The sequence below is a fragment of the Hyalella azteca genome, unplaced genomic scaffold, assembly GCF_000764305.2.
Source record: "Hyalella azteca isolate HAZT.00-mixed unplaced genomic scaffold, Hazt_2.0.2 contig13023, whole genome shotgun sequence".
Lineage (NCBI taxonomy): Eukaryota > Metazoa > Arthropoda > Malacostraca > Amphipoda > Hyalellidae > Hyalella > Hyalella azteca.
Window position 1 is genome coordinate 1 of NW_025942960.1, and position 116,021 is coordinate 116,021.

Sequence of the window (116,021 nt, forward strand, 5' to 3'; positions counted from 1 at the left end):
CTTCTGGTGGTTGGTCAGGCCCGCCTTACTTCGGCAGACCTTCCCACACCCCTCATATCTGCACACCCAGTCATTCATTCTTCTAACATTCCTGTTCAGTCTCGCCACATTTGCCTCCCAAACGTACTCATGCCCTCTCTGACATTCCCACTCATACAAATGCTCCATGCGCTCTTTCACCATGCTCTTCCATCCATACCTATCTCTGCTCAGCCGCTCCATATCCGTCCAATCCACTCCCGCTTCCTTCAACATCCGCTTCCAGTACAAGACAGTCTTCCTCTTACGCCCTTTCATCACCCCGGAGCCTTCCAACCTCACATACCATCCTAGCACCATCGCTTTCGTCAGCCTCTCATTTCCCATCCTCATAACATGTCCCACTCGCTCCAACACACGCTTCTCAATCTTCCATCTCACACTCTTTACACTCAAACACTTCCTCACATCCCACATGTTCACTCCTCTCGCTTGCATTTGCCTCAGAGGCTGGCCATTCCGATCACTCCACACGTAACTATAGCACTTATCCATCCACTTTTGCAACCGATTCATATCCTTTACATACCACACTCTCGGCCTGACAATCATACAGCAGACAACTCTCCACACATGCCTCCACCACCCTCGCCTGACACTTCTTAGACATTCTCGACCCTTTCAGCCACCCTTTCACTCTCCACCACAAACTTCCAGCTCTCTTGATCCTGTTATTCACATCCACTTCTGAACTCACCCAGATCTCAAGTACTCTAATTTCACCCCCCTCTTCCGTCCCAAACTCAAGTACCTCCTCTTTCTCCTCATTTTTTCATTCCTCCCACTGATTCATCACTTCTTTCACTGCTCTCACACCATTCTCAATCTCACTCTTCACACCCACAATCGTAGTGTCATCCGCAAACAAAGCCAAGGACATTCTCACTCTCACACACTCACTACTCCCCTTCTCCCATGCACTCTCTCCAGCAAACGAACCCCCTGGCACCCATCTCCACGTCACCCCAACCTCTTCACCCCCGTTTCTTCTCACCACCTCCGCTTGCCTCATAACCGCCTGATGGTACACATTAAACAAGATGGGTGACGTGGAGCACCCCTCTCGCAGACCTCTAGCAGGCACCCAGCTTTCACTCACTCCCTCGTCCCCTCTCACCTTGTAAACAGTCGCCCCACTGCAAATCCACAATCGTATCCAGACATTTCCCTTTCATTCCATACCTCTCAAGCAGCCTCCACAAACCCGGTTTTTTCACTCTCGGATACGCTTTTCTCAAATCCAGCAGTCTCGTCACAGGCCCACAGGCCACTCATCTTCATTCATGCCCTCATTCCCATTCAGTTCTATTCTTCTCCTCAAGTCAACCACATCCTCTTGCATATGAACCATCATTTGCACAACATCCGCTGTCGACCTACCGTTGCCCTCTCCATACCTCTCGCACGTCACTCGTTCAAAATGCTCCCTAAATTCATTCGCACAGATATTCGCACTCGCTCCCGCCTTGCATCCCCTCGTGCCAATCTTCCTCAAACACTTATACATGTCACCCACTGTGCCTGTCGCACACGCTTCCTCACATTCCCTAATCTTATTCTCCCACCACTCTCGTTCAAGCCGCCTCAACCGTCTTCGCAAAGCTCTCCTCGCCTGCTTCACCTCCTCTCTCGCTCCAGCCACCTCTCTCTCCAGCCTCTCCATCAGTCTGCCATCTCTCTTCTGACTCAGCCTTTTCCTATTCCCCGCCAGTTGCACCCTTTCATTTCTCATACGCACCGCCGCACTCACTCTCTCATTCAACGCATTTAGCTCATCTTCATACCCAATTGTCGAGGGATTCTGTACCCCTTCTCACATACTCCACATTCTTCTTTCGCCGCCTCAGTCATCACCTCCGCAAGCACCTTCCATTTATTACCTTCATTTATTCTCTCATTTGCCTCAGTCATCCTCTCATTCGTTTCCACCTTGTATTCTTCTCTCTTCTCCCCATCTTTCAACACCTCCCACTTTATCCTTGCCACTCTCCTCGTATTCCCTCCTGGCACTCTCCATCTTCGCCCCATCACTCTCACAGTCATCACTACTGGCTTGTGGTCCGACAACTCGTATTCCCCCTCCGTCCTCATCTTTCTTACCATCCACCTCCTATCACTCTTCCTCATCACAATACCATCCAACTCATACCATCTACCATACCTCACATTAAACCACGTCCCTCTCCTTTTATACCTCATGTAGCTATTCACATACTTCAACTCATGCTCCCACACCAATCAATCAGATCCCTTCCTGCCTCGTTCATATTCCCAATACCATACTTTCCGCACGCCCCTTCCCTTTCATTCCCTCTGCCCACCTTCGAGTTAAAATCTCCCCCTATAATTAATTTCTCACTTCCACTACACGCAACTTAATTCTCAACCGCTCTTCTGTACCTCTCCATACCGTCATCATTCATTCCCCACACAGGCTGATACACTGATACCAGACGCAACCCTCCCAACACCACAGCAGTCACACTCTCCTCAAACATCTCTTCTGTCCATCTCTCACCCACACCTCTAAAGCCTCACCCCTCAAAACCACAGCCGACTTCTTCCCATGTACCACCACCACTCTTTCCACATCCTCCTCAGACGCCTCCTATTGTGCTCTCTCATAGACAATCTCTGAACATTCCACGTCACAATTACTCTCTCACTCCTTTGCCTCCCATCCACACCTCCATTCACAACCTCATCCTCTCCCTCTCGATCTCTCCTCCTCCTCCGACCCTCGTGACGCCTTTCCCTCCTCTCTTCTCTTCGCCTCTCTCCCACTCCCCTCCGCCCCCTCCAGTTTCTCGGCCAGGGGTGCGGGTGAATGGACCGAAGTCCAATCACCCTAAGGGCTGCTGCCAGCCTGTCCAAAACGGCTCGCCACCGTCCGGCAGGCACTGATGCGGGCCCCTGAGGGGCCCTCGCCTTGAAAGTTTTTAAGGTGGGGTCCGGGGCGGCTAGTCCCTTCTTCCTCTGTTGTGAGCCTGTCTCTTATACACATCTAGATGTGTATAAGAGACAGGATGTGCTAGACGTGGTGCAGGTGGTGTGAGTAACACACGCGCTGTGATGTGCTAGACGTGGTGCAGGGGGTGTGAGTAACACACGCGCTGTGATGTGCTAGACGTGGTGCAGGTGGTGTGAGTAACACATGCGCTGTGATGTGCTAGACGTGGTGCAGGTGGTGTGAGTAACGCACGTGCTGTGATGTGCTAGACGTGGTGCAGGTGGTGTGATTATTTATATATATATAATTTTCAGCGTCTATAAATTGCAACAATCAACAGGTTATACAGATATGTTTTCAATACGAGTAACGAATGTCATGAATCTTACCGCCATCTTTTTAATTGTAGTCCTTTATTGATCCGTTTTGATGAGGCACACAGCCTCGGACTTTTATGCTGCTTGCTATAGGACCGCATTTTCTCACCAGTATCACAACTGACAAACTAACAACGGAAGACTGTTATTCAAACGTCTGGGACCTTCAAAATCATCACCCTTGAAAGCACTTGGGAAGGGGATTGGAGGAAGAGGAGAGGGGAAGAGGGACGTCTCTCATGTAACGCCAAATGATTAATTGGCATCCCGTGAATCCATCAAAGTATTTTACGAAAACAAAGCGACAGTGAAACAACTGAGAGCATTAAAAATATTAATTTAATTTCATTCAATTATTCAAAAATACAATCGTTCAATTAGTAGCAAAGGAAAATTCCACATAGAATGGTGAGATTTATGCATTCATTGTTTTCATGTTTTAAAACGTAATTACGATTATCTCTCCGCAATCATCCTAACGCAAGACGCTCATTTACGACCAGCTTGAAAATATTTACATATTGTTGCCGATATATAAAAGACATGTATTAACATAGTGATGTCGGCGCTGAAGAGTAGGTCTGATATGGCCCATTAACTAGTCAAAATTGTTTATCATTGGGAAGTTTTCTGCATATTAATGATGATACATTAATTGATACCTCCATGTTGCGATTCTTGCATGCATTTCTACATGAATTATTAGTAAGGCATTATAAACTTACAAGCACTTTTCGCTTCATTTGTTGAGGGCCTCTGCGACCCTAAAACATCGTTGGAAACTCTTTCCCCCTTTCACTCTTATCCATGAAATATTACTGTACGTGCGTGCTTGTGTAACCAAAGCTCTTCATCAGGAATGTAGAACTTTAATCTAGAAACGTTATAAAATGGTAACAGTGATGTTGCTTACATCAGATCGATATTAGTTTTGCAAGTTTGTTCGTTGGACGTGATAATTTTCAATATATTAATCGTTATGACTAGAGGAGACTTGAGTATTGTTATGATTTGAGAGACAACAAATGGCTGAGAGCTTCCTCTACCCGCAAGCTTGTCTCCCTAACCCTCAACCAATAGAACGAGGGGAGGCAGTGGGTGTGAGTGGGGCTACAGTGATAGTGGGTATGAAACTTCTAAAGTGCACTCACAAACGCTAGTCCGATGTGTATCTATGATGCTGATTCCTTCGTGAAGGGTCGCTTGAAAATTTCAAAAATTTCAAAAATAGTATATAAATGAAATTTTTTTCAAAAATCCAGCGGTAATTAGGTATGACACTAATTCTGTGGGCCTAGCCTGATATTAATATTACAAAATACTAAGCGTTGTTCAATGTATTGTTACGGGCTACTTTTTATCCTTAAAAAAATTTAGTTCCATTCCTGCAACTCGCAACTTACGTTATTCTACTTAGTCTCATTCATGCAACTTGCAACTCATGTTCTAGGAACCCTCGATTGCCTGTATTTCCAATTTTCCAATAATTTGAAACCAAAAAGGACTGCACAGAAATTTACCATATCTTTATTAAAGCAAATTTTTCAGGGTCGAGCTCATCGTTAGTTCAACAATCCTGGAAAGTAGATACAATCAATAACGTACATTAATCTAAAATTCGCAGGCAGACAATAAAACCTAGCATGACAAATGAAAGACGAATTAACTTTAGGCGCTCCCAAGCAGCCAGACTAGTGTTGTCACGAGTCTCTATCACAGATACTCGTGGATGGAAGTCAATAAAATCCGGGTGAGTATATAAATAAAAATATACCAAGTATATAAATAAAGCGCAGATACCAAGAAAAATTAAAAACTACCTCTGGTGTTTGGATTTATCCCGGCACAAGTGTTTACAATTTCATGATGATAAGTCATCTTACGCAGCTATGCTGGTAGCGCTTATGTTCCAGTTCTGCTCTATAGATTGTTAAAATAATATACGCATTCATTTCACAGGCCGTGTTTGTGAAATGAAGAATGAATGCATGAACCTCAAAATGGTTATAGTAATGTAATAAATCCTATATATTTCAGAAAAAATATTTCGATCCATCAAAGATTGTAAAAAGGAAACGACGAAATGTGCATTGCGACGAAAAGCGAGCACTTCACTAGAGCCAGTAGACCAGGCATGAGAAGTGGTTATATTGATGATAGGTATAACCATGGATGTTGCACTAAGTGACGGAGGACATACGAAAGGAAGATAATTACATACTAGTTGCTGCACAGGACAGAAAATATTTTACTAATATTCTGAAGGACTTGAAAATAAATCTAAAGTGATTTCTTGCCCATCTTTCTTTCTGGTGACAGTGTAATTATGAGCGAATAATCCTTAAAGCGTATACGCCTTCCTGGTAATTAATGGGACGAGTTAATCATGAAGCCTCTAGCGTCTGCCTGAAGAACTTCTTAGCACTTCTCGATGTCTCCGTGTTGTAACATCGTAAATATAGTATTTATTTGATTACAGTAGTTGAAAATAAATTATTCGTTGTTCAACTCCCGTATTCTTATCATAAATCAATTCAAACGTTTCTAGAAATCTTGTCTTACCCGTGGTAAATGCATTAAGGATCATATTTTTTCTCGGCCACGCATGGACATTTGTAGTCATTCTCAAATTGCTGCGTCGGGTACAAATTTTAAATGAGGCTGTAAAGATAAAATCGTACGTTTAAATCATGCGAACAAAAATTTACTTGTTTACGAAATTCTCTTTCGTTGTGAGATGCTTTCACTGCCAGCACCTAGTAGATGCTGCCGCCTGTTTCTGGCGTTCCAGACTATAGTCTACAGCTTTATTAGTGAATGTCAATGTAAAGGAGTAGATGAAGATGAACGTTAAATAAAACGACACATGACATGACTAAAAATTTTCTTTATGAGATCTTCTTTTGTGGGATATCAGCATAAAATTTCCCGTTCGAATGGTGTATATGATTTCAGATGTATTTTTCTCATTGCTTTTTTTTTCTTGACAGTCTCTGGGAAATGGCCAACCCTGGGCGTACTGCCAGCTCAGCCCCTAGTCCATCAGCAAGAGATCTAGCTGCCGAAAGGAATGGCATCTACTACAATATTGTCGGTAACATGTACTTGAGCCCCAAGATCATGCGGTTCATTGTCGACAAAGAATGTGAGGAAAAAAGACGCTATGAAACATACAAAGAATTTGTTAAACGACAGCAAGAAAACTTCAGTGAAACAAAATGGAAGAAGGAATTAGGACATTTTTCGAAAAATGTAGCAGACATGAAGAGCGCGAGCGATCTGGACGTTAGTGGTCTCTTCTGTTTCATCCAATATCTGTTTAAATTTACTGTTGAGCTCAATGACGGAAACAGGGATTTTGCCGAATCGTTACTCAATGCGCTTCGTGACGTCAAGAATTTCCGCAACGATGTCATGCACAATGAGACCAAGATTGTTGATAAACATCATTTTGATGAATTGAAAAAGGCTCAGCTCGAGCTGATACGAAAAATTGGGAAATTTTATTCTCTGCCTCAGGACGAGGTCGATGTCTTGCAAAATGAGCTAAATGACGACACAATAAAACGGCTGGCCCCCGAAATGAATCAAATTCTTGATACGTGTTCGCGGCTGATGGGTCAGGGAAAAGAAACTGTAGCACAGCTCTTCGATGCCAAACTATCCAGTGAAGTTCTCATGTTCAACAACGACTCCATAATGCTTTCGTGTTCAAAAACAGTGAAACGTCAGGACGTTTTCCACGAACCTGACATGCTGCCAGGGGCTAACGAAAGCACAAAAGTTTCTTACCGAAACATATTTCATGCTCTTGAAAAGTGCATCGTGGTTTCTGGGGTCGCCGGAGCCGGTAAGACGACTCTTCTTAAGAACATCATACTGCAGTTCTACAATTCACATGATGTGGACTCAGATTACTTGAAGGAATTTGATCTGCTCATCTTGTTCGAATGCAGGGAACGCAAAACAAAAGGACTGTGTGACGTCGTCGATGAGCACTTCCCTGCACTGTGTAGCGAGAAAAGTAAAGAGGAGGTCCTCAAGGCTCTCTTCCACCTCAACGTCGTATTTGTGGTCGATGGCTTCGACGAAGTTAACAAAAGTTCCCGAGAAATCGTGAGTGAAATCATTAAGAAGACGTGGCGCCGAAACTGCCGTGTGTTGATCACGACTCGTCCGCATGTCGTGGAGGAGAAGCTGGCACCGCTGCTCAGGAGCTGTGATGTCAGTTCCACTCTGTACGAGATCCTACCGCTCAAGGAGCTTGCCAACCAACTTGTATTCTTGGGTCGATATGAAGCGGCCCTGGGCGACGGCACTCCGACTGGGGAGATAACGAGGAGCTTCAAGTCGATGAATGAAGATGTCAGAAGTCAATTCTTGGAACCCATCAATTTGGTTCATTTTTGTGAAATACATAGGCATCTCCCTGAGGAGATATCCTCGTGGCGGACGCCAGGGGACGTAGCGCCTTCTAAGCTGCGTTTGTACAGGAAGCTCATCAGTGCCAAACTAGTGGACTTGATTGATGCGGACTTGGGGGTCCTGATGGACGACATGTTCGCTCGGGTCGGGGCTGAAGCGCTGGAGCTGCTCCGTGACAACGTCGTGACTCTCACGGAGGAAGAGTTACGAATCCTAAAGCGGAAGTGTCAAGTTGAACTGAAGGGTGAAGACGAGGTCGATCCTGCAGTTGTACTCTCAGTGGTGCTGAAGGAGCACAAACCTTTAAGTTTGAACAGGAGTTCAAGCTATCAATTCAAGCACAAGAGCGAGCAGGAAATGTTTGCCGGTCATTATATCGTTCAGAGCATCATTGGAGAGAGCAATGACCCCCTCAACAGCATCCTGGGAGTCGCTAAGGACGGATTGAGTAGGTGAGTAACAGTATATGCGACAAATATCCTGCTTTACCCCCGCGCATTGAGCAGCGAGTTGCATAATATTCCCAGCCATGAGCAGCTAGTTGCACAATATTCCCAGCCATGAGCAGCTAGTTGCACAATATTCCCAGCCATGAGCAGCGAGTTGCATAATATTCCCAGCCATGAGCAGCGAGTTGCATAATGTTCCCAGCCATGAGCAGTAAGCTGCATAATGTTACCAGCCATGAACAGCGAGTTGCATAATATTACCAGCCATGAGCAGCGAGTTGCACAATGTTCCTATCCATGAGCTGTGAGCTACATTATGTTCCAAGCCATGAGTCGCATAATGTTCCCTGCCATGAGCCGCGAGTTGCACAATATTCCTAGACATGAGCAATGAGCTGCATATAAGTATTGAAATACACTTGTTTGCTTAAACCGCAAGTTAGCCAGGAATTTAAAAGCAAAAACAATACCACAAAAACTCACCATACCTTTATAAGAGAAAACGTTTCGGAGACCAGTTCCATCGTCAGTTCATGACACAAAGTTCAGTTTAAACGTTCAGTCCTAGAATTTAAATACATTCAATTTGTAAAGTAAAATCCACTGACATGTATTAAAACGAAAGGCAAGTAAAGGAGACATGAAATGAACGGTAGTAAGCGGCCTATCTATTTACTATTCCAAGAGGAAAGGAGCTAAAAGCGGCATTCGGACTAGGCTTCTGTTTGAATATATACAGGGATTCTACGATTCGTAAATCAGTAACACCGGATGTGGAAGCAAGAAATTTAAAATCACTATCAGATACAGATGTGTTGCACTGCTCGGCATCAACACGTACAGCAGAATGAGGTAGATGTGCCCTTTCCACCTGTTGGTTCTCTTTTCTATAACTCCTGCCCTTAACTACCTTGTATAGAAATTGCGTGACGTCATACCGACGTACGCTGATGCGCACTGCGCACAACTATATCTCTAAACTAGTAACGGCTGCATGAGAACAGGAAGGATATCCTTATACCTGAAAAACGAGCCGATTTCAAAATTGTTAACTAACAACACATGAAGATTTACATCCGGAAGGTTTTTATCGAATAAAACTTTTAATTCCTTTGACATATTCTCAGATGCGGGGCCAAAGTAGGTAAAAGAACAGTAAACAACGTTCCTATTGTCACACATGGGAACAACTTTAGTATATTGCTTGGACATAAAACTTTTTAATTTAGGTAAACACCAGGTGCGACGGAAAGCCTTTTGTGAAAAGATACTGCGGAAAAATTCAAATTCAGAGTGCATGGCTAGGAAAATAGCCATGTAAGTAGTAGTCGGCTCGTTTTTTAGGTATGAGGATACCCTTCCTGTTCTTATGCGTTCGTCACTAGTTTACAGATACGTATAGTTGTGCGCAGTGCGCATCAGCGTACGTCGGGATGACGTCACGCAATTTCCATACTAGGTTGGCCGAGCATAAGAGCAGAGGTTATAGTTCGGAGAATCTACTTGCACATCCACCTCTTTCTGCTGTACGTGTTCATGCCGAGCAGTGCCCAACCTCAACCTCTGTATCTGATAGTGATTTTTAGGTTCTTGCTTCTACATCCGGTGTTACTGATCTATGAATTTTAGAATCCCTGTATATATTCAAACGGAAGCCTAGTATGAATGCTGCTTTTAGCTCCTTTCCTCTTTAAATAATGAATAGATAGGCCATTTACTACCGTTCATTTCATGTCTCATTTACTTGCTTTCCGTTTTAATATCCGACAGTGGATTTTACTTTACTAATTGATTGTATTCGTGTTTTCTAGGACTGAACTTCTGAACTGAACTTTCTGTTATGAACTGACGATGGAGCTGGTCTCGGAAACGTTTTCTCTTATAAAGGAATGGCGAATTTTTGCGGTATTGTCTTTGCATTTATATTCCTGGTGAGCTGCGTAATATTCCCAACCATGAGCAATGAGCCGCATACTGTTCCCAGCCATGAGCTGCATAATGTTCCCAGCCATGAGCAATGAGCTGCATAATGCTTTCAGCCATGAACAGTGAGCAGCACTAAGTTCTCAGCCATGAGCAGTGAGCAGCATAAAGCTCTCAGCCATGAGCATGGAACAGCAAAAAGCTCTCAGCCATTAGCAGTGAGCAGCACGTAGATCTCAGAATGAGTGTTGAGCAGAACAAAGCTCTCAACATGACCATTGAGCAGCACATAGCTCTCAGCCATGAGCAGTGAGCAGTACAAAGCGCTCAGCCATGACCTTGACAAAGCGCTCAGCCATGACCATCACCCCACCCGCGGATCCCGGATGTAACGTTGAACGTGTTCCGTCTATTTACCCTCCTTCGGGCCAGCTGATGCTAGATGCTGTTGCTTGTCACTTGCTGTGGGTACTTTCTCATAACTTTACAATCCGGGATCTTCTTCAGAAACTTGTCCAGTTGTCTCTTTAAAGTCGCAACGGTAAACTACCCTCCTGTCAGCACCTTTAGCAAGGCGTTAAACAGTGGTGTGGGCAGGGTGGCTCAGTGGTTAAAGTTCAGAGTACCAAGATTGGAGCAGAGAGGCACGGGTTGGATCCCAGCTCTGTGCGCCAGTTTCTGGTCAGAATCGGCAAGGAGGCCGGACGGTTATGCACAGCAGAATTGTAGCAGTGAGTTGCGAGTTCGAGACCGCAATAAGCTGTGAATGTTCTGCGATGTTAAGAATCGGCGACAGGCCTACGGCCTACTAAACGCTGAAACCGCTATATAAACAGCCTTGGTCCGATCACGGACAGTGATCCCTCACGAAAAGTCTGTACTCAGGCCGCAGTTCGGTTATTGAATGGGGGAATTATTCTGCACAGCCTCCCTCTCCTTTCGTTGTTGTACGTCACAATTTTGGAGATCTCACATTCAAAGTGGGGAGCCAGTCCGGTTATCATCTTCCAAGTGTACAGGAAGATATACCTAGAGCCCTCTTCTCCTCTCCAGTAAGTACAGTCCCAGGTGTTTCAGCCTTTCCCAGTAGTTCGGGTCCAGCCCCCTCATGCCGCTGATCCTGTACGTGAAGGTCCGCTGCACTTAACGAAAACTTATGGCGGGACATGAAAATTCGAGACAAAGAAAATCAGTTTATTGAAGAATGTTCGGCCACGTGCTGTTCGTTCGAGTCTTTAGATGAAAGAGTAAACGCGCCAATCCCGCCAAATTCGTTCAACGAAGTGCCTGATGATGGATGACGTCAGAGTCACGTCATCACGTCGCTGATGTATGGAATAGCAATTGGGAAAAATTAATCAATTACAGTCATATAACATAGGGAAGAGTTTCTAGCGCCAGTATGACTAGGACCCTTTTTTCAATCCATTTATCAATTCAATCAATTAAAAGTGTTGCTATCAGTTAATTCAATTATTATTAGTACGTTATCTATTATCATTTGCTTTAATGTAACTAAATAAGGCACATCGTCTTTATTATAAGAACAGGCCGTGAAGCGGCTTAGGATCTTCACAAAACACCTTCCGACACAGAAATGCACGTACTTTCCTCCGGACTTACGGTGTATGGATTGAGGATCGGCCTGGCTTAGGATGGGTCACACCGTCACATGGAGTGGGTGGAAGTCGACGGTCCACAGGGCGGCTGGCGTAGTGAGCTTTAAGTCTCCATCAGTGCTCCACAGATGAGGCTACAGCAAACCGGTAGGGTGGGATCCATGAAGTTTGGTTCTGTCAAATGCCCGAATGAATCCCGCGGGAGCACTGTAGTATCCAGAGAAGCTGACGAGGTGTGTCTTGCAAGTTTTGTCTTCAATTCCCCCGTAGGCGCTCCGTTTTCTTAATAGATTTATTAGAAGCTCGGAAAGAGAACACGCACATGGCTATGTCAGGAAAGTGTTTTGTTTATCGGATGCAAATTAAATTTTACTAAAGCTAAGTTAGATTATTAAGTGAAAATTATTTTACGGCAAGTTTTTCTATGATCAAAAGTTTCCCTCAAATATAAGGATATTTGATAACATAGACTTTATCATTATCGGCGAATACATGACGCGAAGAATGTCGAACTGATGAGTAGCGACAAATAAATATAAATATTCTTAATGGAGATATAATACTTCAAAAGAAAATTTGTAATGAAATGTTTATACAACCTAAATCTTCGTCTATTGCCGGTAGCTCACATTACCAGGTACCTGGTACTCACAGTACCAGGTACGAATAGCACCGAAGAAGGTAAAGGTATGGCTTGGGTAATGTAATGTAGAAACACGCAGCTATACTATTTGAAAAGATCGCTCCTGAGATTAATAACTTTCAGTGACTCCAAAATAATGATTGTTTCTTAATAATTTGGGTGTAGAAATACAGTTTCGAATGCTGGAAACTGTAAGTCAAAAGTTAAATTAGACTGCACTCGTGATGAGATTCTAGCTAAGAGATTTTAAAAGATAAGATGGTTTCAAACAATGTGGATGTTATAAAATAGTTAAAAAATATTATTATGAAGTCTCAAATTATATACTAGTGAACTATTATAAATAAACATTAGAAATAGTTTCCGCAATTTTTCATTTAATAAAATAAATAGAAGAAATACTGATAATAATGGGCATAATATGCCTAATGAAACGATGACATACTTCGATCAAGAGGATAAGGATTAACATCTTCCCTTTCTTCGTGTTTGAACCTCTGATGTTATTGCCGAGGCCGGGATGTGACGTTGCCAGGTTTTTGCAGCGCCGCTATACGAGACCAACTCCATCAGAGGAGGTCGAATGCCTGGCCAGAGCCAAGGTTTAACCACCCACAAGTGTTGTGGACATGCAGAAGCAAGTTTGCAATGCCCAAGCCATGCTCCCATCACCGTCCATGGCTGGCAGTATGCGTCCAAGTCAAAATGTGCGCTCGACTTTCTGAAGAAAAGTCTACGTTCACAGACCATCTCCGTAGACATAGCCCTCCGACGGATGGCACGACACCGTCGGCGGGCTATAACTTGCTTGATACCTCTTGCTACATGCTATAGCTTGCACTAGACGCCATTGCCAAGGTCACCATAGAGCTGGACAACCGCTTCACTCGTCAACGATCGTCCGTCAGGCTGTCTCAGACAGCCCCAGCCACCGGGACACTGCTGGTGTCCCGATCTAGAGCTTGATACCTCTTTCGTTTAGCGCGGTGAATGGGATATGCACAACACCCAAACACGCACGCACTTGCCAGCGGACAGCAAGTAAGCACTCGCACTCTCTCAACCTAAGAGAGAGCGGAGCGCAAACTTGTGTCACGAATATAACTCACGAATGAAGGCGAAATTTGAAAAATTGTCACGAGCTAAACATCACCGTTAGGCTCTAATGATTATGTGTACCAAGTTTCATCGAGCTACGTTCAGTATTGTGCGAGATATTCTACGCTCACTGAATTTGGAGTCCGGCCGCGAGACTGGCCGTAAGACAGGCCGCGTTTTTGTCCGAGACGTGCATTTTAGGTGATCCAACGGAAGCATTTATTTCTAATGTGTTCTCTCTAGAGAAGCCTGAACGTGACTGGGAGTGTGCAAGGTGGTCGGAAGTTTGCACGTCATAGGCAGAAATCAGAATTTGATTATTTTTTGTTTAACGTGAATTTCAAATTCATTCACAAATGAAGAAACAAAGGCCGAGTTTCTGTAACCAATTTAAAAGAAGGTGATCAATTTCACTAACGCGCTGAACGAGTTTACGTTTTACGCAATTTTGCTGGTAATGCATTGTTGGAACCATCGCAGCTTCAGTTACTCTCAATTTAGGTTTCATAAACAGTCAATCACAGGCGCTAGATTTATTCACGTCTTTCATGTTGCGCGGTGGCAAATCCGACATCGGATTTACCGTTGCTTCGGGATCAATAGCGCATTGATGCATTGGCATCTCCGAGTTTTAGCCAAAAATTAATTATAATGCATTATTATTTCACTTCAAATATAATAATTACAACAGTGAGGAGCTAGGTGCTGCTGTCCAGTATTAAAGAGATTTTCACCATTAGGCCCAAAAAAGTAGAATGACTGCATGAAAAAAAAATAAAAGATTTCCAGTTTGCACTGGAACTGTGACCATGGTAACGCGGCAGCTAGCGCCTAGCGGTTGCGTTGATAAAATGCCTATAATAAAACATAGAGATACATTTATCGTGTCGTCAATGTTATATAAAACGCTTACTATTCATGAAATTCAAATTACACACCAACATTCAAAATTAACGACTAATAAATTATTTATATCATAGTTTGTGTTCTGATCTTGTTCGTTTTTTATGAGGAATTTTCGTAGCTCTTGTAGAAAGACATTTGATGGCTAACTAAAAATGATAATCGTTTATGATATTCTTGTCTCGTTGCTAATTTCCGGTCAATCTTGGAGTCAAATATTCCAGGCTTTTAGTAATACAGTCATTACAGTGATTCTCTGTAGTTAAATTAGTTTAAAACTTTGCTTTGCAATATCCTCGCAGCATGGAAGACAATAATAACAATATATATCCTTCATAATATGATTTTGCACTCATTATTATTGGTGCTACCAAAATCTCATCGCAACATTGGCTGGATGTTACTGGCTGCTGTTGGTTGAAAAAGAAAGCAGTCCCGGATTTGAATCACGATTTAATACACGAATAATTTTAACTAGAAAATTTATATAGAGAATTCCAACAGTTTTACAAACGAAATTAGAGCACAAATATATTCTCTGTGTAACCGAGTAGTGTCGACGCAAAACGTGCAGCATGATTTTCCTTGCTCCCAGCCAGCAACTCACACCTTCCAGAAATCGACTCCCGGCTTCGAAATTTTTGGGGTCACTTTCCCGGAGGGCGCAATTGCTTGGCCGCAGCAAGGATCTCACGCCACTCCGAAATCGACACGGTCACATACCAAGATTTCGAGATCACTTTCCCAGACGGCACAATTGCTTGGCCGCAGCAAGCATTTCACGCCACTGAGAAAAGTGGTCGACTTAGACTATCTGACGAAAGTCTACGTTTTGCACATATCAGCTCCGAGACCAACTCGTTCAGAGGAGGTCGAATGCCTGGCCAGAGCCAAGGTTTAACCATCAACAAGTGTTGTGGGCATGCAGAAGCAAGTTTGCCGTGCCCAAGCCATGCTCCCATCATCGTCCGTGGCTGGCAGTATGCCTTCGAATCAAAACGTGCGCTCGACTTTTCTGAGAAAAGTCTACGTTCACAGACCCTCTCCGTAGACTTTCTGACAGCAGGCTATCTGACGAAAGTCTACGTTTTGAACATATCAGCTCCGAGACCAACTCGTTCAGAGGAGGTCGAATGCCTGGCCAGTGCAAAGGTTTAACCATCCACAAGTGTTGAGGGCATGCAGAAGGAAGTTTGCCGTGCCCAAGCCATGCTCCCATCATCGTCCATGGCTGGCAGTATGCCTTCGAAGCAAAACGTGCGCTCGACTTTTCTGAGAAAAGTCTACGTTCACAGACCCTCTCCGTAGATTTTCTGACGAAAAGTCTACGTTTTGAACATATCAGCTCCGAGACCAACTCGTTCAGAGGAGGTCTAATGCCTGGCCAGAGCCAAGGTTTAACCATCCACAAGTGTTGTGGGCATGCAGAAGCAAGTTTGCCGTGCCCAAGCCATGATCCCATCATCGTCCATGGCTGGCAGTATGCCTTCGAAGCAAAACGTGCGCTCGACTTTTCTGAGAAAGGTCTACGTTCACAGACCCTCTCCGTAGATTTTCTGATGAAAAGTCTACGTTTTGAACATATCAGCTCCGAGACCAACTCGTTCAGAGGAGGTCTAATGCCTGGCCTGAGCCAAGGTTTAACCATCCACAAGTGTTGTGGGCATGCAGAAGCAAGTTTGCCGTGCCCAAGCCATGCTCCCATCATCGTCCATGGCTGGCAGTATGCGTCCAAGTCAAAATGTGCGCTCGACATAATTCAGTGCGTAAAGGGTTAAGGTCGGGGCCCTGATCATTGACATGAAACCATTCCCTGTTTTTAATTAGTAAAATCAATTATTTTTTTGTTGGAATGGTGAGTGAGGGAGGCCTTTTAAAAAAAATTAATAAGGTAGAGGGGATGAAAAGTTTAATAAACTTTGCACTAATCATAATTTCACAGCCTAATTTAATTAAATCAAAGTGAGGCGTAAAATTATTCGAAGAAGACGAGTTTTTTCGATCCCCACGTGCGATGCGAGTTCTGAATGCAATTAATTGCATACTTATGTATTGTTCATGCAACAATAGGATAATTATTATTCGACAAAGCAACGAGCGTTTCCCTAAAAAATTTTTAATTTTAAATCAAATTTCCGAACAAATTACCGTCACTAACAAACAATTTATTATCCAAACAATTACTATTACATCGACTGGGCGGTGGGATGCTTACGTAAGTTATCAAATCGGATAGCAGGTCTGGACCGGTAATAAATTTTTCATTTTATTAATATATTTTATGGAAATAAATCTTTAATGACACAGGAATGTACGTAGACTTTTTACTGTCTAGAATTATTTAAGGTTACAAAATCTAAGATTAAATGTAGTTCTATGCTCAAAAGCATCGATTTCTAAAGACCTGAAACGAATGCCTCAGCACCTTTATTTGAGAAAGCAATTAAATTTAACTTTTAAGTTCGACTTAAGGAAGCGAATCGCGAAACTTCATTTTGTTGTCGAACTAGCATAATAAAATTCTGTTATATTGTCGCAGCACACACCAGCGAATTATATAGTGGAGAAATCGCCGCGGCCTCTACGCAAGGCAGCCGCCACACCGTTCACACAGACAATATCGTTGATGAAAATGTAGAGGTGACAACCTGAATTAAAAGGAAGATTATAGATGACTACGCAGCGGTACTGAGAGCGGCTTTGGCTGTGAATATCTGCTACGGGCACGGCTCGAGTACACAGACAGTATCGTTGATGAAAATGTAGAGGTGACAACCTGAACTAAAAGGAAGATTATAGAAGATTACGCAGCGATACTGAGAAGCGGCTTTGGCTGCGAATATCTGCTACGGGCGCGGCTCGCACATGTTCCAGGGACACAGTCAACTTGCTTGCGTAGCGTGCGCTTCACAAGGTGTTCTTTGCTTATGCCTCAGTAAGCTTGATCCATGGAGTCGTGTCATAAATTGAACGTGCAACATGCATGCTCAAAAGGATTCGACTTGTTTTTAAATTATCAAAATATATTTTACGTTCGCCCTGAAAATATGAGTGACGAAGCGATGACCTCCTTTCAAATTAACGCAAACTCGTTATCGGTGGTGTGTGCACCAGACAGCTACCCCTATATGATTATTGCAGCGGGGTCCTAAAAATACTCATCTGAACGTGATTTGCACTCGTAGTTGAGGGACACGTGTTTCTCAGTCCACTGTTGTGGCTTTAAAAACATAAGTGAGTATCACACGAAATATTCAATTTTGAGTGCCAGCTAATTACAGACTGATTGAGAAATTCATCCGAGGTGCTAGTTTGAACTTCAAGAGGCTATTAAGAATTATTTGATGTCCTATTATGTAAATTCTATTACCGTATTAGTAACATTTATTTACTTGAAAAAAAAACTAATGATACTAAAAAGCTTATTTCCGGAAATTACCAATGAGCTCAGCTATGCATAAAAATAGAATTTAATTTCGAAATGAATGTTAAAAGTTCTTATGTTTCGATTCCCTTAATCGTCATTGGAAACGATTTCAGAACCATTTCAGTATCACTTCTTAGAGAGATACTTTCCCAGGTGCACTGAATTTGACGAGTTACCGCAACAAATGAACTTCGGTTGAGATGTATAAATGTGAATTAAATATAGATAATCTTGCCGATGACCGAGAGCTCAAAATGAATTTTGGAAAATGAATGAATCTCTCGAGTGTAGATCTATTGAAAGACTGACAGTATTTTAATAAAAATTGTCATGTTCATAAAATTATTCGGCTAAATTTCTAACATTATTATGAATGATTTGACAGGTATTGATGTTTTTATCGGAATATATTTAATAACATTTTTACACCGTCGGCGATTAATGCTAACGCATTGAAATGGTCGCTATGTAAAATTCAGTTCGCAAATTTTGAAAGAAGCAACCGAATGGGCTTCGTTCTTTTATGATAGAAGTTCATACAATAACTTGGTTTTCTGGTTCTGGTCAGAACGTAAAATAATGTACTAGGATATTTTGCGGAGGTAATCGCAATCTATTTAGTTCAATTTTGCTGTTAATTATATCAGCGTAATATGGGATCGTCCGTTATGGTGCAGTCTTTTTCAAATAAATCTGTTTCATGTATAATATGTGTATACCCTGCGCATGTCAAACATATTACCAGCTGTCAGCAGGTAACGGAGGGCTGTGATTTTTATAAAATAAAATGAAACAGCACTATTACCACCATTGCCAAGATGGTTCTGATTCGCTGTCCGTATTCTGCCAACCGTCACTGAGAGCGCCTTACGGGTACCGCGCCAGTGCCGCTCACTGCCGCTACGCAGCACGGCTATGGCGTCGGTCCGGCGCTAAAGCGGGGCTCTAATAGGCTCTAATACCGGCGCCAACGTGAGGCTCTAATACCGGCGCCAACGTGAGGCTCTAATACCGGCGCCAACGTGAGGCTCTAATACCGGCGCCAATGTGAGGCTCTAATACCGGCGCCAAAGTGGTGTGTAAAGTTCACTTCACATTCACTGCAAGTATTTACTAGTCCGTTCAACTGCATATTTTATTACTACCTGATAACGTGGATGGTTTGGATACCATTTTACGGAACCAAGAATCCATAATACGTGTCCAAGAAACACTTTATAACACTTCGCCTTATTTGAGTTGGCATTATTTACCGTAATGACAATAATTCGTTGAAATATCAACATAATCTGAAGGAACAGAGCAACGTGCCATTAGAAGGAAAAAAATTTTTACCACTCCCCTGTTGAATGAGGCCGGCTTACACGGCCTGTGAAATGTCATTAGCAGTGACTGGCCTCTTAATTATTGTCCTTATTTTTAACTGACCTCATATACTGTATTTGTTCTCATTTTACTATATTTATTTGTACTTATGTATCGCTATTTTCCATTATGAATGCAAATAGTAACTTTAGCAGGAAATTTAAATTTTTCTCCTCTGTTTCACGATCTTTAGTTTAGTGTGCACTCTTTGTGGCATCATTGCATTGTTTAGTGTGCACTCTTCTTTACTTCAGTGGCATCATTGCATCAATATATGTATAATATGTGTTTCGAGAGTTTGCATACATTTAGTTCTACTAGCGAAATTCTTCATGAATGCTGCAAAAAAGGCTTACTTTGCAGCAAGGAATATAATTCAGTTCTGTCTTGAAATAGTTCAGTCATCGCAACAATCTCAGGTCATTCTATCAGATTTTATCATTCTTTAAGCGTAAATTGCCCGGTGTGTAAATAAAACCAACATTATTTTTAATGAATTCAATTATAAACTCCACTTCCTGGGAGCCTTCATACAGAATAGAATGGCCACTCCTAAATACGTCCGTGACAATCTGAAATAAACCGAGTGAGGAAAAAATTCTGCCTTCGCCGACAGAGGAAGAAAATTTGATGGTTCTCGTTTTTGTGAATTTCGCCACAGAGAAATGGAGTAAAATCCAGAAAATTCCTAGTAACTTATAAGAAAGTTCTGTACCAACGTTCAGTGTTAATAAACTTCACTGAACGAATAGTAGTAGCGTAATCACGTACAAAAACAACGCTTGGATTTTCAGCGCTGAAGTTGAAGGTCTCTTTCTTCGACAGACAAATTGCGTATTATAGTGGTATGAAAAAATGATCTGGAATTTGATGAACGAATTAAGTGCGTTTTTAACGAAATAAGATATTACAATAATTCTCTCATGCCGGTGAAGCCCGAGAAACATGCCTGTCATTTGAGAATTTTATTCTTTCACGATTATTTGATAGCATTCTGGGTAATAGAATATCCAAATGCTCGAAAGTAATAAACTGAGGGAAATTATAACGTGGTTAGGAGGCGGCCAAACATTTACGAAATTTGAAAATGAGAGAACAAGAAAATGTATAGAATTACAGAAGCTTCATGCTGTAAATGCTGAGTTATAAGGCCCAATCGCTCATAAAATCATACATGATGTAGATTATCATAGTCATTTCAAATGCGGTATAAGTGCATGGATTTCAAATCCCAAATTTTTTCAACAATAGACCTAATCAAATGGAAAGGAAGCCAATTATTTGAATAAAGCTGACTTTCCATTAAACAACAGCAAAATAATGCAAGCAATTTAACTTAATGGAGTGTAATTTATACTTTTCCCCCTTTGGAACCAAGTCCAGATTAAATTATTCAAGATGAACACAAGATAATATATTTTTAGTCGTGTGGTTTCATTTTTATTATCAATAATTGTTCTCTCAAGTATTTATGGACAAATAGAAAATAAAATTGGATGATAAGCAGTATGCGCTGCCTAAGTATACAAAAATGCAGCCGTTCATTAAAAACTGAAATCTCCTATTATATGAAATACAGAACCAACTACGAAATACTTTCTTCATAGTCCAAATACAAAGGATGATGCAGTATACACGATACATCTTAAATTTATGTTCCCTCGGCACAAGGTGATAAATAAATTGGGAATATATAAAATATTCAGTCTCTCACTCGGGTGTTATTTCGACTCAATCCTATTGCAGTAGAAACAACAATACCCAATCTGCAATAGGGTCCCATTAGTTCTATTTTCGTGCAACCCTTGCAGGTACTGAGATGAACCCTGTGTCATTATACTTTATTCATAGGTTACAATACTCACTGCAAGAGTGGACGCAGGATATATGACCCCGCAAATCAAACGTTTCTCATGAAAAACTCGCATATGGTCCGCTATTAATTTTTGAACACTATATATAACGGAAGTTGCATGCTTGTTACCACTTTTTTTTAGTTTCGTTTCGTCTCTATCTGTCTGTCATCAAAAATTCAAACCTTAATTTGAAGCACTTCTGGTGATCCTAGAAACTTGAAATTTAGCATGCATTCTTATGTTGCCTAACAATTCAAGATTTGATCATCAGAAGTAATAATTAAAAAAAAGAATTTTGTTAGAAAAAAAGTAAAAAAAATATAAAAAAACTAAGAATTCACGGGTGGGAATCGAGTTTTTTTGTCGAACATCCAGACTTTCCAACCCTGGAAATTGAGCTGAATTGCCAAAATTGCTAAACTAAAAAGTAGAAAATAAATAAATATAAAACCATTTTAAAAAACATGTTTTCTGGTGTTTACAAAAGTAAAAATAATGAAATAAAACAAATAAAAAAAACTTTTAATAACCACGTTTTCTTAACGGACAAAAAAGAAAAACATTTACTCTTACATAACATTACATAACATTTTACATAACTTTAATGTTATGTAGTAGTTAATGTTTCTCTTTTTTGTCCGCTAAGAAAACGTGGCTTTTAAAGTTTTTTATTTGTTATATAATTCTGGTTGTTTTAATTTGATTCTAATTGTGTCAAAATAAACTTATCCACAGTCCTGATTTACTTTTCACTGTTTGATGAATGAATTAAGTTAAGATAAATATAATAGTGAAGGTAATAGCATTTCATGTGTCGATTATGAATTGAAGCACAATTATTTTGACGATGAGAGAAACCTCAGGTCTATTTATTTTTCGGCAAGACGATGTGCAGAAAGTAAACGAAGCGGAATGTAAAGTGAAATAGTTGAGTGCATCACATTAAAAAGTAACAGGAAATGACTGATAAATGATTATCTTTCGAAAATCATTTTTCAGAAATTAATTCTGAAAGTGAGTTCAAGTTGGCCTTAGCTGCGATCGACATGTATATCAGGTCCTGATTATTTGAAATGTGGAGGGCAAGAATTTATTTCACAGCTTCTCAGTCGTTCTTCGAATTGCAGATCAAGCATTTGCAGCGCAAGTCCACTTGCAACGACACCCTAGAACTACACCTCGGCCTGAGTCGCCGACGACCCTGTATTTTGTGGCCAAAGCCTTATTCTTTCTGAGAAAATTGAATAAACATCAATCTGTGATGACGTATGTCTGAGTGTAATTGTTGTTGGGAAACAGAAGAGCATGAGACGAGACTATGTTGAAAATACAGGTAAAAAAAATATGATCCACCATGAATACTAATGTTTCATATCCTAAATAAAGACTTTAACAAGTGCAAGACAGATAATAAGAAAACAATTATAAACTAAAACGGATTAATCACACAAGTGGTATGAGTTCATGGAACATTAGTCAGATCGTCAATGAATTATTATGGCACCTTTTTTACCTGTATGAAATTCTCTACGGGATAATTAAATTTACAATATTAACATTTTCAATCTATCAGAAGCATAATTTCATTTAAAGCAGTTATACTTGAATAGAAAACAATAGAAGCGCTCTTGCTGCTGGATCAATGCAAGCAATAATAATAATTGTTATGACATAATATGTAAACCTGCCTGATGAATGAAGCTACATGCAGTTAACGGACCTTCACTGATCGAAAGCGAGACGCTAAAACAATCGCTGCAAATATTTTCTCTATCATCATGCCGATATTAGCAGTCTATGATTTTTTTCGTTAAGAATATGTGAAAAGCGAAATTCCTCGTCCCATTCTTCTTCGAAAATAGGCACTCATAGCACTATTTTTGTTCATGTTCATTATTTTTCATGAAACGGCTTGTTCGCCATTGTAAGGTTGAGCTAATTTCCTTCCCCAAAAGTTATCGATAATCGCGCGGCACTAAAAAATACGCCCGAAATTCGGGTTAATTAGGCGGCCTTAGAATTAATCCAAGACAAGATCCCACGCAGCTCGTGAAAGAAATCCTCAAGAACACTCGAGAGAGGCACTTGTTTTGCCGCATTGCAGGGAAGAAATTCGTTACAACGATTAATTCCTTTATGAAGGAAGTGGAAATCCTGGAAGTAGAACAGCCCCGGTAAATATTAAGAACTGAATAAATCACTTGAGTTAAGATTGGCAAGAACAGAAGAACTCACTCATTCTATTAACTCAAGTGTTAGAAATAATTTATTCTTTCAAAAACTTACTGAGCTGCTCAGTAAGTGAGTATTAATTCATTGCTGCTGTTATTGTTCATTTATTAATTAATGGAGGCGCAATTTGTGGTTGAGTGCGGTAATGGAATCTGTAACTTTATTAGTATCAATAAATTGCGTCACCATAGCGGGTAATGGTGTGTCTTCTTGGTATTAAATTCTTTTTCTCTGAAAAGTAAGCTAGATATGCGGTAGAAATAAATTTATGTCAATTCCGTTCCATGGCTTCACAAACGCTTCACGAATTAATTTTTTAATAAAAAACTTTTTACATATGAGTCAGCTTCTTATTTTGAACCTGCATGCGACCGTGATCTCGGTTGCCGCTATCGAGGAAGAATTAATTAACGTAGCTGAGAATTCTGAGTAGCGTTGTATCCACAATGTTAAGCATTTCTGTTCTCCTTGATTCAACTGAAAAGAAAACTCTTTTTTAAAGTAAATTGATGAAAATTAGCTCCTTCACTTTCCGGCATAAAAAAGGTTTAAAAAGATCACGTCAAACCTTTAACGTCGCGTTTTACCACTCAAATCTAACATATCAGGTCAGCAAATATATATAGGCACGATGTACCAGCAACGTCTCGAAAATATCGGATGAATGAGAGATAATGGCCAAAAAAAACGCCTCGAATATATTCTGGTGACTAAAATTTCCTTTTCAAAACAAAAATGTGGTAAATTTTTATTGATGATAATTGTTTGATAAACTTGATAATTGAGCGAAAGATTTACAGCATAAATTGCTGATTTTCAGGTGAATTTTTTTTAATTACCTGTCTCTTCATTGAACATAAAAAACAATATAAATTCATATGGCGACCGTGACATTGACTACCATTAAACATCTTCTTATATGGCTACCAATTCGAGTGTCATTAACTATTTTTGGGGTTAATTTCTCTTCTTCGAGCTTAAAATATCTTACCTGTAGTTAAGCCTGACGTGCCAGTCAGCAATGCATGCATGCATTACATAGAAGGCCATTCCGTTCAAGAGAAGGCAGGTGATGGTAATCACTCGTAATGCCACAATCGTTTCAGGTACCTGAAATAAATAAAAAACTTAATGAGATGTCTTCTCTGCAAATATCAATATATGTTTGAAATAATAATTTAGAATTATTAGACGACGAGAGTACCAACATGCTCACACACAATTAGTTGAAAATCATATCCAACCCAACCTCATGAAAACTAAGATGCAATGGGCTAAAAATTAATGTTCTAATCTAAGGCATAAACTAAGTAGAAGAAAGTTAAGACCAACAGCAACTTTTTTTGGCGCATCTAGCAGCAACTATGAGAACACTTTTAAAGTAATCCAAAAAAATTTCCATTCATATTAACCCGTTCCTGCCCCCTAAGAGTTTAGACAGAGTGTTGTTCTTTAATTCCTCTTCAGTTCTACGTTTACTTTTGCCAGTAACTATAAATTAAGTCTGATTGATTAAAAATTTCTGAACCGATTTCCAGTACGAATTGGAGACGTTTTGCATTCAACTCCTGCCAATTTCAATAAATTCTGTTTATAATAAAGTAAACAAAGTGAACTAGCGGAAGAAAATATCCTGATATAGAATTTCCTTGTTTAACCTACAGTGAGTTGAAATGAACGGCACCACCAAATGAGGCAATATGAATAGGTCTCCCAGACTGTGTATAAATATATAACACACTCCTGTTTGACGCAATAAAGAGTATGTTGTCACAAATCATGACGTGGTTGAATATCATGTTTAAGAGATAGATTCAGCGTTTACTTGAAATAAAATATCAACATTTCATTCACATCGACTTAGAATTGAAAGATTTAGTGACTAGTTACGACATTTTCCTTATCTATTATTATTATATATATAATATCTATTGGTATACGTCCGCGTTTTTTTGGCCGGTCAGATTAACAAAGCTTCCATATTTGCGAGCAGTCATGTATCCTTAGAGAATTCCTACCTGAAAATAAAAATTATGAAGCCATTTCTGCAAATGAGAACTCCGCCTGGATTTCTTACTACCCAAGTATTCCCAAAGTTTGAAAAAATACGTTTAAGCTTTACGGTCGCCTTGAAGTATCAAGTGTATGTACTCCTTCAAAGCAAATAGAGATCTGAATATGTGAACTGTGACGCGGCATATAACTGAGACCAACTCGTCGCAAGTACTCGAACAAAAACAACTCTACTGGTGAAGTTTGCTAAGTGTTCGGAAGTTGAAGAAGAGGGCAAAATTTCAATTGACTTCAATTCCCTAACTTCAACTCCTCAATTAAATCCTGGGGAGTTTATCGTGATGCCGAACATGAAGAAGTCAACGGATGGGAATTGTTAGTTCCGCAATCATCCCGAAAGTAATGTGCGTACTGAAATTAATATGAGTTCCAAAAAAGTGTGAGCACGACAAGACATCCAAAAATCACACGTTGTTCATTCATTATTGTTGATATTTGAATAAATTACTGCGTTCATTTTTATTGGCCGATATGAATATAAAAACATTTTTATGTTTTTATTTTTGAGAAAAAAAATTTGCCCCGCAAAAAAATTATATGCAATTACAGCAGATCTCTATTCGAGTATCCACATCACTGTTTTCAGCAAAATTTATCGATTGAATACTTGTTTCGAAATTAGCGAACGAGACGCCGCGCTCAGGTTATACAAACGTCAATTAAAAAACTTGAAGAGAACACGCATTCTAGGCAACAATTTTGCCATAAATTTGGTTCTATGCCTCACTATTATTTAAAAATTGTATGCCACTCACATTATTATTTCAGAAAATACAGCACGCCTTAAATATTTCAGACCAGTTTCTATTCAATTCCTCATTGCTAAATCTGAAGCTTTTTTTCTGAAGCTTTCTTCAATTCTTTTCTGAAGCTTTTTGATAGCACCGGCTTTATGACAAGTAGCTCCATCGTGCTGCAAAATGCCATTTTGACCAGGAAATTGATTTTCAATTGAGGGAATAAACTCTTGGATCAGAACATTTTCGTACCAAACTGCATTTATTGCTGTGTTTGTGGGAAGGAGATGAAGTGCTCCTGTTCCCTGAACTGAGAAGCAGCCCAAAACATGGACACTGCCTGGATGCTTCACTGTAGGCACAAGACATTCCGGCCTGAAGCACTCGCCTGTCCTCCTGACAAAGACTTAGCCAGAAGTGCCAAACAATCTCAATGGCGCTTCATCTGAGAATATCACTTTGCCCCACATGCACTGTTCAGAGATCCTTCCTCTGTACTTCCTGCAAAAAGCATGACTGTCATTTATGTATTTCTTTTTATTTGGCACTTCTGGCAACAACATTAATGACAAATGGAGTAACTGGTAAGAAAATATCCAAAACAGTTGCCTATGCTGTGAGATTTCTAAAAAAAGCTGGTGATGCTCGAGCTAGTCAGTTACGAAACACTCTCATTTAAACAGAGGTTATTCAAACTTCCACAATTTAATTCCTTTGATTTTTCGTGTCTTTTCAACATGCTTCATTTTAATCGACACGAAAACTTCGAGCAAATTTGTTTTGCGAGTATCTTCAGCATCTCTAAATTTAATGAAAAGGTTTATGCAACAAAGACTCGACATCTATTGTGCAGTTATAACATACATGCAACGTTATCAATCGAACTCAATGTTAACGCCGTGGAAGTCTCTGCCTTTAAAAGAAATTCATTCTGCGAAGAAGCATATTCAGTTCACGACATCATCTCATGCAACCTACACCAAATTGATATTGCGCTTACAGCAACTTTTTATTCGCAATTAGATGAACTAGAGCAAAAAATAGACGTAATATCCTTGCAGAGATTGAGGTAATTTCCGAGATTATTTGCCGAGCGCAGAAGCGCTTTGATGACGGAATTAACTCCATCAAAATGCTGTCGCATCAAAAAAATATTCCTGTAGTAGTTTATCTAGATCATAATTTATTCGCTCACATAATTACCTGGAGTTATGTTTTTCCCACTACGAATTAATTAATTAATAACTCACTATTTCCACTCATAGACAAAATACAAACAATGGAAAATCCGAAGAAAAACTACAATAGCAAAGTTTATTTCATTTATATTATATTATCTGATCTGCCTTTTTTCTCCGTTGGAGGCGATAACAAAGCCGAATCTTATCTGTCATGATAAACTTCTAATTTATTAGAAGTTTATTTCTTTACTCACAACACGACCAGGGCTTTTATAGCCTCCCGCTCTCAGCGAAGTCAAAATTAACTTTGAACTTCGTTAGGCAATGTCCAAAAAATATGTTCTTAATTCCATGCTTAAATGCTCACGAGGTTCGAGATTGACCTCGGAAACTACTGGAAGTTCATAAACAAAGCCGAATATTTTTACATTACTATAATCTTTCGAAGTTGAAATAGACTTCACAAGATTATAAATTAATGAGCCTAGAGTTGAAAAGTTGATGCGAGGGTTTGAGGACTATAATAGAGGCTGCGAGAAGTTAATAAAACAGTCTGAATTAAGCCTATACATTTTTGGGTAGAATTTGCCGATGATCCACTTCGACCTTCGATTTTCGATTCCAATAATTTTTCACGCTGCAACTTTTTCAAGCCTCTTTGATTCAAAGATTTATAGTTATGTGATGTCATGCCACACTTGTTCCAAAAAGGTCAGAACTCTTTATTATCATAAACATGGTCTTTCAGGTGTAGACCAAGCCGATAATAGCAATAAAAAGCGATAACATATTACTCGATCGTTCTTCAAATTTTAATCCGCTTTGAGAGAAATTAATATTCAATTAGACGATGCTGTCCCAAACTGTCCGTAAACTGTAGCTGAAATATTGCTGTCATTCAAAGCAGGATATCCAAAGACAATACTAGAAGCAGTATCAAACATGGCATTCGTCAGATCCAAAAATTTATTACAGATCTTCAACGATCGACAGATTTTTAATCGTTTCTAGTATAAGCTTCGACTTACTGCATCGAAGGGTATATTGATGTGACAGGAAATCGCGCAAAACCATTTCATAAGCTCCTTATGGTTTAAATTTTCACTTCACGGAACGTACATGGCTTAATTGAGTACCAGATTGCCAGATTAATGATTAGTTTCAGAGAAATGATTATTTCACTCGATCACGAGTGAAACTAACACTATGGATGTTTCCACGTGTAAGGGTTAAAATATTATGTAATTATGAACTATAAGTAATCGGATATGATTTGAAATCTGCCTCCAACAATCCATATAAAATTTTAATTATTGAACTGGACTAATCAGAATTTTCGCTGATTTTCCTACGTATTAGTAATTTTTATCAACGTGAAAACACTGAAATTCTGAAACTCAGTGTATAAGCTCAGAATTAACACTTTTTACATAATTAATCGTTTTAATGAGACGTTTTCGAATCGATACATTTACAAATTAGATAGAACTTCTAAAAAGTTCACAAATTAAGTAATTTATCTTGAGACGATATTATTTTTATGAACACGCCTTCAAATGCCTGGCAGGAACGATCTAAGTTGCACGAATATGATAATAATACAACAGCATAGGTGGTACGTATAGACATTCTAGATGAGTTTCGCGGCGTTTTTATCGTGTGATACAATTTAATGTATGGAAAACTTATATAAATGTGAAGAAATGAAAGTAAAAAGGCAACCTTGACTCAGGTTTTGCTAATATCATAACCAGAAAAGTTAATAATTTCGCTGTAAATCCAATTTTACAATTTTACATGACTTGTTTGGATTTACATTGCTGTAAATCCAAACAAGTCATGTGAACCGGACGGCTTCCACCCAGATTACTCAAAGAGTTAGCCACTGTCCTAGCCTGCCCGCTGACGTAATTTTTTCGAAAAACTTTGAAAGAAGGGATCTTGCCGGCTGACTGGAAAGAAGCTCAAGTGACACCATTATTCAAAAATTGTGACATAAGCTGCCCGGGCAACTATCGCCCTGTCAGTTTGACAAGTGTCGTTTGTAAGCTAATAGAATCTGTTGTGAGGGATCGATTGATAGATCATCTGACTTCTAATAATCTCCTATCAGACTGTTAGCATGGCTTTATTGCTGGGAGATATTGCACCACTAACCTCTTGTCGACTCTGAACGAATGGACCCGCCTGCTGGACGAAAGAGCCAGTAGATGCAGTGTGCCCTGATTTTGCCAAGGCATTTGACAGTGTCCCACCTGAGCGGCTGTTGCGAAAATTGAATTTATTGGGAATTGAGAGTAATGTACTCAAATGGATCAGAAATTTTCTAGTAGGGAGGCGACAACGTGTCGGTATTAATGGGTCCGTATCAGACTGGGCTTCAGTGCGCAGCGGCGTGCCACAAGGAAGCGTTCTCGGGCCTGTTTTCTCCGTTGCGTTTATAAATGATCTGCCAGAAGCTGTGTCAAGCGTTTGCTCGATGTATGCTGACGACACAAAAATTTATAATACAGTGAAGAATACGTCACAAAAAGTACAGTTGCAAGGCGATCTTGACAGGCTGGTTGACTGGGCTGATAAGTGGCAGCTGCGTTTTAACGCTGATAAATGTAAAGTTATCCACCTTGGCAAGAATAATAAAAGCAAGATTACAGTATGAGAAGACACGGTTGCAACGACAGAGTGATGATGTCGGAGTCGAAAATGAAAAAAGATTTAGTAGTTAATATGGACAATAAGTTGAAATTTTCTAAGCATATTGAAGGTCATGTTAATATAGCCAATAAACGACTTGGACTGATCAGACGCTCTTTCGAATTCCTAGATGCAGAAGCGATGAAGCAGTTGTTTGTTGCTGTCGTGCGCCCGAACCAAGAGTTTGGAAACGTCGTGTGGTCACCGAAATTTGAAAAGGACAAAAATGTAATAGAGAGTGTTCAAAGACGCGCCACAAGGATAATTCCGGGCTCGAAAGGCAAGTCCTGTGAGAAAAGATTAAAGATTATGAAGCTTTCAAGCCTCAGTTATCGACGTCTGCGTGGGTACCTCATTGAAGCATACAAGTATACTCATGGCTTATACAAGGTCCCAGAAGCATTACAAGAATTTGAAACAAGAACCAACACCAGGAGCCACGGCTATAAACTAAAAAAACTGCGTTGTAACGCGTCCACGCGACAACATTTCTTCTCGCTTCGAGTCACCGACAAGTGGAACAGCCTCCCAGATAGCATCGTTGACGCTCCGAGTATGGACGCCTTCAAAAACAGACTAGACGAAGCTATGCAGGAGCATATGTTCAGTCTTAAAATGTCTAGCACCTTACGGACCAGGCAATAACTCTAGTAGCTATCTCAATCAATTGTCAGTTATGGAAAGATCGGACTCCAAAGGCCGGATCCCTTGTGAATCAAGTCACGAAAAATTCGAGAATCGGCAACAGGCCATTGGCCTATTCTTCAATTCCGACACTTATATTCTATTATATTCTATTAATTTGCAATGCTGGAATTAAAGCTCGGAAACAAACGGTAAATAAATGTTCTAGGTAGAATGCGTTTTAATTTTGCTATAAACAAAATAGACTTGAAGCGAAAACGCAATACATTGCCTATATAATTTCAGCTAAAACGAACAATTTATAGTTATTAAAATTGTTTGCAACTTTTTAAGGTACTAATCCTGTTAACATTTCAAAATGCAGGGAATGTTATTTCTATTTACGGCAATTACAGGTATGTTTTTAGCTTACATTTATCTCAATTGAGCGAAGTTTTTGACAGCGTCACATGATATGACAATTGAGTTTGACAAAAGAGTAACTATTTCAGTCGACACAGAAGTGATTGTTATTTGAAATCGTCATTATTATAATATGTTTGAATATATTCCCAGGAGCTGCATAATGTGTTTAGAACTTATATCAGAGTCAAAAGCTCAATTTTTATTGATGAGAAAATCTGGAGGGAATAAGCGATTTATGAGTGACCTCAGCATGTATTGAGTGAATTTCGTATGTATGCACTTCGTTATTTTCATGGCATGTTCTTCTATCAAATAATTTTTTATGAACGAATCATTCCAGGAGGACAGAAAACCTGCAGCCAACAATGATTCGCTCAAAAAAGTTACCAGAACAAATTGCTCGGAAGTTTCATTAAGAAATTGAGTTGGAAGAATACAAATGTTAAACACTGCGGGAATTATTTAGAATTACTGCTCTATGAGTTCACCTCAAAGTTACTTGGTGCACCAGAAGAAGTATAAACCAATAAAGACTTGGAAATTATTATGCTGCGCGTATGTGGCAATGCGCTTCAGGTAGTGAAAGGACGCGACTATCAAAGGTCAATGAGGTAAACTTAATTTAATTTAATTATAGTATAGATTATCATTGGCAACAGCAATGAAATGTTTATCACAATTATCATTGATGATAGTGTGAGAAAATCATTGATGAACGAAAACTTAGTATTGATAAATATATATGATTTCCAGAAAAATGAAAGATGTGATGATTAAAATGGAGAAAACTAATTTCGCCTGATTTCATTATTTGTTGATCAAAATGATCAAAGTAATTGATTTGGTGATCACAATAGAGAAAACTAATGCAACGCAGCCAGTGAAAGTGAGTTTCCGTCTTCATTACGAGGTAGTATAGCTTCAATAAATCATAAGCAAAGGTATCAAGCAGATGAAAAACCAATCAATGGCCACACACGCACTGCAGCCTTTCATCGCTGCAGCATTTGCTTCGGCAGCTAAAGCTACAACAGAGCGCGTAAAATACGTAGAATACGCCCCAGTCATGCCACGTACATTTGTTCCACAGCTGGTAATGGCGGGCAAATTGAATTTCCCGCTGGATTGCCTGTACTACGAACTGACAATATTCGAGATCGTTGAAGTGTAACAGTGTTTGAATAAAATTTTACATCATCAACAGCAAGACCCACTAAATTTGAAGTCTTCAAAGATGAGATGCTGTAAAAAGTAAAATTCTAATAAATGGTCTCATATGTAAATTTTATTTCTTAGAATTTTACGATGTATGTATAAATTCTGAACTTTGTCTAATACGTACACTTCTACATTTTACTCGGCATATACAGGAAAAGTCATTGACTACTATATGAGAACAAATTCGCATCTTACCTCTCTTTAACAAGGGGAAATCAGTTGCTCAACGTTTTTAAATGTAATTTTGATAGGTAGCTTAAAGCTCCGCAGTGATTGAATCGAACAAATTATATCTATTTATTGCAGTAAAGCTTTGTTGTTTGGTTGTTTCTCATTTTGGAAGTTTGCCTCATGAATTTTTTTCAATGGTTAAGTTTCCGATTCTATTAAGTGCTAGTGTGATCACATGCTATCCAAGAAAACCTAATTACTAAAATATGTTAAATGAATTTCAGGTGGGAATAAAAATAAAAAACTATGAGAGCTTTCATATGTTAAACAAGAAATTGTCTTCTCAGTTGCAGGCACGCAAACTCCAAGCTTTACCAGCTACAGTTTTCAAGTAACTAGTCACAGAAATATTTTATAATATGAGAAAAAACCACGCGCTCCCTCACTCAAGCTGTACCTATAGTACACGGGCTCTGAGAATCTCTTGTGAGAGAGCGAACATTATTTATTTAACCATAATTGTATCGTGGTTACGGATTACGAACCGGGCAGTAAGTCAAGCAGCTATCTCAAACAATCGTCTGTTATGGAATGATAGGGCCCAAAAGGCCAGATCTCTTGTGAATCAAGTCACGAAAGGTACATGAATCGGCAACAGGAAATATGGGCCTATTTCTTCAGTGCCAACACTTCTATTCTGTTCTATCAATGTAACTGCCGCTAATATAGAACCATGTTGTGATGGCCAACTTTTGTTTATCTGCCCTTGGATGTCGAAAGAGAATAAATTGAGGGAGACTAGCCCTCCCCCTCTCCTGTATCCGATGTTAGATGTCCAAGAAAAAAAAATGAACAAAGGGATGGTAAATTCTCGTTGAATGACATTGAATATCCAGAAAAAGAGAAGATTGGATTGCCTGCAGCCAAAACTAAGAGGAGGATCGATATAGCCGAATTATCTTCATTGACGAGTGATTTGCCTGGAGTATTTCCTGTTCCCACTTAACTATACGCTGCCATTTCTATTAAGGGCTGTTCGAGTTGCGAGCATTTTAATGAAACTCCAAAACATTTTGAAAACGTCATTCAATCTACAATTTTTTTAACACAACCTAACAATTACTGCACTTTTAACTATTTGATTTTGAAGTTTCAGGCTCCACTGCCTTTCTTACAATTATAATTCTGGATTATTCGCTCAATTTTGTACGAAGGAATTTGTTGATCCATTAGAATTTATACATGTAAAAATCGCATCGGATGATATTAAACCCGCTACAGCCATAACAGCTTAAGCACTTATTAGGATTGCATTGAATCTATTGAAATGATGGTATGTCAGACTACGCTGCAATGGATAAATGACACGCACTCGTTAAGGAATTTTTACTCACGCAAAATTCATTGCACTTGCGTTTTATTGACATAAATTTCCAAATCCCAGAAGCAACATCAAAGTGACTGCAATGCAGTGAATATTCGCTTTCAATGCGCATTTTGAGCAAAATCACATGCGATTTTTTTTCTTTTGGAGAAAAATATTTGAAGAAATCGACTCGTAGTCTCAGCTGTCATGTACAATAATAATAATAATATAATAATATGTTAAAATAAAATATAATAATATGTTATAATATGTTAATAATAATCAATAATAAATATGTTTGTTCATTTAAAACCACATTTACAATTTAAACCACAGAAACATTCACGACCTGATTCTGAATTAGAAAATAACTTATCCTCAATCAATTTATTTAAAAATATTTCGATAAAATATTGACTTTTCGAGATAACTATCAATTCAGAGTATAATATAATGAAATTCAACAACCCACATGATGAGTTTCGAAGCGCTGAACTCGTTCATATTGATGGTTACTCCTGCAGTCGATGGAAACGTTCCACGGAAAATATTTCGAGTCAAGCTTAACAGCGATCAATCCAGCGCACCCTCACTCGACAACGTCTCAGCGGTTACTGGAAACCCGAGGGTGGATGTTTTCCAATAAGTTCAGCTGCTACATGACTGGATATTTGCAAAGCTCTCTCTTTTGTGAATGAAGTAAATCCGCTAGAGGTGAAGGTCAATAATAGACTCAGCATTAAGGACATAGAGATATTTATGAAGAGCATTGTTGGTCAAGGTTTTGGCCGAGGAATATGAAGTGTGTATCTTCACAAAAATACTTCGATAGAGCAATTCATTACGGTAAATCACACACTGCAAAAATTGTGCGTAATTAACCATGTTTATTGACGTTAACTTTCGTGGAGATTAACTGTGGAAAATCGTGAGCATTAAATTAGCTTCAGGAGTGGAATATTCAGAACCTGTCATCACATCTTCTTAGGCCAGATCGCATGGAGAATCATGCTTTTAAGTCGAGGCCATAACGATAGCTAAAGCACTTGAATTTAGTTATTGATATTTTGGACGAATTCTACAATAGGATAAAATATCAACGAATCATAATAGGGATAAAATTGAAACCACGAGTGAAAATCAGCATTATTGTGTGCTGTTATGGGAAAAATCCTGACTAACTGAATATACCTGAAGGTGTCTGAATAAATGCATATAGGAATTTTTAGCATTCAAATTCAACAGCAGTTCTAAAAAAGATGACGTGCATGACGCAATTGCAAAAAAAATCCAAATTGTATACAAAGAGCAAATACGTCGCCGAATTTCGGATGAAACTAACTTTGAACGAAGAGAAATTTCAGCTAATTACACGTCTGTCGATCAGCAGCTCGAATAGTCTCGGCTCTAGAGATTGTCAAAAATATAGTTTGTAAAATGCATCCGTAGTGAAATACAGTGAGTAGTTTCCGCAGGTTAAATATATCATCAGCGATACTCATATCGATTATTCAATTGTATGGTATTGACATATTTAATTATTCGTAGGCCAAATAAAAACAAGTTAAGTAAAGGTATTCCTGCTTCAAGTCTTCCCGGCAATCAAACATTACCACATAATTCCTCCTGAATTTAAATAGAATACAGAGTTTATATTAAACGTGTGTTAATTGAGAACAAACAAGGTAAGTCTATTACCAGAGCGCCAGGTGCGCTGCTTTAGCAATGCAGGAGCGCGTAAGCCGCTTAAGGGGTTGCGTCCGATACAAAAATCGGGCTTGCGATGTCTCTGGCGGACCCTTGCCGAGCACGGATCTCTGCTACAGATTTCCGATACCGGACACCAGCGAGAATATTGTGGAAAGTAAGAGTTACTACATTTATTTCTTCTAGGTTATTAGAGACTGGTAAATTTGTTCCCACTTTCGTCTTTATTCTAGGAATAAATAAATTAAAAACAGTTTAACAAACTCTTGTCACTTGATGGGAAAATTCTCAATTTCAATGGTAGAAATTCATCATGAAGAATGACGCGGGAGTTGAGTTAAATTGTGCATGATATTTGAAATGTCGAGTTGTACCACATAACAGTACCAAACTGACCCGGTATAAAGACAGTACAGGGTTAATAGAGATTATCGTCGAGGCTGGTTAACAGCCGATGAATATTTCTTCCATGAGATGAATTAAGAGTTGACATCAAATGAACTCGATCCTCATGTGGTATCACATGCAGTTATCGGGCATAGCTCCATCCAGCTGTTCTCGCGGAGTCATGGTGTTATGTGAATGAAAATCGAGATATGGCAATAATTTCGGGTACATTAATCCACTGAACGTTCTTAATATTTGTCTCATAAGTTTACTTGCTGGCCGTCATGCACTTCATCACATTGATATATTGAACCTAACTGTCCAACGAAAATCCCGAGTGTTGAAAGCTTCACGAGCGGGACAAGCGGGGAGATTTTCGCAGGCCTGAAAGTTCCCAAAATTTAGACTTCCAATTGTATATTGTGGGTTCCACTCAATTATGTACATTACAAAATACTATCATTTATTTATAATTAATCCAGACTGCAGATGACTCTGTGGCTGCAGTTAAATTCTGTTTTCTGCAGAGCGAACTATATACGCTCTTTGCTGCATGGCTAGCCTTACTTATTGGATCCTTTTTATTCTTTGGGGCAGAACCCTTAATTTTAATGTCCAGTTGCTCAGGATCTCTACTAAAATCTCTAGTAAAGCCTACATTCAGCCAAGCCTTTAAATTCAAGTTTGATCAAATTTGTCGGCTTGAACTCTAAAGCTTCAATAAACCAATTATTTTATAGGAAATGAACATTTCTGACAACTTATCTTGAACATCGAGAATAAGCGAAGAAAAATAGTGGGAAAAAGCGAACTTTTTGAGTTGAAAATTGCAAAGAAAATTTTTTTCACGTAATATAGGAGAAAATGTTACCGATCTGATAAGGGGTATAACATTTTTCTAAAAAATTAATCATTCGCTAATACTATTGAATTATTCAGCATCTTTACAAAGTTATCTAACCATCCAACAAGTAAATTTTTATGTAAATACTGCGAGTATAGGGACACAAAAAAGTTAACATTAATTATTCCGAAATGTTTCATTCGTGGTCCCAGCAAAGGTTAATTTTTTTACCATCAATGCGCTCGACATCACGCCTCGCCTTATCGATGTCACTGGACGTGAGCTGTAGTTTCCACTCGCACTCCGGCTTGATGAAATGACGTAGCAGAGTGCTGAGAGGCTGATGCCGGCACTGGCATTAACTTGCAGTGAAGGAAAATAATTCAATGCTATTCTGAGCGTGATGATAGAGGCGAAAATGAGCTTGACGCGGAGTGAATATTAGGGAGTGCATATGTGACAGCTGCAGAAAACGTGACGTGTAGTGAGAAAGAGTGAAGCAAGGTAATCCAGAGTTAACTAATGACATCGGCAACAAGCGTGACATAGATTGAAGAAGATTGAATCAATGCGAATCAGAGTGAACTGATGACATCGGCATTGTGAAGATGAGTGAATCAATACGAGTCTGAGAAGCGACAATGATGCGACAAGCAAATGCGCAAAAATATAACATTCGTAATCTGTCCCCAGAAATTTATGTCTCCGCTGTATAAACAAGCTGATTTATAAGAAGTACATTGGTAATCCTAGGTAGCTATTAGACCGAAAATGCAAAGTTGAACATTAAAGAACACTACATTTGGCTGGGCCTATCCATACTTCANTATTACCAGAGCGCCCGGTGCGCTGCTTTAACAATGCAGGAGCGCGTAAGCCGCTTAAGGAGTTGCGTTCGATACAAAAATCGGGCTTGCGATGTCTCTGAGCGGACCCTTGCCGAGCACGGGTCTCTGCTGCAGATTTCCGATACCGGACATCGGCGAGAATATTGTGAGATGTAAGAGTTACTGCATTTATTTCTTCTAGGTTGTCAGAGACTGGTAAATTTATTCGCCACTTTCGTCTTAATTCTAGGAATAAATAAATGAAAAACAGTTTAACAAACTCTTGTCACTTGATGGGAAAATTCTCAATTTCAATGGTAGAAATTCATCATGAAGAATGACGCGGGAGTTGAGTTAAATTGTGCATGATATTTGAAATGTCGAGTTGTACCACATAACAGTACCAAACTGACCCGGTATAAAGACAGTACAGGGTTAATAGAGATTATCGTCGAGGCTGGTTAACAGCCGATGAATATTTCTTCCATGAGATGAATTAAGAGTTGACATCAAATGAACTCGATCCTCATGTGGTATCACATGCAGTTATCGGGCATAGCTCCATCCAGCTGTTCTCGCGGAGTCATGGTGTTATGTGAATGAAAATCGAGATATGGCAATAATTTCGGGTACATTAATCCACTGAACGTTCTTAATATTTGTCTCATAAGTTTACTTGCTGGCCGTCATGCACTTCATCACATTGATATATTGAACCTAACTGTCCAACGAAAATCCCGAGTGTTGAAAGCTTCACGAGCGGGACAAGCGGGGAGATTTTCGCAGGCCTGAAAGTTCCCAAAATTTAGACTTCCAATTGTATATTGTGGGTTCCACTCAATTATGTACATTACAAAATACTATCATTTATTTATAATTAATCCAGACTGCAGATGACTCTGTGGCTGCAGTTAAATTCTGTTTTCTGCAGAGCGAACTATATACGCTCTTTGCTGCATGGCTAGCCTTACTTATTGGATCCTTTTTATTCTTTGGGGCAGAACCCTTAATTTTAATGTCCAGTTGCTCAGGATCTCTACTAAAATCTCTAGTAAAGCCTACATTCAGCCAAGCCTTTAAATTCAAGTTTGATCAAATTTGTCGGCTTGAACTCTAAAGCTTCAATAAACCAATTATTTTATAGGAAATGAACATTGAACAACTTATGAACATGAACAACTCATCTTGAACATCGAGAATAAGCGAAGAAAAATAGTGGGAAAAAGCGAACTTTTTGAGTTGAAAATTGCAAAGAAAATTTTTTTCACGTAATATAGGAGAAAATGTTACCGATCTGATAAGGGGTATAACATTTTTGTAAAAAATTATTCATTCGCTAATACTATTGAATTATTCCGCATCATTACAAAGTTATCTAAACATCAAAAAATTGAATTTTTATGTAAATACTGCAAATATAAAGGCACAAAAAACTTAACATAGATTATTCCGAAATGTTTCATTCGTGGTCCCAGCAAAGGTTATTTTTTTACCACCAATGCACTCGACATCACGCCTTGCCTCATCGATGTCACTTGACGTGAGCTGTAGTTTCCACTCGCACTCCGGCTTGATGAAATGACGTAGCAGAGTGCTGAGAGGCTGATGCCGGCAGTGGCATTAACTTGCAGTGAAGGAAAATAATTCAATGCGATTCTTTAATTAAAAAAATTTAGAGTGCATATGTGACAACTGCAGAAAACGTGACGTGGAGTGAGAAAGAGTGAATCAAGGCAATCCAGAGTTAACTAATGACATCGGTAACAAGCGTGACATAGATTGAAGAAGATTGAATCAATGCAAATCAGAGTGAACTGATGACATCGGCATTGTGAAGATGAGTGAATCAATACGAGTCTGAGAATCGACAATGATGCGACAAGCAAATGCGCAAAAATAAAACATTCGCAATCTGTCTCCATAAATTTATATCTCCGCTGTATAAACAATGAAGCTGATTTATAGGAAGTATATTGGTAATCCTAGGTAGCTATTAGACCGATAATTCAAAGTTGAACATGAAAGAACACTACATTTGGCTGGGCCCATCCGTACTTCACCAGTGTTATCGCCGAAAGGAAGTCACAGTCTATCGGAGATTGACTAGGTCAAATCAATTCAAAGTCAAATCTAGCGGAGGAGCGCAGTGCTTGCTGAGATTACGCCGGGACTCTTAACCAACGTTGCCAACAAGTTGCAGAGTTCTTCAACGCTGTTCACAGAGTGGGAAGACAGATGTTCAAATCAACGGCCAAGTCCATGCGAAGTACAGCGCCGGAAGCGGTACCGTCTTGAGACGGGTACTCTAGCTTCGCTTGCCTGCAGCCGCACCCGTCCATGGCCGACGAATGAAGTAACCAAAATACAAAAACTTGGCTTTAAATGAATGGTTGACAGCAGCATCGGCGGTAGATCTAAGGAACTTCCTTGCCGACCAATTACTACGCCCTGCCACGCCCGTCCAGGCAGGCGGCTCAATCGAGAGTGAGCCAAAACAGGCTCATGTTCAATTTCAGCTTCGAGTGATGTTCAATTTCAGCTTCGTCGGAATGAAAGTTGAAGAGCGAGACCGACAGTCAGAAATTCGGGCCGCTACACCGCGACCATTTATTTCATTGCATTTTCGTTCACTAAGCAAGCCCGAAACTGTCGGTAGTTAACTTATACAAAATTAAAATTTGTACCAACTATACAATTTAATACAAAAGAGCAAAAAATTATACTATCACTTTTCAATTTGTTTTTAATGAAGAGTTCGATTGTTCTTGAAAATATAAACAAAGTAATTTAAGAATATAGCGAAAAATCACGAGTTTCGAGTGTTTGAAGGGAAACTTGTAATCGTTTAGTGCTTATCAGAATGTTGACAAAAAAATTAGGTTTTCTTTTTTTTACTCTATGATGAAATTCTGTTGCATTTCGATACTCTACGTTTAAAAACAGGACGCACCTATTATACAAGTCATTTTTTCGATCGTAAAATTCAATAAAATAAGCAAGCAATTTATATTAACAAGTGATCATCAAATTATTTAAAGAAAAACTATGCCAAAATTTCACAATGAACCACAATAAATAGAGGGAAATAAACGTTTTCGCATCTCTCTGTTTTTTTATTCACTGGTGTATTAGTATTGATCTAAATTTGTCTTTTTAGATCTCAATTTACCGATTTTTTATTTTTATTTACCAGAAATCTCAATTTACTTTCAATAATAAAATAGCGTGATCATAATTTTTGGCCATTATATGAATATAATAAGAACCTTCCTTATTTTTGTTTAGCATTTCATTACGGTGCAGTTAATTGAGGTAAGAAAACATTGCATTCTGGCACTATCCGCTCCGTGAGATCGCATAAAATGTTGGAAATGACAGTCTCATTGACAGTGGCTAATTAAAAACAAAGCCGTAATTGTTATGCGAAATTTCACCAGGTAAGGTGCTAAAACGCTCAGCATAACGATGATATAATAATTTGAATCGATATGAAATGTATGCAGAGGTACGTATTCTATAAAGAGGTGCGAATAAAATAAAACTAAGTGAATAAATGAAGTGATGGAAATGCTTCATTTTGGTACGTTGCACAAGATTATATATTCAAATTTAATTAGAACATATCACAAAGCAACATATGGAACATGAAGAAATTTAAACGAAAAACTTACAGCAGGCTTAGCGGCTCGATTACGGAAACGTTTCATAATCTAAGGTTCAAAATTAATACGATTCATAATGGAAAAGTAATAATGGCTAAAAAGTAACGATTTAGACCTTTAACATAGAATATATTTTTCAATAAATCCTTAGCATCCTTAGAAAAACTGTCTGCAATGAATTTAGCCAATCAAAAATCCCATTTTATTCCGTACTATTCGTTTCTTTCTTTTGTAGTTTAAATGAAATTATTTTTCATTTAAAAAATGCCCCTCTCATTTTGAAAATTTAATAAAACATTACTCATGTCATTAAATTTAGATTTGGTTAGCATGATAACGAAGGCCTTCAGCACATTCATACGTTTTATATTTTAGATTAGCATGATAACGAAGAACTTAATTGTGAAAATAGCAACTTTTGACTTTTAAAAATTAAACTCCGAGATTACAAACATGCGCTAACTATAATGGCAATAATTTAAAAATTAAACATTGTTATCCTCTTATTAATAGAAAACTGTCAGGCAATCACAACTTGGCTACAAATAAAAAATCCTCGAGAAATCAGGACTCGTGAATTTTCTAATTGGTTTCCCGGTAATCAAAATAATTTTTGACCCACAAAAACTAATCTCAACAAGGAATTCTTTAAATCACGAATCTAAAAAAACAGTTGAAATTAACAAGGAATTGTAATTCATAAACATTTAAATTCACTACACAATTAAATAGTGGCTGGTTATAACGATTGGCCTTTGAGCGCGTATTGGCCTTCAGCACATAAATTCAAGGAAGCAGATGCAGTATTGTCAGTTCTGTGAGAGCTACAATGAGACTTAAATAATTTAGCTCAGAGAAAGACGCACCTGATTCCCTTGTTTGTGGCACTAGATTCGCCCCATTCTAAACAAAATGACGATTATGAAACGCAAATATCAAGCAATTTAATATTTTATGCATGTAGTTGTAGAAGATGGAATCAACATAAATGTGTGACAATGTTGAGAAAAAAACGTTATATACAAATTGTACGTTTCTTATTAACAGCGATTCAATAAAATAACAAATATCCTGCTTTAAATACCACATAAATACCATTACAACAGATTTTATTCACAGGGCGTACAAAAAAATTAACAACACTATGTACTGTAGAACACACATATATCGTTCAACTGACGAGAGTCAGTTGACTTCATCAGCATTGAAACGTCAATTTAAAGTGACTCAGTCAGCACGGTTGAGCTAACCGCTAGCGACTTATTAAAAATTGATATATTTACTTCCTGAAATTTTATAAAGATTGAGGCAATAACTCCTAGAAAATGTTTTTAACACGATATCAATAGGAGCTAGTGACGTTATCAGTATTTAGAAACGTTGAATGCGACTGCTCTCATCACCATGATGGCACTAACTGCTAGTGATCCAATAAGCAAAACCAAATTTATAGCAACAGCGAACTAATCAGCACGGTTGCGTTTACAGTTAAAGAATTCATCAGAATTGCGCCGTTGGCAGTTAGCTGTCTAATCTTCACGGTAGCCTTTACAGCTGATTTATTCAGCATGTACCTACCGTTAACTATAATTTACGTTCTTTAGAACAGACGCACATCTCGAGAAACTTTCTTGCATGCTCTTGACGGAACCTTAATCGATTCTTGGATTATTTCTTCAAATATTTTTGACACTACCGAGAACAAATCATCTGAGCCAATTTGCTCATTTAATGTTGACCCCAGTTTGAATTCTGCAAAGTTTTTACTGCATTTGACATTTCCGCAATGCGTTGATTGGAATGTTTGCGCAGGATATGTGTCCATGATAGATTTCATTATTCATTATTATGTGAACCTGATAGATTTCTTTATTTATATAAATATTCTTTATTATGTGATCCCTTTAGATTTTTTATTATATTTCATTCTTCTTCCCCATATGATGGCCACGGAGAAATGGATGGATGGCCCATAGAAAGTTGCGGCTTAGACCTTGAGCTGTCAAAAATTACACTTCTACCACATTCATGAGACTATTATTTTATATTCATATTAATATTTGCTATTTTGCAACGAAACATATAATTTCAATTTAATTATTTCAATATTAAAAAAGTTAGAATTCATTAAACTATGATAAAATACTCAAAATTATTAAAATAATGTTATTAATTGACAAGTAATATTACTTTCATTTTTAATTATGACTCATATGACTGAAGCACAGAATATGAAAATAAGAGAGCACGTTTGAAAATTTCATCAAATTAAAGCCTTTTGACGCTAATTTAACGAAAAATGGGAAAATTCTGTACTATTGTTATTAAATTTAACCATTCAACTCTGTAGTATATTAACATTAACGGATGAAATGAAAAAGTCGAGGCGGCCTTTAAAGTAAATTTTTATTCACTTATTTATAGCGAAAGAAAAATACGCTTTTTTGAACGTCAAACGGCACGGCACTTTACATGTCTCTGTCTCTGAAATATATAGACCCTAGGGATATTCAAGGCATTTTATGTCTCTGAAATACAACGACCCTAGGTATATTCAAGGCATTTGATGTCTCTGAAATACATACACCCTAGGGATATTCAAGGCATTTGATGTAATCATGATAAGAGCTACACAACCGTCGAGAAAAGCTCAGCGGAGGGAACAACAGCTCCGTTTCTGACATAATTCAGCCCTGAACTGCCTACATGAAACATTGTCTGTAGAGGATTTTCGCGAGGAATTTATGGTGTTCATTATCCTTCCGTAAGCAATATATTATTTAAATGTGTTTCTCTGAATACAAGACCTTATGGCTGGACTGAATAAAGCAGACATGCACATCAATATTACGAAGATAAAACTGTGCGTTTAATTAAACACATTTTGTTTGCAATACTCTCATCAAATAGGAGAGGAGAGTAAACCCCAAATAAGTTACTTTTCTAATATCAATATAACATCGAAAACATTAAAATGACAGCGAATGAAGTATTGTTCATTTTGATGCTTATCCTGTGAAATATAGCGTTGGCATGTCTCATCTTCATGCAAGTTTTACTAGCATTATATCAGTATTTATTTCAAATCCTTCTCAGGGCTATAGGACATTACTTAGGAATAATGTCCCGCAAAAGAAGTCAATTAAACGTAAAACGGATGTAACTGCTGTAACAGAGGCATTAGTTTTTAGGGAACGTTCACCGAACTTCATTGAAGGTTCTCAATGGGAAAAATGAAACGACATTCCGAAAAAATTACAAGTGGCAAGCGCTCCTCAGACACCCATACTGCACTTGGCGGGGTGACCGCTACAGGACTGGTCTAAAGGCTCCTATCAATTCAATGACAATGGGATGAAGTTGTAAACCGAGATTATAAAGGGGCCTGAGAGTGAGGAAAACAACTTAAAGTGTCTAGTAAGAAGAATCATTTGACCGATTCTAAGCTTATTCCTGTTTCGTGCTATCATTTGAAGTCATATTCGTGAAAGTTTGCCATGTGCTGGTCCACGGTACATACCCAAACTTGAGTGCCTATTCCATTAGAAGATACCTCCTCATTGAGAGTGACCCTCACGCTGTTTCCATCCCAGTAGGCGGTATATAATTTTAACGTCTAGATATTCAATCATATCGTTCATTGCTTTAATGTGAAAATTCGGCTGCTAAAAATATACAGCGTTCACGGCGTTCCTCTCTTAAGTAACTTTATTGTTTTCTTTCATACTAAAACAATGTTTAGAATTGATTCCTTTATTTTTCAACGAGGATTAGAATTTTTTTACCCATTTTATATTCGTCGGACCAAAAGAAGTTACGGGCTGCTTGTAAGACAAAATATTTTCTGTGGAGATATTTTGCGTTCTCGATACCGTGACTGCTCAATAGAAACAAGATCGAATCAATGTCCAAAAAAATACATAGGCTATTTGTCTTTGCCGTGGGGCGGTTTGAATTGAACATTGAACTACTCGTAAATTGCAATAATATCCTGAGATATGCTCTTTCTACGAAATAATCTCTTCCATGCTAGACACATGATGTGAATCCAAAATTTTTTATAATTTTGTAGCTAAAAGTCTTAGCCCTAAGAAAAGGCTCGATGCAAGCAATCAAGAAAACAGAACCAGCGATCTGCCAAAATTGATGTAATGAATTGAATAAAGAATAGAACACTGACACATAATTAATTAAATTATGTCCTGTGCATAGATTAGAATATAATGGGCTTGAGCATCCTATGTAAGGTGAGAAAATTTTTCATTCTGTTGTGACGACATAGCTTGGGACATCGCGACTTCGACGCTAATTTAAATATGCTCTACCAAGGAAGAAGACAAATCTTCCAATTTTTCACTTTTTTTATTAATTTAAGTTGTTTTTATTTTTCAATTCACTCGTCTCCAAGCGATTTATACAATTCTGTATAAAATATGAAATGATAGTAAATTTAATGTATGTTTGTGTAAACGCAATCAAAAGTTGGTCTAGATTAAATTTATCGGATACTACAATGACCTTTCATTCATTCGATGAATTCGAGAATCACATTGGCACCAAATGCATTTTTCATTATTATTCAAGTGCACTTTGTGGTTATATTGCTCCAGTTACACGGAAAAATAATGTACAGTATCAAATACAGTCATATTGTACGATGAAAACATAGGGACAGGCGTGCCCATATTTTGTTCGTTCATTTGTGAGGTTAAAAGATTCGACAATTACTTTACTTGTTGGATCAGACACTCCAAAGAATGGTTAATTCAATCTCCCGAGAATCATAAGAATAAGATTATACTCCTGCACCTTAACCTATCATTCTCCTTTACCAGATAGTGTTCATTACTGAAGTCTAACTTAGAAGTTCGATAAAAATTAGCTTATACCCATTTATTAGAGAGATGACCTCATGGTATAAATTTCACCCAAGCTCGTTGCTGATAAAGACAGACCAGGGGCTATACTTTCAAAAGTTGCTAAGTGAACGTAAGTACTTACGCTCTATTTTCTTCTCTATGATTGGTGGATTTTGCTTAAAAGGCCGTCAATGAGTGGCTGATGAACTTACGATCTCTTAACTTTTTTTGAAAGTATGGGCCCAGTTCAATTAGACGCTCGGCTTCTAATTAAAAAATCCACGCCTTGAGAACACCATTTTTTAAACACATCGGTTTTTAAATCGGGCCCCCCCTGGAGCCCAGCCACGAGCTCCAGGGTTACCACGCGTGTGCGCCGCGACACAAGCAGGCGACTTGCTCGGCGATGGTCCAGCGCTGCTTCTGACACATGAAAATGTCCATTCGAGAAGAAATCTTCACTGCAATGAGGGAAAAATAAATATTTGTATTATTATGATAATCCTTCAGTATGTATCGTATTGGATAAATAGTACATTACCAACGAAAAATCACACTCTCGATTTCACTGCATTCTCTCACACTTGTGACAATTTTTTTCTCAGAAAGAAAACTTAACTATTCATAAAGAAAGATTAGGAATTAAAATAACACTTTTAAAGAAGCCCTGGCGCAACATTATTGGAGATGGTGGGGCATATAAAAAAAAGTTCGCAATTTTCATATAGGGTAACTCAGCAAATTATTCGGTCAAGAAAATAGTATGCTCGTTTTTCAGGACTTTATATCATAAGTGTATATTATTGCAATTATTATAATTAGATTATATTAATTATAAATATATTATATATAGATTATTCGGAATTTTTTTATAATTTCCATGGTTAGCCTGCAAGACAAGGTTCCTCGGACAAAAATCTATGTGCCAGACTAAAAAAATTCGAATATTTTCCTACCGCGGAACAGCTAGGCGTAGATGGTCCCTCATTCACATACAATTGAAGTTACGTAGACCATGAAAGTTTATTTCGAAAGTATAAGTTCTAAAACTTTCCGAAAATGACCTGATCGTGATATTTGCCGTTATGATTAATAGAATTCGAACAACGTGATAATATTTTATCATGATGACTTTACATTCTTCGGATGAAGTGAAGGTAACTGGCTCTCAGTATGACGGGCGGAAGACAACGGCTCAATGCTCGTCGGTGGCGCTCCCCCAAAAAGCCCGCCAGCGGCGGTTTCGGAATCGGATGCAAAAATCCATCTGTCAAATGATAACACTTGGTGGTAAAAAGATAAAACTATAAATGATAACGCTATAAAGTGGCAAAAAAATTTAATCCCGGCTATCAAGTATAGTTGGTGTCTCCAAGTAGGACATAAGCATACGTATAAGGTAACGGTAATCATAGATATAAGTATTATTACCGTTACACATGAATTGCTATGATACATATTTATGGAATAATTCTGTTCAAATAAATTGCCTAAATGAACGCAGTAGCTTTTCATTTTCAATAGTCTTGGATGAAATATTTACTAAATTTCTGGAGTGAATATATGAAATCTAATACAGATCAAATAGAGAGAATAATGTAAATTTCGTAGTGCATTGAATAAGCTTAATTTTGTTTTTTAAGTTATCATTGTTTTTAAAGAAGTTTAATGATAACTTGTATGGAAGCTACCGGTTCGATAAATTGCCAGTAAATATAAAATATAGATTAATTATAGCCAACTCAGGTATGAGACGACAGCATAAAAATATCTACTTTGTACTCATTCAAAATTCTTATAGAACCACAACTCCCAACCGAAGATTCTGCATTTAATAATCGAGACATTAAGCTACCGAGACATTAGGTTTATGAACCATCGCGCTAAAGCATTTATACTGTTCCACTTTGTATATTAAATAGAATAATAGACGTAAACACTTGAAACAGAAGTTTTTATATGTACACTATTAACTATTCCAAGCAGAGCGGCATTGAGCTAGTTTTGAAATTAAGGGAAGGAAAGCGGCAGAATGTGAATAAAAATAAATTTAAAATTCATATATAAAGTTGACTATGGCTCGAAGTGAGAATTGAGAGGAATAGGTTTTATTAATATATTTCAATGTCAGCAAAAACAAAAACAAAACAATTTCCATTAAAAAAACATTTTACCTCATCGTTGAATTCGAAACTTCGTTAATTCCAACCAATCTTGTTTCATATGCTCGAGAGCGAGTAATAATATCTTTAGCGTTAAAATTTACTGTTATAATTTCGCGGTTATCCCGCAATGTTTCTCGGCTTTGCAGAGTTGCGATGCATCGCCCGGCAATAAATCCGGCGCTTTATGAGCGCTGCTTGCGGCCTTCTTTGCTGCTCGGTGAGCATCTCGGCGCTGTCCCTGCTCTGGCGCTGCCTAATTGCAACTAATGGCTTTTACAAAGCATCACCCGCAGCTTGTCGGTCTACTTATGAATTTTGTAGTTGTTGGCGAACTTAAGTCCTTCAGGGCATTATAATTATCAGGAATTGAATATGAAATTAATAGATGTTTAGTGAACCTAAGCAAGAAAACTGAGCTCTATGATGGTAGTTTTTATTTATTGGCACATGTACAACTAGACATTGAAATTTTAAAAGGTTAATAACCTAATAACCACTAAACTGAGGATAAAAATAATGAAACAGACAATGTTACAATTTACGCGAAGACGTTGGCCTTGAGCACAAGATTAGACGATGACGGGCGAAGCAATGCTTCATGTGAAGCACTTGAGTTATCGGCAGACGTTAAGGATAACAATTCATCAACATGGCCGACGCATGCAATCGCTTGGCGTAACAAATGTGGCGGCGAGAAAATTTGTGGACTTATGCAGAGGTTCTTCTTCTAAGAGAAACAAAATACTGCGCACTTAAGTTAACAAGTCTATTTGCATGAATAAATAAAAATCAAATTTGATTGAAACTGTTTGACCATCGAAATAAAATTTTGTCGCACTGGAAAATATTTCCACTGTCTAGAGTTGAGCTTCAGAGATGAAATTGAAAAAACTAAACCATTACCATAAAAAAAGTCTAACAGACTGTCGTTGAATGCAAAACAATTGAAAGTCGTTAAATTGCAAAACAATTGAAAGCACCAGACTGAAAACTTTGCGGAGATCTCTCGTAAATGTATTGCATATCACCGTTGTAGTTTTGAAATTTCAAATTATATTTACTCGTGTGATCCAAACACGCGTTCCAAATTTCCATGATACATCCTCCTCTTCATGTCGACTCTATTTTTTAGATGCTTCATTGTGGAAGCTTAGCTGAATTAATACTGCATCTATCAGTATTGAACCCAAAAAAAAGAAAGTAGGTATTATCGGACAATTGACTTCACGTATTGTTGCAGGGATTGGAGGAAGAAGCTTTACGAAAATATAAAAATTCCCCTGTTTCTCCGAGTTCCTTACGACGCAAGCGAGAAGAACTTCGGCCCAGAAGATAATCGTATGCTTGGCGCCAAATAAATACAAGAGAGCTCGTCACTCACCTCAGCGGCAGAATACATAATATAAAAAGCCCGCGTGTTTTGAAAATGAACGTGAAAAACTTGACTATTTCTGTAGCTTCGAATGAGACGTAAATCTCTAGAAGATCGATTTGAAATATACTTGGTGTATTTGAATAAGGCAAAGTCTGGCGATAAATTCTCATCTCATATGAAATAGTTTCTGAAGCGTTTCCTAAATACCGCATGTTTGAATGTTATATCATGAATAATGTATCACAAAAGAAATGAAATGCGTTGAAATTACTTGCAGCCTATGGTAGGACCGAATAATGACAAATGGTAGTTATTTGAACTATAATAATTTGAAGGCAAATCAAATACATATGAGTCGCGTTCTAGACCTCGCAGGTGAATCAACTAATTAACGAATCGAAAAAGCCCTACCAGAGACAATTAATAGAAGTAAAACTTAATCCGCTAATTGAAGCGCGGATTTTGAAGTGGAAAACAATCATTTTCGAAGTTCTCGATGTATGCCAAATGCCGTGGACACACCAAAACCTGGATCCTGCTAAAGCCTCTTGTGCATCTCTGGCATGGAAATGATCATGTAATTTAGACCTTCAATACTTTTTGTTATTATAACTTCATTGCCTTCATACGCCGCATGCAAGGTTGCATCTTGACCGCTGTTGAGCTATTATAGCCTTGAAGGTAAACGAATAAATTGTGTAATTACGATCGGCAATGCTCTTCTGATTTTGTCATTCTTGAAAAAATTGTTATCCTCTTCCAAAATTTCATGCATTAAAAAAGTATCATTACATTTTTAAATCAATGATCTGTAAGCTGCTACAACGGGAGTTAATTTAGGTAAACTATCATTACGACGTCAATTAATGAGAACAGCTAATAAGAAAAGCCCTCATATTTTCCAGCGTACCTATGGATTTTGAAGTCTTTCATGTGCGGATCGATATATTTTCAATAGGAATACAACTCCTATTATTATAAATTTTATTCTTAATGAAAAACTTGATTATCAGAAATTTTCTTTAAAAAATAATTCGTAAAAAATGCACCGCATATTTTAAGTAACTTAAGCTTCAACAGTACACAATCAATCAATAGAAAATACTCTCATGAAACTATTTTATTTCGCCTAAAGCTGCATGCTTTCAATTTATGCTTCATAGCTTACTCATGTGCAAAAAAACAAAATTATTTTTTTTTTTGTTTATATAAAATTACTAATATGCTTTGTTCGCAAAAACATTTGCATGTATTGAATACAAAATATATTGTAATGTGTAAAATGTATTTTAACAAAATATTAAAAATGTGCATACAGATTTGAAATCGTCGAAACTCAGGTCATTGACTTCAGCTTTATACTACGCCAGCAGAATTTCGATTAGCTGCATTTCAGACCATAATTGGCAATATAGGTGCAATGTTAAGTTGAATACCAACGAATCAATGAAAAATTGACGAGCTTATACTTCTGGAAGAGGATAATTATTCATAAATCCATGTCAAAATCCATTCATGGATTCATATTCTCCCAACTTGTATAACAATGTTAATCTTATGGTAAGATAGTAGTTACATTTAAATTCAATTGTTTTGTTTGAACTAATTTTATTTTTATTCTCAGACCTGATTCTCCACCAGACTTCCATGGAACAATACACAACACGGAGGTTGTTTTTAGACGCTGTGTTCTCACCCGCGACCTCCAAGCTGCGGTCGTCGCTTAAGTATAAGCCATTGCTCGCAATTAGGCAGCGCTGGCGCAGGGACAGAGCCGAGATGCGCACAAGGAGGGGCGAAAAATACCGCAAGCAGAGCTCGTAAAGCGCCGGATTTATCGCCGGACAATGATGCATCGCAACTCTTCAAAGCTGAGAAACATTGCGGGATAACCGGGAAATTATTACCATTAATTTCCACGGTAACAATTTCATTATTTTTTTATAAATAAATGAATCTAGTTTAGTTAGAATAACAATTAAAGTTTGATAATCAAAGCTGGAAGAAAATTATTCAATTTTGGAAATTAATTTCTTCGCGTCTCGAAAGTATTGTATTAAAAATTGAGGAAAATGCATTCAGATATAATTAAACCTGAAAGTTTTAGTTTCAAATTGAGTCTACCATTATAACTAATAATCAAAGACATGCCTTAAATTTAATTTCGCCATTGCTTTGATGGGAATAAATTTAAGCTGAATTTCTAATTACAACAATATTTTCAACGCATTAGCGAGTCACAATTACTGAGACGCTGGAATGTGGCTGAGCTATTCAGACAAATAACTTGCACATCTAAGCCCTTTATATAGCGCTGTGCTTCTCAAAGCTGTTCTGATTTAGCCACATAGATGTCAGTAACATAAAGTGACTACCGCCACACACCTATACTACATAGGAGCCGATAATACCTATTATTAGTCGATTAATGCCTTACTAAATGGAATTTACTTTTTAAAACAATAATTAAACTTAGAGGCTTGGTGTATTGAAGACAGATACTATAGGCGGTTGTAAGCGTTCTATAAATTACATTTATCTTAGAATCCACGAAATTTTCCTGATCATAGTCAGCATGTTCTTTTTATATATTCTTAGTTAAATTCATATCCACTCTACTGAGCTATGTTGTCGTTTGTGTCACAGAAAATCTCCCTACTTATCACGATTTCATAGGGTTTATTCTCTAATCACAATTTTAATCCCGAGATCAAAGTGATTCTATACAAGATAGCTGGAATCAAATCGCTCTTAATAAAACATTGAGTCGAGAAGCATTAAGTAGTGAGAAGAACTTACGACTAGTTTTGAATGATGTTGCACCAATCAATGATTGGTAATTATTTTTAACTCGAAAACCGAATCGATAAAATTCCATCATATTTATTGGGCAGTTGACCATGCATTGTGCACCTGTGCAGTGATTCGTCTGACAATTGTGCATGCATTGTGCAGTGACAATTTATTTCTGAGCGTCAAAAAAAACGTCAATATTTTCCAACAAAATAAAAATTTCCTTATCAGCTGCGTTAAGTCTATTTTTTGCACCACAATTTTTCTTTTTTTTCAAGATTAAATCCCTTAGTAATGCAAAGGTTTATAAATTCAATGCCTCGGTAGCATCGATTATATAACATTGCGAATGGTTCAATGTGAGTTGGAACTTAGAAGCTATTTCAGATTTGACACTAGGTGAATCATTATGTTTAGCATTCTTCTCGTGCAATGAATTATTATGTTATTGTATAATGAGAAAAGTCAAACTTAAAGTTTAAATTGAATTAACCATCCAACTCTATTCCAAAGTTCGGCAAATCGAAAAAAAATCATCAAACTAATGAAAATTTTTCGTGAATGACGAAATGTTTAATGACAATTTTTAGTTAAAAATTTTTCAGTATATGCAATTGAAACTTGGAATGGTCGAGTTAGAATGAAATTATTTCCCCAGAAAAAAATCTATTAAATATTTCCTCTACGCTATAGAGTAATATGGATGAAGTAATTACTCATCGTTCAATATGTTTCCTATGGTATAGCCTAAATGTCAGACGCTCCAATAACTTGGAAGATCCAACACGTTCAATATATTCCTGGAGACCCTCCTCGTTAGTAAACCAAAACAAAAAGGAAATGCCTTATTTCGCTGTTAATCGCGTCATGAAATTTTCCTTAAATGTGGAATTTTATTGACTGTGAAACTTGGCTACTTGGCAGCCGTGAGAAATCATTCACTTTTAATGCAACATGAATAATATTCTCACATCACGCCTCAAATATAATGATGAAGGGGGCTGAGATAGAGTTAAATGGGTAGAATACGTTGGCAATTATAGCTGAGTCATATTGGCTGCGCTGTGATATGAAAGAAGAAGCTGAGACAAAGTTGCTGATCTGTCCGAACAGCTGTAAGATTCCGAATAGCATACATCGCCCGAATAACATTCATCAACTGTTAGAAATGTATAACTGTTGGATATATTTGCCTACTGAATAATTCGGCAAAAACCAGGTATTAAATTTTCATTGTTACAGCTAACGTGTTTAAGTGTCTGAACGAACATGTAAAAAAATATTCGTACGCCGATTTCGTCTAATATTGATAAAACTTTCGCTCGCGTGAAGCTACCATGCGCATGACGTCATTGCAAGGCATGAACATAAAAGCTGAATTTGCCCCAAAGCTTCAATTTAGAACTTATAATAGCAATTCTCCTTGCCGGTATATCAACATTATGATAGTGAAATACTGATAATATATTAAGTTGAACATATCAAGTAATAGTGATTAAAAGCACGTACGCCATTCACATGCTTTATAGTTTTCATCGTTGGTGTTTGTTTAGCCGCGAATACAGAGGCGGTTTTGAAGTCACTGGATCTGAAACTCACAGCTGTTCGATTACAGCCTGTGTTACTGGTGAGCCAAGTAAAAGATCATCGACAGTTATTTCGAACATATTTATTATTTTTAATGCCGTATGTTTGTAGGAGGTGCGCCAAAAAGATTAACTTGGAGCTCGATATATCGTAGACGTGGTTTAAATCAACCAATGTCAAGTATTAATTAGCGGTGCGAGCAATGATTGAACACCAACACCTCATACAACGTCGATCAGCTCTTCGTGCAACCACTTATATTTCATATATACATATATTATATACCCTGGAACAGCACGCGACCTGCGAGTGGTGATGGTAGATGATGGTGATTTTAAACTTTCCTCAATTTTAATTGTTCCTTCTCTGAAGAATAGCCGAAATAGATGATATCTAGAAAGTTGAGGCACAAAAGTGACTTTTCATCAAGTCGTGAAGTAGAAAGTTATGTTAAATAGCTTATTTTGATTCTCATCTTACGCGAGCTTTTGTGGGCAAGTCGGCTAATGCGTCGTGCGATCTGCAGCGATCTCGAGCTCGAATCTTGCTACGGTCGAATGGTTCTTCCAGCGGAGTATGAAGGGTGAGTGAAAAGATAGGGTCTTAAATAGTATGTCTCTAATTAAGCAGCTAATTGTAATATGATGGTCATATAATGTAACTGGCGCGATAAAACATGTGTAATGAAGTCCGGTCAAGTGTCCGGACTTCATGAAGTCCGGTACGTGTTCAGGCAGCTGTGTTAGTGATGAGCATTATAGGAATTTAAATAAATACTCTATTTTATACACCAATCGATGCCATGCATGTTCTTCAGAGTTGCTACCCCAGGATATCACTAAGGGCACGTTTGGAGCATTGGCTATATCTTGCACGTGAATTATTACACTCGTATTGTTGAATACTTTAATTTGAATTAAAATTTATCTCAAATTCCTAAAATTTTAGCATTTTGTGTCTTTCACGAACTACTTAACTAACATTACATTTGCGACATCATTTGTCTATCTGTGGAAAAAGTTCTTATGATGAATTTGAATTAAAATTTATCTCAAATTCCTAAAATTTTAGCATTTTGTGTCTTACACGAACTACTTAACTAACATTACGTTTGCGACATCATTCGTCTATCTGTGGAAAAAGTTCTTATGATGTTTTTCAATTACATTATTAATCACGAGCTGCCTTCTTATTCGTCGTCAGTGCCGTGAGGCTCCCTCATGGAAGCGCTAGCTCATATTTACGCGCTCACAGCAGCCTGAATTACGCGCACCGGCTGGCTGAGAGTTCGTTTTATGCGCCTCTGCGCGTGCTTGTGAGAAAAGCCGGAATATACAATTTGGCACGTCGTTGGTACGCAGCGAATTGTTTGAGTGTGATTTAGAATTTTCTTCACTCCAAACTAAATTAGGTTTAATGAAATTGAATAAACATTTCTTCCAGCAAGTCTAATTCACAGCTGTCAAATTTTTCATTAATATAATATAGGCACATATTTTTCTCCGAGTACGCGGCCCAATTCAAACAGCGTTATGATCCTTTGTCATGGCTTCCCTGTAGATTAGGCGTTCGTTTGGTGTAGAGAAAACGGCTTTAAATCGTTTTCAATCTCGAAAGCAAACGGTCGCACTCGACCGGATGGAAGCTGTAATGAGTACATTAAACGAAATAAGAATTTTCTTTCGTAGAAATCAATTTCCGTCGTTACGTTGTAGAAAATGCAGGAAAAATATTCTGAATTTCGGATGTCTGGACCAGCGCGTTTTGCAATCACACATCTCTGCAATGGGAGGAGACAACTATTTGCGTTCTCAAAATTTATTTTTGTCATTTTTCGCGTATAGTGCATGATTTTAAAATAAACCTACTTCAAAACAGCGTAAATTACAGGAATTGGCTGAAATATGTTACATTAGGCGAGAAAAAACGAGAAATGCCTGGATGTTTCATCAACACTATTCAGGAGTAGAATTTTGTTCCTAGTGGTTGCACATTATGTAAAGTTTGTGAAATAGTATGGCACTTTGACGTTTTCTGGTATCGCTATTTTTAGGCGTCCCTATCACATGTTACACATGCAAGTGCTGTCATATGCTACATAAGACACTCATATGGGTGCTACTATATAGCACTTTACTAAATGTTATTGCATATTTCTTGGTCTTACAAGCCTAAGCGGGTTATTTTACTTCAGGATTTGCACAACTAAACGTTGCACGAGGATAAACAACCATCTATGTACGTCATGTCGCCTGTAACAATATTTAACGCCCTGATTGTATCAATAATACGAATTTGTACCCGTTGAATATATGATGCAATGGTAGTCAAATGGTTGATAATTCAATTACTAAAATCTTGGACAGGTGTTCATATTTTCTTAACTTGATTATTCCCAACTGTCTTTTTATACTTTTTTTAATGCAAAAGCTCTTCTTAACTCTATGCATGATTTTATGCTGGTATGATATCATACTACTATTATGTAAAATATTCCATTGGTTCCTAATAATACTAATTTTCTCCATCATTGCGGTGAGGAATCTTCCATGAGTTAGATTATAATATGAGCGAAGAATTGTTCGACGCTCGCCACGCAAGTTGCCCGCTAGTGTCTTGGCACCCACGAGTGATGAGACTTTGAGGCACGGGTAAAGGCTGACTGTTGTGGTTTAAAAATTTGTCGTAACACTTTTCGCAAAGCAGCTTAAATTTTTTAATTAGTATCCCAGCGTACAATTTTACTCAGGTTTCCTTAACAGCAACGAGCCAGAATAAAATGAATACCATGTTCCCATCAACATCTGCCTAAAAAAGCGTTTAAACTAGTTTTTAATAGAATTATTAGTAGAAATAAACGCTATCTGGCAAACTAAAAATTTAAGGAATCGGTACGGGGAAAAATTCAAATTCGTATACTGGCGGGGCAATTCAATTCATTGAGCTTTTAGTTTTAGAATTCAACAAGAAAAATATTTTGCGAACACATTTTAATATAATTGACATAACAACGAACAAAAATAAGTCTATATAGCTGCATGGCGGTCCAGGATGCTTTCTTTTCGTGCAATGGCAGTATCAGATACGGTATCTTTTCTACAGAGCGTGATAACAAGAGCATGCACTTGACTTGAAGTATGCATTTCCTGCCACCGAGTTTCGATAGACAGAATGAATGAATACTATTGATTGTGACGATTTGTTCAGTCATACTAGTCTCAAATTTATTTACAAGAGCATACACGACATCTATTATAATTTCATATCATATAGAAATTTTACAAATCTGCAGGTTTGAAGTGATTCCGACATTTTCATTCTAAATACTAGATTGCCTCCGTCAGCGGAGTGCCAAGATTGACGCGTGATGGCATCTGTGGAGAATGCCGAATATAAATTAGTTAACTTTAGACAGGATATATATTCGCTTCTAATATGCAGTTGTGAGAACAGTACAGCAAAAATCGTGATTTTTCATAATTAAGGATTCAGCGACATGTGGAGCCGACTCTCCGATTACATCGTTGACGCTCCGAGTATGAACGCGTTCAAGAACAGACTAGATAAAGCTATGGAGAAATATATGTTCAGACTTGAAATGTCTAGCACCGTATCGAACCCGGTGGAAATATAGTAGCTATTTCCAATTCCTGGTCTGTCCGGTAGATTGGAGAGGGAACTTGAGCGATTATGGGCCGGAGCGGATTATTCTCCTTGTGATTTTCTGTAAGGTAACAATTTCCGTAAAGGGAACCTGGCGAAAAACTCCCGACGATCGGGGTTAGCATTCTTGAGCCGATAACTGAGTTCGCTATATTTATTAATTTGTCGTCTTTTCTTTGAAGTTGTTCTTTAGGGTCTCGTACGACGCGACGTAGTTTTGACTCGTCTGAAATGATGTCACATATTTTTGAAATATAGCCAGTTTTGTCCAAAATGACGAAGATGTTGCTCTTATCAGCTTTTCGAATTACAATTTTGCCGTTATCGCGTAATTGCTTTGCTGACAGGCGTAGAGCTGGGGTTAGGACTTTTGAGGTCGATGAGCCACGCTGTTTGGTGGCTTCGGCTCATAATTGGTCTTTTAGGTCAGGGTTGCATGATGTTAATATTACCTTCGTTTTTTAGTTTCAAAAGAGAAACTTATAACATTTCGAATTCGATTTTTTTATTAGCTTTTCTGAATTTGGACATCAAGTGACAATTTAGTCCAAGGCTTAAGAGTTCCTTTTGCTCCTTGCTCAAAGTGTGAGAGGAGAGGTTGATGAATCCTTCAGTAGTATTCGGAAGACAGATGTCCCCGCTATAGAGGCCGTTGAGTTTTCGAAGTGTTCGGAGTTTCACACTTTCGTCGTACGAGTCTCGGAGCTTGTTTAATTCATCTGTGATATTAAGAGGAAGTTCAGAGTTTTGAATGTATTGAGGAAGACGTTGAATTAAAAAGCAAAAGCATTAAAGACCGGAGCATGTTTTTTATTAATAATCATCTTGTTCGTTTTTTCAAGGAGTCGAACAAAATTTCTTGCTGGCACCGGGAGATTAAAAATGTTAAAATTGGTGCCTTAATAAAAATAATAAATAAATAATTAAATAATTCTCTGGTCTTTAATCAAACTTGCATAAAAGAAAAACGTCTGCCGAATTACACCAATATATAATATATATTATATATTGTATTGGTTAAAAAAATTATAGGTACAATAAGGTTAAAAAATTAGCTGTCGAGCAATCTTAAAACACTAAATCATTGCTGGAGTTAGCGATGTAATTTAAGTTCTAGTTGACTAAATTCCTGACGAATGCAATCTTCAAGCTGCTCCTACTGCAATGTTTTTGGACTTGCATTGTTAACAATTAAGCATTGACATTGAAGATAAAAATGTGTAATTTTAGTATAATTATTGTTCTAAAAACATAGGGTGTATAGAGTGAAATTATGAGAAATGTTGGATTTTCACGGGTAAAAATCTTGAATGTGAAATTTGTTTATTTCGAGCTCAAAATTTGATGCCTTCAGATTTTAAAAGGCATCGGAATGAAACGTCTCATACATTGAACGTTATGTACAACTCCTCTAGTGAAATGAATTAGTTAAATGTATTTTATGGATTTCAGGTAAACCGAAACTACGATGACAAGTTCCTAAAACTTTAAACTCTACTCATTTCTTCTTCTATTTCGGTTGCAATTTCTCGAGTCGTGCTCGTGATATTCAAGCTGGTAAATGGGAATTAAATAATAGTTAAATAACAGTAAGAACAGTGAAGATTTTAGTGGCAATCGCATCTCAAATGTGGAAACCTTTTCATGTGACAGTCTGAATATTTCTAATATAACTCTATTTCATATTACTGGTAAGTTGAAACCTAAAAAGGGCTAAATTTTAAAATATAATATATTGATTAATACTTTTTGAGCACCTTTATATTTGAAAGCCAATAAAAAATATTGTAAGATCTCAAGTGCGATAACGTGCATTCATCATTTTATGAAATATCATAACTTCGTGCAATAGGGCAAGATATAACGTCATAGATAATAGGATTGATTAGAGAAACGACAAAAACTAAGAATAATCTAGAGAAGATGAAATTTTAAGGGTAAAAAGTCAAGCATAAAATATTTTGAGCATCAACAAATGACGCTAGAGCTTCTGTTCGCTTTATGGAACTCGAGGCTGTTATATCTGAGATTTTGATTTGAGGCCTCACTAATAAAACTTGTTTACCGTAAATGTGTATTTTATTTCAATTAACTGCAAAAAATTAAGTCCAAGTTATTTCGACTGTCTGATAGCAGGTTGCTACATGTCATTCGGCAAAATAAGGCTGCAAAAAATTATTTTAAATGGATGAAGATTCATTGTAATGAATAATAATTCCACGAAAAACTATTTAAAGTAGTTAAAGACACATAGAAATAAACGATCTAAACGAGCATAAATTTTATTCGCTTCTAGACGCAACCTAACATCTTCCACTGTCTGCAGTGATAAAAACTGCATCAATAACCGACATATAACCAAAAAATAAGCTAATTGAAAATTGTAAAAAAAACATGAACATGGCAGAGGAAGATCGTTTATTTCTTATTCTGAGTAGAAGAGATTTCTGCGCGTGCTCTGTATGGTCAGTCTCTCGTTACTACTTCAAAAATGTTAATTTAATGCGACTGAAATGTGATAAGGTTTTAAACTCAATTAGAAGGAATTTTTAGACTTTGGAAGCACGTTATGAATTAAGGGGAGATTCTTTAGAGAAAAAAATTTTATTTCCTGACGGAGCATTTTAAACTTGGTACACACATGTAAACCAGAAATCTAAATCTTTTTTGTTCATGTAAATTTTTCGAGTAAATGAAAGAAATTTATAGAAAATTCATAGAAAACGGCAAAAATAGGGGAGTATTGTAAAAATCTATCTCCTCCTGGGGTGAAATTCCCTCCAGTCATCTTTTCAACTTTTATATTTCTATTTCATTTTTTAATTTTTTTTTAATTTTGACCCCTCCCATCCTTTTTCAATATATAATCAGACAAAAAAATCGGAAAAAATAATTGGATGATCTCTAGAAATTTTTCTTACAAGTCGAATTGTAAATCTTTCAATGCTGTAGCTTGAAAATCATAGGAGATAGAATTTCAAGGTAGCGTATTCTGGATACTTAAATTGTTTAAGGGAGCAAAATAAGTAAAATTTATTGAAAAAATTGAAAATGCCAAAAATGCTTGATATCGTAGCCCACGCTTTCCCATTGCCAATTATTTGCATTTAGGGTACCAGAACGGGTCTCTAGACTTATTCTTGTCACTTTAACATGAATAATAAGCTATAAATTGGACTTTTTTATATTTGTATATATAGATGTTTATTTTATATAAGTTCAAACGGCCCAACGCAAAAAAAAACATTGCATGTACATCCATGAAATTTGCTTTGATGAACGCGCATCGTTTGTAGCTTTCAAACGCAAACGAGCGCAAACACTTTCGACGAGTGCACGTACTGTTAGCTTTCAAACGAGTACAAACACAACGCGAATCAAGATCTATAAATACCGTATTTCAAATGAAAATTTGTAAATATTGTAATAAAATGGTCATATCATAAAAGTTCAAAACAGCCTTATGCAAAAATTATTCCATGTACATCCATGGTATAAGCTTTGTTGAACGCGTCTTGTTTGTACCTTTCAAACGAGTGCCAACAATTTTTAATTAACAAGAATATTGATTTGTAAATACATATTTAATTCAAAGAAATTTTTGTACATATTGCTAACAAACGTTTATTTTATATATTTTTGAAATTGCTTTACGCAAAAAATATAGCACGCGCATACATGCGGTTTGCTGCGTTAGACGCGTCTTTCAGCAGCTAAGAAATGAGTCAAGAAAACGGAAAAGACAAATTTATCGATTTTGACCGAAATGCTCCCCTCAATTATTATGACTAAAACTCGTGAATAAATAACTTTTCATTTATGTGTAAACAATTTTTACCATTGTACATTTGACACGATCAAACTATGAATTTGAATCTGGTACACAATTTTTCCCGTAATCATTGATGGAATCTTGCCTTCAGTTTATATGAAATTTGCTTTGATGAACGCGCATCGTTTGTAGCTTTCAAACGCAAACGAGCGCAAACACTTTCAACGAGTGCACGTACTGTTAGCTTTCAAACGAGTACAAACACAACGCGAATCAAGATCTATAAATACCGTATTTTAAATGAAAATTTGTAAATATTGTAATAAATTGGTCATTTTATAAAAGTTTAAAACAGCCTTATGCAAAAATTATTGCATGTACATCCATGGTATGAGCTTTGTTGAACGCATCTTGTTTGTAGCTTTCAAACGAGTGCAAACAATTTTCAATTAAAAAGAAAAATGATCTATAAATACGTATTTAATTTAAAGAAATCTTTGTTCATATTGTTAACAAATGTTCATTTTATATTTTTTTTAAATTGCTCTACGCAAAAACTATAGAACGCGCATACATGCAGTTTGCTGCGTTAGACGTGCCTTTAAGCAGCTAAGAAATGAGTCAAGAATACGGAAAAGACAAATTTATCGATTTTGACCGAAATGCTCCCCTCAATTATTGTTACTAAAACTCGTGAATAAATAACTTTTCATTTATGTGTAAGCAATTTTTACCATTGTACATTTGACACGGTCAAACTATGAATTTGAATCTGGTACACTATTTTTCCCGTAATCATTGATGGAATCTTGCCTTCAGTTTACTTTCTATTAGAGCTGGCACATTTTTAAAGAATTTTTTTTCATGAGTGTCAGAAATGTGACGCGATAAACGACGGGATAATACATATGTAAATAATGTCATTTGAAGTGTATTTTTTATTTATGTTATGTGTGATCATTTATGTTTATGTGTTATGATTGATGGAGGAATTAAGGAAATACTTGAGAACCTGTGCGTACTGCTAATTTACACCATATACCCTCTGAAATGCGGGAATATAATCAAACCAGAATTAATTTTAAGACCTAGGCGTCCTAAATAAGAATCTTACGGAGACAGAATGAACGTATGCATCTAAATTTCGTCACCTAAGAGCACATTTTATTTTACTTCATAATTACCACCGGCTCCACTTTAACGAGCTTCCCTTAAAAATACTGAGACTAACTTGGAACGGGAGCCCTATATAAATTGTATAAAAATGGTTTTATTTGACTACAATGACGGCAAACCATCACCTATAATGTTTGGAAAGCTGATTTTAAAACTTTTTTTTCGCCGATGGTAACATTTAGTTTGCTTATATTCATAACGTGAAAGTAGCCCCTCAAAGGTGATTATATTACAAACCAAATTCAACATAGATGGATCAGTAAATTTGTATATGAAAATTTAATGTACATTGCAGTTAAAATGCGATGACGGTTATAAAAGTTTTACAAATTAGGCAATGGAAAAATAATAAGAACTTGAAATTTTATGAACCATTTTCTAATGACCTCAAATAATCAATAAAATGAATACGCGAAAATAAATTACTATGATGCAGAACTTTATGAGAACAACAAGTTCTATCTTATACGTGGGAAACAAAATGATGTTTGAATCATTTTTCTATGACATGACACCAGTCGGGTTACGTGCATTAGAGGCATTAAGTGCTTGATGTGGAATTATTATGACCAGTTCTTATGCTTTAACTTTCATTTCGAATGCATGGCTTACTGCTGGTTTATGAATAAATTTGGATATTAATTCCAAATTTTGCGTCACGGCGTGACTTTCAAAGTATGTTTGCAGCTATTTCCTTTTTGAATTTGCAATTTTTAATGTAAAATGTGATTAAATTATGTTTATCAACGTCAGTTACTTATCATTGCAAGGCAATGTTGCTGTATGTTTATCGTGAGATGTTAGTTAAACATTTTATTACTTTTTTCAATAAAAAAATGACATGAATGCTCATTTCTTTATCCCTTTCCTTTCCCGCTTGACATGCAAGCAGGATTAACCGCCCGGCACACAGTAAAGTATATATAATTAAAGGACGACCGATAAGATTACGGAAGCCTATCATCTGATGCGCCTTTGCCTTTCGATAATCTCAAGCCCCATTCATTTGTCTTAGCGAACGGGACGGAAAGGAGTGCGTCGTTGAAGGGCTCTTAGTTTACGACGAAAATCTGCCGACGACAGCACGAATTGCTTGCACAAAATTCCTTCTCGGTGATCGTCCGCAGGAGACGCAACACATAACAATAAATTTACGGTAATGTTTTGATAGTTTGATAATTTGTTAGAGGAAATATTAATATTCTTATTAATAGATGAAATATTAATATATAACTAAGAAATTATCCTTATATTGCGAGTGAAATTATGCGAGTGTGAACTGGGTTGCAGTTGATAGGAGATACCAGCCAACTGATATACGAACACTTACATATCATAACATAACCATGATGATTACAGACATAATTATTAAGCATCCACACATTGTATGCCTGTCTCACAAATCGTTTATCCAGTCGGCAAGATTTCATTTTATAGTTAGTTCATCGAATTTGCAGCGCACCCTAGCTCGTAATGCTACGACAGTTGTTTATATCGGTTGCCTAAATGTCGCTAAAAAGTGAGACCATAACTAATTGCAAGTATTGATGAACTCGATTAATACAGCTTTCAATTCAGAAAAAATTCCATCTTGAAATGCAATTTTTGATTTCATGAGCGAGATGGATTAATATTATGAATTATTTGTTCGAGGACTCCAGTTAAAAAAAAGATGGTAAGTTATGCTAATTGTATTTAGAAAATACAAAGAATTTGATTCTGATCATTTCGAGTGCCTTAGGCTAAGACAAATAACAGAAAAGCCTGTTTGCGGAGCCTTGAGAGCTGTAAATGACGGTCTGGTGAGGATCTAAGCATATAAGCACAATTCCTCAGTGGGAACAGCTACTACCAAAAATGAAGGAATTCAGTGTCAGTGAAAAAAGGTAACGCTGCAAAACTTCTGTTTCTTTGATATTATTCTATGCTATTAAGGAATTCTTGCAAATAGATCGTTTTCCTTACTTATATTTGAGTGTGTATAATAAAGGAACAGAAATTATTTAGGAAACAAGCAAGTCAGTGCATGCCATTTTTAACATGTTCATTTGCTTTATACCGTGATATACGAAACCAGTTTGTGGAGTACGCGCCAATATTTTCCCAAATGTTATCGAGCATGATTCAGGCATACAATAATTAGAGGCCGTACGTGAGTGGCTTAAATTGAAAAGTAGACAAATGCAAATGAGAATTTGTATTAATTCTGCAATGATTAATCAATGAAAAACTTAGAATCGGATAAATAAATTCTATTGAAATTGATGCAAAATCCAGAATAAATTCGTCAAATATTCCAGAACAGATATTTTTCAGAGAGACACTGCAGTTTTCCTGCGCATTGAAGTGCAGACGATGTCACAATCAAGAGATCCATTGTGTAATTTTCTAGACAGTGATAATGCAGCGTCGGTACTACATATGAGGACACTGCAGTAAGCTAGCTGCATTTTGTGTACAAGAAATGTTAAAAATATCTGAATTCTGCATATCAAGTAAAAACTATGCAGTTACAAGAGTGATAAGTTTGTAAGCTGTAACGACGTGTTATTATAATTTTCTGATATGAATCTTACATTATGTTTTCATATTTATGGGCATCATAAAGTAATTCGTGTAGTAAAGATCATTCAAAACACGCCTCATCAAAAAGTATATATTTCATGTTTGATACTTTTTTAGAATCCAACTCCAATTAGCGTCTGATTTTTCATAATGTAGTAAAAATAAAAGAGTCAGAAAATTTATCCAAAAGAGAGATTGTTAGCTCGTGCGATGCGTTCCGTTCGTTGTTGTCGAACTGAGGTTGATAAAATATTAGAACTGTGCGGACAAGTTGCTGTAGAGATGGAGCATTAACTATAAATTTGTTTTTATAGGTAAATAAAACAAATTTATTTATAAGATAAATTGGAATATTTATCACAGATACGAGTTAATCTCATGTACAGGCTACAATGAAGTACATTGTACAGTCGTTCCTGCTGCTCAGTGAAATAGCAAGCTGAATTCCAATAATTGTTCAATAATGTGAAGAGTGGGTTGTTACGCAAAAATAAAATATCTTCTAATCTAATGTATTGTGGATGGGTTAACGGTGCAAAATTTTGGTTACTGGAACCAATTCTCTTCAGTTAATGCTGTATTGTGACTGGCATTATCTTGCCTCTGGGTCCTTCAGAAGCTAAATGCATTCTGAGACGTCTTGATAGGTTTATTTTCATCATTTAAATATACGAAAGGTCGCGGGGCGTGATTTGCCATCGGTTAAAGTATATTCGTGAGCAACATTGGTTCGATGGAGTACAAGCAATTTTGTGTTTAATACGACTAGGCCTGTTACTGTATGACTCATATATTTGTTTATAAATTTTAACCGTTTGTTCTAAGTTTTACATTTGATGTTCGGTAACGTATTCTTTGATCGGATCCGAACTTCCAACCAAATTGATTTTGGTTGTAAATCTGATCGACGGAATTACGGTTTTTCGGACTTTATTGCATAAATTATGATTCTATTAAGTACTTTACCATTTAATTTAAAAAATACATAAATTTACCCTGAAAGCTAGGGTTGAAAATTAAAGCAAACTGGTAAATTGGTTTGATTTGCTTGTTTAATTTGCAGGTTTTTTGGTTGTCAGCAATACGGGAAGCCTATGTTAATAAGGAAACCAGGTTACCATAAGATAGAACAATTTTAGTTCTACTCCTGGATAATTTCCTGCATCTGGATCACTCGGTAAAGAAAAATGTTGTATTCACATCATCGGTGTATTCTTACGGTGCCGATGTAAACACATTCATTATTTCTGAAAATAATGAAATATGCATCATTTTGCTTGCATTAAAAAAGTACACTTTACCTTCACTCAATTTTTTTCCGCCATGAAGTGAATGCAAAAAGTTCTGCCTTCGTGAATTTATAGTGTTTTTAAATGATACGTCGGAGTATAGGGATAAACCACGGATTAAATCATTCAAAATGGTGTCAATGAATTGGTAAAAATTAATAGTCCAATGATCTTATGTTCCTGTTTTTGGGTATTCAATTCAGAGAATACTTTTCTTCACACTGTCTGTTGGCTTGAACTGCTGGTAAATGAGATAGCTGTCTCTATTTCCAAATCATACTACAGTTATTTATTTTCAAACTGTGAACATTACGATAACTTGCACAAACATTTTATTGTAACTGGTAGCCGTAAATTTAAATTTTGCACACCGATATTATTGAAGCTCACTAATGTTATGTAGATTTTGAGATGTGAATTAATTTTCCTAATTATTCTAAACTTATCGGCATGCCAAGCATTCCTGAATCAGACTCCTCGTTGTAGAAACAAAAACTGCATTGGAACTTTCCGTATGCAAGAGTTGTCGCGGTGTTGTCGTTCATAACTAGCAATCGCCCATCCGGCTGCTGGTCATTCATCCAGGTCTGTTCAGCCCCCTTAAGACTCTGTGAGTGGTTTCCACATTGTTGAAGTTTCCTATCAGTGCTTGCCCATATCCTTCAAAACTTAGAATTTATTCCTCTTTTCTTCACGATTTCACCTAAAATCCTACACGACAGCCATGCCTTATTAGCCGCTCTAATTTGATCTCGCCTTCCTTATGCAAGATTCTAACTGATCTTGCCTCCTTCATTAATATTTTATGAGAGTTCTTCCTCCACACTATTCCAGATCCTATGCAAGCTTTTTCCCCTTCTAACATACTATAAGAAATTGCCATCTCCTTAACTATTAGGAGTTTCATATTCCACTCGCAGTACTCTCCGCTCGACTAGAGATTGGGTTTTTGAGTGATAAACCACTATGAAGGTGTGAAACAAAGAGTGGTTGGATGAAAGCCGAAGACTTATTTATGTGAAGCACAGAATTCTACGTATACTTACTACAATTCAGGAGTAAATTCACGCTCAATTACCTTATTATGACTGAAATTAGGGAAGTGATGTCGAAATCTAATTACGTAGTTCTATACGAGTTCTAAACATAAACGGTACAGTGATACATCGACTTATGAACTTAATTTGTTCCGTGGCTGTGTTCGTATGAGAAAATGTTCGCATGTGGAGACAATATAGACATTTAATGTGTATTGTATTAACACAATTAAATAAAATGTTTCACCGAATCAGTTCGTAATCCCCGAATCCGTTCTGAAATTCGGTCCGATGTGTTAGCATGGAGGGTAAAAAAATCTCGAAAGTCTGGCTCATAGTTAAATAAATCTCCAAACAGAGGCGTTTGTTAGTCGAAACATCACTGTATTAGATAGTATTAAAAATATTATGCTTGTTCACTCATGCACGCACGTTATAACACCATATTTTACGTGAGCGAGGTTCAGATAAAGTCGCTTAGGTTTAGTTTAAGGTTTCATAAAGTCATGTCGCACTGATTGCAGCACCATCAACTGCATCAGTTGAGAATGAAGTGCGACTCAAATAGAACATTACAATAAAATTAACATTAAGTTCCCTGAAGCTCTTCTAAAACCCAAAATTGCATTTTCACTTGCTCAACAGAAGTAAATTATATCGAACTAATCTACAAGTTACTATTTTATGTGCAGGCATTTATTAGAATAAGATTGATTGGATGTCATCAATATGAGGAGCGATGTAGATGTAGACCCCTGATGATACCCATACGATGTAGACCCCTGATTACTACAGAAGAATGTCATTCAATTTTAATATAATCATGCAATTTTTTCAGAGATGTATTTTCAGTTTTATTTTGAATACAAAATTAATATCAAAAAATTGTATCTACATTTAAATCGAATTATAAAAGTAAGCTACTGAACTAGAGGAATACCTGCCGGTAAGAGTTATTCGATGAATGCACGTTTTCAAGAAAATGACATGTGGTATGTCAGAGATAAGGAGTGGCTGCCTGCACCTGCTGCTACTACTTCTGGCCCACTCTCTACTCGGTAATACTTGCTCAATAAGTAAATGTATCACGCATAACCTTTTCTCTCGATTAAATTCTCTCACCATATAGTTGTGCTGAGTAAAATTCACTGAGACAATTAATGATGGTAAGTAGACAATAATAAACATTTAAAATTTGTATAATATGGTGTCCATATATTTTCTTCAATCTCTCTGATGATGCACTTGAGAAACAGGATGTTAATCAAATTAAATGTTTAGAATTGTATTCCTTAGTTGTTTAAGTGGCCGAATTTGTGATTAATTTTCATTTTCATAAGTTATTAAAACGAGCCAAATCCTATATTCGGCTATATTATGCGAACAGATCAAACGAATGATGCGGTGAAAAAAAAGAATATCACGGGGAAAAAACATGTATACTCTTTATAACTTTGTTGGAAATAAAAATTCAGAAAAATTCATTTTATCTTTATAGAAAATGTTTTGGAGTCCAGCTCCATCGTCAGTTCCCAGCAAGCTATGTAAGGTTGAATAAACGTTGATTCAACGAAACTCACGACGTTGAATATTAGTTTCAAATGAAAATTGAAACAACGTAATTTTTTCAACATCTTACATTTCGACGCTGTTTCAATGTTGAAATCTCGTTGACATCCGACGGTGAGATCGCGAATATATATATATATATATATGCGATTTTAAAATGAGAATTTAACGCGATTTCAACTATGAAACAACGTCGAAATGTACGATGCTGAAAAATGACGTTGCTTCAATTTTCATTCTAAAGTATTAGTTAACGTTATTTCGACGTCGTGATTTTCGTTGAATCAACGTTGGTTCAACCTGACATTGCCTGCAGGGTTCGACCATTCTAAAATGTATATAAAATCGCAAGTTAGTACAATTGAAATTCAAGGAGCCGAAATTGAAACCTAAATTTAGATATAAAAACAAATACAAGAAATAAGACTGCAAAACAATTCTATACACAACTTCAAGTGGAAGGAGCTAATAACTTAATTCAAACTTGGCTATTGTTCAAAAACGTACAAGGATTATAAAATACGCAATTTAAAGTACCTGAAGTGGAAGCTAATACCTTTAAGTCACTTTCAAATAGAGAGACATCACACTGCAAGGCGTGAATACGCACAGCCAAATGAGGTAGGCGCGAAAATAACAGCCCAGTTCTACAACTCCGACCATCGTGTTCAGCGACCCTAGAATAAAGATTGCGTGTCGACGTCATACCGACGTACGCAGATGCACATCGTGCACAAGAACATTATTAACTAGGGACGATCGCATGTGTACAGGGAGCATGTCTCTGTATATAAAGAAAGAACCAATTTTGATAATGTTCACCAACAACAATCGAAGATTGACATTTGAGAAGTATTTCATTAACAAGATTTTTATTTCCCTTGACATGGCATTGGACGCAGGGTCGAAGTATGGAAAAAGAATCGGCCCAACCTCTGCGAATATTTCAATGCGATTTCACGACAGTAGTATAGAGACCGAGCTTACGGTAACAAATTTGCATAAACAGCTCAACAGGTTACTGATCATTTTCCCACAATTTTATTTCGAATCATGACCATCCGAATAAAACCTGGTCATTTTCCCACAATGTTATTTCGAATCTTGGCCATCCGAATAAAACCTGATCATTTACCTACAATCTTATTTCGAATCTTGACCATCAAAACCTTTAGCAATGTCTTCTGATCAAAAACCTGACCATTTACCCTGAATCTTGACAATCAAAATCATGGGTTAACGACAATTTATCCCGATTTAACGAGCAGTATTTAATCGTGAACTCGGTAAAGTTTGAAAACTATTTGTTACAAATAACGCAGGACTTAACGTACAGCGCGGAAAATCGTTTGGGTAAATAGGCTAATCAGACTTGAGCTGATTCATCCACATGAATCATCGGTCTGCGTAGCATTTTCAATCTATTCGATGTGCAATTTGTGATAAAATTTGAATTTATTCTATCGTTAGTACTCTAATCGTTTAATATTGAAATCAGATCACCATTTAACGAAGCTTACTACGGTGGCAAAGCTCACATTGAATCAATTTTTCTCATGGTACTCACCAGTAGCTAAAGGAGCTCTCAAAATTAGCATCCACAAAAAACTCGCTCCAGATCCAGTACCGGTCTAGCAGAAGTAAATGCATCGCTAATATCGAGAGTATTCTAGGACATAGTTATCCTCGACCGCTAGTTGATCTGTAATACATTAGACGCTTATCTCCCGTCGAGTGAGGCTATTTCATCAGGTGATCATTTCTTATTGATCGCGTACCGAAAATTTACAGAGCAAAGAAGCGCTTTATGGACAAGCTACCTGTACAAAAAATTAATACGTTGAATGAAGCTAAGAAAGAACTGAAGCTCGTTGTAGATGCGATTGACGAAGCTCTATCAAATAAACAAAAATATGAAGAAATGCAAGATCTGGAAATAAAAGATGCAATTGCAATTGCCAAACCGCTTAAACCGTGAAAAGAAGGGGCATAGAAACGCCGAAAAAACAAACGCATGGTTAAAGAAGAACAAGATTGTAGACAATAAAATACCACCTCTTGAGCAACCTCATGATACTAGCGATGGTTATGGTGAACTATTCACATTTTTATCCGAAGCAAAGAGTATTGTAAAATCAGAAAAAAATTGTTTCTTGAGAACTAAAATTGTGTTTGAATATTTTTTGCAACGATTCCGCGAAGAAATCTGAATGAGCATATATGTGGTAGGCCCGGGAAATCCGTTAAAACTGTTTTTTCCAAGCAGCTTGATATAAGTATTTCACACGGCAATCGCCTCCGATGGCTAGGAAAGCTATGCTATAAATATCGGAAACTATTGGATGTATCACTATCTCTGCATCAACTATCCAGAAAGCAGAAGCAGATAACTAACCTCTTCAAAAATCATCCCGGTTTAGCTAAACAGTGGGAGCGAGACAGTCAGCTGTGTTATGTAAGCAGGAAAGATGCGGAGCAATTAAAGGTCAACAAATAACGAGATTTCCGATCCAGTCAGCGATGCATTGCTGACTGCTGCACCGCCACTACACAGTCTGCTGCATTCTTGATGAACAATTAGGCAGCTGGCTCTACATCGACTGTGAAGAAATCATTTCAGTAACCTCGCTTATTTATTACCCTGCTTCATTTACCTTGAATCTTCTGATCTTAGGTCCTGATCTTCTAGGTGATCTTCTAGGTTCTGATCTTAGGTCCTGTTTACGTGATCTTACTAGCTCGATTACGCCCACTTAGGTTAGGGGAGCGTCTGGGTCCAAAGGTCGAAATTTCGGCTTTTCCTGTTTTTAGGCTCATCTTAAAGCTTACTTTCTGACGCATCGAACAGTACTAGAACCAACTCTGTACGTTGATTTATGCGTTCGCGACAGATTCCCGAAGAGGGGGAAGTGTCCGGGCCCCTTCAGTAAAGTTAAGGCGGAAATTACCCGGCCGGGCACCATAAAGGGGCTCGTCTGACGTAAAGCGGCCAATTATCACATTCTCCGGTTCTTATACTCATCTTGAAGCCTGCTTTCTGCTGCATCGAACGGTACTAGAATCATGTCTGTACGTTGCTTTATGCGTTCACGACAGATCCCGTAAGGGGGGAAGGGGTGGGGGGCCTTCAATAATTCCAAAGGGGGAAATTCACTATAAAATAATGAGCTCTCCACTCGGCTAGAGCTCAGTAACCTCACAGACAGCACGCGGGATGGTGTTCATTTATTGGCTCTATGCACCGATGACTGACTTTGAAGTGAATTGACGCTTACTTTCGGTATCTAGGCTACGTTACGTGCCGCGCGGCGGTTTTTTGCCTCTACTGAAAAGTTTCTAAACCTGAAAACCTCTCTAACGGCAATCCTATCGCCTCCTACAGTTTTAAAAGCTGCAGCAATGAGAGGTATGCCGTTCGATTCGCAAAGAAAATATGTACAAAACCTTGCATAAACTTTTCTGATTTCGTTATAGTTTGGATTTTATAATGCAAAAGAAGGGGGGGGGGTTGCCGCGGTAAAATCGAAAAATTTCGAAAATTTCACGAAAAATGCTCCCACACCCACAAAAATGAAAATTTAAAAANTATCAAAAAATTTACCAGAACTTGTGGAACTGAAAAGACATTTCCCTAATAATGAACAGTTTAAATTGATACAAGACAAAGGGATATTTCCATACGATTACATGGATAACTATGATAAAATGAATTCAATTATTTCACCTTTGAGGGATGTCGCGGCCTCATTGCCAGAGACCGCAGATGGTTCGGTGAATGAAATACAGATTTCTTAGTCTTACTGTACTTCTTATTGAGTCCATCTCCTCATGACGTTCTCTGCAAAACAGAGTACCGTAAGAAGGCAGAACTTATATTAGTCTTAAGTTTAATTCCTCTGAAACGTTAGTCGGCAACGATTGAGCAATTCAATACGCTTAGGATTATTCAGAATTTCTTTCTAGGCGGCAACATGGATATATTTTGTCAAGGAAAAGTTCCGCTCAGGGTTATGCAGTACAAACTGCCTGGTTATGTTACACAAGTGAATTAAAAATAGTAATTGATTCATAATTCATAGATAATTGGATTGATTCGCACAATCATTTTGATATTGCAGTAAGCTAGAACATAAGTCTCAGAAAAAAACAAACACACGTTATAAATGGGGCAAAACTGCTAATAATTGACAATATCAAGATCATTTAAGAGAGTTTAACGGGATTCAATGACACAGATTATAGTTTTCAGGCTGTGCATTATGAGATAGAAAAACATGAAACAGTAAACAACGCTTGAACATCCCTGCTCATATCACTGACAATCAGGCAAAATTACACATGAAAATAATGCAAAAGTTATCAGAAAGTGACTAACTTATATTCATGCTATCTGAGACACACTTGATACCAGAATTCTTATAAAATACAGGTCGCATATGCTAAGTAATACTGCATAGGACAAGTTAAGCTACTGGCCAGGGGAATTCAATCAAATTAATGTTTGGTAGAAACGATTTCACAGAGTCGTATTGCAGACAGTTGCTATTAGTACACTTCTACAAATGAACAACATTAGTCCCGATAAAATCACTCTCTACTTTTGACTTCTCTACGTGTCACATTGTTGTTTATCCCGGCAACAGGGATCGACGCTTCACTAACCGCCAAAATTCCTAATAACCCGGAACGCGCCTGTCCGTGTACGCGGATACTAAAAAATATTAACACTAAAACTAATAATAGTGCTAATGCTGGGATTTATCCCAGCACAAGAGATGAATTCTATAACAAATAAAATGATAAGCATATATCTGATAAAAAATATGGGCATGCCAAAGAGGTTTGGGATATATTTAAATGTAAAACATTCAAAGATTAAAATAATCTTTATCTCAAGGTTGACTCCTTGTTATTAAGTGAAGTGCTTGAGAACTTTAAAAGTACCTGTTGGATAACATACAAATTAGATCCAGCTCATTATTTCACAGCTCCAGGTCTATCCTTTGATGATCTATTAAAAATTACTGAGATAGAATTAGAGTTCCTAAACGATCCTGATATGATACTATTCATTAAGAAAGGTGTTAGAGGTGGTGCTTCAATGATATCAAAAAGATATGCTAAAGCAAATAATAAATATATCTCTGAAAGATCCTCAAAAACCGTGTAATTATATATCGAACATGGATGCGAATAATTTATATGGTTGGGCAATGACACAGAGCTTACCAACAGGAAACTTCAGATGACTAACCAAATTCTTAAAGATAATAAAGGCTACATTCTCGAAATTGACTTCAGTTATCCAAAAGACCTGCATAACTATAATAATGATTTACCACTAGCTCCTGAAAATATTCAAATAGGGGATGTTCATAAGTTAGTATCTCATCTTGGTAAGCGTGAAAAATATGTAATCAATTGCAGTAATTTGAAGCTGAATGAGAAACTTGGATTGAAACTAGAGAAAATCCATAGAATATTAGAATTCGATGAAAGTCCATCGACGAAGCCGCACATAGATCTGAACACAAGAAAGCGGCAACAAGCGATATCAGATTTTGACGAAGGCGCAGCCGCAGGCCACAAATTTTACTCTTAAATAAGCTTTGGAGCCAACGCCTAGCTTCACCATACATTTACTTTACTTAGCCTCGGAACTAGGAGCCGCAGACTACGCTTGAACTCCGTAATCCAGACAAGCGACTTACTGCCGAAAGATAATAGCGCCGAAGTTCTTCAGCCAATGCTTAAGCATGCTCGCTCATAAGCAGGCAGCTCCCCATTCGGCTGTACAAAACCGGCCTAACCTCTTCTGGCCTAACCTATTCACGCTGTCCCGGCTCACAACATTCTTGCAGCCAATGACTGACTCTACCAGCAAACTTGGACCGCCTTCCTAACTTCTTGCAGCCAATGAAGTTAGGTTAGGTCCGCTCAGGTTTGTTTTGGGTGGAGAAAGGTTGCAGCTTGTATAGGTTAAGCCTGAAGAGGTTAGGCCAGAGGAGGTTTGGCCAGATGCAGTATGGCCATGTTTACCTTTGGCAAGCTTATTTTATGGCAGTGGAAATCCGGCGTTATGGTTTTGAGCACTTGACTTTTTAGGCCGTTATGCACTCTAGCATAACGAATATGGAAATATTAATATATATATAACGAATATGGAAGGGAATATAAACTATGTGTGAAGTTTGGCAAAGCTGGCCTCCGGCATACGCCCATTTTGATAAAGATTTCTTCAAGTTAATGAATAATTCAGTATTCGGCAAAACGATGATGAACATTAAAAACCGAGTCGAAGTTTATTTGTATAAAACTAAACAAGAAATGAGAAGATTAGTTAATAAACCTAATTTCAAATAATTCAAAATATTCTTGGAAAATCTGAGAGCCTGTTATATGCAAAAACAAAAGCTAAAGTTTGATAAACCTATTTATGTAGGGATGGGCGTACTAGATATAAGCAAGACATTGATGTATGACTTACATTACTACTTCATTAGAGAAAAATATGGTGATAGAGCAAAGCTATTGTTCGCAGTCACAGACTCGCTTTGCTACGATATTTGAACCAATTTTATATGAATATATGAAGGATGATCAAGACTTATTTGATACATCGAATTATCCTCAAGATCAATTCCTCTATTCAAATCAGAACAAAAAAGTAATCGGTAAAATGAACGATGAAACTAGCGGCATTCCCATAGAAGAATTTGTAGGTCTTCGAGCAAAGCTGTATTGTTATCGAACAAAGTGTTCTGTAGCTAAAAAAAGCTAAAGGTATAAAGAGAAATGTTATTGAAAGGAATACAACCATGGATGAATATATCAGAGCATTGAATAATGAGACTATATATGAAATAATGTATAATATCCAAAGTGATAATCATGAATTGTATACGAAAGAAATTAATAAAATTGCACTGAATGCTGACGATGATAAAAGACATATATTAACAGACTGTATCAATATGCAAGCATTAAACCACTGTAATGCAAGCTGATAGAAATCTTTATAAAATAATTAAATGAATATGATAGTCTACAATTGAAGAATATTAATAAACTATTCTGAGCTGCTATCAACCAATAATAGTGAATATATGAGCCAGCTGAAATCATTTCTTCCTAGAGTTTTGAAGCTAGAACAATGAGACATATACCATTCAATTTGCAAATAAACTATCTACAAAATGTTCATCCCGGTTTTTCTAGTTTCATTATAGTTTGAATTTTATTTTGCAAAAGGAGGGGGGTGGCGGGGAAAAATCGAAAAATTTCCGAACATTTTGGAAAAATGCCCCCCACTTCCACAAAAATTTAAATTTCAAAAAAAGGGGATGCACATTTTTTAGATGAAGACCTCACGCATCGAATGATATGTGTCTCAATGCTGTAGCTTGGAAATCCTAGGACTAGATTTATTTCTACAGTACCCCCTTTTATAGCCGTTTTCTAATAATTTCACGTTTTCTTTCATTTTTTTCGAAAAATTCACACGAGCAAAATGCGAGTTTTTTTCCATTTTACATATGTGTACCAAGTTTCAGAGTGATCCGACTGTAAATAGCCGAGATAATTTTTAGGGTAGACACTCCCTTAATTCATTGGATATAACTTGTAGAAAGCATGATATATTTTATAGTACACATTCAGAAATTAAAGACAGAAACAAGTCTGATGATATCCAAGTTTACTCGCAGAAGTAAGTGGTAAAATTCTAGATAAAATATATTACGATCCTAAAAGCGGCTATGTGGGGACAAATGAACTCGTTCGTTGGAGTGGTTTATCTCGAAAGCAAGTCACAAATTGGTTGGGGTCACAGGAAACCTACCCTCTACATAAACCAATTAAATATAATTTTACCACAAGAAGATTTAAAGCAACAATGGTTGATGATCAATGGCCGGCAGATTTAGTTGACATGCAGAAGTATACAGATAAAGGTAAAACTACATTCTAACTGTGATTGACATCTTTAGCAAACATGCATGGGCAGTTCTTATACGTAGAAAAACTGGCAAAGAGATTAAAACCTCTTTCCAAAATTTTTTCACTGAACGAATTCCCTAAAAAATTCAAACAGACAAAGGTCTAGAGTTCATTAACAAGCCAACATAAGAGTTATTCAAAATGTTTGAAATTCACTTGTTTCCAACTTAAAATGAAACTAAAGCTCAAGGTGTTGGAAGATTTAATCGGACTCTCAAGACAAAAACATTGAAATATTTCACGTACGCCAAGACAAAAAGTGGGTTGATATTTCACCAGATTTAGTTGATAATTATAACAATAGTTATCATCGATCAATAAAAATGATTCTTCGTGAAGCTTCAATGGAGCAGAATAGTAAAATAGTTTATGCAAATTTATTCCCCGAGACAAAGACTGTTGTGAGAAAGCCAAAATTCTAGATTGGAGATCGTGTCATAATAGAAAACGTAAGGATTTTAATAAAGGATATCTCCCGCATTTCACACGTGAGTTATTTATCATCTCTAAACTATTAAGGAATAAATCCGTAATAGGGAGATTTTACGAAGAAGAATTAGCAAAATATAGCAGCAATGTTAATACAATGAAAGCTAAAAAAAGATCTGGTTTAACATTGATTCCTGCAAAAAATCTTGTGTGAGAGGCCCCTACTTGAATCCACCAAGAAAATAATACCCATTAAACCATTAACACAACATGATTTGAAACATTATTTGAGAATTTTGAAAGTTGCTGCAGTCAGAGATATTTTCAAAGGGCACACTTCCTAACTCACCTTTTAAAACGAAGCGAAGAATTTTGAATCTTGATGTGAAAGAGGGAACTGGAACGTATTGGACTTGTTGGTATAAGGAGAATGATACTTGTTATTCCTTTGATAGTTATGTTTTGACATGTCATAACTAGTTTAAAAGGTACATGAATAAATGCCACATTTTTTGGTCCACCTATAAAATACCAAAAAATGGGTGATGTAATTTGTGGGCATTTATGTTTTGAAATGTTAAAACGACTGGAGCATGAGAGATTTGATTCCATCCTATTAGATCTTTATAAGAATGGGTGTTAAAATTTCTTTATTTTGTTTTTCTTTATTTAATGGCAAATATTAATATCTATGCAAATAGTTTGAATCTTTCATCAGCTTGCAAAGATGGTTAGGATGAACCAATTGATGTATTTCTCTTAGAGTCTCTGAAAACATTAATCGAAACTCTTCGAAATGAACATTTCAACTTCAATTCAATTATTATAACCCAGAGAGAAGACTTACGAGTTGAGCTTTCTAATACTGATTTAGGTTTGAAATTTTTACAGTCTGCACTTGAAGATGAAAATAAAACTTTAGAATCCCAGATCGATTCTTTTGAAGAAAAAGTGATTAAACAATTTGATAAGAAAATTTACAGTTTGCAGTCAGCTTTCGATGGCAAAGTCAAGAATTTGGAATTGCATCTTGAGGAAAAACTAATCAAGCGAATTGACGAAAAAATAATCAGTTTGCAGTTAGCGCTCGATGACACTGTCAAGAATTAAGAATTGCATGTTGAAGAAATACTAATCAAGCAAATTGATGAGAAAATAATCAGTTTGCAGTTAGCGCTCGATGATAAAGTAAAAAATATAGAAATGGGTATTCAGGATAAACTAATGAAACAATTTGAGGAGAAATTAATTAATGCAGGTAACGCTCGATAATAAAGTTAAGGATTCGGAATTGCATATTGAGGAAAATTTGAAACTGAATATTAAAGCTGATGAGGAGATCCATAGAGTACATGTGGCGTTTGAAGATTTAGTAAATGAAATGCTTAAACTTTCTGAATTGCGAATCTATAACCTCGAGTTACAAATTGATGGAAAAGTATCTTTTGCTGAAGTTGATCAGAAATTCAAAAGCTTGGAGTCAAATTTAGCTTTAATTAATGATGTAAAATTTAATAACATAACAGAACAAGTCATGGAGTTACGAGAGAGGTCAGTTTCGCAGACAAAAATGGAAGATATTATTAATGATATGAAGGATATTAAAAACATATTTCATGAGTTTTCTAGAGATAGCATATCAAATAAGAATGAGATTATTCAACTTATATTGATGCTACAAAATTAAACTGACAAAAACATAGAACTGAACAAAATATTAACTGATGGTATAAATAATCATGTAGTCTCACGAGTTCGGGAAAGTCTGTATGACTGGTGTTAATATATCATTCAATAAAATGACTGGTGTTAATATATTTGGAACAGGAATTAATAGTACACCCATATCACATCTAAGAGGTCCCGAGGTATTGCTTTCTATACCTTGACAATGATAAAAATATTGATATGAATAATCGGAGACTTGCCAATATCTCTTATCCAATTGAGGATAATGATGCCGCATGCAAGAGCTATGTTGATGAGGAGGTCGTAAAAGTCTCAGATGTTCATGTAAAGAAGTGGTTCCCAAACTTTTCAGGCTGGCGCCCCCTTTGGCTCCCTAATGAATTTCTAGTGCCCCCCACAGACATACGCCTCTTTCTTGAAATTTAGTACGCTGCAATTTTAAAAGATAAAGGTTAAACACAAATGTGTATTTCACAAATAAAACCCATTTAGTGAACCAATATGTTTTTCAGCTGTTTTAACTGTTTCAGCACTAGAAACCTAGGGGCTAGGACGTCTCGGGCGAATTTACGGCCGGACTCGTGGCCGGTCTCACGACCAATCTCCAAATTCAATTTTCAAGTAATATCTCACAAACTAATGAAACTTGGAACACGTATTCATCGGAACCTAACGGTGGTGATTAGCTCGTATTTTTTTTTAATTTTACCTTCATTCGTGAGTTACGCGTACATTGCGAAATAGGCCGAAATTCGCAGTGATCAAAGAATTTATTCCAAACTATTGAACAGTTTTGAACGAAATTTTGAATATACATTCCTAACTACCAAACGGTGATTTTTTAGCTTATACAATTTTTTTCGATTTTACGTACCTTAGTTTGCGAGTTTTTTTTCATTTCGCAGTCATTCTTGATTTTACACTTCCTTATATTCGGCCCGTTTCGCCTGGTATTTTGTCACTTAAATTCGCGGCGATCAAGAAATTTCTTCTAAACTACAGAACCGATTTCAAGGAAAGTTTGTATATAAATACCTAACCTCTCAACGGTGATGTTTAGCTCGTAAAATTTTTTTATTTTGCATTCGTTCGCGAGTTATACAGATATAGGAGGAACGACCGGCTTTTCTACCGGCCGGTTTAACCAAGAGCCTTATACGTTAAGCCGTATAACTCGCAAACGAAGGCAAAACTAAAAAATTGTAAACATCGCCGTTGCTGAGGTTAGGTATTTAAATACTAAGTTTCGTTCAAAACTATTCAGAAGTTTAGAAAAAATTTTTTGATGACTGCGAATTTAAGCACGTATTGATGTTTAAATCACGAATGAAGGCGAAATAAAAAAAAAACTCGCGAACGAAGGCACGATCGAAAAAATTTTCACGAGCTAAACATTACCGTTCGGTAGTTAGGACTGTAAATTCAAAATTTCGTTCGAATCTGTTCAGTAGTTTGGAAGAAATTACTTGATCACTGTGAAATTCGTCCCGTATTAATAATAATAATAATAATAGCGGTTTCAGCGTTTATTATGCCGTAGGCCTGTCGCCGAATCTTAACATCGCAGAACATCCACAGCTTGTTGAGGTCTCGAACTCACAACTCACTGATTCAAATTCTACCGCGCTTAACCGCCCGGCCTCCTTGCCGATTCTGACCAGAAACTGGCGCACAGAGCTGGGATCGAATATTTCTTATAAAAAAGGAAGACGTAATAACAGATGTCCGATTCTGTAAATATTAATCAGCTGCTTATTGAAGTTGATAATATTCGCTCTGATATTCGCCATCTCTCCACTGAAATAAATCAGATTATAATTCAAATGAACATCTTAGAACTAACATTGAAAAGTATTTTAGAAATGAAACTAAAAAAATGCTCTATAAGTAGAAAGACGATAATAAAAATAAACAGAAGAACCATTTTGTATTTCCTTCACCAAGTTTGAGATGACTCATAATTGGAAGATCGAACTGTGGAAAAACGTCATTGCTACTGAAGTTGCTATTGAATAACTTTATTGATTTCAACAATCTTTTCCTGCATAGCAAGTCTACTCATCAGCTTGAATATAAGTTGCTGAAGAGCGCCTTCGTTAAGGGATATAATAAATCTTAATTAATTGATCCATTTTCTGACGGCAGTGGCAATATTGATGAATATCTTGAAAACCTACCTAGATGACGTCAACAAAATTTGCTATCGAATATTTTGAAAATACTGCTTCTGGACCTGATCCCCGTGATATAGATCCAGGGAAGAAGAATTTGTTCATTTTCGATGATATTGCTACGGAAAAGAATCACAGTCCTGCTGATAGTTTTTCCGCCCGTGGAAGACATAATAACTGTAGTTAAATGTTATAATAACTGTAGTTAAATGATAGTTCAAAAACTATCACATATTACCAAGACAAACCATTAGAACGAATTCAAGTTTATTAATTCTATTCGAGTTACCATTACATCATCACTATGACTATGAAGAATATTCATAGTGATAGTTGAAAATTTTAATTAAATCAATTATACATCCCAAAAAAGTATCTTCCATCAAAACACCCGCTCAAGCCCTGAGTTCATGGTTAAAGACTGCTCTGTAAATCGGGGTAAATGGTCGTTAACTCATGAATTTGATGGTCAAGATTTGGAGTAAATGGTCAGGTCAATCTAAATAAGATTGTCGGTAAATGATCAGGTTTTATTCGGATGGTCAAGATTCGAAATAAGATTGTGGGAAAATAATCGGTAACCTGTTAAGGGGGGGGGGTATACCCTAAAATTTTTGGATTTGGCATTTTCGGTTTTTAGTCTCATCTTAAAGCTTACATTCTGCCCTATCCAACGGTAAAACTGCTATCTCTGTACGTTGATTTATACAGGGTGTTTCAGAATTAAGTAACCCTTTTAATTTGTTAATAATGCAAGCTATACAGGATAATGACGTAACTATGATACAATATTACCATGAAAATGTTCTTCTTTTAAATAAAACAAGTTTCAACTTCATAACGTTCTTAGTTTTTTATTTATTAACAAATCAAAAGGGTTACTTAATTCTGAAACACCCTGTACTTTCATGACACTTCATGAAAGGGGGACGGGGTGGGAGTTCTTCCAATAATAACATAGGAGCTAATTCACTGCCCCAGCACTGCAAATACAGTGTTTCTATGAGGTGAGGCTCGGTGTGCCCCCGGGCTTTGTACGGAGATGTGTACAAGTAGTCGCTCCCACCATCCTTGAGTGGAATCAAGCTCCAGAAACGTTTAGTTTGGTATCTATGCTACATTGAGCGCCTATTGCAGTGCGCTCGGGACTTTTTCGAGCTCTCCTCGACATTCACACTTATAGTCACGGAAAACCTATCTCCTCCTAGAGTTTTGAAGCTACAGCAATGAGACATATACTATTCGATTCGTAAAGACCATACATATCGAGTAACGTAGCCCTTTTTTAGTTTTGTACATGGTTTGGATACAAAATGATGGAGAGAGGGGGAAATTGGAAGAAAATTAGAAGAAATTTAGAAAAAACGGGAAAATGCGTATAAAAAAAACTAAGGGAAAAGTAAAAAATCAGGCTTCGTTATTCGATTGGTATGGTCTTTACGCATCGAATTATATGTGTCTCAATGTTGTAGCTTGAAAACCCTAGGAGGCGATAGATTTCTACAGTACCCCTTTTTTGTCCGTTTCCTATGAATTTCACGTTTTCTATCAATTCTTCCGAAAAAATTATACGAACAAAATGTCTTAGTTTTTTAGTTTTACATATATGTGTGATGTTTCAGAAAGATCCGTTGGTAAATGTGGAAGTTTTTCTGAAGGGTATACCCCCCCTAAACTGTTTATGTAAATTGTTACCGTAAGCTCGGTCTCAATACTACTCACATTTCTTGGCAGGCCAATGGTCCTATAGATTTTAAGCCGATCGACGTATCTATAACAGATACGTCGATGACACTTTTTTCATTGTCAAACATCCCTCTCATGCCAAACCATTCTTTGATTCAAACCATACTAAACTCGCCACACGATTACATTAAATATACCATGGAGCTTGCATATATAACAAATACATCAATGATAGCTTTTTAATTTTCAAATATCCCTCTCGCATCAAACCATACTTTAATTACCAAACCTCGCAACCTAATTCCATAAAATTTTACATGGACCTTGAATAGTTTGCCCTTCATCGTTTGCAAAGTGTGATGTTTCTATTGGTTCAAGATCAAACGGACTGATTTATTGATTCATTGACGGTAACTTCCAATGGGTGTTTGGGTTATTAGGATTTATCCAGGTTTCAAGTTTATCAAGTAGAACAGCAAGCAGGGGAGGGAAGTTCTCCTACAAATAAATACACATTTCATTAAATTAATTAAACACTAATAACTAGATGGTACAACAATATTCTAAACATATTCTCACAGTTATTCTATTACAAATTAGATAACCTAGTCGCTTACTAAGAGCAAGAAGGCAAGCTGCTGGCTTTAGTAAGGATCAACGAATGAACGAACCGTAATACAGGTTCTTCCAATACTTTGGTTGATGCTGCCAGAACATCTGATACCAAATTCCTAAAACTAAAATTCATTACACAAAGTTACTAAATCTATTGGCCGTTTTCAGACTTCCATGTTCCGAAAACCGACATTCATCGGTCTTAGTACCAGCTTCTTATGCTTTTGTTCATTCCGATTCAGGTTGAATGGGCTTAAAACATTATTACACTGAGGCTTTCGTATATGTTCTGCATACCAATTCATGATTTCTTCATGTTTAATTAAAAAATTTCCATGACAGCCACGCTGAATTTGAATTTTTGTGCGATGTCTTCTCGATAACGGATTTCCGACCAGTCTGGTGTTTACCCAAATCAAGGAATTCGTGTAGAAGCGATACATTGAGGTTTTCTCAAGCGCAATAGTAGGAACGTTGTTTATCATTCCCTTGCATACTTTAGCCTTGCGTCCGAAGCTATGTCAAGAGATTCAAAATCTTGCTCATGGAATACTTTCCAAAAGTCAATCTTCGTGTTATGTTGGTGAACAATATCAAAATCAGTTCTTTCTTTATATACAAAGACATGCTCCCTGTTTAAATGCGATGTACCCTAGATTATCAATATTGTTATGCACAATGTGTATCCGCGTACGTCGGTGTGACGTTACGCAATCTTCTTTAATTTTCTAGTGACGCAGGAGTTGTAAGATTGGGCAGTTATTATCGCGCACCCCTCGTTCAGATGTGAGCATTTACGCCGAGCAGTGTGATGTCCCAATATCTGACAATGACTTTTAGGTGTTAGCTTCCACTTCCGGTACTTCAGATCTGCGTATTTTAAAATTCTTATACATTTTTAAATAGAAGCCAAGTTTTAATTTAGCTTTTAGCTCCTTTTTTCTTGAGATTGTGAATAGACAGTTTTTTCTTAGTTATTGCCTTATAATTGTAATTGTAAATTTATGTTTTAATTTCGGTTCCATGAATTTCAATTGTACTAACTTGTGATTTTATCTTTATTTCAAAATCTTCGAACTGGCAATGGAGTTGAACTTCGAAACTTTTTCAACTGAGATATAATGAACTTTTTTGGAATTTTCTTTGCTTCTAAATTAATTGTTAATTTGCTATTCAAGCAAACGAGTGACAATAATACTCTCCAAAATATTTAGCTAATAATAACTTCAATATACAGGGTGGGGCAGAACCGATTGAGCAGTTTTAAAGCGAAATAAATGAGTAATGGAGGTACATAAAGACGAAAGTCTATTCTCCTCGAGGTTAGCGTAACATACCATTTAGAATACTTTGAAAATAATATCAAGAAGATGGTAGCCGTTAGCTGCAACACACTGTTGGAGTTGTTCTCGGCGGAGGAAGTAACCGTGACAGTGAATTCCGAACGCTATGCTGCAATGTTGCAAAATTTCTTGCAGCCCAGGATGGAAAACATTGTTGAAAATGGAGCATTGGGAGACGTGTAATTCCAGCAGGATTGGGCTGCAGCTCACACAGCCCGAATGTCATTTAATGTTTTGAGACCCATGTTTCCTGGACGTCTGGTGTCTTTGATCGAGGGGTGATTTACAGTGGCCGGCGAGGTCACCTGATTTGAGCATTTGCGATTTCTTTCTTTGGGGGACATCTAAAATAATGGGTGTTCAGAAGTCGCCCTCACACCCTACAACAGCTAAGGGAACGGATTATTCCAGAGGTCATGGCCATACCTCGCAATATGTATGAACGTGCTGTAGAAAACTTCCGAGAACGACTCCAACAGTGTGTTGCAGCTAACGGCCACCATCTTCCTGATATTGTTTTCAAAACACAAGTATTCTAAATGGAGTGTTATGCTAACCTCGAGGAAAATAAACTTTCTTCGTTATGTAGCTCCATTACTCTCTTATTTCGCCTGAAAAATGCTCAAACGGTTCTGCCCCGCCCTGTAAAAAAACCGGCCATAAACGGATTGAAACCAGATACTGTGTGTAAGTTATCATTACATGAGGCACAAAGAAATCAAAATTTGCTGATGTACAATCAATGGTTTGCTTCCCCAGAAAAGACAAACTCAGCGCGGGCGTCACCGATTCCTGAGGCAGCATTAGGAGCAATGAGGACGATGAAACATTCCAACGAATTTTACAACAAACACAATGCAAAATACCTTGACACGAAGTACAACAATGGCAGACATCTTACAACGGAAGAAGGAAATAATTCTTTCTTTGTAGATACAATTTCCATTGCGGACGATACACCCTCGACCACTGAAAAAACTTTAGCATATACTATTGAAGTTCTATCCTCCTCAACAGAAACGTCTTCCTATATTTCATCCACTGAGGAGAAAACTTCATCGACTACAGAAGAAACTTCTCTCCAGAACCGTGCAGCACAAAATATGTCCGTAGGGGCAGACACTAATTTAATTACAGAAGAAACTTCATCCTCCTTTGAAGAAATTGCATCCATCATTTTGCAACCTGTACCCGAAAGGACGGATAATTCACTCTTTGCGGAAGCTACTATATCCGCCAGTCATGAAACGTCATCTACTACTAAAGAAACTCGAAAGACATCTGAAAAAAAATTCATCGAACACAGAAGAAACGTCTTCAACTGCTGCAGAAACATCATTAAAATCAGAAGAAATATCTTTCTCAACTACAGAAACTTCAACCTCCACTGAAGAAATGTCTTCCATTGCCACAAAAGAAACGTCCTCAACATCCACAGAAACTTCAGTAATTAATGAAGAAACTTCTTTTTCATCTGCTGGAACTTCGACCTACTCTGAAGAAGAGGCGTCCACCAATAGAGAAATTTCATCTACCTCAGAGAAATCTTACCCAACAGCTAAAGAAACTACACCTACCACCGATGATGCTTCAACAACTGATATTGAAGCTTCGCCCACTACCGAAATCTTTCCATCCACAAATGAAGAAACTACACAACCGACTGAAACAATTACATCAACCGCTGAACAAACTACATTAGCAACTGAAAAAATTCAATCAAGTACTGTCGAAACTTCATCCGTCACGGAAGGAACTTCAACCACCTCAGAGGAAAGTTCATCCTCAACTCAGGCCACTTCACAGAGCACTGAAGAATTTACATCCACCACTGAGGGAACTTTATACACCACTAGAGAAACAACCACAACTTCATCAGCTGATGGAGAAACTGCAATAATATCCACCACCGAAGAAATACAATCTACCACTGGGGAAACTTCAACCTACTTTGGGGAAACATCATCCTCCACCAAAGAAATTTCATTGAGCACCGAAGAAAATACATTAACAGCCACTGAAACTACATCCACTACCGAACAGACGTCATTCTCAATCGCAGAAACTTCAACATCTCCTGAAGAAACGTCATCTACGAACACGGAAACTTCATCTACATCTGAGAAAACTTACCCAACTTCAAAAGAAACTACACCTACCACCGATGAAGCTTCAACTACTAATGTTCAAACTTCGCCCACCACTGGATCGTTCCATCCACAAGTGAAAAAACGTCTTATCCGACTGAAACAATTACATCAACCGCCGAACAAACTACATTAACAGCGAAAGAAACTCCATCAAGTTCTGCTGAAACTACTTATGTCACGGAATGGAACTTCAACCACCTCTGCGGAAAGTTCATCCTCTACTGAGGCCACTTCACACAACACTGAAGTATTTTCATCCACCACTGAGGGAACTTTATACACCACTGGAGAAACAACTACAACTTCATCCACTGATGGAGAAACTACAATATTATCCACCACCGAAGAAATACAATCTACCACTGGGGAAACTTCAACCTACTCTGGGGAAACATCATCCTCCACCGAAAAAATTTCATTGAGCACCGAAGAAAGTACATTAACAGCCACAGAAACTAGTCAAATTTTATCCACTACCGAACAGGCGTCGTTTTCAACCACAGAAACTTCAACATCTCCTGAAGAAACGTCATCTACGAACACGGAAACTTTATCTACCTCTGAGAAAACTTACCCTACTTCAGAAAAAACTACACCTACCACCGATGAAGCTTCAACAACTAATGTTCAAACTTCGCCCACCACTGAAATCGTTCCATCCACAAGTGAAGTAACTTCTTATTCGTCTGAAACAATTACATCAACCGCTGAGCAAACTACATTAACAACTGAAGAAACTCAATCAAGTACTGTCGAAACTTCATCCGTCACGGAAGGAACTTCAACCACCTCTGAGGAAAGTTCATCCTCTACTCAGGCCACTTCACACAGCACTGAAGAATTTTCATCCACCACTGGGGGAACTTTATACACCACTTTAGAAACCACTACAACTTCATCCACTGATGGAGAAACTACAATATTATCCACCACCGAAGAAATGCAATCTACCACTGGGGAAACTTCAACCTACTCTGGGGAAACATCATCCTCTACCGAAGAAATTTCATTGAGCACCGAAGAAAGTACATCAACAGCCACAGAAACTACATCCACTACCGAACAGACGTCATTCTCAACCGCAGAAACTTCAACATCTCCTGAAGAAACGTCATCTACGAACACTGTAACTTCATCTACGTCTGCGAAAACTTACCCAACTTCAGAAGAAACTACACCTACCACCGATGAAGCTTCAACTACTAATGTTCAAACTTCGACCACCACTGAGATTGTTCCATCCACAAGTGAAAAAACGTCTTATCCGACTGAAACAATTACATCAACCGCCGAACAAACTACATTAACAACGAAAGAAACTCCATCAAGTTCTGCTGAAACTACTTATGTCACGGAAGGAACTTCAACCACCTCTGCGGAAAGTTCATCCTCTACTGAGGCCACTTCACACAACACTGAAGTTTTTTCATCCACCACTGAGGGAACTTTATACACCACTGGAGAAACAACTACAACTTCATCCACTGATGGAGAAACTGCAATATCTTCCACCACCGAAGAAATACAATCTACCACTGGGGAAACTTCAACCTACTCTGGGGAAACATCATCCTCCACCGAAGAAATTTCATTGAACACCGAAGAAAGTACATTACCAGCCACAGAAACTAGTCAAACTACATCCACTACCGAACAGGCGTCATTCTCAACCGCAGAAACTTCAACATCTACTGAAGAAACGTCATCTACGAACACGGAAACTTCTTCTACCTCTGAGAAAACAACTTACCCTACTTCAGGAGAAACTACACCTACCACCGATGAAGCGTCAATAACTAATGTTCAAACTTCTCCCACCACTGAAATCGTTCCATCCACAAGTGAAGTAACTTCTTATTCGTCTGAAACAATTACATCAACCGCTGAGCAAACTACATTAACAACTGAAAAAACTCAATCAAGTACTGTCGAAACTTCATCCGTCACGGAAGGAACTTCAACCACCTCTGAGGAAAGTTCATCCTCTACTCAGGCCACTTCACACAGCACTGAAGAATTTTCATCCACCACTGGGGGAACTTTATACACCACTTTAGAAACCACTACAACTTCATCCACTGATGGAGAAACTACAATATTATCCACCACCGAAGAAATACAATCTACCACTGGGGAAACTTCAGCCTACTCTGGTGAATCATCAATCTCCACCGAAGAAATTTCATTGAGCACCGAAGAAAGTACATTAACAGCCACAGAAACAACATCCACTACCGAACAGACGTCATTCTCAACTGCAGAAACTTCAACATCGCCTGAAGAAACGCCATCTACGAACACGGAAACTTCATCTACGTCTGCGAAAACTTACCCAACTTCAGAAGAAACTACACCTACCACCGATGAAGCTTCAACTACTAATGTTCAAACTCCGCCCACCACTGAAATCGTTCCATCCACAAGTGAAAAAACGTCTTATCCGACTGAAACAATTACATCAACCGCCGAACAAACTACATTAACAACGGAAGAATCTCCATCAAGTACTGCTGAAACTATTTATGTCACGGAAGGAACTTCAACCACCTCTTCGGAAAGTTCATCCTCTACTGCGGCGACTTCACACAACACGGAAGTATTTTCATCCTCCACTGAGGGAACTTTATACACCACTGTAGAAACAACTACAACTTCATCCACTGATGGAGAAACTATAATATTATCCACCACTGAAGAAATTCAATCTACCACTGACACTTCAACCTACTCTGGGGAAACATCATCCTCCACGGAAGAAATTTTATTGAGCACCGAAGAAAGTACATTAACAGCCACAAAAACTACATCCACTACTGAACAGACGTCATTCTCTACTGCAGAAACTTCAAAATCTCCTGAAGAAACGTCAACAGTGAACACGGAAACTTCATCTACCTCTGAGAAAACTTACCCAACTTCAGAAGAAACTACACTTACCACCGATGAAGCTTCGACAACTGATGTTGAAACTTCGTCGACCACTGAAGACATTTCACCTACAATCGTCGTCAGCTCAACACTTTCTTCAACCACTGTTATGAATACAACTACTGATTCCGTGACAGGTAATCTTGCAATTCTAGATGCTATCCAAGCGGATTTAGATGAAATTGCTGGATTTCTCGATGATCTAACTCAGCAGCTTCTATGGTCGTATAGAAAGTCTGGGCGAAGAAGACGTTCAGGGTGCCCTGACAACGACCAAGTTCGTCAACTGAACGATGCCATGGCTGTCGTGGAGAAGACGACTGGTGAGATCAGCGCGGATATCATCTATTTGCAACAAGTTGACAATATGGACCAAGCAACGGCCGACGTCGGTGAAATTTCGTCTTGTCCTAATGAACTTTTCAAGGAAGCTGTCGCCAATGATTCTTCAATTCTTACCAACGCCACTAAGGTTGGTACAAAGAATGATTTCTTTCGGAAATGCCATTTTGGCATCAAGTATTTTTTTCTCGAAATTTAACTATGTGTATTGTATACTTGATTATTTAAATGATGCCGAAAAAGCTAAAACCATTTGAATGCTGAGCAAGACTAAAATGCACAATTAACATCTAGCAGTTGACAACAATAAGACAATCTGTAGTCCTGGGATGTTTTACCGAAGCTTTATTAGAGGCTATAGTGACAAACCACTTTTCTGAAATTCGCTCTCCGACAAGATTTTTCTTGAGCTTACGTGCCTTATGGCTACTTTTTAAAATAAATTCAAATTAAACCATTTTCCGAATTTCGCTGGCGGCCACGAAAACGGATTTTTTATCCCGAAATGTGATTTTGAACTTTAATCTCACTTCAGTGTTCATTTTTTAGGGAGAACTTTCAAATGAATGTCTATTACATGTTAGTAAAGATCTAACATGTAATATCTTAGTCTATTACATGTTAACAAAGAATTACGAAACAAATAATTTGATGTGTAAACATTCGTCCATCATTTTGAGCCTATTAAGCCTAAATTGATCCATAGGCGTAGCTAGCTTATGTGTGCGTCTCTGTGAATGATTGCAAGCTATTTCACTGAGCTATTTTTATACCTCGAAATAGCTCTTTAATTACTCCAGGACTTGTTTAATTGAATAGCCTTATCTGGAGTTGTTACTTTCTTGTTCTCATTCAAATAATTCTTATTATGAAGCGTATCGATGTGTCGTAAGCATCCTGTAACTAATAGTGCAAGTTTAACCATACGACTAACTCTCGAAAGCAGATTCGTTCTTTCTGTAAACCAGCTGGTGTTCAGGTGAATGAAGTGTTAGTGACATAATTAAATGTCAATATTGTCTTAAACGGAACACCTGAAGCAAGATACTTATTCTTGGATGTTAAAACTGCAAATGGCTACCATTTAGGAAGTTTATATTGAAAACTTAAGATCGAAGTGCGATAAAAAATAAATCATAGCAGCCACCAAATAGCCAGATACACATCCTAAACATCACCAAGCCAATCTAGGAATAAAGGCTCTTATACAAGGGGCTAGTATTAGCTGCGAATAGGCGATGCAAGTTGTCACACTCCCAGATTTGCTGGCTGAAAGCTTTTGACACGCGTTAAGCATTAAGTAAACAGTATTTTCACTCCACAAGTATCACATTTTCACATCGTACTGCCGATAATTTAAGGCACTTTCAAGACAAGAACTGCTTTAGACGCAATTGCATCAGCTACTGCATCTGAAGAATAAATCATCACAATATTTGGAGTGAGAAAACTTGCAGCGAATACTCGCTGCTAATACTAACACCATGTATAAGTACCCTAAGGGAGGAGGGGTTGTGGTTTGGCCGTCACTATAATTTACTGGTACGCCTGCCTGAGACGTGAAAAGCCTCAAAGCAGCTTTCGATTTGATGTATTAAAAGCATTCTACCTTAAAAGGATAAGAAGATACGTTTTAAGAGGATTCAAGTCAATAATCCGGGTTAACATTTAAAAATTGAACGACTGAGTCATGATTGTAATGAAATTATAAGTTAGAAATTTTACAGTGTAGGAACTGACTACAAATGGTCCAAATGAAAAATTCTGTCATTGGGATTTGGCGATAATTAACCTAAAAACATTGTAGTCGGGGAATGAGTTCCGAACCAAAAACATACTGTAGCTGCGCAGCTCGTCAGTCTCTTGTCGATCAGGGTTACTCTGGTTACTATAGGGGAGTGTGCCGAGTCTGCTCTGCCTCACTTTTTTAGCTTCCAGAATCGGGAGTGGCCGCCCGCTTTGTGTCCCATGGAATATCGGAAGTGGCGCCTGAATTACCTAGCAAATAATATTTCGAGCCGTCTGTGTTACCTAGCGAATAACATTTCGAGCCGTCTGTGTTTGCTTTACGGAGGACATTCTTAGCCGTCTGTGTTTCTTAGCTGTTTACCAAGCGTAGAATATTTTTAATGCGTCTATGTGTGCCTGGCGTAGGTTATTTTAACTGTCCCTGTTTATTAGTTGAAGATCGTGGATTAGTGTTCCTTTAGCTTCCGTAATAAAGATTTATAACGTAGATTTTAACTTCGTTCAATGGCCTTCTACCCGAGTTTTTGCGTTGATTTATTCCACTATACGAGCACGGTCCATTTGGATAGTTCACACTTCTATTGATAGTGTTTGAAAAATGATTATCATATGAATGAATGAATATCTTGTGGGACTCAGTTATCATGTAACATTAAGACGTTGAGCTAATGGATGGTATAACCTTCCTCTTTTTGGTAAAAAAAAACATTTTTCTATCGGCTCCTGTTTCACACAGACTGTTGCCGAGGCAGAAACGGTTGTAAGCGAGAAGAAGGAGGAACTTGCGCCGGACACAACTGTATCAAACGACAACTTGGCTCTTATCATTGGCTTGTCGGTGGCGGTGATGATGGGCATTGCAATGGTCGTGCTGGTGTCTTTTGTCTACGCTAGGGCCAGGAAACTAAGAAATATTTCCAACGGCTCCTCAAGCGAAGCCGCCTCACCATCCAGCTCGCTACTCCCGGAGGCGCGAGAACGAGCCACGGCGCTGGGAGAGCAGGTGAGCGAGGGTCAGCACATTGTTTAACTCAGCGTGAATTGTCAGCGTTTTTAAAAATTCGTTTCTCACAAAAATTAAATAAACAAAAATTTAAAATCAAACAAAACGCCAAAAATGTTCAACATATCTTAAGTGAAAACGTTTCCATTGAAGATGTGTTGAACGTTCTTGTGCGTTTTCTTTGCTTTCGAATTCTTCGTCAATCAAACAAGTCTAGAACACATGAATGACTATAAGAAGGTCAACTTTTAATTCAAGTCATTCATTGGAAAAAATAAAATTCAGCCGATGGATGTGGTATGGTCATTTTTTGTATACTGGATCATTTTACTTTCAGTTAGTTAAATAATTAAGCCATGTTTATAACTCACGCAACAGAGAGAAGAGGAACAAATGGAGCAGGTAGCTACAGACTTGGGGGTCTCTGAGCTCAGAACGCAGGTGCTTCTAACTACAGGAACATCGGTCCTGACGGAGCAAGAAACGACAAACCGAATTCAACCTAATGGTTCACCCACAGTTGCTGCCCGGCACTACAGAAATAAAGAAATACAAGAAGAGTTTGAGCGAAATTTAAGCCTCGGCTGTTACGTTGAGCGTTACCCGGCCGGGCGAATACGTAGAGCTTATTCCCTCAGCAGGCTGGACTACTCGCGCGAGCAGCATCCACCCTCATCACTGACAAGGCTGGGATCGCAAAGTCTACCCATGAGGTACCCCCAAAAAGGTCAACCCGCTAAATCGCGATTACAGCAAATGCTTGCCTTTTACAGCGACCTAGAGCAGCGTAGGGGGAAAATCCCTCGGCTTTCCCCTTCAAATTTCGTCCCTTAGTTGTCGTTGTACGTGAGTATCCGCATCCTCCAGTCGTTCTCTCCCGGCCGCAATTCAAGTGCAATCCCCAGCAATCGTACATCGTTTCCTGTCTGCTGACATGACGCAGAGTAATAATACAAGTGGCAATAAAATATCTCGACCCAGCAATAATATGCGATCATCATCATTCGTTATTAAGATAAGAAATATGTGTATTCCGCATTCGTATATACGTGATATCCGCATACCTTCGTATCCGCATTCGAAGATAAGAAATATGTGAACAAACGTTTCTCGCAAGCCAAATCTCCTTTTTGGTTTGTAAACTAGAATAAAATTCGCTTGTAATTCTGTGACTTTGAATGTTGTAAGCCGACCCAGTTAGTATGTGGCATTATATAATCAAAATCACTATAAAAACACTATAGTATCTTTATAAAGCTTTTTAAGGAAAAATTCATATGAAAAATTGAGTTTGGACGTGACAGCTTAACTGCAACTATAAGAACGAGTATAGGCAAACTTCTGCAACTGTAATGAATATATAAACAACAGTTTCAATCGATAAATTCAAATTCCAATCGATGAATTTTAATTTGAAAAAATACGCTTGGGTTAAATTTATATGAACAGTGCATCTGGAATTTTCGAAAAATAGAAACAATTAGAGTAATGAATACAAACGTTTATATATGAAATATTAGGCCAAAAAATATAACTTCAAGATTGTTGCCAACGAAAGTTATTGCTATCAATTATAAACCTTCATAAATAATTCCCTGGCCCTGTGAAAAATTATTATGATTCGTTTTCCGTGTTTCTATTTGTACTAAGACCGATCAAGCTGCTAAACAAGTACGTGCACTATTGGTCAGGTATTAATTATGTTGTGTAATTATTAGTATTAGAGAACAACAATAATTTATCCGGTCTTTACTCGCTCAGTCACTATAACCATTCCATTAAACATGCATCTAGAACACTCAAAGGACTTTTTTGTTTCCATATGTATGATGACGATAAATTATCTAAGCAGCTAACAGATTAATAGATTTGATTAGGATACACAAAAAAATGCTGTAAAATCGAAACAGCTATAATACACATCCATGCCAGTTTTCTAGTTGCAATCTCAAATATCCAAATAAATTGCATGGATGGTCACAACGAAGAAAAATGAACATCGTACATGAGTGCAGAATAATTATCAGAAAATTATCACTATGAATTATCAGTAGAGGGCCATCAATAGCTCACCTCATGAGTGTTTACAACAGCTGACTAAATTATATTTTCTTCTAGTATTCTATTTCTACACTACAAAACAAGCATGAAAGGTGTAATAGAATGCATCCTCTGGGATGCAAATAATTAAAATTCTTGCGACAAACAAATCAACAAATCGTAACGCTCATTCTACCAGTAATTATACAAAAGCCAGATATTGATAAAATAATTATTTTTTCAAATATTAAAGGTCTTGGATTCAACGTTATTTTATTGTTATGTACTTGGTTTTTACTAAATCAATGTGTTGTCAATTTAGAATTAATAAGTGTTGGAATTGTAGGAATGTTTTCGGTAGTATTGAAACTGTGGTCAGAGATTGTGGATAGGAAAATGTAGCAGAAGGAACGTGGTCTTGAAAGCATCATCTTGTTATTCGTGAAGCTTGTCCCCTAGACGTACAGCTAATCGCTTGCCATTTTTCAAGCCATGAACGTATACAAGTACTGCAGTTTTCATGTTTGAAGAAAACTCTTAATGTAATATGATGTCTCTGGCAATAAAGTATATTACTGCAACCGTGGTTTGATGAACACTGAACCTGCCTCCATCCCCACTGAAAAATAATTTACTCTGCATCGAAAAAACATAAATATAATTATTAGGCTCCCGCCGTGGATTCAGTCAAACATTAAAAGTTTGGATTTTATGAAAGTTTCACGGGCTGTTTCGTATTGCAGCCATAAAACAATAGAATGCCAATTAGGGAGTGGCGCTTAGTATTGATAACCAGCGTGCAGTTTCTTACTGGACGTTTGGCCGTAATATACTCAATTTTTGGGATCGGGTATAGTAGGATCGGGTACGTACAGCGACTATTTAGTACTCGAAAGAGAAATGTTCGCATTATAAACATATTTTAATCATTTTAAAGACTTAATATACGATTTTTGATTTGCTAAGATTGACGAGTGATTACTTAAATCTTGATAATTTAGGAACGATTATTGTCTAATCAGTATTGATTTCTTCCAACCTCGATTACTTCGAGATGTTGCAAGTGTTCCAAATCTTTATTTATTTCGCCAGTTTTAATAAATTTCCAAATCTTGATTTATATAAAACTTCGAAGGCAAAGACTTGTGTGTCAAACTTGTCGATATTCTAATGAAATTTATCAATATAACATAGCATCTTTATAAATGAGTTTCAAGGTACTTGCACTTACAATAATACCTGGCTCGATTTTTCAGAGATTACAATAGATATATTCGTGGTTGACATTTCAATTAACAATACAACATTAATTAGTCCAGATTTAAGAGTTCAACTGATATTTATTGGGTATTGAAGTTATCATGATATGACTTTCAAGTTTTATGAAGTGCAATATATTCCTCAATTTTATTTTAGATGTTGTTGAGCACTAAATGTTTAAACATTCATCAATGAACGAAAGAAACTCGAATTATAGCCAATGCATCTACGAAACCTATTTTCTCAAATACTGAAGAAAGTACAATGTACTGTGTTTATTGAATTCTCATCAACGGTACACTGAGTGGAGCCTGGAACAGAGACCGATCATGTTAACGTGGCGATGTCATATTTGATTAATCGGCATTGGTTGCCAAAAACAAATTTGAAATAAAATATGCTTCATCCTGGTGATAATTTTTCTCGCACCAATAAGTTACACAGACAACTTTTGTTCTTTAATGTATGCTTTCGTTATCTTATCCATTAAAATGTACCATAATCGCCAAAGTAGATACTTTTTGACTTCTTATAGCTGCTTCAATACGGTCTTCGTCTCATGAGAGTCTTTTGTTCCCATTAAATCCACAAGTAATTGGGCGGACATTGCAGTTGGCTGCCTCGATTAATTGGACTCTAGCCTTCGCTTCATTCCACTTGTCTCGTCCTTTTTACTAAACCTAATTCCCCTGCCCCGTTGAGAACTGTTCCTTGTAAGAACATTGAATTTGATATTATGTATGTATATTATGTATGTATGTATTATGTATGTATGTTTTTTATTATAGTATTATTTTTCCGCCGCAGTAAGGTTGCAAAATATAGGCAGATCAGGGTTTTTTGCAACTGAGTAATACAATGTAATTTGAACATTCGAAAAATTATTGAATAATTCATAATTGCCATGAATGACAATTCATGGTAATTAAAGTTATCTTCTCGTGTAAAGATTGAAGATATTTTACTCGCGACAACCTGTCCCCTCAGACTTGACAGCAGTTGCGCAGTCATAAAAAACGAGATTTCGCAGTAAAAGATCGAAAAATCATATTCAATCTCTTTTATCCTTCTTATTATTAAGCAAGAATTTCAATGTTTCATATCAACACAAGCGAATGCGTTTGGTGTCTCGCAACATACGAAGCTTTCGTAATAACATTTTTCTGTCGTGCCGAAATACTTGACGGATGGTAAAGCGACGCGTAATGTGTGTGCTGATGTATCAAATATTTCTATAAGGAGATAACACGTCCTGCTACTGCTGTGCCCGGAATACACAACTAATAAGACGCTTTACTGCTATTGTGCGCTGACTAGTAACAAATGGAATGGGTGTTGCCCTGACGTCAAGGTAATAATCCGTTAAATATGAAAAATACTTTGACATTTTTGGAGAAATCTATTGTATTTTACTCACCTATGGTAATAAAAATTATTTTCTTCACATTTAGCATATATTTTCATTACATTTAGCGTTTATTTTCTTCACATTTATTCGACTAACCCGTCTAGTTTATGCCGTCACAGTAATCTTATTCACGATAATACTCATGCAAAATTTGCATTAAAAACATAATATTCTTGCATATTCAGATTCTTAAATTTTTTTAGCGGCATGGACTGAATGGCAAATATTCTTAGAGCACTAGTTTTATGCCAGATCAATCAAGATTATATCAACGAAATTAATAATAATTTCAAGAAACTCTACCCACAACTGCTACAAACTATAGACCGATGTAAAACCAAACAGGTTTGAGTTTTCTGCAGATGCTAAACTTTATTAGATGCTAACTTTAGTTGATATTGATGAACTTTGCAGATGCTAAACTTTAGTTTATATTGAACCAAATTTACTGTACTTAACAATTAGAAGTCCTACATTAGACTTGAGGTTCACTAACGCACCTAAAAACACTACGAAAAATGACGAATTATAAAAACTTTTATAATTCGTCAGAAATTCCACTCCACATTTTATTCATCAATTATAGTTCATTTCCCACAACTAGAAGAATGTCTGATGAGAAAGTATCACAGCCTATGAATTTCATTTAAAATAAGAGTAAAGAGAAGCTATAGCAGAGTATATCGGTACCGCTATATGCTAAGGGAGTGCGAATAGGGAATCCTTCGAGTAATTAACCAGGCGGATGTTGTGAACAATGTATTTGTGAGTAATGTAAAGTTTGCACCAGTTGAATAAACAATTTCTGATAAGGCTAATTGCATAACATGTTTTACAAGATTAAATGAAGAATATTATACCGGAAAATATTATTAATAACATGAATATAACATGAGCTATTTAAGGTCTTACCCCAAACGTTGGCGGACAAGGCTGCAGTGAAATGACTAGTTACTGAACTAACGAAGAAAGAAAAAGTCAATCTATAAGAAGTGCGGATATTTATCTGACTGCTAACTATTTGTGGAAAAATGAACAAGAAAATAAATAACGAATATCGGTTATCCCTACAAGCGTCTCCATAATAACAGCAACAGAAATCAATCCACGTACGCATAAGGTAGGCGATATGAGACGTCGGCCGTCTGGACGGCGGTCGTCAGATGAGAAATGAGACAGAAAAAATACTTGGTGTCGTGCATGCATAAGAATATTGAAATTTACGTAATACTTCTATCTTTTATAAAAAACTGCGGAAACAAATATCTGAACAACGACGCTCTATAATATAATAATATAATACTAATATTCATATAATATTAGCGAGGAAAACAAACCAAAACTTCAAAAAAACTCAATATACAATTGCGTAAATTTTTATCTCTAGAAGAATGAATGGTCAGAAAATAAAAGGTTCCGAATTATGTTTTCTCAATAAACGAAACAACCATTGAACACGTGAACGTTTTATAGCCGTCATTACTTCAGGCGTAGCGCCAGCGAGCTGAATTGCAATTCAGGTCACGGAGAGTTTCTTTGATAGAGTTTGGTTCGTCGCTTGCTTGATAACAACGAGCAACTCGGAGAACGTGAGTTCGATAGAGCGATCCTCGTCACTGTCATGTAGACGAGAGAGCCCGATAGACCGATCCTCTTCACTGTCATGTAGTTATTTGAAGATAAACAGAATTGTCATTTTATAAATAAGCATTTAATTTTATAGTAAATAACATGTTTATTTTGTTAGGTAAACCAGGTTGACAATATACAAATAACCAGTAGGTTAGCCCGGCCTATCCAGTGATAATCATGACTAGTTGAGAACCAGATTTTCTGGTTTCTATTATTCCAACTTGGGTCATTCGGAAACCCAAACTGCATTTTCCATTATCCATATAACAATATCATAACTAAACCCCAGATATTTTAATAAAACTTTAATTGTATAATTTTTACTAGCATCGGCCCCTTCTACCCTGAAAATATCTTTTTAATTTTTAATTGGGATCACCATCCCAATGAAAATCCATAAATTTTTCAGGAATTCCGCTAAAAACTACAAAATTCCCTGTTTATATGGCGACACGATAAGTATCGTTCGTGCTTCCGATGAGCCCTTATAATATTATCGATGCAGGCCATCAAACACATTAGCTTTGCATTCTGTAAATAAAATTTTTCATACTTCTAAATAGGAAGAGTCATCTTTCCGAAAATTCAAAGTTGTTCGCATGTAGTCAGGCTATCATGCACCAATTCAATAACAGCCAGTTATATAACGTCGTCAAATTTTCATTTTCTTTTTAAATTTAATTATATTAATAATTTTAGCAAGGTTGTAAAAAACAAAGTATCATATATTAATAAAATGGCAAAATGGTTTAAATGTGTTTTTCTTTACCTTTCGACGTGTATCAGATTCATGTGGCTTCAAATGAAACTGTATTAACAACGCTGTAATTGAAGTAATTATTCCTTCATTTATGAAATGTTGTTAGCTATAGCATAATAACACATGAATTTGCTACAAAAATGCATGCATTCATTGGTAAGAATTTTACACTATTAAGGAATAGTATAAAATCAAATTCATCACAGGAAGTCATGTTTTACCAATTATAACTTTTTTAATTATATGTGTACTCCTCCGGCCATATTTTTTTGATGATTTCCGAGATTCATTTATTCAACTTTTACAACCATGCTGGAGAATATTTTAAGAGAACACAGCGCATTGGTACGCATCAGTCCGGTGAGATAAATGTGTGAAAACTTATTGTATTTGCTTATATAAACTGAACCTACGTGAATGATAGTACAAGAGGGATTTGCATGAGTGATGGATAAATGCAGTCCTCCATTAATACTACGAGAAAATTGGCAAGTGACGACAAGTGCTGGCCACTACCAACAGTTGGCAAATGTTGGTCCTTACCAGCAAATGATAGGTGTTGGTGACTACCTACAAAATGGTAAGGGTTGGCAAGTGTCGGTTTATACCAATAAATCGGAAATTGTTGTTGACTTCCAACAGAATGGCAAATTTCAAACATTTTGGTCACAATCAGCAAAATAACCGGCATTGGCCACTACCAACAGAACGGAAAGTGTTGGTCACTGCCAATAAAGTGGCAAGCGTCGGTCACTATGTAGATCGCGTTGTAGCTCACGTTGGTAAACGCCTGTGCTCCTTCTACGCTCGAGTTTCTCACCACCATCCGGCATTTGGGAGACTAGAATAAATAAATATTCAAATAATATATGACATTAAATAAGCCATCTCATTTAACGATTTATATACTGATGCGTGTAAAATGAGCAATCGCTCTGAAGAAATTAATCATTATAGAGTCTGTTCGTAAAACTTTTCTCACATGTATTGAGTTACCATTCCAGTGAGTTTCCATTTAATTTCTGTTCCTTGCCTAGAATTTCGTTCTATCCATTTAGTTAATCAACCCTGTGTTATAATGAAGTCTTAATTTAGTTAGAGTTTCCCTATGCTCACCAAGGTTGGATTCCAGATAAAACCTCCGCAGATCTCGTTCTTGCCACAAATTATGGCGCACTGAAATAACGATTGAGGTGATCCTCCGTCGATGACATGTACGGTGCTCAAAGTCAAAGTTTTTAACCAGCGTCGGCCAAATACCTATGAACAAACAGACAATTTTACAATACCTGGTATGAGAGAAAAATATTTATAGCACGTCTATGTCTATATTAACTAGTCTAGCACGTCTATGTAGCAATAGTTTCTACATAAAATTCGCACATTGTATACGATTGTAAAGACCTCCTACTGTTCTTGACTTTTCTCAAGCCCTTATATATGTAGGTTTTCATACAGTACAGAGACTATTCAATCACATAAAATTACTTTACCACGCAATCAAACTCCCATAGTCTTTTTCCCCTCTAATATTCATCAGTATATCCTTCATTCTTTTCTCTATCCAACACACTTCTTTAATATTTGAAACCTATTACAGTACGTGGCTTTGCACCACAAGACATATACGTTACGTCCCGGACAAGATCACACAGGATGGGTAAATTGTATATTCAGTCCACGAATAGTCTGTTGAACCAGCATCCTGGTTAATAAATACTAACGTTGCTCTCGATAGATTAACCGCCCAGCAGAAGATTGATCAAAAATCATCCTTCATACGTTTAATCAATCGATCACTGCCGTGGACTCTGAGTTATTGAAGCCCATTCAGCGTCAAGAGTGCAGCAAGAATCATTGTTACAATTTATTTAGCGAATTTTTCACGCGTATCAGGAAATCTAATTTCTTTGCGGGTTCATCGAATGGTCGTTTTCAGTGTTGCAAATAGCCTTATAAAACCGGCGGACTATCAATGCTAAGCATTTGAACTTCGTTCATCCACATCGTTTAGGCGCGTGATTAACTAACTGTCCGGTCATTGATGACTATAGTTGCTTCTTTTCGCTTCATATCCGCTGTTCAAATCAAACTCATCGACATGCTAATTAATTCTAGGATGATACGTGGGGGTACAAAATCAGCATTGGGAATCATGTGAAAAAATTGTAGCCGCTTATTATTTGTTGGCGTAGATACAAAAAGCTCACCAATTTATTCCTGTCTATTTCCTGAATACGAATAATATTCTTCAACGCATTCAAAAGACTAATGACAGTTAGCTACTTTGCAGACGAAATGTTGTGATTTATTTGAAAGCTTTTTTCACGTGAGAAAATCGCAGTTTTAAATGGTAACGATACATGTGGTAAGTTCTTTTTGTAATATCATTCATTCTTTAATAATTTCTAAAGTTCTCATCCATCGATATCGCCCACAAAACAAAGATAAAAATGCATTTTCAAATTTAGTATGGAGACAATAATTCTACACTTTTCATATCGTTCTACTACTAAAACAAGTTGTATTTTCTAGCCAAGTTAAAATTTATAACTGATTGATTGCCTGAAATGAAAAATATTTGTTCACAACTTCGATTCCTCACATAAAATTTTTCACTTTCAAATACGATCTGGTAATCATATCATGAAATCTGGAAATCATCAACGGCCTACCCACAGAAACTCTGTCAGTCCATGCCAACACTGATTACTGAGAAATCAGAGAGATTGTACAACTTTTCAGTTTTCACTCTCAGCTTTCCCGCTCAAAAGCGACGACGAGTCTATTCAGTTTCGTTATGGTCAGTGTAAAATAATTGGTGTGGCACTTGCGTGTCATTTACGTGCCTGAAGCAATCTAACAGCTGTTTCGGCGTTTCATATCCATTTCAACGGCATGTTATACCGGTATGGCGGTCTATAAGCTTTTCTCGCGACAGGCTGCTATACCGTTTCTCTGCAAGACTCTCTTGCAGCTGATACAGATGGATGTACACAACGCCCTATTCTCTGCCATGTCTGCATTGTGGAGGGCACTCCTGACAATATATCAAGTCGGCCTTTTATGGATGATGATTGTACACGCTAGGTGGTTGCGATGGAGATTATAAGTATTCGCTCTACTAGAAAAACTTATGTTGCCCTTGTAAGGAAGACTCTTTAAGCTATCTGAAGATTCTTAACCAATAAATGAATATTGTTTGAAGGTGAAGCAATATTATTTCATTTATCTTCTTAAATGTTTCCTTCAAACCATCGCTCGTTCAATTGATGGCTAGAAATTTTTCTGCTGCAGCCGGGAATTTTTCCCATTTTCGACAAGTTAGCCATATCCTGTCTTACGTTCAACTTCATATTGGAACATAAATCTTGCATTCCAAATTTTGGAAAAAAATGAGGTCATATTGAAAAAATTCAAACATACCTTCGCCGTAAATATTTACTGGAAAAAATTGTTTTGTCATCATCTCTTACAAGCGGAGAACGCTTCCACAACTTTCATTGATAAAATGCGAGCTCACGAAATCCAGTAGCGATCGAGAAACGACAAAATAGTGACCAATAATATCGATGTCATGAGCCGATCGTTCAACACTATATAAGCCTAAGCTCGTGAGCTCGCAACGAATTTCAGTGAAGAAATGAATTTGAGGTGTAATCCTGAAAGAACATTGTTAAATGTATTTTTGGAATAATAAAAAAGTATATGGTTGGACATGCTAAATAATGGACAAATAGAAGCTGGAAGTATTGAAGCGAGGTTCTCGGTCGCTAGTCCTGCCGTGCGATAACGCAGCAGATGCAGTGCTCGCCTTCACAACCCTCGGAGTCATCAGCCTGCCACCCAAATTGGCCGCAACCGTTCCAGACGAACGCGCACCACCCGCGGCCGAACTGATGAAGTTAACAGAAGTTAATAAAATCCATTGTAAAAACGCATAGAGACCTCAAAATATTTCGCATGTGCCGAGCATCTAATGGAATTCGGAACTTATAAGGATTCAAAGAAAAATTTTGAATTATATGAATGTTCGTAAAAATGAAATGTTCGTAAAAATGAGATATTACCCGAAGTGTTCTATTTTACAAAATTTAAATTAAAGCAAAGAATACAATTTTTAATGATATGTCTGAGTACGTCAGTTTATAAAAAAAATTGGCCACGTTCAATTTCCAGCATCATCCTTGAACTCATTGACCAACATTGAGAGATTATTACAGAAATTTCGTACCTTCGCGCTCTTGCATTCATGGCAGCAAGGTTTAAGTTCTCCGTTAATGTACATCTTGATGTACTCCTCCAAACCTGCGGTAAATTGAAATCGGTTTAGAGATGTTCCATTGTTATGTGGGAAATTACAAAAGCTTTTAGAATGAAACACTTATAAAGCTCAGTAGGGAATTTTAGAGACAGTCTGGCTTGTTTATCATATGAAATTCTTTATAAACAAGCCTAATCCAACTGATTTCGTTGAGTCTTTGCACGTGTTCAGGGCACTGCATATTAAGGTCATAATATAAGTCGAATAGGTGATCTTGAAAACTTTTGCCCTCGTCATAACTCGCATCCACTCTCTAAAATGACAGTTCTCTCAAATAGAAACTCATGTTGGTCTCAATTTAACTTGAGAGCCTAATAATTTAGAGAATACAGAAATTTATTGAAGCGCCTACATATCCATCAATTTGCCGCCTGACTCGTCAGGAAGAAGAAATTTCAGGCGTTTTCAGCAGAATTCAGAATTTCACATCCAAATCAGGCGGCAGAATTTTATAAGGAGGGTATTCAAAAACTGGTGTTACGTTAAGACAAGTGCCTCAATATATATTCACGTAAATTATGTAGAAAAGTAGATCAAGATACAGGCTTTTATGTAAAAATAAAATTATTGCGATATCTTTGCACGTCTTTTTTCAATTCCAAAACGGTCCTTACTTAAAAAACATACTGCGTATAAATGTAAATATCCTGATTTAATATCGATATTGCCTATCTTATCTGTTTACGTACTGATCTGCCGGGACGTGTGGGCAGCACCTTTTTCTGATATCTGTAACGAAGAAAATTGAAATTAAATTTCAGGAACTTGAGAACATGTCGGGTCACACTGGCTGTGGTGTGATCAGCATTATTTGGTTCCATGATACCCGAAATTTCGCAGCTCGAAACGACTTACTGCAGTTTTTTAAGTGCCCAATCATCAACAGCAAAATGTTTTGTGAACTTAATACTGTTAAAAAATTTGTAACTGTTAACTGAAATAGTATGAATTACAATTTCAATGTATTCATCATGATAACATGATTCAAATGCAAAATTAGAACAGGTTTAGTTATATGAATTAACAACGAATCGGGTGGCCAAGCAGACTCAGAAACACTTCGGGCCGAGCGACTACTGAGCTCAAATCTATCCGTACCTAAGATTTTGTTAGTGTATTGACAATTAAAGTGACAAATAAATTGAATAATTTTGTAATACCTGCGTGGTGACTACAGCCCCCACCAGCATCAGCGTCAATAACATCAACTTCATGGCACTGGAAGGAGAAAAATGAACGGAACAATTAGCATGTTTTTTCCGTTGGACACGTATGTGTAGTTTCAACGGTTATGTTTATTGTGTAGTAACCAATGAGTGAATTGTAGCAATAACTCAAAAAGTATTCGTCGTCAAAACAGGCAGTGAACATAAATTGTTGAACATCAGCCTATTTAAAATTTGAATGACACTGCGAGCAATCAAATCTTAGCTTCATTACTTAGTTTTATCTACAATTTGCAATTGATTATTATTTACAAGAAGAAATAACACACACAATGCGAAATTAAATGACCGACATTTGGAATACAAAAAAGTGAAACTAAATTTTCACTCGAAAAATTCCGATCTAGCGAGATTAGGTTATTAGAGTTTGAAAAAATCTTGACCATAAAACTTCAAATTCGCTATGTAAAGTCAACTGGAACCCACCAAAGTTTTCCGCGTTCCTGTTAGAGCTGAGTTCTGTTTACGATTGTAGGCTGGTAGCTGTTCTGAGTCCATGCGAGGGTTGCCAGTGAATTATATAGGCTGCACCATGAAAACTGGTCCGACATACAAATAAATCCAGCAATGCATTTCATGGCAGCATCTGTGATGCATCTGGTCGCAAAGTCTGAATAGAAGGATAAATGAAGAGCGTTATCTCATGCTTTGATGCCAGTAATCTGATTTGCAACTTTTCAATAAAGGTTCACTTGTTCTTTATGGATTCAGATGTGTTGCTGTCCATTACACAAAGATCGAAGATAAATATTCCCTATGGTTCGTATAGTGCGTTCCAAGTGTATAGAAGCTTAAGTTAAAAATTTCTTCCTGAAATGATAAGGTAGATTTTTCAGGGAGATTATTATCATTTATATTATTATTACTAGTATAATTATCATTAAAAATTACTATTATTATTACTTCCAGGCTAAGATTTTTTCAGGGATACAATAACTCTTGTTTCAGTTGAACAAAAATCGTTTCTAGTGAGAGACAAACAGATGCTTAGTTTTTAGTTTTGATTAGTTGTGACTCGGAATAAATGTAATATTTTTTAGTGTCAGGGCTGTGTTATACGTGTGTCTATTGATTCATTTCAGAATAGCAGAATGTTCACAAATTCCTGAAATTTTCGCTTTAAATTATTCGTTCATTTAAATAGTTAGCACATGATTTGGATAATTGTGCGAAGTTTCAACTTGAAAATATAGCAATTGTTTGGTTACTTAAGGAGAAGGTGTATCAACAAAACTATTTGCTAAACAAAATGCCTGATTTCTGAAACTTCGCATACCTCTGTAGGTCACTGAAATAAAAACATTTTGTAAAAATGAATTTTTGAGAAATTTTAAATGAAAAGTGAAATGCATTGAAAACGGCATAAATGGTGTCAATTGAATATTTCTCTTCTCCTTCTTTTAGTTGCTACAACATCGATCGAGAAAAATATCGTTCGATTATTAAAGAGAATATCGTTCGACTCTAGAAGACCTTTTTCTGGTTTTAAATTATATTTACTGTACGATTTTTCCCATTTCCCCCCCATATTTTTCAATATGTAATATAAATCAGAAAAAATTGCTTCTAGAGACACTATAGATATGGTCTTTACAAATCGAATGATATGTCTTTCAATGCCGTAGCTTGGAAACTATAGGAGGGGATATATTTTCAAAATGGCGTGTCTGGAAATTTCAATTGTTCAGTGAGCCCAAATAAGTGAAAATTTTTAAAGAAGAAAAATATGCTAAAAAGATCACTTGATACTGTAGCCCCAGCTTTCTCATGGCCAATTACACGTATTGAGGATACTATCACGTGTCTTTAGACGTATTTTTACCCAGATTAACGTGGATAGAAAGCTATAAATTCGGCTTTTTCTCATATATTTATATATATAAAATGCTCATTTTATAAAAGTTCACAACGGCCCCAGGCAAAAAGTACTTCGTATTCATGATATTGACTTAATTGAACACGTCTTGTTTGCAGCTTTCAAACGAGTGCAAACACATTGCAAAAAAATATAATTCAGTACTCATTGCAGTGTGTGACAGGGAGCGCATTTTCTCGTCGACGAAAACTTGAAGTCACGGACAGACGGGCGGACGGACAGACAGACAGACAGACGGACATGGCGAGCACAATAGTGAATTTTTTCCATAAATGAGAAAATGCGCTAAAAATGGTTATAAAATGTTCATCTTACAAAACTAAAAACGGCTTAAAAAACAATGAAAACTATTTCGCTGCCGTATGTTTCTTCCGATTTATCATATTTTTGTCGTAGGTCATGGTTCAAAATGAGATGAAACACACAGACAACGTAATTTCTTCAATTTGTTAGTGTAGACCCTCCCAAATAGAAAAGCTGATGATTGAGATTGATTTAACCTAAGAACAGTACAATGGCTTAGTGAGTTACAAGCATTCTGATGCAAAATAAATTGTTCATTCTTTGTTTTCAGAAACCGTTACAATCTACAACGCGTTTTCATTCTCAACAATCCCCCGAACAAAGAGCCATATTCTTTACAGTGATATTTTTTAATAGTCCATAATATATTAAGGAAAATCTCGTACAATTAAGTATATAACAGGATATTGCCATGTCCATGAATTTACGTACTTTTAATATGTTGTTATTAGGTGTACATTATTTTGTGCACGGCAGTCAACAATTCAACTACTTTATAGTTTACGCCGGCAACTACAACGAAATGATTAGTGATTTCCGTGATTAGTGTATATATTTCAATTTAGTGTAAACATTTTTCATATATTATTTTCTCCTACTATATTATACTGAAATTTTTGATCGTAATGATTTGCTGTAAGGAATTTCTTTAGTCAGATGGCCTTCATATTAAAATAATTAATCGAATTGTAATCCATTTCTGTCTGATGCCAATTTAAATAAATAAAGACCATTCGTTTACTTTAAAGGGTCACATCTATTAAAAATCAGTTTATCCTACATTTGAACGAACTTAAAAAGCCAAGTTTCGTCTCATTCAATATCTGTGTAATATACCTAAAATCACTATTTTTCAAATAAACAGTTAAATAAAGTTTTCAAATTTTTAAAATTTCAGGAATGTAAGAACGCGAAAGCACAAACTTTGCATTAAATTCTGCGGCTATGAAGTGAAGGGTTTTGAGGATGATCATGTTGGCTGTGCAGTTTCTTCTGATGAGTAAAATTGATAAAACTGCGGGGTCTTATGAAAACTTGTTAATAGATTTCCGCCCCGATGACTGAATAGCAGTAGCATAGACCTCTTCTTCAGACATTTGTTTCGATTTGTATTTTTAGCTCATTTTCTCATTTATGGGAAGGAGGCGATTGGAAAGAAGATTTCCAGGAAAAAAGATTGTGCTCATCATGTCCGTCCGTGACGTCCACTTAAAAGTGTCTATGTGAATAATTTTTATCAGATTTCGGATAGCTTGCATAACTGCCAAATAGTGAACAAAGTTTAATAAAAAATCACTACTTCTTGCTGTAATATTCAGATGCAGAGAATGGATCGAACGAAATATTCGATTTTGTATTTATCGCTAGTATCGAATGTTCAGTTTTGCGACTTAAATTAAGTATGCGTCCAGATGAAGCTTGGTCAGATGCGAATTGATGAAGCTTGGCTGTCAAACAGTTGATTTAACTTCATGGCTTTTCTAATCCGTTTCATGTGAGTGATTTCTTTACATGCTCGAGCAGAAATTTCAGAGTGAAGCAATATTTTGAGTCGACCATGGCATGTACAAATGATCTAATACAATGGTTTGAAGGGGCCTTTTCATCTGTTTTGTTTCAGACAATCGAGCTGCACTTGCCTGAATAGGACGTTATTCGTCAAAGTATTCATCGTACATCTAGTGCCAATTCAACAAAACCCTGAATCGTTTAACTTTGTACATCAATTTTCCACCTTCCTAATGCTCTAATTTTAGAATAGTGCGCTTTATCACGAATTTATGTTGCAGGCTTATATTCATTCTTGTCCAAGCTTCGACAGATCCTATACAAAAAGCGAACATCAACAAATAGATCAATGCAAAATGAATAGAGCCGAATAAATAACATGAAGATTAATTAATAGCTACCACATGTTAGAAATGAAGCCCAGAAATTATTTTACAGCCTGATAAACTGCTGCAGAGCAGTTTATATAACCTGACCACAGCGATGGCACAGACTCAGTGTAGATTTTCCTGCTGTTGATACATACAGCAAAACTCACCCAACCGTACCAGAAGTAAGTTACAGTGTTTTCTCTTAATTTTGTCGATTTCATATTTTGATACGATCCACCAGGGAAAAAAATTAAAACACAATTTAAACTAAATTTATATGGAAATGCCTGAAATAAATTTTGTAAATTTTCAACATTTATTCCTCCCAGCTAGTCCTGAGAGAACTTGCAACGATGCAGAAGACGCCGCTGCTGTGCGTGTTGCTGCTGGTCGCAGTGGCTGCTGCAGAGCCTTTGGGTACCCGAATGGTGAGGTCGTTTGTATAGCTTCTAAATCTCTGGAAATTTTGATCACACATTAATAGCAAAAATAATAATTTAAATTTGTATATTTACATATTGAATTATTTTGTAACTAATGCTCCTACGATAATATTTGATTGTTGTTTCCGTGCAGAAAGCTTCAAATCCGAAAAATTCTGAAGTGGCACGGATCGTCGAGCCTGTACCTGAGCAGAATCTTCGCGGTACCATCCTCATTTATTGTTCATGAGTATTTATTTTGAATCATATTTTTACTCATAAAAATATCAGCGAGGAATATTTTAAAGTTTAAAGTACGAAATGCCTATCAAATAATATGTCATTCGTTGCAATACTATTTACTCCCATGAAATAAATTTCTCATAGAATAGTTATAGATCAACTAATAATATGACCATTGAATAGGCAAAAGTAAAATGGAGAAAATTTAAATATAGATTTGCAACATTATTCGCACGAACATGAATTTGATCTGTATTTTATTTATGCAGAAGTCAGAGATTGCTGCTTAGATGGTATCGTTGGCATGTCATGCTATACTTGGTTTGGGGTAAGTATAAACATTTGAAAAAAATTATAAAATGTAACCTGTATTAAAGTAATTCTGCTAGATAAAGGTACTTAAGCAGGAAAAGTATTTGTGAAAATTTACATGTATGAACCAACATCGGCTAGTTATTTTTATCTAGAGTATGACAAATCATTTACAAAACGTCCTTTATAATAGTATTATTGGATTGAAAAAATACTTTCTTAATTATGTATGTCGTATCCCCCAATCATTTAATGAGACTGGCTCACCGTTCCTGAAGTTTGTTCTCTAAATTTAGTTATGATTCAAAGCGTGATGAATAAAAATTCTCTCATTAATATGGTCAACCTTTTAGATCTCGCTACATGAATAAATTCAGCTCTCGGTAATTGATGAATAATTTGTATTCTTTAGAGAACGGCGTTACGAAGAAATCAACTTTATATTATATATTAAATACCATTTTATCATTTCAGGATGGATATTGGGACAAGTCTTGCCCGTTCCCTGGCTGGATTTGGGTGTGGGTAAACCCCTTCACTGATTGGTACGGAATATACTGCTGCACCAAAGCCCCGTGATTAAATGAACTGAAATAAATCGTCTGATTTTTCCGGACGAAAGCAGTTTCTACGACGCACGTACCCAGCCGTTGAAGGTACATACGTACATTCATCAGTCGAAAATTATAAAATTGGTGATGTCATACAACGATGGGTTTCAATTCCAGGATATTCAACTCTCTGTTATTACTTTCAATTGATTCTATTATGTTTTCATGCTCATTTATGCTGAAGGCTAAAATTAAATTCTGTTGATTTAAAACTTGAATAAATTTATAATGATTTGTTGCAACCAGTTTAATTTTTGATTTTTCGGCACAAAACAGCATTATATTTTTATGAGCTATAATAACAAATTAATTGCACACCAAATTTCAAGTAGTCTCTGAATCACATCTCCAAGCAGCTGAGTATAAAAATAATATAGATATGTTGGAAATAAACGTCTGTTGGAAAAAACCATCTATTGGAAAAAATGAGAGGAAGTGACTGTAGCCAGGATGAACTGATCCTGCACGACCTGAACCAATTAATTGAACGACCTGCAGAGCAGTTAGCACAATACAATAGCGGCACGATGAAATAAATAGCAAACATAAACAAAACATCTATCTATTTACGTCATGTAACAGAAATCTTAGATTAGTTCACAGCAACAATTCTGAGAAATGAGAACCATTATTACAATAAATAAATAAATAAGTGATGTGTTTGCTCATATATCTAAGAGTTTTGGTAAGGCATGCAAATACGCAGAATCAGAGACCGAAGGTAACTATCCAAATATAAATAAATCCTAAGATTGGTTAAGGTACAAAAGATTGGCCAAGTTAAACCCTACTGGGTAAAATGCCTGACATGAAGCCAACAAAGTAATAGAATAGAATATAGAATAGAAGTGTTGGCACTGAAGAAATAGGCCCATGGCCTGTTGCTGATTCTTGAATTTTTCGTGACTTGATTCACAAGGGATCCGGCCTTTGGAAGCCGATCTTTCATAACTGACGATTGATTGAGATAACTGCTGGAATTATTGCCTGGACCATAAGTTGCTTGACATTTTAAGACTGAACATATGCATCTGCATAGCTTCGTCTAGTCTGTTCATGAAGGCGTTCATATTCGGAGCGTCAACGATGCTGTCGGGGAGGCTGTTCCACATGTCGGTGACTCGAAGCGAGAAGAAACGTTTTCGCATGGATGTGTTACAACGCAGTTTTTTAGTTTATAGCCGTGGCCCCTGTTGTTGGTTCTTGCGTTAAATTCTAGTAATCCTTCTGGGACCATGTATAGATCATGAGTACACTTGTATACTTCAATGACCTCACCAAGCAGACGTCGATAACTGAGGCTTGGAAGCATCATAATCTTTATTCTTTCTTCATATGATTTGCCTTTCAAGCCCGGAATTATCCTTGTTGTACGTCTTTGAACACTCTCGACAGAATTTTGTCCCTTTCAAGTATCGGTGACTGCACGACGTTTCCAAACTCTAGGCTTGGTCGCAGTACAGCAACAAACAACTGCTTCATCGCTTCTGCACCTAGGAACTCGAAAGAGTGTCTGATCAGTCCAAGTAGTTTATTGGCTTTATTAACATGCCCTTCAATATGCTTAGAAAATTTCAACTATTGTCAATATTAACTCCTAAATATTTACATCATCACTCTGTCGTTGGAATCGTGTCTTCTCATACTGTAATCTTGCTGTTCATTATTCTTGCCAAGGTGGATTACTTTACATTTGTCAGCGTTAAAACGCAGCTGCCACTTATCAGCCCAGTCAACGAACCTGTCAAGATCAACTTGCAACTGTACTTTTTGCGACGTATTCTTCACGGAATTATAAATTTTTGTGTTGTCAGCATACATCGAGCACACGCTAGACACAGCTCCGAGCAGATCTTTTTTAAACGCTACAAATAAAACAGGCCAGAGAACGCTTCCTTGTGGCACGCCACTGCGCACTGAAGCCAAGTCTGATACGGACCCATTAATAATGACATGATGGAGTCTCCCTCCCAGAAAATCTCTGATCCATTTGAGTCAATTACTCTCAATTCCCAAAGATTTCAATTTGCACAACAGACGCTCATGTCGGACACAGTCAAATGCCTTGGCAAAATCGAGGTACACTGCAACTACTGGCTCTCTTCGTCCAACAGGCGGGTCCGTTCGTTCAGAGTAGACAAGAGGTTAGTGGTGCAGGATCTCCCGGCAATAAAGCCATGTTGACAGTCTGATAGGAGATTGTTAGCAGTCAAATTATCGATCAATCGATCCCTCTCAACAGATTCCATCAACTTGCAAACGACACTTGTCAATCTGGCAAAGCGATAGTTGACCGGGCAGCTTTTGTCTCCTTTTTTGAACAATGGTGTCACTTGAGCTTCTTTCCAGTCAGGTCTACTCTAATGTCGACGTCCAGTTTTTAGGTTAAATTCATTCAGTTTCAGAGATTGTCAGCACCAAAAATATAACCTGTAAAAATAACAACACATAATTTAAAATTTGGCCCATAGTGCAAACATGCGAACTAATATAAAAAACGTACGACAATATGCAGCGTTACAGGTCTAACACGGCATATTCAACACGAAACTGTGGATNAATTCTTGATTTATTTACATTGCGGGAGAAACAACCGTCGATTCAAGTAGCGGATGCGCATGTTTCGGGGCAGATTATCACATATTTGCCCTATATATTAATTTGCGGAAGTTATTAAAGGCTGGAAACGTTCTTTCATCACTATTTTTGACTTCTGAAGCTTCACCGGTTCTACATTTCGACAGTCCACCTCAAACGACGCTCCGTTTTCTTGGCGACAGGGAATTAAATCATGGATAAACTATACTAGTTCAACCGTGTTGCTAAGTCAAAAGTTGTTTACATAATATAATGTCCAATACTATTCAATCTCCCGATAAAACCATCAATCGTAGTATGAGAAGGTATTTTTCAAGCAAATATTTGGTAAATTTCAATGTTAACTGAAAATTGCAATTAATAATTTATTCATTTAGTATGGGTTATTCTCAAATCTAATTAAATACATTTTCTTTAAATAATGTTCAATCATAAAATGTCCATCAATACTTTTCTGAATCTAGATTGAAGTTTATACTTTATTATTAAATTTTGATATTTATAAAAAATTTAAGTCCACCACTGCGTCCAATACAGATTTTTCGTAAGGGATTATTCTTAACTGCGATTTTTTGCTTTTATAAGGTCTTTTAACTCGGTAACGTGCAGCATTGAAGGAAATTCAAACAAATTACAATGAAAATAAAACAAAAATTTTTATGGCCCCGAGTGTTGAGCTCAGGGCCCTGGCGTTCACTCGATATCTGCCGTCAAACAAGATTTCAAGTAGAATTTCGCTCAAGCCGTATTAAGACGTATGATGATCAGGAGTAGGCAACGCTCGCAAATGCGACTTGTAAGTTGAGAAACTGGTACCATAAGAAGTTTTGAAGCTGTGTTTTTTGCAACCATCGACTAAGTACTTGAACTTTTTGCACTGTTTACTTTGACAGAGGAAAACCGACAACCAGGCTATTGATGTTTGGAGTATTTAGGCCGGAGTTTTATTTTAATATATTTTTTAATATATTATTTAAAAATATATTTTTTTAATATATTTTTTAGGCCGCATTTCCAACAAGTTCAGTGAGTGTTGGAAATGCGAACTCCGGCCACAATCATGCATGGAATCGAAATATGAACAGGTAGGAAATTAAACATGTCGTAAAATATAGGTACGTCATTTGCTGAGGTTAGGTTCAAGTCAGGAACAAGTTCCTATGGCGACAATCACATAGGGTGGTTAGGTTAGGGTTGATTAAGGTAAGACAAAGTTAGTTCAGGTTAGGTTAGGTTAGGATAGGTTAAATTAGGTTAGGTTGTGTTGGGTTAGGTAAGGTTAGGCAAGGTAAGGTTAGGTGAAGTAAGGTTAGGTGAGGTAAGATTAGGTTAGGACAGGTTAGGTTAGGATATGTCGGGCTGTGTTCAGTTTGGTTAGGATAGGTTAGGTTTTTTTTTGGCTAGGTAAAATTAATGTAAGATTGTTTTAAACACTAATGATACACACAGTAAAAGGCCATAATTGTGGGATTGTTGTGTGTCGTAGGAAATGGGTGGCAAGAAGAAGAAGAGAGAAAAAGAAGAAAAGTAAAAAAATATGGCGGCTGTATACAAAATTAATGAATATTGAATTTGATTTCTGGTGAAGCATTGAATATTGATTATAGTTCTGGTGCTTCCGATCTGCGTATTTTGGAATCATTGTATATTTTTAACGAGAAGCCTAGTTTAAATGCTGCCTATAGTTCTTATCCATTAGAAATTGTGAATAGATAGGTACTTACTTTATTATTCTACCCTTTGTCTGTAAATTTAGGTTTTTAACTTCTGTGTTTTTTATTAACTCCAAGCTAATTTTCTACCTTTATCTGTGTTCTAGATTTATCGAACTGACGATGGAGCTGGTCTCCGAAACGTTTTCAAAAGAGATATGCTAAATTTTTGTGGTGTTTTCTTCGCTTTTAAATTTCTAGTGAATCTGCGATTAAAGCAATCTAGTGACTTTTTTAC

General features: G+C 37.0%; 2 protein-coding genes across 2 annotated transcripts; both read left to right on the top strand.

Annotated features, from left to right (window-relative positions):
* The first annotated feature begins 15,802 nt into the window (after positions 1–15,802).
* On the top strand, positions 15,803–94,010 carry LOC108678090 (flocculation protein FLO11-like). The gene is made up of 6 exons (XM_018166437.2): positions 15,803–16,199; positions 86,022–86,294; positions 86,365–87,227; positions 87,291–90,554; positions 92,910–93,176; positions 93,555–94,010. Exons 1-6 carry the CDS (start codon positions 15,803–15,805, stop codon positions 94,008–94,010), a joined length of 5,520 nt encoding a protein of 1,839 aa, XP_018021926.2.
* Positions 94,011–109,992: 15,982 nt separating this feature from the next.
* LOC108678109 lies at positions 109,993–111,650 on the top strand. The gene is made up of 5 exons (XM_018166458.2): positions 109,993–110,067; positions 110,215–110,313; positions 110,462–110,531; positions 110,820–110,878; positions 111,337–111,650. The coding sequence occupies exons 2-5, from the start codon at positions 110,239–110,241 to the stop codon at positions 111,439–111,441; spliced, it is 309 nt and encodes a 102-aa protein (XP_018021947.1). The 5' UTR covers positions 109,993–110,067; positions 110,215–110,238; the 3' UTR covers positions 111,442–111,650.
* The last annotated feature ends 4,371 nt before the right edge of the window (positions 111,651–116,021 follow it).

What these genes read in the sequence shown, in the direction of transcription:
- LOC108678090 (XM_018166437.2), top strand. Translation starts at nt 15,803, where the DNA reads ATGCCTGGCCAGAGCCAAGGTTTAACCATCCACAAGTGTTGTGGGCAT. An exon ending in CATAATTCAGTGCGTAAAGG is followed by an intron (nt 16,200 to 86,021) that starts GTTAAGGTCGGG and finishes CCTCCTCAACAG; the next exon opens with AAACGTCTTCCTATATTTCA. An exon ending in CTGGATCGTTCCATCCACAA is followed by an intron (nt 87,228 to 87,290) that starts GTGAAAAAACGT and finishes CTACATTAACAG; the next exon opens with CGAAAGAAACTCCATCAAGT.
- LOC108678109 (XM_018166458.2), top strand. Translation starts at nt 110,239, where the DNA reads ATGCAGAAGACGCCGCTGCTGTGCGTGTTGCTGCTGGTCGCAGTGGCT. An exon ending in ACCTGAGCAGAATCTTCGCG is followed by an intron (nt 110,532 to 110,819) that starts GTACCATCCTCA and finishes TTATTTATGCAG; the next exon opens with AAGTCAGAGATTGCTGCTTA. An exon ending in CATGCTATACTTGGTTTGGG is followed by an intron (nt 110,879 to 111,336) that starts GTAAGTATAAAC and finishes TTATCATTTCAG; the next exon opens with GATGGATATTGGGACAAGTC.